The sequence below is a fragment of the Astatotilapia calliptera genome, chromosome 12, assembly GCF_900246225.1.
Source record: "Astatotilapia calliptera chromosome 12, fAstCal1.2, whole genome shotgun sequence".
NCBI lineage: Eukaryota > Metazoa > Chordata > Actinopteri > Cichliformes > Cichlidae > Astatotilapia > Astatotilapia calliptera.
Window position 1 is genome coordinate 35,523,558 of NC_039313.1, and position 106,575 is coordinate 35,630,132.

At 45.2% G+C, this 106,575-nt stretch overlaps 3 protein-coding genes and 1 long non-coding RNA gene across 8 annotated transcripts; 2 read left to right on the forward strand and 2 right to left on the reverse strand.

The window, feature by feature from the left end:
* Positions 1-468: 468 nt before the first annotated feature.
* Positions 469-61,339, reverse strand: dapk1 (death-associated protein kinase 1). Of its 5 annotated transcripts, XM_026186106.1 has the most exons (26): positions 61,010-61,338; positions 60,212-60,397; positions 36,790-37,011; positions 32,468-32,606; positions 29,620-29,749; positions 27,423-27,471; positions 27,268-27,294; positions 23,912-24,064; positions 22,087-22,132; positions 21,914-22,003; positions 21,040-21,132; positions 19,193-19,312; positions 17,328-17,426; positions 15,935-16,033; positions 14,111-14,209; positions 13,819-14,016; positions 13,470-13,667; positions 11,151-11,249; positions 8,087-8,164; positions 6,001-6,217; positions 3,803-3,988; positions 3,515-3,712; positions 3,012-3,150; positions 2,485-2,605; positions 2,184-2,372; positions 469-1,834 (listed from the first exon to the last, which is right to left on the reverse strand). In XM_026186106.1, exons 2-26 carry the CDS (start codon positions 60,271-60,273, stop codon positions 539-541), a joined length of 4,347 nt encoding a protein of 1,448 aa, XP_026041891.1. In that variant the 5' UTR covers positions 60,274-60,397; positions 61,010-61,338; the 3' UTR covers positions 469-538. The 5 variants fall into 5 exon arrangements, with proteins under 5 accessions (XP_026041891.1, XP_026041896.1, XP_026041897.1 ...); XM_026186111.1 differs by lacking the exon at positions 11,151-11,249 and having other exon boundaries at positions 61,010-61,339; XM_026186112.1 differs by lacking the exons at positions 60,212-60,397; positions 61,010-61,338 and adding an exon at positions 47,000-48,332.
* A 4,486-nt stretch (positions 61,340-65,825) lies between these two features.
* Positions 65,826-68,997, forward strand: LOC113034195 (uncharacterized). Its single transcript, XR_003274130.1, has 3 exons — positions 65,826-65,944; positions 67,491-67,689; positions 68,462-68,997. It is a non-coding gene; the product is annotated as an uncharacterized LOC113034195 (long non-coding RNA).
* Positions 68,998-69,368: 371 nt separating this feature from the next.
* On the forward strand, positions 69,369-74,266 carry LOC113033371 (GTPase IMAP family member 8-like). The gene is made up of 3 exons (XM_026187109.1): positions 69,369-69,380; positions 69,720-70,365; positions 70,566-74,266. The coding sequence occupies exons 1-3, from the start codon at positions 69,369-69,371 to the stop codon at positions 73,316-73,318; spliced, it is 3,411 nt and encodes a 1,136-aa protein (XP_026042894.1). The 3' UTR covers positions 73,319-74,266.
* A 10,859-nt stretch (positions 74,267-85,125) lies between these two features.
* LOC113033533 (granzyme K-like) lies at positions 85,126-88,817 on the reverse strand. The gene is made up of 5 exons (XM_026187427.1): positions 88,687-88,817; positions 87,683-87,827; positions 86,334-86,469; positions 85,458-85,727; positions 85,126-85,361 (listed from the first exon to the last, which is right to left on the reverse strand). The coding sequence occupies exons 1-5, from the start codon at positions 88,748-88,750 to the stop codon at positions 85,209-85,211; spliced, it is 768 nt and encodes a 255-aa protein (XP_026043212.1). The 5' UTR covers positions 88,751-88,817; the 3' UTR covers positions 85,126-85,208.
* Positions 88,818-106,575: the final 17,758 nt, after the last annotated feature.

The following is a 106,575-nucleotide window of genomic DNA, read 5'->3' on the forward strand; positions in this document are numbered from 1 at the left end:
TCTTCAGGGAGGTAGAAGGCCACCAAGGCACTCTGAAAGAAATGCTGTAAATGTATTAAACGCTAAGCTGAACGACCAAATTTCACATCAGTAAACCAGACGCGAGGAGGGAGCTGATATTAGATGTAAGCGATGGATGGAGCGAGCAACACGACACACACTCAGCCCTCGGGTTCGAGCCACACGTGCAGCTGCCATGTTTCTGACCACACGTGGAGATTAGAAAATGGCGCTGTTCCTTGGAGTGAGACTGGAGTGTGCGTGACAGCAGGAGGGACGTTAGGAAGCAGCAAACAACAAGATAGAAAGAGAAGAAAAAAGACAGAATTCCTCTTTGGAGCTCGGAGCGTTCGGTTCTTTCACGACATTCGTAGCGGGAGGAAAGCTCGGCTGTACAGGTGTGGAGAGCACAAACACAACATCTGGTTTGCACGGCAACAAAACGGAGCGATTAAAGTGTGAGCAGCTGGACCGGAAAGATTGCACGAGTCCGTCGTGTCAGAGCGACCTCCTGACGTCTGGCGGGGACAGCGAGCCCTCAGCGGGAAATGACGGAGCTGATGGAGTTGTACGATGTGCCGCCGTTGCAGGTTGGCGGGTAGCCGTTGGCGGCTCCTCCCAGCGCCTCCGTGTTAACCTTAAACACGGGCGACGCTTTGAGCAGGAAGTCCGCGGCGTCGCGCCGGCCGAGCTCCCTCAGCTTCGCCATCAGTACGCCGACCCTGCTGCCCGCTCGCCCGCTCCACTCCTGCAGCAGAGCCGCCGTCGGGCTGGGCTGCAGCGCGGCCTGCTGGGAGTCCGAGTCCAAGTCCAGCTCAGAGGTGCCGTTTGGAGTCCCGTTGCTGTATTTGGCCACCAATTCAGTGAGGCCCAGGTTCATGGCCAGCAGGCACCAGTCTTTCCCCATGGCGTCTGGAGGGTCCAGCATGCGGCACAGCTTCCGGCGAGCCAGCAGCGGCACGTCCGATATGTGGACGTCCGTTCCCAGAATCCCCCACTGGTAAATTTCAGCGCAGCCGAACGCCAGGATGCTGCTGAAGCTCTCCCGATAGCCGCCCATGGTGTTGGTGAGCGAGGTCTCTCGCTGGACTTGAGCCCGGAAGAAGTCTTTGGGTTGGTAGACCATGATGGGGGCGTGGTGTTCCCGCAGCTGCTGAGGGCTCAGGTAGTATTTGGCGGTGAGCTGTCCGGGCAGCGTGGAGGCCAGCAGGTTCTCTGTTATACTGCAGAGGGTGTCCAGCAGGGTGTAGCACTTGGCCCGCTCAGAATCATGTCCACGGACCTGAATCTCCACACCCTGCCCGTGGTTGACCAGGAGGATCATGGCCTCCACTCCTGCCTGGCTCACTTTGGCGCCGTTGGTCCACAGGTGAATATCTCCATCGTTGTCGTCGGCGCCGTCCTCCTCGGGCTTCTGCTGGTGGCTCCAGCGACACAGGTTCACCTGCAGCTTGTGGAAGAGGCCGCAAGGGAAGGGAGTGAGGTGCTCGGCCGGGACGATTCGGACGCCTCCGTAGAGCAGCGACTCCTCCTCCTCCTCTTCGGTCCAGGACCGGTGGAGGCCGTTTGTCTTGATGAGTGCGGGAACATCCACCATGGTGGGGTTGGTGACGTCCCGGGCGCAGACGTCCATGGCATCCAGGATCTGCAGCAGCTCGTCCACGTCGCTCTCAGGCGCCAGGGCCTGCACCTCCTCCAGCCTGTAGCGCCCCCTGTAGTGGTGGATGGCTTTGGGCGTCTCCACGGAGAGCAGCTTGCCGAGGATGCTGCTGCAGAGCCATCGAGGCTCCAGCAGGACGACGTCCTGCACCGTCTCACTCTGCATGATGTTGATCTGTGGAGGAGACGAGGGAGAAATGTGAGCGCGTGGACGTTTATCAGAAAAATTTATGTCATGAGACAAAGACAGAATACAGAAAGAAGCTAATAAATATTTAAGGAACAACATTAAATGGAACTTTTGCTTTATCTGTGAAAAACATGCAAATAAATAAATAAATAAAGTTTTGGTTCCTCATTCAGCTTCCTGAGCAGAGGCACACAAACAGAACACAGTGTTCCTGCTGCTGTTCTCACAGATGAAAACCATCTGGTTTGGTTTATTCAGGAGCCTGCAGTGCCCCCTGCTGGCACTCAGGAGTAAAACACCGACTCCTTTTGCCTGCTCCTGGTCAAACACTCACCTCTCCCATGCTGTGGAGCTGCAGGGCCAGCGTGCGCAGGTGATCCTGGCTCACCAGCGGGTTGATGTGCTCCTGCACGTCACTGACAAACTGCTGCCACGACATCAGCTGGTTGGGTCCGCTGAGCTTCCTCCAGGTCGGCAGAACGGCCAGCAGACGCTCCGACAGCAGCGTCATCGGACTGCACCTCTGCAGAGACGGAGAAGGAAGCGGCGACAATAAACGACCACGCTACGTTTGTTCAGGTATGAGGACATTTAGAAACAAGAGGACACGGGGAGTGAGAGTCTGCAGAGCTCACGGAGACGACGCTGGCTCGAAGCTCCTGCAGGTGACTCCTCAGCAGCTTCATGTCTTTAGAGTTTGAGGCTCCAGCGTCCATCACAAACAGTTTGTCACTGATCTGCAGGTCGTTCCCAAACCTGGACCGAAAACCAAAAACACCAAACTTTGTAACAAATCACTGAAATCTGTGTGATTAATACGTCTAATTTATTCTCTGCAGGGATTCTTTGAGGTCGCATCGACTGTCTTGACAAAAAGCCGCTCGCTTTTTTACTCATCAACATAATCTCCACTGACTGACGGCACTTTAACTTTTTCAAACATAAACATCAAAGCAACATTAAAAGATTCTCAAGCTCTCCTCACTCTAGATCTGGTTTTACAAAACATTAGCTCTGCTGTGTTAGCGGTGAAACTGCTGAATTTGCTATCTGCTGTCTGATCAGTAAGGCTGAGACGTACGCTCGCTGTGACCGGATCATGTGACTGACGTGATTTAAGCTGGCACCGCTCGGTGCAGTATGGAGAGGAGGTGCTCTTCACCTGTTCCTGACTTCCTTGAGCAGCGCCCTCTCTTTGTCGTAGCTGAACTCTCCGGAGAACGCTCTGGGAACGTCGGCGAGGTCGGCGTGCGTCGCCACCAGGACGACCGCGAGAGGCTGCTGGATCCGACCACCGAAAGCTGAAGAAAAGTTAAGATTGTGAACCGTCACAGTAGACAGCTTATCATGATCAGGTTGTGTTGAGGTTGTGTAACTGTCTGGCTGCTGCAACAGCAAATGTAGTTCCCACAGCCTCGCACGAAACTGTTTAAATGAAGCTTCAAAAAGGCCAAACTCTTGGCGAAGTATCAGTGAAAACTCATATTTTTCTCCAATTACTCAGGAAACAAAGACTTTCAAACCTGCCGACTCTCTATCGTTGCAGCTTCTACTTCCTGTCTGCAGATCTGCTCCTAACCTCAAACATATCGATGTTTTTAAGAAAAAGATTAAAGTCGACCATCCACCGACCGCACGAAGGCAGTAGATGGTTGGTCTGCTTACAGATGCTTTCCTGCGGCAGGGTGAGGGCCTTCAGCAGGTTCAGCCAGTAGGTGATGTGGCCCAGCTGGGTCTCGTACGGCTCCTCCAGGCTGAACAGGACCACGTGGATCGCTGTGACATCGTTGGCCGCAAAATAATCGTAGGTGCAGTAGTAGACCGGGTTTCCAGAAAACTCCCACACGCTGAAATCTCCCACACCTACAGAGAGGGAGCCGAGTGAGCTTTGCTTGAATTTCACACACAGGTTTAACCGTGAACGTCCTCCGCGGGGATCCTCGCGGCTCTCACCGTGGATGTTGGCGTGCTGGATGTCGATGGCCTTGGTGGCCTGTTCGTCAGCCGCAGACAGAGCGCTGTGCACGGGGGAGAAGACCTCCAGCACGCCTTTGGTCAGGCTGGGCTCAAACATCATGCTGCGACTCCTCACGCTCACGTTCTCACAGCCGGGGTACAGGTTGGAAATGCTCACCGACACTGAACACAGACATGGAGGAGAAACCATGACAACCACCGGGACTACTTTCAGTTAATGCAGAATTTTTACTGATTTTTATTTAGCAGGGACACACAGGAGAAGCAGAGAACCTGCAGCACTATATTGCTGTTAGATCAGGGAATAAATCCTGACTTTTAGCTCCACAGTTTGAGCGGTGATGGTGTTTAAAGACACAGCGGCTGGTTTCTGCTCTCAGAGGTTGTTGTTCTGATCTCTGCTGTACTTCAGCGCGCGATCGACTGTGACTAACGCTCAAAGTATTTCAGATTAAGTGCAGATGTCTCTCTCTGCTGCAGCAAACACATCTGCATCATCTTTACCAAATAACCGCCGCTTGCAAACACAGGGGGGCGCCATTTCACTGCTAATGAATCCACTCTGCAGGGACAGTTTGGATTTTCGGGACCACACCTACAGCTTGTTTTTGAGGTCTTAATCACAGTAAAATGACATCCTGGTCTTTGGGTGATCACAGACATCAGTGTGACATCATCGCTGGTGTAAAGAGCTGGAGGAGAGAAGATGTTTGAGACGGACGAGTGAGCGTCTGGGCGGACAAATCGGGGAAAACGCCAGACGCACGATGGTTGTTCACAGCACAGCGAAGGACAAGTCAGAAACTCAGGCACATCTGGACACACATCCACAAAACAGATGTTTATTTCATCCGAATGTTTTCATTTCTGATGGGATTTTATACTTCAATAAAGAGATTGTAAAGTATTAGTGGCTGCAAATCTTTTAATTCCAGTCGTTGAGAGGCCAAAACCTTTGTTAGATGTGCATTTTGTTATAAACCCGTGTGTGGTTTTTGTGATCGGTGTAAAATGAGTGAAATCCTTAAAGCCAACAGGTTCCGCTCATTTTCTCGACGTGGAGAGAAAAAGCTGTTTTCATACCGTTTAACGTCGGGCGGTTCAGAGTTCAGTGAAGCGAAGCTGCTCATATCTTCTCTCGCTAACAGGCCTAAAAAGAGCGCTCCTTTTACCGAGGAGCACCTTTCACGACGAGGCCTCTCGTTAATGGAGCTCCGCGACATTTCAAAGTTCGCTACAAATAAGGAAATAAAAGAATATATCAGCGCACGCCGAGGCTGAAAGCCACAAAATCAATATGCAGCGTTCAGCGGTCTCGGGAGGCGACGCTAAAATATCGACACTTGTGTTTCTTTGTCTTTGGCTGGATTCACGTCACGTATCGCTGCAGAAACAACAAACGGTCGATACGGACCAGCGCTGACTCTTTGAGACGCCGGCAGGCTCACAGACGGAGGAGTCGGCTAACGCACCTGACCGTTATCAGCCCGGGCGTCACGTAATGGCTGCAAGCGGCGCATAACAGAGCAGCTAAAGGGGAGAGGAGGGCAGGCAGGCAAGACACTGAACACGTCGTCACTGCACTTTCCTGAAAACCACGAACACCTCACAGACCTCAAGATACCCGAGCCTCAGAGCAGCACCTGAACGGTTTCCCTCAGCAGACAGTTGTTCCATTTGTGCTCATCTATCATTTACTCCAGAGGACATAACGAGGAGAACTGATCAGCTTTTATCAATTTCACCCTGTGAGATTCAAACTGCATCTCAGTACGAGACTGTGAGGGCTCATGTTCATGCTCACATGAGCAGCAACAACAGCTGCGTCTACAACGTGGATAAAACAAGACATTTAATAAAATGACTCACGCTGAAGTTTTCTGAGACAGATGTGCCAGGGAGACGCCTCCTCTGATTAACTGCACTCCTCACAAATAAACGAAGGAGTCTCTGTGTGTCTTTCTTTGCTTATCCCAACCAACATTGGCATGTGTAGCCGAAGGGTGATTGGAGGGGGTGGAGCCTTTCAGAGCTGTCACCAGGTGACACACACCTGTCTGTACAAGCACAAACTCAGGATCTTCTTGCTGTGAGGGGGCGGTGCTAACCGCTGCGGCAGTGAAAGCATTAATGCTGAGCTGGTGACGACGCGACTCCACCTGTCTGTCACCTACCGGGAGGTTTGGAGTTGACGGGCGAGTTGGGGTGCCGGGCCGCGTTGGTCATGCGCGTCCTCCTCCTCCTGAAGAAGCTGCGCAGGATGCCGCACTTCAGAGACTCCAGCAGCGTGCTCTTCCCGGCTCCCGAGTGTCCGAAGAGCTTGAGTTTGATCCGGGGCTGGACCGTCTGAGTGGGCCGCAGCTGCTGGATGTAGCTCAGCTTGTGGTTGTCCTGACCCAAAAACACACCACAGAAGAAGACATCGACAGCTCAGGTCACAGACACCTGTACACGACTCCCACAAGGCCCCAAAAATCACATGACACATTTCAACTAATCAGATTTTGTGCTGCTGCACATTATGTCAGCTTCAAACTGCAGAAAAGCTTATTTAAAAATACACATCAGCGTATTGTGTTGAAGAGATATCAGCTGATGTGGAACCAGAGCTGGGCTGTACTTTAGCTCAACGCCACAGGCAGCAGTGTCAGCTCCATCCAACAAATTCAGTTCATTCAGTGTTATTTACACAGCGCCAAATCACAACAAGAGTCGCCTCAAGGTGCTTTATATTGTAAGGTCGACCCTACAATAATACAGAGAAAACCCAACAATCATATGACCCCCTATGAGCAGCACTTTGGCGACAGTGGGAAGGAAAAACTCCCTTTGAACAGGAAGAAACCTCCGACAGAACCAGGCTCAGGGAGGGGCGGGGCCATCTGCTGTGATTGGTTGGGGAGAGAGAATCAAAATCACTAAATCGAGCTAAATGTCACCACTTAGCTCTGCGGTGACATCGCAGCTGCAGGTGAAACTCTGCCCCCTGGTGGTGACAGAGAAAAGTTTCATGCACAGGTTAGCTATCTCACAGCTGAGCAGGTGAACCATAAACTGAGGATGTGAGCTCCGCCTGCAGGCGTCTGTCTACCATTCATTGGACAGAGTGGTTAAAAACAACGCAGGAAGCTTAAATGCTTTTATTTTGGTGGATGAACAGGCGAGTTCCTGTGACTCAAACAAAACGTTCCATATCTTATGTGTCTATAAATACTTCAGTTATAAAACATTTAAATGTGACAGCATTGAAACGCCGTGGCTGTGAGCGGCGTTACAGGAGACGCTTTCTTCCAAACATCATCGATTCTTCGGGCTACGAGGACGGTTTTTAAAACTGCTCTTAATGTTCTTGTAAAAATGAAACAGTGACTCAGCCGCAGGAAACATTTACAACAAAAGCCAGCTGCTTGCTCACGCCGCCGTAGATCTGACAGCTCGATGGAGCCGTTTAAGACGTTTCTCTAACCATCCAATGAGTCACGCATCAGAAGTGGCCCCAAACGCTGCGAGCGGATACGTGGGATGTGAACGCGCTCCTAATCCCACCTGGGTTATGCTAACGTGTCAAAAAATAATTCATTTCCAATTTCAAAACGTGTGATTCACAGAATCCGGCTTTAAAACGAACGAGTTCTCGTTTCAAGCCGCCGGGTTTCTCCCCCTCTTGGTTCTCGACAAGTCGGCCTTTTCAAACGTGCCAAAGTGTCTGAGATTAGCCCAGCATGTGCAGACGGCGGCTGTTTTCACAGCTGCTGCTTCATGTTTTCACCGATTCTCAGCAGGTTTTCTAGAAAAAAAGAGACGTCGGCATCACGTAGCTTTAGACGAGGAGTCTGAGCGTGTCCTGGTAGCTGTGACCGGGAACACCGGACGCACACACGCCGCTGTGGAGGGTGAAGCTGATCGTCATGGAGATGAAAGGTTTGGCTTTCACCGAGTGTTCGTCCTTTCACCTGCACGTGTCGAGCAAACTGCGCCCCAAAGTCTAAAAACGGCGGATCGCTAAAATCTAACACCTCCCGTCTTCCCGAGACGTCTCTCTCCACACCTCTGCACCGAAATAGACCAAGTGTGACGACTGTGAAGCCCGACTGTGCCTCATCACCCCCACCATCATCATCATCTGCACTTCCTAAACCGCGTTCACATCATCACATCATTTTTTTTATAGCCTCATTCTTCAAACAAGCTCAGCTGACACAACTTGGTTGAACACATCAGTCCAACTCGAGCTTTTTGAGCCTTTTTCTTCCTCTTTACCTTTTTAAGCTTTCCCAGCAGTGACACGACGTGCTCGTGATGTTCGGCCGAAGCCAAATCCTCCGCCGTCTTTCCATCCTGCAGGAGGAAAACAAAAAAAGTCAGGTCTTTAGTAAACATCACATCTCCTCTGGCTCCTCCTCAGCTCCACTGAGGACATTCGTTTTCTGGAGTTTTTATAATGAAAAAGGAGCTCGAGCACAAAAAAGAGCTTCCTGTTAACCAGTTCAGCAGACGCTGCTTTTACTTTAACTGAGTGTTTCCCCCAAACTTACATCACGTGTTCAACCAGTTTAGATCAGAACCAGCAGATTAGATACACAAATCATTTATATTTGTATATTTATTTACTTGTTCATCATAACAGGAAATTCAGCAGATATTTTGTTTTGATCGACGCTGACGTCTGCTGTTAGTGATTTATTAGTCAGCTGCTTTCATTTAATGAATGTTCTCCAAAAACGTCGACATTTACATAAATCAGATCGATGTGCCTGAAGTGACCTTTATTAGTTATGACAGTTATTCCTCATCACGCAGCGTCGTCTCTCAGCTGATGTCAGTGGATTAATTACACACACACACACACACACACACGCGTGCACACGCGCGCACACACACACACACACGCACGCACACACGCGCGCACACACACACACACGCGCGCACACACACACACACACACACACACGCACGCACGCACACACACACACACACACACGCGCGCGCACACACACGCACGCACACACACGCACGCACACGCGCGCACACACACACACACACACACACGTTACTTTCCCTCTCCGCTCCAGCGCTCCGACACAAACGCCACATTCCTGACAGCGTTCATGTATCTGTCACTGTCCGGCTTGGCTGACGCTCCGCTGGGAAAACCTGCACGGACGCCTGAAACGCCCACAGAGCGCCGCCGCCTCCTCCCAAACAGCTCGTCGTGACGATCGGACTTCGACATCGTCGACCTCCCGAGCCGACTGGATTGGGCAAATGAAGTCTGAGCATTTAGACGCGTGGACGCTCTCGCGGTGCTCGCCTCACACAGATGGCTGAGTGTCACGATTATTACTACTGATGCCTGGCAGTGACAGATGAACGGCTGGCGTTATGTGAGGAATATTAGATCATCCACAGTATTTCCAGCCCAGACTAAATATCTGCTGAAACGGAAGCTCGGGAACGACGAGTAACGGTGAAATCGCAGAGGCTGGAATGATTTGGAAGAAAAACCAGGCAGAGATCACAGAGGCACCGTGGAAGGTTGTCCTCCCTGACACTGAATTATACATCCCAGTGTGCGCTCCACATGAAACATGCACAGCACATCAGCTGCCATACAATATTAACATCCCGGGAAGGCAGAGAGGGAAAAAGCTCAGCGCGGATCGTCTGCTGCTGGAACCAGATCAATTCAATGGAATGAAAGAAAGAACATAATGCATCAGGATCGAGCAGAATTAGATTTGAGGCTCTGAGACGAGTTTCAATGACGGACAAAAACACGTTACTTCTGATATCGGCGGAGAACGCTGGAAACATCTGGAAATCATATCTGAACAGGCTGAAAACATCTGCACAATAACAACTGAGGTCATGTTGTGAGCTCTGGCAGGAGAAGCAGGGAGGCGCCCGTGATGGAGGCTGACGCGCCGACCCTGACGTGCTGAAGGTCTCTTTCGGTCTTTGGCTGCTTCTTCGCTCACTGTGAGTCCAGTTCTTGTACCGAACATTTGACACGAGTGTTTTTGTTTGTTAGAGACTTCAAACGATCAACATTAACATTCACATAAATGAAATTTTAGCTCGTGACATAACTCTTTCAATTACGTTTGATTTATAAAATCACGATAACAGTTCTTCATAAAACCACTTGGATCCTGGACGCGGCTCGGATGAAGTCATCTCCTGGCCTTCGGCGTGGAGAAGCATCAGCTCAGAGCGCTGAGCTTTGAACGAGAAATAAAAATCCTTTCGGATCTAAAACGATTGGACATGAACTCCCACTTATCCGTAAAGTCAAACCCACTCAGGGCTGAATGTGGAACCGTTTGATCCCGAGCGCTTGGATAAAAGCTCTCAGCCCGCGGCTGCTGAAGCCTTTAACGCCTCACCTGCCGCAGACTCGGCACAAACGTCTCTGTGCAGTCACCAAATCCACGCTTGGATTCACTCGTCTTAAATATCTCATCTGCACAACAACGAAGCCGTTTCTCCTGCTTGCTTTCTTCTGCCTTGTGCAGCAAACACAGTGACAAACAGGAGTCTTGCTGCACAATCTCCTGAACAAAGCTAAGCGCTCGTAACGACCCCACAGACGTAAACTACAGGAAACGTCTTTGGAAATTTAACATTCTTGAAGTTGTGCTCACAGTTTTTTACTTCTTGGACTTTCAAAGAGAAATTTTAAAGCCCCCAAACATGTTAATAACTAATGTTTAAAATCCTCAGCAGACTTTTCATTTGATTTAATGGTGCAGCTCTCAAACTGCCAGCTGGGATTTAAATATTCTAATAAGAGTTTAAGAGCTCAAAGCGAGAGACTGTGAGGGAAGTGGATGGGACACTGCAAGGAAGCTCATCAGGGTTCAAGAGGTCGAAAGAACTTCAGTAACATGAAGAAAGAAGAAACAAGGAGAAGGTTTCGCCTTGAAAACCTCTGAGAGGATGAGATTATTAAAAAACAAACAGGTGGTGCAGCTGAGCCGGGCGGAGACGAGGGCGGAGGTAAGGGAACGATGCCAGAAGAATTTCCCAGTTTTACTGAGGATTCATGAGCGGCGCCTTCGTCTGCAGCCCCAGCAGAAAATGAACAATCGCCACGCAAACAATATCTGAACAAGCACGGGAGCGACGTTTCAATTTACATACTATATGAGGCGTGTCGGCGTGGACCACGCCCCCACCATACTCGAGTCACAGATCGCAGCAGCTTCACGTGTGAACACATCCTACAGACCAAAGGGCTGCACTGGGTTTGTCAGAGTCTCATCACGATGATGACGAGGTGCTGCTGCACCCGCCCGAGCGGTAAAACAGAGAGGTGCCTTACGTTGGTGACAGCGTCGATGTTCGCTCCGGCCAGGCAGAGATGGCGGACGACCTCGAGGCTCCCGTTGTTCGCCGCCAGGTGGAGCGGAGTTCTGCCGGACTGTGACGCACAGAGGAGAGAGGAAGCAGCACACGTCAGCGCCGGACACGGTGAAAGTCACGCACACAATCATTCATGTTCGCTTTGACACTTACAGGTTATTCTTAATAACTGAGGCTGCTGAGCAGAAATGCTCGAATAAGGATTCCTGAAAACGCCAAAACCTTCTGAGCATGCTCAGTTTAAATGTTGAGGCAGAAGCTTTTTAAGAAGCTCACATTCAGTTCTTTTCAATAAATCAATAAATAATCTTTGCGTGATGTCATACAGAGCAGATATCTGATGGTTTTCTCAGGTACACATCTCTCTATGAGAAGCCCCACCCACTTCCTGTTAATGAGGAGCAGCCAATCAGAAGAAAGCTGGCAAAAATAAAACGTTGCTCTCTTTAAGCTGCCGTCACTGTAACACAAATGTGGAGGAAAAAGAGTGACACAAACACTGAAATCAACATTTATCACATTTTCTAAACAAACACTGAACGGCGTCCCCCTCTTGCCTCGCGCTAACTCGGCCTAATTAAGCGCACGGTCGTGCTTCGGCGGCTGATCGGCTGCTCGCTGTTCCCGCTGCGGTCGCTCAGCCTGAAGAATAAAACTGCTGATTAGAGCAGGAACACAGTGCCCTGAAAACAATGCTAATTACTGTAAACACCATATAATTGCCATCAATTTCATACCACAATATCTCATAAATCCAGAGCAGTTCGATGTTGATGTTACAGTAAAAGCTTTGGGATTTAATCAGAGCTCAGTGACGGAGGCGTTTCAATCCATTCTCCTTTGCAGCAGTTTGGAAGAACATCCACCCTGTTTTTGTGATGCTGCAAACTGAGCTGGAGACGGTTTCAATCCCACCCTCTTATTTCTCTGCTCGGTGTCTGCAGCTGACAGCAAAGACCGACCCAGAGTCAGCAGCCTGTGATTCGCTGCTTCACACGAGCTTAAAAGAAACGAGCTCCAGCTGAGAATAATGCATGAACCACGACGTCTCTGGCAGCGCCGTCTGCTCCCGATGCACATCGCCTCCCTGTGCGACGCTGAAAACACGTTTCTGCAGAAAAAGCCGAGAAAAGCTTCCCCGTCGCAGAATCTATTTAAATGTATGGTGTCAAAATAGAAAGTAGAATCAGAAACATGCGGGAGGCGAGAGGACGGGAGCTTCAGAGGTGTGTGAGGAGGGCAGGAGATATCAGAAGAAAGACCATTTTAAAATATGTCAGCAGAAAACAGCCCATACCTCTGTAAACATTACACTGCGTTATATTCTACTTCCTGTGTTTTTAATCAATGCTCCACCTGCGATTAGGCCTCATTTAGCTCAGCTGCAAAACAACGATCTAAAACACTCATTTAAACTCGTCTTATTTTTCTTCAGCTACATTTGCTCTCAGGTCAAACTATTCTAACTCCTTTACCTATGAGAGAGTTTCCTCTCATTGGCCGTTCCTCACAAACCGAACAGCAGGTGGGCGGAGCTCTGTGCTCACACAAGTGAGGCGACCATATTAGTCTGTGAGAGCAGGGATTACTGGCACAGACACCTCATCATCTGAAACTGTGGTCAATGTGGAGCAGGTCTGACTCACAGCTGAGCTGATGGGGTTCGATTTAAAGGAGTCTTCTTCGTGAGGAAGATTACTTCATGGATCTCACTTCCTGCAGAGCGTCAAGCTGAGTGTGGTTCGGTTAGCTGTCGTTTACTTATGCTCTTCTTGTGCTTCTAAGACTCCTGTGACAGTAATGCAAAACGCTCTGCAGCCCATCTGCAGCACGATCCGCAGGGTGAAGGCTGCAGCGCCGAGGCTGCTAGCTCAATCACTCAGGTGCTGTTGGTCACGCAGAGCGTGTTTTATAAGACAGAGACACGTTCGGCCTGACTCATCAAGGTGCTGTAACACATCACATAACACCGGCATCGCTGAGCTGGCGCTGAAGTAGATGTGCTTGAAGATTATGTAAGAGGAGAGTAAAAACAGAAAGCGTATTCATGTTAACGGCATCGGGACGAAAAATAAAAACCCCACACATTAACATCAGTGTCTGAATGTGAGGGAGGGGGCGGAGCGCAGAGTTAGGAGGAGGTCCTTCACCTCCACCTTCACTCTCAGGAGGACAGCTGTGTCTGAAAACTATGTGATACCACCAGTCCTCTCAGCGCGGCCTGGGAACGCCTCAGGGAGCGTATCCGGGCCGTCTGGGGGGAAGTGCTTGCACTCACCTTGTTGGGGAGGTCGAGGCTGGCCTTAGCATTGCAGATCGCCATGACGACGGGCAGGTTTCCATCCTTGCAGGCGATGTGGAGCGGCGTGTTTCCGTGGCGGTCCTGCTGATCCACTTGGCAGCGGTGTCTGAGGAGGCAGCGGACCACCTCCACCTGACAGCGACGCACAGCCAGGTGGAGAGCTGTGTGGCCTTCCTGGAGACACAAACACAGACGGGTCAGTGTCTGTGACCTGCACAGGTGGTGAGACCTGTGTGCTGTGAGACCTGTTAGTCAACCCTCGCACAAAAACACGTAAAAGTAAAAGTAAAATGTGCCAAAATAAATCAGGCTGAGCTCTGGTCACCTTGTCGGTGGTTTCCAGCTCAGCTCCGTGCTCCACCAGGCACTCCACGATGTCCACGAAGCCGCGGGCAGAGGCCGTCAGCAGCGGGCTCTCCCCCTCGCGGTTCTTGGCGTCCACGTGGCAGCCCGCCTGGCACAGAGCTCGGGCTACCGGAGAGTAGCCGTGCCAGGCAGCGCAGTGCAGCGGCGTCTCCTGCTCCTGCAGACAGAAACGTGGAACGCAAAGATAAAACCCCGCGGCCCTCGAACAACCCCTCGGTTCTTATTCCGATGCCGTCGCTGCACTCGCTCACCCTGTCCGTCAGGTCCGGGTTGGCTCGGATGCTGCACAGGTAGCTCACCACATCCACGTTGCCATAGCGAGCAGCCACGTGTAGCGCCGTCTCGCCGGACTGGAGGTGACCAACGGCCAATATGTTAATAACAAAGCAGCAGATTAAACTAGCAGTAAGCTAGAAACGATCAAATTGTGTCATAAAAGTCAAACAAAAGAACAAAAGAAGCGACTGTGTGTCTGTCGCTCACACCCACCTGACTGACACACGTGACGTCTAACACGTCTGTGACACGTCGGACGGTTCAGATAAAAACGGTTCCTATGAAATCTCAGAGTAAAAGTATAAACGCAGTGACAGAGACGAAGCTTTGCTGGTGTCCGGAGGATTCCCTGGAGAACCTTCCTTTCAGCTTCGGGAAGTGAAATGTTTATTATTGCAGGCGCTGGTTGATTGCACGAGCTGCTAGACGGTGATGAGAGATGATTGACACGCGTGCAAATTTTCTCTTGCATGACAAAAACAATGTGTGAAAGACTGGAGGAGACGACACGCGGCACAGCCTCTGTTTCCATCTTCACCCGAGAGCAGCGAGCGAAAGAACAGGGCCGAGGATACAAGCAGCGGGAAAGAGCTTCCTCGGAGGGCGGTCCTCCATCACCCATCAGAGGAGCAGGTGGAGGTAGCAGGGGGCCTCTGTGATCCTGACACCATAAGTGGGAATGCTGTCTCCAGTTTAGATTCTGTAGTTTGGTCAAACATCCCAGATTTTCCGTATAGTAGCCAAAACCTCCAGTAGATGTTAACAGGGAACAGCGGACTCACCTCCCTGCTTCTTGAAACACAACACAGAGCCAAATGTTTGCACTGCATGCACAGACCGTGCACAGACCATGCACAGACCGTGCATACCAAGCGTGGACGCTGTGGATGTTGACTCTGACTAGAACTCTGACTCCGCTTCTGTTTTCGTTAAAAACTGACCCACGAGTTTCAGACTTGGGGCTGGCAGTCAGCGTAAACGCTCGTTAGCGAGACGACGTGTTTACTTGTTTCTTAGAGACTGAGTCACTCTGGAAAAAAGGAAAAACCCTCAAAGAGCGGTTTAATTTGGCGAATTACATAAAAAGCCGCTGCAGATTCACCTTGTTATGATAAACCTGAAAGGTCCTTTGGCTTCTCTGTTCTCACAAAGCAATTATCTAGTTCCACACAAACGCCTCGGCTTGTGATTTGGGGTTTATTGTGTAACAAAGAAAGATGAAACTTTAACGACGCCTGTACGGGAGCTGGAGAGTAATCAGCAGAGCGCGTGCAGCGCAGATTAGGCTCCGCCTCAGCGTTCGCAGACAGGAAAGGACACCTCGTGAAGATCGGAGAGACGGGAAAACGCTTCTGGGATTTTGGACGCCCAGGCAAGGCACGCCGAGGCTGCACTAGCATCGAAAGCACACAAACACACACACACACACACAGACGCACACACACACACACAGATGCACCAATCCCATCTCTCCCTGCAAGGCCTGTTTCCATAGCAACAGCAAATAAGCTGATAAAATGCCAGAGTAACTGGTTTTCTCCACAGGTGTGGAAATGTGAGAGTGTGAATGTGTAAAGCTGTGTGTGTGTGTGTGTGTGTGTGTGTGTGTGTGTGTGTGTGTGTGTGTGTGTGTGTGTGTGTTTGTTTCTGGGCATTTCAAAGTAATGCTTCTCGAGGGGTTTGTGGGTAGGAGGCAGTGAGTAATTGCTGACAGATAACAGAGCATGATGAGTCGTAGTAAGTGTGTGTTTTTCCATGTGAGTGTGAGACGTGCAGAGAGGAAGGACCTGCTTTTCTACCTTATCTTGCACATCCAGCGGGCACTTCTTGTCATGGAGGAATCTCAGGGTCGCCACGTGGCCGTGTCTCGCCGCGTAGTAGATGGCGTTGGCTCCGCTCTGAGGGTTGGAGAGAGAACAGCGTTGCAGGATTTATCCCTGACCTTTAGTAAAGAGTCTGCAGCCACACGATAGGAACGCATCCTTGGACAATACTGTGCCGTGCTCTCTAACACGGGATCGTTCTGAGGATGTGCTTGGATGTTGGGCTCAGACACAACGTTGAAGCTGTGGTTTCTAAACGGAGGAACAAGATCAAAACACGTTCTTTCATTGTTTCTGTATAAAGTCATAACGTCTCTATATAAATCTCCTGAACTCGCTGCACCGATGATGACAGAATGAAACTTTATTTAATGGCAGTCAGTGTGTGCAGCATTAACCTGATTTCATGTGTGGCACTGAAATCAAATCAAAGGCAACGAGATCGCTGCGTCAGAGTTTGGAGACGTGACGTCGACCCTGGTGTGGGTCAGCAGCTCCAGACGTCTCTTATTTTCTAACATCTTGGAAAACAAGGAAGGACCTGCAGCTCGGTGCAAGCACAGAGTGACTGCACGGCACGATGAAGGACGTTTGTCAGGGAGAAGCTGCTGCGGATGTTCAGCTGCTCACAGAACTTCCAGGAACTGTCGGCTATCGGAAGGGAAACGATTTCAGGCTCTGCTAAAGTCTTCCTCCCGTCTCTGACGCTTCACTGATGAAGATGCAGCTGTGACAAAGAGTTTTAGCAGCGGCACAAGTTTTGTGTTTGATGCACTTTGTTGGTTCTGAACAATCTTAAGCAACTTCATAAGTTTCAAAGAAACAAGTCGACGTCAGCTGTCACACGTGGGCTCTGACCGTGCTGCAGGCAGAGCCCGCAGGGCTAAACTCAACCCTCACGTCTACATTAGCTTCTGATTTTTCTAAAGAAGAAGATATCTCACACTTTTTCTTATTTCAAATTAAAATGTGTTTATAAGATATGATAGAAAACCTCTGAGGCACCACAACAGCATCAGTGCACGCAGAGCAAGGACGAACCGACGATCAGAGTCCATCCCAGCATTACTGCGTATGAAACAGCCAATCAGCAAAGAGGAGCGGCTCTGATCACTCGACTGTGTTTGATATGCGTTTCATTTCTGTCATTACACAGGCCCAAATATTCACAATCATGAGAACCTTCATTATGCAACGTCGAAGCAGGTTTGTTCCCTGAAATATTGATTTTTTTATAATATTTGATTTTCAAAAAAAGTTTGCTGTTAGCATCTGAAGCTGTCCTGGTTCACAGCAGGGTCAAAGGTCAGCTGTTATGCGCCTTACAGCTCCTCCATGCAGTCTTCGTCACAGCAGGTCCGGCTCTTACCTTGTCGTGGGCCCGGATCTCTGCTCCTTTCCTCATCAGGACCTCGATGATCTGAATGTTTCCACAGCCGGCTGCGATCAGCAGGGGAGGGGTCCCGTGCTGCAAAACACACACACGCGTGTTACGCTTCCTGTTTATGTGTGAACGCTGCGTCTTTAATCTGTGCGGTAAAGCTCAATCTGACAGCCTGTAGTTACACAGAAAACGTGGCGAGGAAGTAAACGAGACTGAGGTAGGAATAATGAATGAAAATGGCGAGATGACCTTTTCTGAACGAGTCCCTGAGCAGAGACAGACTGAGCCGACGAGTCTGTCAGGTACCGACTCTGCCTCTGGTTGTTCATCCTTCCCCACCTCATTTCTTTCCTCTTCCTATTTTCTTACACTTCACTGAGTTTAATGGCTTCTCGTCCTCACATCGCCCGCCAAGTCCTGACATGTACCCGACCATCAGGCTGCGCGGTGTAAAAACTAAGCGTGTTTTAGTTTCTGTGTAATCATGCCCAGGCTGTGCTTTGATTTATGAAAACCCATAAAACGCTCCCTCGGTGCCACAAACCGGACGTGAACACGCCTCCCTAACACGCTGCACCACGAGCACATCCTCCGCCCACATTCACTGATGTTCTTTAATGAAGACGTGATGATGCTTCACAATAACACTTCAAATCTGCAGATTTCACCTGTTTACACACTGCAAAAGTCTGCAGATGGCAGATGAGCCTGGAAGCGACTGTGGGCCCGACTGTGGAAACATGCTCTGTGGAAACACGCTCTGTGGAAACACGCTCTGTGGAAACACGCTCTGTGGACCGTCAGTGTTTAAAACGTCAGGCTGTTTTTCTTCTGCTGTGTTTTGGCTGGAGGACGGGACGACCTAGTTTCTGGGATGCTGGCAGCTTTAAATAAATATGGAAAAGACACAAAGATTTTTATGGAGATCTTTGAGACGATTCAAGCTTTCAATTTATTCTTTAATCAACTTTTAATCTGTCGTGATTTTGTTGGCGTTGGGATTTGTTGGATAAGCGGTTAATAAAGTCGAGGGATGGTTGTGTCAGACTTTATATTCCTGGGTGGATAGTCCACTTTGCTACGTTTTGCCTTGGATGTGAAAGCAGGATTGCCGTCCACACAGTGTGGAGCACAGCTCAGACATGTAACTCTGACAGCCAATCAGCTCTCTGCGTCGATCAGAGCTGGAACAAGCCGGATCAAACATCATCACAAACATCATTATGCAACACGAGGCTGCACAACAACTGAATAATTTCTCAAATTATTTGCATGATTCATCTGAATCTGGAGCACAGCGGTGCAATCCAGCCCACTGGATACTGTGAGACGTGCCTGCAGTGGAAAAACTGAGATCTTCAGTTTAATAAATCGCTGCTCCCGCTGAGCCAGCGCTCCTACACAGGTGTGAAAAATGCCCGAAAAGGGAAAATTATTCCCTGATTTTCACAATTTCTTGGGATCATGAAGAATAAACAAGTTATTTAGTTATAAAAATTGCAAATGTGACGGTTTTATCTGTTTGAATGGTGACTTTGTTTAAATGTGAAACGCCGCGCTCGCGCTCGTGTGAGTCTGACCCGTTTCCCAACCTCAGCACAAAGCCAACTCGTTACCGAGTCTTAACCTGGTCCCAGCGTCTAAAACTCAAAGCGTGACTTCTCAGAGAAAGATGGAGGCAGCGCATCCACAGCTCCACACACACGTCTCTGTGTGGATGACTCAGGGTGGCGCCTGCTTCACTTTGATGTATTCAGTTTTGAATAGAGACACTGGCAGACGTGCTTCTGCGCCACTACTTCAGATTCGTTGGGTTCAGCAGGAACGAGCTGAGCGTGTCTGTGCGTCACCTTGTTGGGCTGGTTCACATCGTAGTTGTTCAGCGAGCCGAGGAGATGCTGCAGACCCGGCACGTTGTCGTCATTTATGGCGTGGATGATGGCCTTCATCACAAAGGAGTCTTCCTCGTCCTAAACAGGTGAGAAACACGGTTAAAGACATTTAATCCTCTGCTGCTCACTTGATCTAAACCGAGAATCCAGCGATTACGACTCTGTCAGCGACACGTGACCCGGTCACCTTCAGCCAGAGTCAGCCGTGCAGCGCAGCAACCGGCCGTGCCGCCTCGCTGCACAAAGAGACGACGATGAGCGAGGCGAGGAGGCAGCGAGAGAGCGAGGCTGATGTGGCGTTTGCTCAGCCAAGCTCGACTCTTTGGCCGCATTCCTCAACATAACCTCGCTGCTGGGCGAGCCGTGACTAAAGCACCTCGGAGAGCTGCAAACAGCACAAACATGCACGAGCAGCGAGGCCCTGCTGGGAGCTCCATGCCCACCTCGATCGCACACACGTGAAAAAGACCTCCGGGTCTCGTTGTGACCTCCAAAATACACAGAAATGATTTAATAACTGCAGTCAAAGAAGCGGCCTTCCGACTGCGACGGTAACCACACTCATCCATTTATTCATCGAGCGGTGATGCAAGCAGACGCTCAGCAAGAACGAGCTCTAATCACATGAAGTCTTTCTGCTTCACATCGCTGCCAAGTTCAAATGTTTTTATCCAAACTGCAGAACAAATACCTGAATGTGTGATAAAAAAAAACAAGACAGACAACAATCAAAAGGTTCATTTGAGGAAGAAATCACAACAGTCCTGCAGGAGCATGCAGGAATAATGAGCTGTCTGAACTAGCGGAGCTGACCTCGGTAACATGAGCTGAACACATGTAAACACTGCAGCTTCTGTGAGAAACTTAATTATTCACAAAGCCGTCCCAGCAGGCCGGGCTGTTCTCAGAGCACGAACACCCACCTGTACCTGCTTTTCAGGTAAGTCACTAAACCGTGGAACTGCCTGGAAGTCTCCATCAGAGAGCTTGTGTTTGTTACCCTGAACCACAGGGGGCGCCGTGACCTCACCGTGCCCAGTCCTACCTGTCAGGTCACCTGTGACGGCAGGAAGCTGCTGTGTAATCCTTTGATGACATAACAGGGCCGGCCTCGGCTGCTTTGTGAATGATTAAGCTCCTCACAGAAGCTGCAGTGTTTACATCTGTCCAGCTTATCGTGTCGACTGGAAACGGACACGCTAACAACATAAAAGCCTCCGTGTGTCCGAACAAGCTGACTCATCATTTACCGCAGACGGACGCACGCCGGGAGCCTGGAAACCACACACACACGTTGGGTATTCATGACCTGTGGGGACATCTCACTGACATAATGCTTTCCCTGGACCCTAACCATGGAAAATGAATTCGTAAACCTCAGCCTGACCCATAACCAAACTGTAACTAACACTCAAACCCACTTTGAATCTCAAAAATGGCTTCAAACTTGTGGGGACCAGGTCTCCATAAGGGCTGACGGTCCCACAAGTACAGTAAACCTCCCAACAAAGACACACACACACACACACACACACACACACACACACACACACACACACACACACACACACACACACACACACACACACGCAGCAGGAATGAGGAAAAGATGGTTTTCTGCCGTCTGTCAGGCCACAAATACCTGAGCTGTAACTGAACATTCAGTCAAACTGAAAGCGCTCGCGCTGCACGTCTCAGTTACTCTAACTCTTGGCTGGAGATAAGGACTGACTTCAGAGCTGGAGCCGGTGCATGAAGCTGAACGTATTTATGTGCTGCTCTGCTGGTGTGAGGCCCCGTCTTACCAGCGTGTCGTCGCTGCGGGCCACGCTGATGTTGCTCCTGGACAGGAAGGAGCGGGACAGGCGGTTACATAAGGAGATGAGTCGGACCGATTGCTGCAAGAGACAAACAGAGAAGACACGGGGTCGGTGAATGTGCAGAAGCAGAACAAGCTCACGTCACGTCACGTTAAGGATCCCCGCCGACAGGCAGGAGAGCGATTTTCTGCTCTGGTTGAGTTCTTTGCTCCGATTCATCGCTCGTAACCCGCTGACCTGCACGTGGATCGACCTCACACGTCTGCAAATGTTCCAGCTTCACGTCGATGTTACAGATTATATATCAACCATCATCACCAGACAGCGAACTGATGACCTCAAATGATCAATAAACACATAAATGATTTTGTCCAATTAATAAGAATTCATTTATTAAAAGCAGGTTTTCTTTGTGTCGCTGCAGTTTTTTATTCTTCCTTCTGAATTTCGAGATGAGCCTGAGCTGCGTTTAACGTTTGTGTGTTTTGGAGGTTTTTGTGTATCAAACATAAATAAATCCTCAAAGATGAAGGTTGCTGCAAAGCCAGGAGCTGCTGTGAGTCACCAAACAGAAGACAGAAACATGGCGACAGCAGCGCCGCAGCTTCAAACGCCGCTGCGTTGTGTTGGCTGGGAGCGTCGCCGGGTCAGCTGTGACGAACCGAAGCAGACACACAGTAAAGAAGCCGGCGGTGAATCTGATGGCTGCGGCGACCCCGTGGCGATCAACAGTGACAGCGAAGCACCAATGAGGAGACTTTGTAGCAAGAAGCTTTCAGAGTGCATCATGGGAAATGTATTTTATTGCTCCTGAAGCTTCAGCGTGAGCGTAGAACCCAGTAAGATGGAAAACTCTCACCTTCCACTTTCTCCTGGCTGCAAACTTTTTGAACTTCTCCATGTTGACGGCCGACTCCTTCCTGCTCAGAGCCTGCTGAGTGTCCTTTGGCTGATTATAGGAAACGAAACGAGATAAATGTTAAAGTTAGAAAAGCTCGGACAACAAAATCCAAACGCTGACATCAGTCCCACCTTGATCCAGGGGTGCTGCAGGCTGTCCTGGATGGTCATTCGCTTTCTGTGGACAGAAAAGGAAACTCGATGATTCACCATCAGATGTTCCAGCTGCTGCGGTTCAGCTTCGGTCTTTTTCTTTGTGCATTAATGCTGATTATTTTCTGTTTTACAAAGGAAACACACAGTTGGGATGGAGACACGAAGCCTGACAGCAGCAGGACTTTCATTTATCTCCTAATTGTTTTCATTTGAGTTGCTTTAATCTGAGGCAGTTACAGGTTATAGATGTATTTTTGGTTTTATTTGTAAAATGTTTTGTGTGCTTTGAACCTGCTGCCCTCTGTTTGAACCTGCCAGGCTTCCTGTGTGGGTTTACTTCCTCCCACAGTCCACAGACACCCACACCGGGTGAGTGTAAGCTGGCTGTAGGTGTGCGAGCTGTGCGTCCGTGTCAGGCTGCAGCCTCGGCCACGTCTCTGTGCGTCTTTTAATAATCGCTTGCTGATATTACACAGCTGACCTTTGTCGCTCTGCACCTAATGAGCAATAAAGATATAACTGCTGCTCTTTGTTATCCTGGAATATTCAGTTTCCTCTTTCGATGCTTCTCTACGCGGCGTCTCATGAAAGGCGGTACCGAGAAACTCGGCGTGGTCGTCGGAGTAAAGGGAACAAATCTACGTGATGCACTTCGGTGCTACTTCCTGAGACAGACAACAGTTTGACAGATTTTAAAACGCTCACATTTCATCCAAACAAAGCAGAAGTTAACCTGACAGAGTGCTGCACCAACATTAATGATTAATATTTAGTAAAGCTCGATGTGCTTCAGGGACGGCCTCAGTCCAACAACAGCCCGTTGTTCAGGAAAGGTTTCCGTACGTCCTACATAGATTTTGGGGAACCTGGCGAAGGCGCCGCTTCCTCTCGGCTCGGCCCGATCGCCACCACATCCCCGTTTGCAGCCGAGGCGACTGCATTCACACCAACCACACAGGTTCCCAGATTTCCAGGCCTGTGCTGGTGCAGCTTTAACCCAGCAGACTTCATAACAGCATCTCTTCATTATCTTCCTGAATGCAAACCTCGACGCAGATCAATTAAAAGCCGTTCCATTACGAAGCGCTCGGCCCGTCATCTCTGAAAGCCCCATTAGGTGAAGCTGGTAAAGTCTCTCTGTTTACAGCAGCGCATGCCCACCCCTCATCGTCTCCTCTCTGACTTATCCAAATGAAATCATCCTCACACCTACAATTAATCACCTCTGTTAGCCCCCTCGTTCTCACGCCGTTGTTTTGAAAGGAGCTGGCGTAATTACGAGCAGAAAAGAGCTTGATGGCGGTAACTGTCCTCGAGCACAGCTGCAGCCATTCAGCTGTTGCTACAGCAACTCTGTAACGAGGGAACGGTCCAAACAATTTTAGGAGCCAGCGCCAAAAGGCACGGCGCCGAGCGAGGAGGCAGGCGTAGCTGGAATATCTGCAGAAAGCACCTATTCAATTTTCCTGTCAGCGTTTTAAAAGCGATTAAACGAGACCAATCAGAGAGCGATCATTTAGAAGTCAACGCGTCGTTTAAACGCTGCTGTTACAGCCAAGACTCAGAGCTGAAGACGAAATGTGTTCGTTTGTTGTTCAGCTGACTGGAGGAAATCACACCGTCAACCAAACCACCTCGAGTCAGGATACGCAGGAAGGCCTCAAAGCAGACTTGTGTCTGAAGGAGTCACCCTGCAGTCTGGCAGCTCTGCATGGAAACGTTTGTCGTGATTAAAGCAGCTCCTGCTCTGATGTGACTCTAAGGCCGCTTTGATCTCAAATACAATGGAAACAGAACATACTTTGGATCTTTGACGAGCAGCCTCGCTATGAAGTCTTTGGCCAGCACGCTGGTGTTGCTGAAGAACTCCTCATCGAAGGTGTAGTCCACCGCCGACACGTTGGCCAGAGTCTCCTGCTTGTTGTCGCCCAGGAAAGGAGAGGCTCCGCTCAGGCTGCAGGACGAGAAAGGTTAACGGAGAGGTCAGAAACGTGCAGGCTGGCGGGTTTTTATCTTTGTGTGAGGACTTTAACAAACCAGCTCTGCATCACATCAGGTGGAACCTTCTCTGACTACAGCTCAGCTGTCTTGTAATCACAAAGGAAGAGGAATTCTGATTTTAGTCCAAACGCTGATGAGCTTCAGCCCCTGAAATCCAAACTACAACCTTACAACGCTTTGCTGAGTGAATGTGATTAAAGAGCTGCAAATAACTGTGACTCGTTAGTGAAGCGTCGCTATCAAACACTCTCAGGGAAACCAGCTGGACCGCTCTCGGTGTGAGTGCAGGAATTTTAATGCACCTCTCCACTGAACGCACACACAAAGCAGATGCACTGAGGGGAGCACGTTTTAATGGACAGACCACGGCGCAGCACACGCAGGGCTGAGCAGTCGTGCACGTTAACGAGGGCTCGGCCTCCCGGACTTTAGCCCGTTAAACCGAACAGCAGCTCCCGACAAACCCGGCCTCCCCTTCTGCTCCGACTCCTGCATCCCGTCACCAGCTGCTAATTAACATGTGATCTGGGGGAGGCGTGGAGCTGGTGCAGGTCGAGCTCAGGCTGAGTGGAAATGTATGAATTTATCGACTGTATAAAGCTGCTCACAACAAACGAGTCATTGCGGCGGCTCGTTACGAGGCCAGGCGATACAATCGGCAGGGAAGTGTGACGTCAGGACTCCTGGTGACATTTTACCTCCTGGTTCTCCAAAACACTCGTGCACTGAGCACCAGGCCGAAATCAAGCCCTGTGACCAGCCTGAAAGCCAGACTGGGGGTCAGCAGAGCAGAGAGGCGCCACGTTCAGTCATAGGATTCCAGGCTGTGTGGCGCACGGCACGCCAGGCCTGATGAAAGAGGAAATAAGAGCGCGTTTCATTACCCAGAGCACTGTTTATGATTCTGTGGTCATCGTGTCACGCTCACCGAACGCTCCCACACACACACACACACACACACACACACACACACACACACACACACACACACACACACACACACACACACACACACACACACACACACACACACACACACTATACATTACATTTGCCAGTGAGAGATGAAGAGTCAGCGCACCTCTCTGTTGCTCTGCTGTGATAAGAAGCTGAGAACAATCTATTTTCTACCTTGCCAGGCTGAGCTGTGACAGCTGTGTGGGCGGACGCCACGAACTGGGATGCATGTGTGAGTGTGCGTTTGTATTCATGTCTTTGTGGGGACTGGGTAGATGTCCCCACAAGATATCAATACCCCACGTGTGTGTGTGAGCACAGACACATTTGTTTGAGATTGTGTATCATGCAAACTGAAAAGCTTGTATTGTTTGCAGCTGCTTATTATTGAATATTCTGATGACACCTTTAGGTTGGCGTTGGGCATTTACCCCTTCTCCCTCTCTCTCTCTCTCTCGCCTTGTTTTGTTTGGCACGCTCGCATGTTTGTGTAGGCAAACGCAACTAATGTGCGATTTGTTTTTTGGAAAAATTGGTGTAGGTGTCACTTTGAAGGATAAAGGTGCGCGGGAGCTCAGGAAGCCTTCAGCTGAGTACACAGAGAGGCGACGGGATCATCGAGAGCCGGCAGCAGTCAACCGGCGGGTCGTCGAGGACGTGAACTTCACTTTTGCTGCTGAATTAAACTGTGCTGACACGTCTGCAGGCGACTGCTTCACAAACACAGAGCACACAAACAGCTGTCTGCAGAACGGCTGCTTTAAAGACCAAACTAAGTGAATTCAGGAGAATTTGTTGGATCTAATCAGACTACTGCGATCCTCCGAGCTCCTTTATCAACCCAATGACATGCTGATAAGATCAAAGCATCGGCAGAGCAGGATAACGTCCAGAGTCAATTAGCTTAAGCAGACTAGCCTCAAACAACAGTGCACGTTAGCGCTAATATTTAAGAATCAGAGCAAATAAAAGAAAAGTTTTCAAATATTAAAAACAGCTTAACGTGCGAGTTACATGCAGAGATTATCAGGACTGGGAAAATCCCATCTGTGGCTCAGAGGCAAATATCTGATCTGTTTAAAGTGTTTTAAATATTGTGACGAGTTTCGGCTCATTTAGGTTCCAGTGTGCGCGCAGCAGGAAAAACAAGCTTTTAATAACAGGGCTGTTCAGTGTGCCGGAGCAAACATCCTTCTAAAAAGGCCACTTCTTTAAAAATAATCAAACACTGCAGGAATTTACTAGTATAAATCAGTTTTATATTAAACAACCTTTTCCATCAGTGGATAATTGGACGTGCGATGAGAGCGGGTCACATCACAGCGTGACAGTCGGCGAGCCCACAGGAAACGTGTCGCCGACCCTGTGACGGCTTCGTTTGGTGACTGAGCTCAACTCTTCCTCAAATGAAACCACAAAGAACAAAGAAATCAAAGAAACTGATGATGACGTTGGAACAAAACGTTCTTCAGGTGAAAACCAGCCGCTGACCGTGGAAATCCAGCAGCTGTGGGCTGGATGCAGTCGACAACAACTCGCAGCTTGATATTTAATACGAACACAATCACAACAGTAGCTCTCTGACGCCATCTTTAAAGCGCTCTGTGGGTGTTTGCTGGTTTGGGTGTGACACGAAGCGGCATCAAGAAAAAAGGCTTCGCACAAAAGAAGAGTCAAAAAGATCAAAGATGGAAGGAAACGCGTGTTTTAATCACATGATTCATAATCGCGGACACACGTGTTTGCTCGCAGCTGTTTCCTGTTAGCTCGTGATTTTCGCAGCTGGGCCGTCACGTTTTATGAGCTTTTGAATTTTTTTTTTTGCTGCTAATTTCTGATGTTTCAGTGCATTTGAGCTCTCAGGGCCACAGTAGATTCGCCCACCGAGGTCAGAGAGACGTCGCTGAGATCGCCGCGTCTTGGCACTCGCTGCTGCTCACGCTCAGCGAGTGAACACACAGCAAAGTGAAACATAAAAACTGGTCCCTTCCCATCAGGTGTAAAAGCCGTCAGCCTGCATTCTTTCTAATGGCCAAAAGGGGGCGACTCCTCTGGTTGCAATAGAAAAACGAGCGGACGGCTCGATTGATCCTGTAATTATTCCAATTACAGTCAGACAAGCAGAGCAGGTTCAAAAAGCTCCATCGCTTACATACAGTTTATGCAAGAGCAGGTTTGCTGCGGGGTTGAGATACTCACAGGATGTAGGTAATCACACCGACGCTCCTGGGCGGAGGCAGGAGAGAGAAACAGAGTTCAGCTTTTCAACATCTCGAACATCAAACACCATGAAAATCCTCGATGTATTCTACAGCAGACGCACAGCTGGGATGAAGCTCTGCGTGTTTACTCACCACATGTCTGCCTCCAGGCCCAGAGGTTCGTAGTTGACGACTTCAGGAGCTGCGAGGAAACAGCAGATTGTTAGCAGTCAGGTCGGCACACAGACGTTACTTCTTCTCCACACTAATTCTTCTCAGAGTTTGCTGAGCTTTACTGGAGCGCACGATCGCTTTGGGCTAGGTTCGCTGATTTGTTTGTTCCTTCAGAGGTGGGATTTTTTTATGGCGCCTGCTAAAGCTGCGATTTCTTTTCTCCCCACTTGTCTGTAAATGTGTGAATAATCAAAGACAAATCACCGAATTCATTTCTAATCGTGCTGAAACAAAAACATCCTTCATCTGAAAGAAGAACCCACAAAAATCAACGGGATGATGTCATCGTTTTTCCTGCAGCTCCATTTATGGGCCAATCAAATGCTTCCAGACTGTAAACAATACGTTTTCAGCCTTTATTAGTTTATTATTGACAATAAATCAGCTAACAGTGTTTCCCACCTGCAGAAGTGTCTGTATATCGGTGTGGTTTTTACATTTGGGTGCAGCGCTGCGTTAGAGTACGTTTCATTACGTCTCTGTGTGGAGCTGTGACTGAGCTGCGACGCAGAGACGGAGAACAACTCGATGCAAATTGCAGCAATCATGTGTTAAAGGATCTAAACTACCTTAATTTCCTCCATGAGCCGTGCATCAGGGCCTCGCCTCTAACAGCCGACTGTGTTGGTAAATGAGCCAGAACAGCAGGGCGAACTACAACAACTAACTTCCTGTTGCTTTTACAGCCCCAGCACGCCGCCGTCAGTATCACACACTCACCTTTTCCAGCTCGCCCTGCAGCGGCCGAGCGCTGCGTTCCCGAGGCAGAGCAAAAACTGAAACTGCAAATGCAAACTGCAAAAGCAAGACCGTGGCTCAGGGGGTTGGGAAGCACATCTGTAACCGGAAGATCACTGGTTCGATCCCCCTGCTCTCTCTGTCCTGGTCGTTGTGTCCTTGGGCAACACACTTCACCAGCTGTGGCTACATCTGTAGCTGCCTCCATCAGTGTGTGAATGAATTGTAAAGCGCTTTGGGTGCCTTGAAAACGCTATATAAATGCAATCCATTATTATTATTATTCTTGGCATTTACATTTACATCTGCCATTTCATCTGCTCGCTTCATACCGGAGACGAGACGAGCAGAGACGAGCAGGATTCAAGAATCCTGGATTTTAAACAAACAGCCTGCAGGAGCAGCGAGAGCAGCCGTGGAGGGAAAAGCTTTTAAACTTTACTTTGACTTTTAACTTTTGATTCAGTTTTTCTGCCTCAGACTTTACTGAAATTTTAAAATGGCTTAAAATACCAACTCAGACGAGACTTGCAGAAGGACTTAATTTATTTTGAAAATTATTTTAGTATATTGAGCTTTTATTCTTATTTGCTGCTTCAACACTTTAGGTTTTCAGCGCTGAGAACAAATAAAGAACATGCTATTTTATGGAAAGCATGAATGTTTATGTTTTGCAGCTGACTCGATTCTCCAGCATCGTCTATCCCACACATCGTTTGGCTTTCTTCCACCTGATCTTTATTTACACCATTTGCCCGCTGACACCCCGCTGCAGCGGGAACGTGCTCTGGTCTTGGCCTGGATCTTGCTGGTAGTGGGCACTGGCACCAGGTGGAGGGTTGGCTGCTGCCCCAGAGAAGAGTAGATGAGGGCAGATGGCACTGGTGTCTCTGCGAGCGTGTGTACTGGTTTAGACATCTTTGTGGGGACCAACAGTCACTTATGAGGACAAAGTGCCCGTCCCCACGAGTGTGAGACTCAAAATGTGGTTTTAGTGTCAGGGTTACAATTAGGTTATAGTTACTGTTAGGCATTCATTTTTCATGGTTAGGGTAAGTGGCAAGAGAAAGCATTATGTCAATGAGATGTCCTCACTAAAATATCAAAACAAGAATGTGTGTGTGTGTGTGTGTGCAGGCAGCAGGGGCCAGTTCTGATAATCTCCGGCCTATTATCAGGTCTCTCTCTCGGTCCCTCCGGTACATTTGGCGTCCATTCTCACAATATGCAACCTCTGGGATGAAGCCAGGAGAACAGGGTGGTGCAGTGTGTGTGTGTGTGTGTGTGTGTGTGTGTGTGCATGTGTGTGTGTTCATGGTGGAAAACAGAACAGTGTCAGAAACACAAAGCCCCGTGTGCACAGCTGTGGGACACTGACCTACAAACTCTGGAGTTCCAAAGATGTTTTTAAAATCGTTGCCAAAATCGATCTTGTGGGCGAGTCCGAAGTCGATGATCTTGATGCGCGGGTGAGGCACTGAGCGGTTCAGCAGCATGATGTTCTCCGGCTGCAGAGGAGCAAAGAAAACAGGATTCATCAGCCGAACCAGACGGGAACTAGACTTACTCACAGGCTGGACTTATAATTATCATCATTTATAATATAATAATTCCTGAATAATCAGGCCTGTCTCATCTTAAAGACTACCTGTTATCCAAACAGACGCTATGAGTATTTAACAGTAAATGGGAGGCGGAGCCTTCAGCTGTCAGGGGCTCTCTTATGGACTCAGCTCTACTTTCAGATCAGGCTTCAAACTGTCTTTGTTGAGCAAACATGTGCAGCTCTGGACTTCCTGTGATTTTCCATGATGCACACAACACTTCTCCTCCTTTCACTCCACATGTGTTTACATTCAACAGCTGCATGTCATCAACCTTTATCTCTCACACAGTTCAGGTTTTCTCTCTGCGGTTCCTCTGCAGCAGGTTGGTTGTCAGACAGTGCTGCTGACACCTGATCGTCTCTCTAATATCGACCTTTCAGGGAACTGTTATGAATCGACTGTAAAAATCAAACTGAACTGAAGCGATTAGACAGAGGAGGAGGTGACATTTCCATAAAGCACGTCCATCTGCCCGCCATGATTTCAATGAAAAACAGCTCAGACGTCCAGAAACAGAGCAGACGTGTGCAGGAAACACAGCGTGTCCTGTGTGTGCAAATAGAGGAGGAGGCAGGAGCACACAGGAAGAGTCTGGCAGGAAGCAGGCTCATCAGGGATGGAAATCCCATGCAAATCATGAGTGGAAACCTCTCGAGGAAGTGGGAGAAAGGATAGAAAGCCAAAGACGAGCTTTAGATGAGTCCGCGTTCCCTTCAGGTCTCGTCCTTTCAGCACGATTACGAGCCTGGGATTCAGTGCGGGGAGGAACAGATTGGCTGTGGGCAGCGCTGACAACAGCTCGCCCGCTCTGTTCTCTGCTCCACCAGCAGCGATGTTTATGCTCATGTTTATGCTGGAGTGAAGGAAGATGATCCAATGTGGGTTACAAGCTGTTCCAGGTCTCCGTCTGCATCGTGTGGACACCTTAAACCAGGAGCAAAGTGGAAACTGCGACAAGGCGGCGAACGCAAACACAGATACACGATCGGTAAACAGAGACAGAGCTGACGCGTCGGAGCCGAGTTTTCATTTCATATACTTTCCAGTAAAAGCGCAGGTGACTCTAAATGATTATGGCCTGAATGATTATACGCACTGAGTTCACAGGTCACGTTACTGTCTCTAACAGCTGATTGGAAAAGAAAACTTTTGCATTTCCTTATAAAAGCAGCGTAAACAGCCTCCAACTAAAACTCACAAAACATCTTATAAAGCGTCATATGACCAGAACACGGGTGGAAATATAAAAGACGCCTGACTTTAGTGGGATCAGTAAGTAAAGTATATTAAATGAAGTCTGAAGCCGAGCAGTGAATAACGGCGGCTAATGCGCGGAGCGGAGGCTGCGTGCTCGGTAAAAGCTCCGGCATCGATCACGAGCGGCTGAGCTCAGAGATTATCATTATCTGCAGGCCTGAGGCCAGCGTGTCCCAAACTGTGATGTACGAGGACACCAGGACGCCGCGCAAGTGGAAAACTGATCAATGATAATGACGAGACACAAACAAAGAACACTCACAACCAGAAACACTGGAGCTCGTCCAGCAGGGAGGAAACATAATGTGCTGCGCTGTGCCGAGTGCTTCCTGACCTCTGCTCGTCCCTCTGGAAAACTGTCCACTAACAACAGAGACCTTAAACAACAGATTAGTCATGACTATGAGCCCGGAGACACAGAGAGAAACCAGAGTGGTCAGAAAGATGCCACGTTATCAGCGCTCCAGTCAGCTGACGGTCAGGAGCAGGACACTCCCAGGGTTTCACTGAGACAGAAAACCGTGACAAACGTTTGGTTCTCATGTTTAAGGACGTTAATGAGACGAATCCCTGGAAAACCGAGACAAACTATTGAACATCACACAGCCAGTTAGTTAGCATGTAAGAAGTGCATTTGAAAGGCGCGCTCACTCAGACACGTTTGTGTCCTCTGAGATCGTCTGAACTCACACAGCTCAGATATTTTAAACATCATTGTATTTCACATAGCAAAGTTTTTCAGGGCTCCAGTTTGGTTTTTATATGTGCACAGTTAATTCAATATTAATGATGGTTTCAGTCGTTTTATCCCAACTAAACATGAACGGATCCGTTTTCATCGTCAATTTTCTCTTTACGTTTGAACATTTGGCAAATCTCCTAGGAGACACGGACAGACTCAGAATGATTCGATTAATCGATTCGTTGTTTTTAGATCTTTTTCATTGTGAGTGCACAACATCCTCAGCCCTGCGTGTTATTAATGTGAGCCACTGAACTATCACACAGCTTTTATTTTATCTTTTTTATCAGTGGGTACAGCACACACACACACACACACACACACACACACGCACACACGCACACACACGCACACACACACTTTGTTTTCATATCTTTGTGGGGACACCTCATTGACATCATGCTTTCCCTAGCTGCTTACCCAGACCATAGCCCAACTGTAACCCTGACACTAAAGCCACATTTTGACTCTCTTCGAACTCGTGGGGACGCACTTGTCCCCAAAAGGGCTGTTGGACCCCACAAGTATACTTCAGATTTTTGGTCCCCACAAAGATATGTAAACACACACATATGCACACACACGCACGCACGGCGGACTCGGTTCAGCTGCAGATGTACCTTGAGGTCGAAGTGAGCGATCCGCTTGGAGTGCAGGTAGTGGACTCCATCCAGGATCTGCTTGAGGAACTGCGTGGCCTCCTCCTCGCTCAGGGACTCCTTCTCTGCCAGGAAGTCGAAGAGCTCGCCTCCGGCCACCCTGGGCGAGGTGAAAGAAGGACGGGGAGGGGGGAGAGGGAGAAAGTGAGATCTCTGAGATCAAAGCCAGCAACAAATCCCAGATTAACACAGCTCAGCTGATGTAATCTAATCATCCTGATGCTTTAGCAGCCGACCAATTTACACATCCAGAGGAGCGCTGTCTGCACAAAACCGCTTTAAGTCAATGAAACCCTTCAATGAAAACGACCTGTTGGGTTATTTAACAACGGTGCACCATTTCCTGTCTGCATTTCAATAAACAGCTGCAAATGTTCAAGTTCAAACACGAACTTGAAGGAAGAAATAACACCGGCCAGTGCTGCAATTACAGTCTTTAAATAAATAAATAAGACTCTGCAGCTTCTCTCACCAACCTCCTAAAAACCCGGCTGACTTTACTTCATATGAGCTCATCGAACACAATGAAGCTGAGATTCAAAACTTCTTACATATTTTATTCTTCACAGTGAGGAAGAGCAAAGAGAGACGTGAGGATAAAACAGAGGAAAGCTCTGAACAGGGAGACGGGGAACGGAGAGGACGGAGGTTCGTCTCCGTCACGGTGAGATAAAACTAGCAGCAGTAAGAGAGAGTGTGTGTGTGTGCCTGTTTAGACATCTCCGTGGGGCCCACATATTGCTACTATACTTGTGAGGGCCAACAGTCACATCCTCACGTTTTAGTCTCAGGGTTACAATTAGGTTATGGTTAGGGTTAACATTCATTTTTGATGGTTATAGTAAGCAGCTAGGGGGAAACATGTCAATGACATGTCCTCACTAAGATATGAAAACGAGTTCCAGTTCCTCACATTTATTCACTGCAAGGTAGGAAAAGCACAACAAAGCTGTACTTTCTCAGGAAGCTGAGAAAGTACAGAGACTGCTCGTGAACTTCTACCGCTCCACCATCGAGAGCCTTCTGACCTACTGCTGCACACTCAGGTTCGACTGCTGCACCGTGGAGGACAAGAGGAAACTGCAGCGGGTGGTGAAGGCAGCAGAGGCACCTCACTAACCCCCCTCAGAGACATTTACACCGGCAGACTTCATCATCAAAGACCCCTCACACCCTGCACACTCACTTTTCCTTCCCTCTGGTAAACGTTACAGCTCCATCAGGTCGAAGACAAACAGACTCAGACGTTTTTACCCACAGGCTGTCAGACACGCCCTACCTCCACCCTGATTGGAGGATAACTGCACTGCCAACACTCACGTCACACTTCATTTATAAACTGCATGTTTATTTATACTTTAATGGAACCAACATCCCTCCCACTTTAAACTGTACTTATTATTTATTATAGTAGCTACTGCACCTCATTGTTCTTGTAACAGTGACAATAAAGATTCTACTTTCTATTCTTTTCTATTGATTGTTAGAAACACATTTACTTTGATAAGTTGTGTTTACTTTGCTGTGGAAAAATAAAATGACCACAGTTAATGTTTCCCATATTTATCCTGAAATAGAAACACACACACACACACACACACACACACCACACGTTCGAGGGGGAACACCAGACCAGCTGCACAGCTCCGCCCACTCTTTACCTCATCATCTGCTTCAGTGGTTCACAGGACGCACACACACACACACACACAGCAGCTCTGTCACTTCCCTGCAGCTCGTAGCTGTGCGTCATTATCGTGGCTGTATTTACCACGACGGCAACGCAAAGACACAAAAGGGCCCCAGAATCAGCAAAACACGACATCTTGTCACTTCGATTTCGCCGCACGCTCGAGAGCCGACTTTGACTATAAACACCAAACTGTACCGACATCAGCTGTTTCCATTTCACATGCAGCGTCTGCACAAACAGGCGACTCCTGTGAAATAAAAACTGGCACCGGGACATCAATACACTTCAACAATATGTCACCATCACTGAACACGATTGTGCGCCGCGTCTGACGTCTGCAGAGTCTCAGCGCTTCGTCTGAAAGTGTCGCTTTACTGTGACGTACATCAGGAGGAAGGTGAATATCTGCGGGCTGCTGAAACGCTTTAAAGACGGTGGGTATGCAAATAGCGTGAGGCGAAACGTGTCGCGACTTTAAAGCCTTCTAATAATCATGGAGTTGTGTTAAAACCCATTTTTGAAGCTGAAAAATGAAGCGAACGACTTTAAAATCTGCCTGCATTAAAAATCACGCCTGGGACAGAGGAGGTGTTGGGTCTCTGTGGACAGCTCCTCCCACGTCATTAAACCGCGGCTCCTGCTGGCTGTTTAACGGGCTCTGTGCCTGACGTTAGGACTGTGTGGTGCTAACCATCCAGAAAGTGGGTGGTGTCACCGTGGCTTCATCAGTCTTTCATATCGCCTGTGGTTCTGACCCATAACAGATCAGAGGTTCGTTCCAAGTACAGAAAAAAACATCGAAATCACACGTTACCAGATCCAGAACGCAGCCACACCTGTCAGCAGCGTTTACCTCAGACATCAAACCAGCCAATCCAGGAGCTTCGAGCTCTTGTGTAACATTTAAGCTTTTAAAGCCTTTAAAACAAACTTCCTGGTTCATATTTGATCCTCTATCAGCAGCAGCTGAACACCGACAGACGTCTCGTCACCATCAGCAGATCAAAGTGCGTCGTGAAAACAAGACGGATCGAAGACTTCAGGGAAACTCGAGTGTTTTCTGCTGAAATATTTGGCTTGTATGTGAACTCTATACTCTCACAACCATCAGCACCTCCATCACTTATGGAGGCACTGGTGTGGCTTCTGTGGGAGCCTGGTGTGTTTCTCCTCTGAACTCTCATACGTTCGAGCTGCGACACCCAACAGAGGAAGCTCGAGCACAGAAACGTCTCCTGCTTCACTCACTCGTTAATAACGCCCACAGATAACCGACCTCCACTTCCTCTGAAAGACTCACAACATCTGCACTTCAACAACACAAAGAAAAAAGCATGAATTTTCCATATTTGTCCTTCATGAGGTTCACTACGTCATTACGTAGTGAAAATAAAGTGAGCAGTGAACATGTGGGATACTGTGTGTGATGGAGGTAGAGGATAGATGGATGGAGCAGAGGTGGAGGTCTTTAGAATGACCCGAGGGCAAAGGTGGCTCAGCTGACACGCGTCCCTGACAGGTGAGAACCTCCCGAAACACCGACGTGTCTGAGGAGGGAGACGGCGGCTCTCAGACCGTCCACTTACAAAGTGCCTCCGACAGTCTTACAGGTTTAAAGACGCGACTTCTTATAAACTTCTTATAAACTTCTTATAAACTTATGAGCTTGGATTTAAAAAGGCCTCAGAGAGGAGATAAACGGCTACTTAGGGTGGAGAATTCGAACATGAACCGAGGCGTCACTATTTTTAAACCCATGAATGTTCTCAGTAAACTGATTATATGCTAATGAGAGTTTTCCCCTGATTTTGCTGCTGAACCTGTAATTTCACAGCCCATGAACAGAGTCCAATCAGGAGCAGAGAGGCTGTGTTTCCTGCTTTGGGAACGAGGAAACATGAAAACTGGAAAACAACAGCCAACCTCATTCTGCTGTTATTAACATGTTCTAACATCTTTAACAGCCTAAAGAACATAAACAACAGAGATACACGACATGGAAAAGAGATTATTTGTTGCCATAGTTACGCGGTCTGCCCGCTCACTATCGGCGTGGAGACGAGGTCGTGGCGAACCACAACAAACACGGTGCCATTATTTCAGACGCGATCAGCGGACAGGAATGCCGTCGGGCGACTATCTGCAGCGCGGCGACCTTATTGTTGAGGCGCAGAGCTTAATGGTGAATAATGGTGCATAGTTGGAATACAAACACTGCTGATGTTTGAAGTAAGCGTGTAAAACTGGTTTAACTGGTGGGATACAGTTACCGTCACGGTTTTTATCAGCCGTCTGTTTGAAGACAAACCGGCTCCTGCAGGACGTTTATCAGAGGAGAGGAGGAGCCAGTCTGTGTCTCCTCCACAAGACAGACTCTCACCGATTCTGGTCGACCGTTTGGCTTTTTTTAAATGCTTTAAACATCTGATGAATGAATCCCTCTGATCTGCTCTTCACGTGTTTCACGTGTTCTGATTTGAACCTTTATGACGCAGAATCTTCTTAATTTTTTTACTTTGTTGATGTTTTTGGACCTTTTGTGGTTTTAAATGTATTTTACACGTTTTTGACAAACAGAAGACAAACTCACAGCTCCAGGATCAGGATGACCTCCGCCTTGTTTTCAAAGACTTCGTGCAGCGCGATGACGTTCGGGTGCTGGATCTCTTTCAGGATGTTCACCTCGCGCTCGATGTCCTCCCGCGTCACCCCTCGTCGGCTCGACTTGCTGCGCCGCTTCTTGATGAATTTGGCGGCGAACTCCACACCTGTAGTCCTGTGTCTGCATCTTCTGACCACAGCAAACTGACCGCTGCAGATGGGAGGGAACACAGAGAGCGCTCAGCAAACACCACAACAGCTTATTTCAGACAGAGGATGAAGTCTGAGACAGGTGATAGACAGAAGGATTATTCTGAACTGTGAACACAAAGCTGCTGTAGCAGAGACCTAAGATAGAGCATATGGAGCTACATGATGACTGCAGCTGAAAGGGCAGAGAAATCATTCAGAACAAACCTGAGAAAATGAAAAATACATAAAGATGTGTAGCAGCGAGCTGAAAGGAACCTCGGCTGCTCAGCGACCTTAAAAACAGACTTCAGGCTGCATATATGCATCACTGTCAATATGGTAAACACAGACATCTGAGCCAAAGGGAGTGGGAGGGACTATGAGAAGCAAACTGGTGATCAGGAACAGCTTTAATTAATAAGTGCTGGATGAATCACGGCTGAAGCTGAAATAGCAACGCAGGAATAAAGACAGCAGCGTGCACGCTCACACTCACGTCAGTGCAACACGACAACCTGCACGGGTGCAGTCGGGTTATTTCTCGTGGCCTTGGTCTCTGATGCAGAACGCTCCCACATCTTTAATAAAAGACTTGTGCACAGAGTGCAGAGGCACACCTCCCTCCACCTCCCTCCACCTTCAGCAGCCCCTCGTAATCAGTTCAGGAACAGTGTGCAAAAAGCAGCACAGCTCTCAGCGTCAGCACCTCGTCCACAGAGCCGACAAACATCCAGACTTACTCAAACTTTAAACTCTTACTCTGAAACCAGACGTGCACCTCAACAATAATGAGCTGCGTGTCCTCGTTGGCACGTCCGGCACAGATACTCTATGCAGTGTATCCAACCTGGGCCGATGAAAATGAGAAGATCTGTATGTTTTTTACCCATCACACACTAGAGGCGTGTGGTTGTTGTTCTATTATGTGATAAACACACAGGCTGGGATCATTTGGGAACGTTTTAACTGCTCTTATGTAGAAAAAGCCCATAAACCGACTATAAATCCGCCCAGAAATGTTGATTTTTAAAAAGGAAGAAAAGATTTCGATGATAAATCCGTGGACGGTCACGCTAACCTGGGCCCTGGACGAGGAGGCTGATCGGAGCATGCTCAGTGACGCTGAGCTTCACAGTCGGCTTGTTATCGAAACACTGATGATGCTTTACAAAGTGAGTGACATCACAACGACCTCACCGACCGCTGGTGTGTAACTTTGTCTCCTGACATCGTGTAGTCGCCACGTAACAGATAATAAGCAGATTGTCGCCTCTCCCACAGGATACAAACTCAAACTGAAGTTCCTCCGTCACCACATCTGCACAGATGTTTCCGCCCTTCAAGCCCGTCTTTATTATTTGCTGTTGACAGGCTGCAGCAAAGACAATGCTGCTGATCCCCGCACACGTTCCTGAAGGGCACACGTGAGCGCTTCGCCCAGATGTGGCGAGCCTGCGTGACATTTTGCTGTGACCATTATTGCATGTATCAACAACACAGAGGCTGTTATGGAAATCGCACCGTCGCGTTGCCACGCAGCGCTGTGGTTGATCAGACTGCTGACTCCTCTGCCACTCGACCAAAGCAGCGCCAGAAAAACCACTCGGGGAAGCAGGGACACTTGGCTGAGGGCTGTTCACGCCTCCTCACGGCCCCGGCAATCACGCAGCACTTAGTGTACCGAACACCCACGGAGGGAGGAAGAGTACAAGGGAGTAGGGGGTGAGAGAAAGAAGAGTGAGTGAAAATGAGAGAGCGCCACATTCTGCCTCTTTTTTTTATTTCCACAGCAAGATTTTCACACAGGCTTCCAACAGAGACGATGGCAAACGTCTCCTCGGCTCCGGCCAAAAAATGGGCAATAAAGTGAGAGTCATCCGACTCCCTGAGCCCTGCCGGCACAGAGTCGTCAGGAATCAGAGCAGTGATTCAGCTCTCTGCACATCCTCACTCCACAGTGTGACTGACCCAGTTCGTGTGAGACCGCCAGCTGCAGACGAGCTTGAAGGCAGCATCCGTGACCCCGATGTGACCCGTAACAGCCGCGGCTCTAAAGGGCCAATCGGCGGGGCCTGAAGCCAAGTGGGAAAATAATTGGAAAAACAACAAAACGCATTTGATTTTGGAAGTTTGCTGCCAACAAAAGACTCCATACCCCCTCCCTGTCTCTGTTCCACAAACACGAGCAGCAGCAGAGCGGCGCTGCTCCTCGTGCTGCCAGATTGCTGCTGCGCCGGCTGCATGCGGCTCGTGCAGCGTTCGGCATCGATCGGCTCGTTTGGTGGAGCTTCTCGCTCAGGAAGACTTCATCAAAGTTTAGATCCATTCAAAGAAAAGCACAGAACAAATATTCTTCACTATCAGTGAATTCAATCAATCCTGGTGATTCTGTGCAGTAAACGTGTTTTTAATCAAAGGCGAGCTCCATGCTGTCGCCCCGAGGAGGAAGATCCCACAAACCTCTTCTTCAAAGGAGGCCCGCTCAAAACAGGCAGCAGCATACTCCACAGTTACAAAAATTAGACAATTAAACACAGGCAACAACAACACACACAAAATTCAATTCAATTAAAATGACAGCAATCTCACTGAAACAGTTGTGTGTTATGGAAACGGCCTCAAGGATCTTAGTTTGGATTTTAAAGCATTTATAATGAAATGAACTCGTTTCCCAGTCGTTCTGCAGCCAAACACACAAAAACTCTTCTACCGAGTTCAATTTGTGCAAATAAACAGAAAGCAAGAGAAACACAAGCAGCACGTTTCACTGCGAGCAGGCAACACGTGCAGGAGGGCAACAATCCCAGCACTGCCTTATATATAAAACTGTGTAAATGAGAGCTCCTCTGATTGGCCAAAGCGAGCCGTCCACCTGACGGTGTAACTCACAGGGTCAGTCAGGGCTGAAGGCATCAACCGCTCCAAGACATCGAGCAGAAGCATTCGTGTCTCCATCATCCAGAAATGTTGCAGCAACAAGTTGCTTCTTTGTATCAAAAGAAACATCAGATATGACCGAGTTCAAAGCTCAGTAATAATCGGAGCAGCATGCACGGATCCATGTTTGGATCAGTCACTGGTGAATGATTATTTCTGATAAATATGAATCATGTGAGGCTGAATTCATCTCAGTGTTGTGCTCTGTGACAGATTCACGTCTCTTCTGTTTACCACAGTGAAACAAACCAGTGGACAAACATTTCCTCAGAAACTGAACTGCACGCTTAAGAAGAGCGAACCGTCCTGTGACCGAAGAGGAAGAGAGAGCCGAGGACGAAGGCTTTCTCATGCTAGTACCACTCCCACTCAGCCTGACCTCACCCTGTTGTTGCTTCCACCTCTGTGACTGAGGCCTCGGCGCAGAAAGAAAGACATCAGGATGTGATCGCGTTCATATGGAAGTCAAGTGTTTCACACTGTAATAAGCGTCCGTGCACACACAGCTCCGGTCACCTGTCACGCACACGTGCACGTGCACGGCTGGAACAGCAGCAGCCGTCGGAACGTCTTCCTCAGACGTCTCGCCGCCGCCGGCTCGTGCAGCGGAAACGTGGAATCTGTGAAGTCGCGGGACCTGCTGCGAAAATCTCGTCGGGGATGAGAAGGAAAACACGGCTGACTTCCTGTTCCTGATTAAACACCATCTGTGCAGTTCTCGAGACTTTCTGTGACTCCTCAGAAATGAATATTAATTATTCGTTTTCACTTCTCTGCTGAAAGTACGACAGGAAACGTGGCGCTGCGTCTGCATGAGGACCATCATCATGCTGTTTAAGAGAAGCACAAAGGGAAACGACTCCACACACAAACCAGCAGCACACTGGAAACTTCTCCACACAATAGAAAACACTTTGTGTGACATTTTGGAAGTGCTCTCATCCTGCCTGACAGGCCTCGCATCAAACAGCACACGAGGAGCACTGCTGAGTGTTACTGACGAGGCGCCGCGGCTACACCCATCATCAAACACACAGACTGTACACAAAAGACGGACGCTGCGACCATATTTAGGACTAAATGAGCCGCTAAGGCGAGAAGCTTCACCCAAGAACTGTGCAGATCCAACACAGACGCACATCAACTCATTTCTACGTCATACATGAATAAAATGTTCAGGTTTCTCTCAGGAAACCTGAAGCACAAACTTTTAAATGCTACATTTACAAAAACACAAAGTGGCGAGAGAGAGAATAAAGTCCACGCAACGAGACGACCTGCTGCGATTTCCTGCCAGGAGACACGAGCAGAGGCGCGTCTGCATTCAGCAGCCATGACCCTTAAAGCAGGGGAGGGGAACCCCAGGCCTCGAGGGCCGGTGTCCTGCAGGTTTTAGAGCTCACCCTGGGTCAGCACGCCTGAATCAGATGATTTGTTCGTTCCCAGTCCTCTGAAGAACTACAGGACATGTTGAGGAGGTCATTTAACATTTAAATCAACTGTGTTGATCGAGGACACGTCTCAAACCTGCAGGACACCGGCCCTCGAGGCTCAGTGGGGACTAACTCTCCTTTACAGTGCGCCTCTAGAGGCCACCAGAGGAACTGCAGTTTCCCTCAGTGGTTGCCATCTGAGCGAATATGAATATTTCTGAGCTTCGTGATACTGCATCAGCAAGAAACTGATATTTATTAATACTCACACACAAAGTAGCACCTTAAGCATAAAAGCTATCTGCAGGGTGTCGGGTTGCGCACCAACAAAGAGCTGCGGTGCGATCTAACAGCAGCTCTGCAGGATTGCTTCATGATGGGAGGGAGCCGAGCTGCAGGCGTATCTCCTCCCAGGTTGGGTAACACGCGGGGCAGACGCAGACTCAGGGAAGCACTGTAATTATAGATGTAGCAACGATAATCATGTGACAGTCCTTAAAGAACAAAGAGCACGAGCAGGCACCAAACTCAGGTATGCACGAGGAGTTTCCTCCACAGCCACAAACTATCCTCAGGCTTGAAGTTTTTTTCCACTCGCTCCTCACAAAGTAACACAACAGCAAGAGCGACGTAAGCTCGTTAGCATCAGCGTGTCTGCACTCCACACATGAATAAATTGTTGCACATGGCAATTAAACTTTCTACGAGGGGGAATTTCATTTGAATACATGAATTATTACTTCATAATTAATTTAAGGAAGCATGAGCGTGCTCTTTTAGCACACAGAGTAAACTGGTCTATGCTGCCATCAAAGGAGAAACTGAACATGTGCACAGTCACAGGGCAACGGCTGTGCTTATAACCTGGAGTCAGAAAGTACTACGACTGCAGGAACTTCCTAAATTAAATCCTAACTAATGAAAGTGTTCACGCTCTCCTGTTTCTGTGCACTTCCTCTGATGTTTCCTCTTTTGTCCTAAAGTGACAAAATGATGTAAGAGCTCGTTGAAACTCTCCTGTGGACACGTGAAAGTTTGCATCACATCTGTCTGCAAGCTAAGTGGAAATGACAGCGTGGCTAAAAAGGAGCACGAGGTAAACACCGACAGCTCGCCTGTGGGAATTAAACCCAAACTCTAACTTGTGTGTTTTTCCGCAGCTCTCCCCGTGTATGAAAGCGAGCCCACCCTTTGTTAACAACACCAGCTGCACACACACACAGACGAGGGGAAAATGGCAGCGGTTCAACTGAACCGTCTTCCCCTGGTGAGGAAAAGCAAACAAACAGGCTTTCCCTGCTAGACTCTGTGTTTAACCCGGAGCTACTTTAACGGAGGTTAAAGTGGCGGCTCCCTGCTGCATGATGACAGAGCCCTCGTGTTTACGTTGCTAGCAGAGCCTGGCAGAGTGAGGAAACCCTTCTCATCCTCCAGAGACGTGCAGGGAGAGCGCCGACTTGCACGGATGTTGCTGAGCACAGAGACGGGGCAGAAGTAACGAGCAGAGGAAAAACCCTTCCTGGGAATCGCTGACAAACAGAGGCAGGTTTTCAAGAGCACCTCTCCCCCCCCCCCCCCCGGCTCTCTGATAGTCTGCAGGATCAGATTGCTGAGCTCCCTTTGTTGTGCTTGAAGCACAGACAGGGCTTCCCACTTTTGGCCTACTTGTTTCACCAAAGCAGCTGGAAGGGAGGGGATGACGGAGAGGAGCTGGTCGGGAGCTCTTTGCATTACTCAACACTGCAGGAGGTTATCTGTGCTTAGATACGCAGCGTAGCTTTAGGTTGATGCAGCAGGTCAGAGTGACAGGACTATCCCACCCAGGTTCACTACACGCAGTCACGCCTGTGGAACGTACACACGTGGACGATGAACAAGTAACCGAACTTGCGTCTTACACAGAGCTCAGTCTGTGAAGAGCATCGGTCCAGCCGAGGGAGCAAAGACAATTTCATTTTGTGTCTGCGGCCTCTCAGCTCCTCCAATAACGTGCTCATTTACCGAGCGCGCGTCACATACAGGAAGTTTCTCCTGCCTCATGCTACAGCACCGCCGTTTATCTAGTTACAGTTTTACTCATTAAGCTCTTTGCTTGCTCTGTTGTTGCTCGCTTCACTGAACTGTTGTTGTTTGTCATGCTGTCCTTATTTCCTATTTTCTCAGAGCTTGCATCGAGTGTTTTGGCTGCTGCGACATCATTTTTCCAGCTTTCATATAATAATTTTTCCCAGTGGCGTTAATAATTACAGCCAACCTGTTACAGCAGCTCTTATTACAGCTTTGCCACGTTACAGAAAGATGTATGAGGAAGCTGAAGAGCGCACAAACAAGCAGCCCTGAGCCGTGGGGGCTCGAGTCCTGAGCGCACACCCGCCGCCGGCGCGATGTTGGATCGGCGCGACCTCGATGCTTAGTTAGAGGTCGCTGCTCTTGTCGGGAATTCGGCCTTGTCATGGTGAGGCAGCGCCGGAATGAACAATGTTCAGTGGTAATGAGCAGCAGGAAGGCCTCGTACACACAAGTCGGTGAAGTGGGAGTGGGCAGGGAACGCGCTTCATGATAACAACGCAACACAATGCAGCAGAGAGGAAGGGCGGCCGGTGCGTCTGGGTGAGAACACGCGGCCGCACATGTTTGCTACGTCGCTGTGTTTCGTCTCCTTCTGTTCTTATCTGTAATTGTTGTTACAGCGTGAACTCCCACGGGAACAACGGCCACGCCCGGGAGCAGAAGCAGCTGCCGCTCTTTACAGCACGATGTGCAAACGCACATGAAAGAAGGGAGAAGCTTAAAAGCTCTCAGCGCAGATCCACCCACCTCATGTTGGACCATGCGGGTCCAACATGAGGTCATAAAGCAGGTTTGTGTGTCGGTGACCAAATCAAACCTGCAGGTGCCGATGCAGCTGCACAGCTGCAGCACTGCTGCTCCACAAACAGCTTGTCGTTGTAAGAACTGAAGCAGCGAGAGTCACAGAGACGGTCGGAGCTGCAGGACACTCAGCGAAGCAGCTGCTGGGAAGCTTTGGTAACATAAGGTGTCATCATCAGCGTTCAGCTGCTCGAGGAAAAGGAGAAACTACTCAGGACAGTAATGTTTAAGTACAGCCTGATGAAAACAGTTTATTAATTTAACGCCAACGTCGAGACGTCTGCATCAAACCAGAGGAGGAACTCAGCGACGGTTTAATGGAGCCAAAGCTGAGCAGTGACAGCGAGCTGCTACCACAGACTCACTGTGCTTTTCTTTATGGGCAGTTCAGTTACTTTCATGCCTCCGACTCTGAGGAAGTTCAGCTCTGACACTAATCAGTGAAGTTCTCTTTTACCAGTTAATCAAATATAAACACTTTTACTCGCTGTGAAGCAAAAACAAGGTTTAAGAAAGTGTTTCTGCTCATTTCATCACAGCTGCTCAGGTTAAAGCATCAGCAGCAGAGGAAGTACACGATGAAAGCTTCTGGGTTATTCCTGAGGTCCCTGCTGTTTTCACGAGTCCGAGAATCACGTCGGGATTTTGTCCGAATCTGAAGGAGATGGCCTCTACTCCAGATGCAATCCTCCTCCTGTTGGTGAAGCAGCTGCCACACGGGGCAACAACTCGCTAGCTGTGAATAGATGAACCTTTTACCAGCAGCTACTGTCAGGTCAGTGCAGGGAGAGTTAAGGACATGCAGGAATAAGAGGTAAATGCATCAGGAGAGAAAAGAGGGAAGTGAAGAAGGAATAAATCCTGGGAAGTCCCCCATGCAGCCGGAGCCTGGAGCACTTCAGGGTCACCTGATCCAGGCCTAACTATAAGCGTTTAAAATGTAAGGTCTTAAAAGCAGAGATGGCGTCTGTCTGCTGAGTCCAGACTGGATCAGAGTCCACTGGAGAGGAGAAGGACAGCTGAAGACTCATGCAGGCTTCAGTCTGAGTGACAACATGATATTATCCCAACATCGCTGTGCAAGAAGCTGCAGGATGACAATAAAAAGCTCTGAGTCTCTAATTATGAGGTCCCTAACATGTGTTTGCATCTCCACAGGTTAATGTTCAGGTGTGGAAACTGATCTGTGACGATGTGATCAGCAGGTCAGAAACACACTGAGGCAGATCTGCATCAGCGCAGTTTTCTGATTGACACCGAACCTCAAATCACATGAACATTAAAACTACGCAGGCCTCACATAAACATGACAGGATTATTTTAGCAGCACAGGGTTGTGTTGGAAAGGAGCCTCCTCAGTGAGAACGAAGTGATAACAAGCTCACGGAAGTTCATGTTGTCAACGCAGGGTGTCTGGCACAGCTCGGGCTGACAGCAGCTGATGACACACACACACACACACACACACACACACACACACACACACACACACACACACACACACACACACACACACACACACACACACACGGAAAAGTCTGCGTTCTCTGCTGGACAGCTGACTGTAACACGATCCTGCTGGCTTTCTGTTCTCAGAGATGAGAACAAATCTCGGTGTTATCTTCATACATCTGCATCTTTACTCCACATCATCAGGCTTTGTCCAAGCAGACACTTGTGTTTGTGTGGATGCCATTAGGTTCTGCAGAATAACCCGATGTGTAAGTGATTCCATGGCTGTCTGGGCTTGAAAAGGAAAGTAAGATGCTCAGCCTCCTAATCTTTGGCCCCAATCCAGCCATAATCCAGCCATACATCACAGCCAGGCTTGTGGGAGCAGAATTCAACGTATAAAGACCTTTTAAGCCCTCAGTATAAACATACAGGGTAAAATAAAAGCCCTTCCTGCAGCAGACCGTCTGCACTGTGCAACGTGTTAACGCATCCTTTCCCCTGCTGTTACAGCACAGCTGCTAACAGGCAATCATCCCAACCCACCACCTCATGCATCTCCACCAGCAGGCTGACCAGGTCACATTACTCAGCTGCTCTCCCCCCACACTGAACAGATCCCAGCTGTTTGGACTGCAGTCAGTTAAGGTGGCAATGCTCTGAAAAGCTGCTGATAGTGGGAGAAGCCCCCCCCAGAACCTGCAGGAGATGGGAACTGGTCCTCGATGCTGGGACTGAAGAACACCAACGGGCTGCTGCTGGTTCAGGATGGTGGAGTTGGACTCGGTCCACAGGATAAGAAACCAAAAGGCTGCTCTGCCTCCTCTCCCACCAACACTGCTCTGATAAACACTGAGAGTCTCGCTTCATTTGCCAAATAAATGATAGTTATAAGCAGCTTTTAATGCACAGACTGTGTTATTTAATCACTAACGACAGCATTGAACACAAGCTCAAACTAAGTGCGCATAAATAAACTCAAGCTTCAAAGATCACGTCTTCGTAACACAAACACAACGACGAGGTTTCTCTGAGACTTTAAACACAGAAGGACAAAGACCAGCGCGCTGTCCAACACTACACTGCACCTCTCCGTCACTACTGCGAGCCAGCTATTGATTGGCTCTGTGCACTACTACTGTGAAATCGGAGAGGGTGCTGAAAAGCTGAAAAGTGTTAAGCACAATGGCGGGCAGGCTGGAAGAGCTTCGAGAAGGCGCCCACGAGGCTTCTCTGTCACATGTGACGCGGGCGCACTCGGACCGACGGAGGACGACACATTCAGTAAGTGGGAAACAACGAGTGCGATCTCACCTCCCGCTCGCCGTCCTTCGCTGCAAACCCCACAGCAAACTTTGCTTTGTTGCTTTTTTCTCCATGTTGTTCATTTTTGTGTAGACTGCTCTGTTACGAGCAAGTCACAGCCTGAAGCCATCATCATCATCATCATCGTCCTTCATGAAACAGTAACTCAGACTTCAAATAGACGTAGTGTCTGTCTTTAGGCGTGCAGGCGTTACCAGCAGCTCTCGGCTTGCATCGTTTAAAAATGCAGCATCTTTCAGTTTAACGTCTTCTGGATTTCGAGCTGATGTGTTGGTGTGCTGAACAGACTAACAGCTGAAAAAGCTGCTTTTCTTTAAACTGTGAACAGAGAGGGTTTGATGAGGAGCTTTTACTGTAACTGGAAAAAACTCAAACACATCAGTGAGGCGGTGCGCTTCACATCGATCGCTGCAAACACCTGAGATCAAACGTCTCCTGTAAAGACGGTGAAACGAAACATCTGCGTATAAACGGACGTCTGTCAGCCTTTACAAAGAAAACAGTCCCAGCATGAGTGAAAGTCACACTATTGCATGTGTGTGTGTTTCTCCTGCATTAGTAATAAACTACTGTAGGATATAATGTGATAAATAAAGACAAAGGTCTTCACGATCATCATGTATGAGCTTATTTAAATGAACCTCCCAAAGCTGTTTTGGGTGATTGTGCTCGTCTCAACTTCATCATCCACTGATGGAGGCGGATCACTGAAAGAGATCCGAGGCCATTAAACACAGGTCTACGTTTCAGGTTCGATAATGGAGGCGTCTAATAAAAGGGAGCCGCTGTAACCTGGCACGAGGCTCGCTGCCCGTCAGCTCTGTGACAAAGCGGCTTTTATGCTGCCCGATCATTGGCTGATGGGATCGTTCATCAGCGAGGCCTGCCAGGGAGAGATAAAGCGAGGCGTGCTCGTCAAACCCTGGATAGGTGCGTGACCTGCACACTTTATATTTAACCTGATCCATTACAGCGCCCGGCAGCAGTTAAGACTCAAGTGTTGCTCTGCAGGTCGCGTTCAGTCCAGCATCTACGGTGAGCGGAATAAACAGTTTTATAGTTGATGCGTCCGCCCCGCTCAGACAGGCTTCCCCTCCTCCTGATGTAGGACACCAGCGTCGTCCTGTCATCACCCTGCATGAAGGCTGTGGTCACATGAGCAGTCATGACAGGACATCAGACCCTGTGCTGCGAGGAGTTAGTCTGAGCGCTCTGGGAGACGTGCTTTCATAGAAGTGCATGCCCTCTAATGTAGAATGGAACAGACTAGATTAGTATAGAATAGTAAAGAGTTTAAGATTCGTGTGAAACTGTTAATCACACGATTTGATAACAAAACATATTTTACATGCAGGCCATGCACAAACCGTCAGATCGATCTGCTGCACCGGCAGCCTGGGCTTCCTGCAGCTAGCACCCACACGCCTGCACTGACTGTGGCTCCATGACAGTTTATGCCAGTCCACGTCCACGTCCACGTTTCCTGCCTCATAGTGCTGCAGGAGCACGCCGCTTCATTTACCTCTCACCTCGCAGGTTTTCAGACAGGTGCTGCTGTCAGTCAGAGCTGCAGCAGAACCGACATTTAAAAATGAAATCATGTGTTTAGCTGCCAGCATTTATGATGTAAACGAGTGCAGCCATCTTTAAACGTCAGGTTGACCAGTTACGAGCATCAGCAGTTCTATGCCGTCTCCGTGGACAGCGGCGGTTAGCTGTGAATGCATCCAGTGTGACAACTGTGTGTGTATACGACTCGAGCTGACAGCAGAGGAAGCTGTTCTGCTGCAGGAGGGTTTCTGCAAAGACCTGACGTGAATACCTGAAACTGCGGAGGGTTAGTAGCCCGCACTGTTTCCTGATGTTGACAGCTTTGGTCTTAGATGACATAAAATGTTTATTTTTTCCTTGGTACACTAATGTGTCATCTTCACCTTCTGTCTGTGTGCAGTTTCCAAGCGAGGACCCCGTCTGTGCGAATGCTCATCGTACAGTACGGCTATAAAAACACTGCTGTGTAAAATGTTTGTTCGTGTAATGTGAAATATATGACTGTGCCATCCTTTAATCAGCACTAAGAAACCGCGGCCAGCAGCTCCATCAGATGTTCAGCAGGTTTCTGGCTCACCTTCCAGGTAACGACCTCGACGCACTGAGTGGTTCGCTGCTCGCTGTCAAAGCTTCACACTGACGGACGCTCGGGGTGCTGAGCGACGGCGCATTTTGCTTTTAAAATCAGAGATGAATATTTGATGGGGGTACAAATGGCTGCATCGGTGCCAAACTGCTGCACAGTGAGAGAAAACCAGCAGCGCATCAGAGGACACCAGCTCAGATTGAATCAGATCCCCCAGGAAGGTCTCCACAAAGGTTTGAACTCCTTCAAACACGACGACAAGAACACTTTCTCCAACAACAAACCCCTGAAAGACTCTGTGTCGTTTTTATTTTATCATATAAAGAGAAGGGAACTAACCGCCTTCGTTTTGGGCGATGCATCCCTTTAAACGTGCCTGCTCACTTCAATTAAAGCTTCTCTACTTAATTAAATTGTCTTTGGCTCACGGGGGATGGATACAGTCCCAGCGCTCTGCAGGCCAGCCTGCGTCCACATTCACAACATCAGCCTGTTCCTGCTCAGCTCTCCACACTTCCTCTGCATCCGACGCTCGTTGGCTGCAAACATGCTGAAGGAAATAATAAGTAGAGACGACAACGCGCAGAAACAGTGAAGTGAAACCACAGACTGCTGACAGATGATAATCAGTTACTGCCCCTCCCAATCTGAACCTGGAGTGCCGCTCTCGTCGTCAGCTGATTTTACAGTAAGACCAGCTGAAACCTTACTGACAGTCACAACCGTCAAAGGGTTTTTCTCAGCGACACACGGCTGCTGCTTCTCCTTTATACTGAACTCATCTTTAAATTAAAGCAGGCGTCCAGAGAGCAGCAACAAACAGATATAAAAGTTTTGCATAAACAGTGTGTAAGTGGCATCGTTATAGTTTGTACTTAATTTAATAAGCCAGCCTTGATGCAGATGCTACATCTCTGAATGATCAGCACAGTTTTACACTTTTGTTGGCGAGTTCGCAGCTTCACGTTATTTCTGTGGGCTGTGCAGCTTCAGCGCTGATCATCTGAGATCTGATGCTGCGTGGTTTTTAAAACTGCTGTTAGTACGAGAGAATCAGGCCTGTGAGTGGAAGACTACACATTTCCACATACAATGAAACATACACTCCTCAATGTATCTGATTGGCTCTGCTTGCAAAGGTCACGGGTGTGTCGTGGCACATTCATCACACCAACACGATGCAGGAGCCGCAGGTTATCCTCCTTATAGACACCAGGTTAAAACAATCAGAGGCCAGTCGCTCTTTTTCACTCCGGTTCTGTTTCCACGGGCGGCTGAGTCTCAGCAGAAACACAAGAGATCAGACTGTAACTGCAGCACCTCTGCAGCTCAGAGGAGTCAGAGGACAAAGCGTCTGCAGCGGCCGCAGGCTCCGAGGCGTCCGCGTGAAAACTCCCGGCGAGGCCAGGCTTTTCATTAGCACGGAGCCAAGTGTGGGAGGCCGGCGTGGAGTGCTCCCGGCCCACTCTGCGGTAGTGTGGGCCACAAACTGCACCGGCAGAAAAAACATTACGCAACCGCCGCGCCATTGTGTACGGCGGAAGGGTAACCACGGCAACAGGGCCGAGAGACTGAGGAACCGGCGCTGGTTGGAGGAAGGAAGAGTGCGGTATAATCCTGGGTGGGTGTAAACAGCGCGTGTGCGAGTGTTTGTGTTCAGATAAGCATTTTATCAGCAGTGTTTCTGACACCGGTGAAAGTTATTAAACGTCATTAACGCCCTGAGAGCGTCACTGCACCTCCGACAGGGCTCAGCATCGCTCCCCTCGGCTTTAAAGGCTCAACAGACATTAAAAACCAGTTTCAACGATCTTATAATAAGACTGTAAGAAGGAGCGCTGATACTGTGGACATGACCCAACCTTACCGTGGTTATCTCCCCGCGTGGTTAGTCTGTTATGCAAAGGTGCCCGCTGAGTCTCAGCGACGCATCCAGAAGCTGTTCAGCTGTAACAGCGATGAAACGATCGGTCTGATGTTTGACATCGTGTTTCCAACAAACAGACTTCACCTGAGCAACACACCTGGATGTAACATGACCCACTTTAGCATTTCTAAAATAAGATGTTATTTGTCTGCAGTCAGTATGAAAGCTCTTATTCTGAAAGTGCACCCGCTCGTGGCTGCAGCAGAGGAGACGCAGCTGATTGCAATACTTCATCATTTATATGTCACAACACACTCGGGGACTTAAATATTTGCAGGAGAGCACAAAACGGTATTGTGTAGCAGGTGTCGCACACCTGTATGTGTGTGTGTACGGGCCACGCCACCTCTCCATCAGCACACACACAAACGCGTTTTCAAACTCAGTGAGGACATCTCATTGACATAAGGCTTTCTCTGGCCCCGTACCATCAAAAATCACATTCTGAGCCTCTTAAAGGCCTTTAAACTTCAAATTTTGTACTTCACAAAGATATGAACACACACACACAGAGGATCAGTGAGGGTTTTTAAAGTGACTACATTGGCCTGGTGGTGAGCACTTTTGCCTAACAGATAAAAGATCGGTGGTTCGAGACCAGAAGCAGACTCAAATCCCTGTGAGCGTTCACATTACGACTGCTAACTTTCTGCTCAACAGCCTTGTTTCCTCCACTCAGCTGTTTCCCAGCCTGGCAGCCAGGTGTGACTCAGGGGGAGGAGTCTCATTCAGACACAACTGCAGGTTCAGGGAACTAATAATGTCTCCTCTGATGGAGAGATAACTGACAGAAAGCTAAATGAGAGGCAGGCAGTGTTTGCCCTCGTCTGCAGCCAGAGTGAAAGGACATTCAAGTGTGGCAGGAATGTCAGTCACCTCCCCCAGGCCCAAGCTTTCCACGGCACAAACAATGGAGACATTGTGCTTAAAGGTAAAGAGGAGAGGTGAAAGGTTTCCTTTGCCATCTTCACACTTGTTACGACCAACAGCCTCCAGGACCTTCAAAGATTTCAGACGCTGCAGAGACACAATAACAGACTCCTGCTCTGATCCAGCTGTAACTCTGAGAGGACTGAATGCCAGCAAGCAGAGATAATCATCCTGGAAGAATCCTCGCAGCCACACTGATGTGTACAAACACCCAGAGATAAGTAGAAAAACAATGAAAAAAACCAGGTGAAACAGTGGAGAGAGCTGATGAACTGTGAAGTTCTCAAAACAATAAATCATCATGAATCAATCATGAAGACATGAAGGTTTCTTTCACCCAAAGCACCGACGTTGATGGTCAAACAGGCGCACACATCTCAAACTGATCACCAGCATCAGTCGTGTTATTAACCTCTGTCTCTCTTCCACAGCATGTCTGTATCCTGTCTTCCTTCTCTCACCCCAGCCAATCACAGCAGATGGCCCCGCCCCTCCCTAAGCCTGGTTCTTCCTGTTAAAAAGGGAGTTTTTCCTTCCCACTGTCACCAAAGTGCTGCTCATGTTTTTCTCTGTACTTATTATTGTAGGGTCGACCTTACAATATAAAGCACCTTGAGGCCGTTGTGATTTGGTGCTGTGTAAATAAATTGAATTCATAACTAATCAAACATGTTTAATGTTTACAGAAATATGAACGTTTAAGCCCATATTGTACAATCGACACGTGACTTCATCTGCAGGCTGTAAACACTGACGAGTCGCTGGAACAGACCCGTCCGCCCGGCTCGATCGATCGTCACGTCTGATGGTCTGACAATCACGACGAGTCTGTGGGGCTGCTGGTGCGTTTATAGGCTGAGTATGAGCGAAAGCTTCTGGTACTAAGAATCAAAAATGCTCATTTATTCAGCGTGTTAGAGGTGTGTTTACAGAGGCGATGAGTTACCTGTCTGCGGTGGGTACTAATGCCTGCATTTGTTAAAGAAAAACACGACAAACTTTATTTAGCACTGTATGTAAATTAAGGGAAGTGCTGGACTCCTGCACAGTCCACCGAGGAGACGGCAGCAGGGGGAGGGCCTTCTCTCTGCCTGCTTTTTCAAACAGGGCCCCGCATGTCTGATGAAACTGACATTCAGCAAGTTTCGAGCCGGTTAACTCCGCCGTGACTCAGGGGAAATCAGCAGGCGCAGACTGGTTTTGTAGGTTGAGCAGAGACGCTCTGAGCTGATGTGACCTCACCTCTGACTTTGTCAGCATTAATTAAAAGTTCATTTTGAAAGCTCCAGCTCGTTTCCCTCCTTATCTCACGAGTCCAACTAAAAACACGCAGCTGAAAACGTCTGTCAGGAGGATCTGTGAAGGTCAGAAGAATTCCTGTTAACGTGAGGAACAAGAACGCAACTCGGACCAAATAACTGACAGAGAGCGAGGCTGCATGTTCTCTGATCAACACTGAGGTCTGAAATGTAGTCATGTGACATCACATCAGCGCCGCAGCCCAAACGAGGCTTTACCTAAAACACTGTTTACAATAGTTATACTTTAAGCCCTCAGAATATTTTTCCAACAGTGAAACTTAATCCGCTGAAGGATTAATGAGATTTTACTCGTAGTGTTTCAAACGATCCTTCATGTAAGCCCACACAGGACGCAGAGACGAGTTCAGCTGCGCTGACGTGTAGTTGAGTCCAAATGAGCATCTTTCTGGGCTCACAGGTTCAGCGTCCGTGAAAGTTTCTTTGCATCAACCCAACGTTGGTGTGATTGTTTGTCTTCAGCGTACCCACTCGGGTTTGTCTGCTCTCTGCACACTGACCAGATACTGAAAGCAGCATCTGCAGACCTCCGTGGTCTGGTGCTGCTTTCATCGCAGCCTTTGATTGGCCCTCACTGTCACGAGTGGGCGAGCATGTGTGAAAAGAAGACTGATATTCCAAGGAACGAGACGAGGAGTTACGCAGTGATATCAGTTCAAGAGAACGTGAAACAAAAGCTTCCAAGTGCACGTTTTCATTAGTTAGGAGTCGTTTATGTGCCGAGAGAAGAAGGCTGCGTGGCGTTCGTCTAAGTGCAGTCGTCACATTCGTTCACAGCAGGAGGAAAACCCTGAGTGAGAGTTTAAGCTTGGAACGTTGCAGAAGACGAGAGACAGAAACGGGAGAAGTTGTCTTCCTCCACCGTTTACCACCCCTCGGTTTCCACGCTCCACCGCCTGCACGTCTCTCCTAATTGACCGCAAAGGGTTGTAGCTCGTCCCACGTGCGCTCCAACACACACTCAGCTTCACGCACAGCGCCGCTCCCTGCCATTCACCTGCTACCACAGCAGGCAGGAATCCAATCATCCCGCCCTGACTGCAGAGATTAACTGAAAATAATTGAGGCTAATCCAAGTGAGTCCGATTTCAATGTGAGTCTAAGTGCAGCAATAATCAGACTAAAGTCAGCCTCAGAGTCCTGATCAACTCTTCTCACAGCCGACTCGTCTTGTTTACGTTTTTCCCACCTCGTCTGTCTTTAATGATAATCTCGAGGCCGCAGGAACATTAGATGCTCCTCTGACTCACGTACTACTTATTACTCCTGCTAATGTTGGCAGGCTGAAGCTCAGGTTGTGCGTGCACTCAATGACTGAATGTAAATACATACAGCGAAGCAGCAGATACACAAACAAGAGTCGGGATGTTTTCCTCTGATCAGGATTTATGACCAGCATCTACATGACTCCCAGTTTGGCCCTTTGACCTGGTTATTGAGGCTTGGTTTCCAGTTACCACCAATCTTCTGATAAGCTGGAACATATGGACTGAAACGTGGTTATTTTACCTCCTCACATTGCAGGATCAGAGGGGGCTGACTGCTCGGCCTCTGCTGCTGCAGCCTAAAGCTTCCTCAACAGATCGACTAACAGCTCGTCCAACCTGCCCGACGGCGAGCACCGAGCACGGGGATAAGAGCAGCGCACACGGTCCTGAAATGGTTTTAAAAGAGTCCTTTTAAATCACTCTAAAGATTTGTTTTATTACACAATAAACTAATATAACAACAAATTTTAAAATTGCATTAATTCTATTAATATTTCTATATTTTATTTACTCATTTAATGATCCAGGGATACGTCAATAATAAAAGACGCCTGATCAGAAAAACCCCTGAAATCTGGGAGGATTAATGGCTGTATCCCACAGCAGCCTCTCTCAGTGCTCTGTGACACGTACTAATATCACGATCAGAGAAACGTGCAGTTGGACAGATGATGCTAAATGTGGGCAACGAAGAAACGCTGAAAGGATTTCTCACTCAGACTGAGGCTGAACTCTGTCAGCATGAGATCGGCTGCAAATCACTTCTTACACAGAGCCTCTGAATATTCAGCGAGGACTAAGAGAACACGTTCGTCGTGTTGTTATCCTGATAGCTCGTCTGTGGCCAGTTTGGACAAACTGCAAACAGACGAGCTCAGTGCGGGTCGAAAAACTTTTCCATCTGGCTTCACTGAGCGCGTGCATCTTTATGACGGCAGAATCAACGACGTGGAGGATGCTGAGTCCTCTGACTTTGGTGTGGCGGTCAGATACATAGATGTGACAGCGAGATGCATCCAGGCAGCGACCACAGTTCAGAGAGACGACACAGGCACGCAGCTTCCGGCGAGGCTTCCAAAATGCAAATGATGAGATGGCACAGCAATAAAAAAACAAAGTGCAGACGGTACAACAGCATCAGTGATCAGTGCTGCCTCTCTCTGCCTTTATGCAGCGGCTGGCTGCGATGGAGCTTTGACGGGCGGTGCTCTCGTCTTTGTTCACACCCACAGTCACTGATGGATTTAATGCAGAGCAGGCGTCAGCAGACGAGCGGCCCTGTGCTCATTTTTAAAAGTCCTCCACTTTAAGGTTTTTATAAACCTATTGTGTTGGACAGTCACACCAAAGTATGCAACGACCACACTGGAGCTAATGTAGTGCTGCAGCACAGTAGTCCTGATAGGACCGCACTGCCGCTCCCTGGGATCCAGGGGGAGGACGGGGGGGGAGGGTGGCTGAGTGACAGGCTTCATCAAGGCCACTCCTGCTTCCCAGACTGCCCCTCCACCCAACAGAATAACCAAGGGTGGTGGTGGGGGGTAAATGTAGGTCAGTAGCTGGTTGGGGCTGATTCCTGCTGCTGACTGTCTGGAGCAGATTTACTGTCGGTGTCCTCCATAAACAATAAATGAAGAAAATATTTGTTCAGGGACTCCGGGACACAGGATCCTGGGTGGATTCTTCAAATAATCCTGTTTTGTGTTCACAGCGATTCGTCTTTGGGGAGTTTTTCCTGATGAAGCCCAAACGCAGCCTCAGCTTAAAGCTTCTACCTTCATTTGCATTGCAGAATCTTTTTAGAGCTACAGCCTCCCCTCCTCCTCTACACACACACACACACACACACACACACGCATGCACACACACACACGCACACACATGCACACACACACACACACACACACACACACACACACACACACACACACACACACACACACACACACACACACACACAATAGGAGGGCTAACTGGTAGAGAGCCACACAGCGGTCAGCAGAGCCCTGCAAAAATATGCAAAGTGTAAAACTGCCACGTGGACCCGATGAAAAGCACACAGCAAATGGATCCCACAGTGGGAGTGGGCTCGTGTCATTTTTCTCTCTCAATCAGGAAAGAAAGGCTGAGTCAGCGTATCTCTGAACACGTGACAGCCCTGAATCTCCAACAGCAAAAGAAATAAATGAATCCAAAAAATAAGGAAAGCAGAACTGGACTCACATGACTGGAGTGCAAGCTGCGCCCGTTTATTCACGCAGGCCTGCTGCATGCAGCATGACCGCATGCTCTGCTCAGACCTACAGAGGTTTACTGTTATTCTAGAGCAGTACTGGCATCACTCAGAGATCAGATATCAGCCGACCAGCACTGACGGTGATTTCCCATCTGTCTCTGGAGTCGTGCATCATCTCCAGCTTTCTCCCTGCGTAGGTCAGAGCTGCATTTCCTTCAGCTGCCTCTCCAGCGGGTCTCACCCTGCAGTCGGAGCCTTCTAGTTTGGAGATTTCTAACAAGCACCTGCAGCAGGTGGATAACTGGTTAAAGTCCTGCTGCACTGGGCTCACTGAGGACCAGCCCAAGGAGGTGCAGCTGAAGTCCATCGACGAGGCGAGGAACTCCCTGCATGGACAGCTGATTGTATTATGTGTCATAAAGCACCTGCTAACTGAGGCCTCTGCAGAGGAGCACCACACAAACACCGTTGCTTAATCATTTAATTAAGAAAACACACGCGCCGGCTGTCACGCACGACCCATAATGCACTGCAGAGGCACTGATAATGGAAGCAATTACAGCTTTTTCTATTTCTGCTGATCTAACTGGAGGAACTAAAAGGTTTGATGGGGTAAAAAAAGCCCTGCAGCGACAGAAGCTCTGAGCCTGAATGCTTGTGTGTGTCTGCAGTCTAACACACACACACACACACACACACACACACACACACACACACACACACACACACCACCATTAAAACACTGCAGCGGTGCTTCACCCGACACTTGAGCATCATTCTGAGGAGGCGTCAAACAACAGACCCTTTGAGATGCTGGCAAACTACGACATCTTCAACAATCTGAGGCGTGAAGTGAGACTTTTCTGTGAAGCAGTTACAGAGACCAGCTGAGCACAGATGTGGTCAACATCTGTCAGGAGGCCTTTAAACTAAACTCCATGCTGCACGTTTGTTTTTGGGGAAAACTCAAAGGGATGAATTTGATGCACTTGTGCAAACACATCACACTTTTTAAAGCGCAGCTCTGGAAGCAACAACTTGTTGCTTTGCCCGGATCTTCAACGGCTGACCTGCAGTTTCACAATCGTTTCTCTGACTGACACTTTATTAGGCGCGTCTAATATTTCCAGTTTTCCAGGTTTTGTTCTGGAAGGCTCGGAAAACTGGGCGAGCAATGGCACACCGATCACAGAGGTGATAAAAATCAAGATGAGGCAGCGATTCTGAGCAGAGCTTCAGCAATAATGCAACATTCATAGACAGCATTATATAAGATCGCGCTGCTAACATGTATGCTTTGGCTTCGTTCCTGCGTGCTCGCTGCGTGTAGATGCTCATGCATGATGCTCGGCTTCACCGGGCATCAGGTCCTCCATGCATAAGCAGGCAGTGTCGGTGTCAGTGACAGGATAGACTCACCGCTTGGGAAAATTCCCATTTTCCCATTTTGCCAAACTGAATGGGCCTTAATCCAAGTGCAGCCAGCAGCAGGCCTGGAGTACAGTCGGATCAAAAGCCCTCAGTCTGCAGGCATGTTGGGCTTTACAGTGAAAGACTCAGCAGCTTTCATCATTAACAGACTCTGGTTTATCCTAAAGTTCATCCAATACTAACACAAATATATAACGACTGCACAGTCACTGGAGTTTCTGCATTTTCATCCAGAACCTCTGATTTCTTCTTCCTGTGCAGCTCGTCTGTTTGTACAGTACAAGTGCTCCAATTCAGACAGCGAGCACGCTTAGCTGCACAGAAATGTCTCCGTTTGCCTCGTTTCAACACACGTGGGCTGCTAATGCAGAGGTGTCAGGCCCAGTTTGGGAGTGATCAGTGCGCCCGAGTCTTACATAAGACCACCTGTGTGCAGCATCTATGGGAAAGATCTGCTCATTAAAACGTGACGCAGCGGCAAGCAGACGCCTGAGGACGCTGCAGGACGTCACCGGACTCAGATACGTCAGATTCTGAGTGACTGATGAGAGAAGTAACACAAGCCTCACGCATAAGAGACGCAGCAGAAACAAGAACAAGTCTAGCTCCAGCTGCACACATGGCGCTTGCCTCTTTGTGCCCATGCAAAATAAGTTTCCCACAGACACGTTCATTTCTGAGTCCTTGCTGCTGGAGCGCTCTCCAACAAACAGCATGCATAAATGACAGGACTGACGACACGAGCAAATATTTTCTATCCCAACACTGCAGATGTTGGAATATTTAGGATGATTTAATAATGATGGCGGATGACGTGATATCAGCTCCCTGTTCTCCCCATCCTTCCTCAACAGAGAGCGGATCCCAGCGTTGGAGCAACAGCCAATAGAGACGATCACGCTGGCGTAGCCGTCTACTTTACCTCAGCCAGAAACTCAATCCCATCACACACAGCTCCCCGATCGTCTCTGTTGCTACAGCAGCTGCAGCCGCGCAGGCTTTCCTCAGAGAGGAAGGTGAACACGACACACAATCAGCAACGCCACAAAGGCCGAGGAGCAGAAAACAGCTGGCTGATTATTACCAACGTTTCATAACCACAAACTCAGAGACCCACTTCCACAACTGTGACTCTCACATCTGGGAGCTGGAACGCATCATTTCTGCCTTTATTATTATGTAATGACATTTTTTACCGAATCAGCAATAAAGTCACAGTGAAAACAGGAAAATCTGCTTTCACTTAAACTAACTTATGATTAAAAAACAACATTTGTGAAGCTGTTCAATTAACCAAAACCTGGATTTGGTTCAAATGAAAGCTTAACATCATCCAGATCAACTCTGTGCTGCTGCACGTCCTCGTTCTTCTCTAACCGCCCAAACAAACTCACTCCCTGACTGTTTTTGTCAGCTCAGCTCGAGCAAAGATGACGGCACGAGAGATTTTTGATGAGGAAGGTAAAGCCAGGTCAGCAGTTTGCTCCAGTCAACAAACACGTTATGTTTGGAATCATCTGCCACATTCGAGCCGCCCTGCAAACCAAACTCAGGTCCAGCTCTGTCACGGTGCTTCATACACAGTCAGCTTCTTCACCCTGATCATCAGCATCCACCTCTGACCAATCACACACGGAGTGACAGCCAGGATGGACACCTTCTCCCTGCAAAGATCTACATCAGCCTCCTGCAATAAAGCCCAAGAAGACACAGCAACTCTTCATCACTGATGTCACTGCATTAAAGACTGCATTAATCACAGCTTATCACACTCACTCACTCACAGTGGGGGGGTTCAGACACGCGTGGACCACAGCTCTGCACATGTGGGCTAAATAAACTTTAAAACATTTATTATCGACATGAAAAACAGGTCTTTTCCCAGCACCCCCGCCCCGGGCACAGAAACGGGAAGTTGATGCGCATTAGAAATCAGCTCGGTGTGGACTCACCTCCCCAGCTCGTCCCCAATGTCATAAAATTCCTCCACATTTTCCGGGTTGAAAACAGTCATGTTGTCCAGGCACTTCTTCCCCCGACCACAGGCGCGTCACACCGGCTCTTCACAGCCACACCATCCCTACCAGCAGCCTCCGGTCTGGGCAGGGTAACGGCCACCGATCCTCCTCATGCTCGGGCTTCCACACGGAGATCAACAGGAGGGCAGAAGAAACGAGAGCATTAGATTATGAAACCGTGCAGCTGCGGGGGAAGGTGGGCGTGCGGTCAACAGAAGGGGCCCAAAGTGACGGAGCGGTGAACCTGCAGCCCCGGCGACGTCACGACCCCCGGAGCTGCCCTGGCCGCTCTGCCCCCGGACTCCCGGCTCAGTTATCTGGCTGCCAGTTTTAAGATAATAATAATAACGCGTGCGTGTGTGTGTGTGTCGCCACAGGCCGGAGAGGAATGCAAATAACCCCCGTGTGGACGCTTGGTGTAGCCATGGGAAACACGCTAACCTCCTCCTCCTGCGGCTGCTTTCAGCCCGGTGAGGAAAATGACTGCTGAGCAAAGTCAGAATAACGAGCCGCACAGGTGTCTGACCCGGTTTAACCGTGCGTGCCAAAGTGCCCCCCCCCCCCAAAAAAAACAACTACTTTAACCACCAGACCCCTCAGCTCCCCCCGCAGTAACTGCACGGCTCGCCCCGGTAACGTTTTATTCCTCCGGAGTCTGAGACATGAACCTTAGCTGGAAAGATTTCTCACCGGGAAACGGGGGGTTTCCAGATTACTCCGTGGAGGTCTTACCGTGTGCCGGTGGGGGTCCCGCTGCCTGACGAAGCCGAGATTTCATGCGGTTAGTGGGAGGCTGTGATCCAGGTTCGGCTCACGGAAGACAAAATGCTGCTTTGAACGGGAGAAATCAACGTTAACAATGTGAGGCAGGCTGGTCCTGGTGCTGCGTTCACGGGCTGGGGTTAAATAGGAGATCGGAGACTTGGAGCGACCGGAGGACACGCTGTGTGTATTTCACGTGTTACCGTTAAACGAACAACGATGACGTCAACAGATCAAAGGATAAATCTAAACAGTGATTTTACTAAACGTCACTATAATCGGCGGGAGTTTGTCATCCGAATTGTTAGTAAAACGAAGCTGAGATGTCCGAGTTTCTACGTGTCGTGAAGGCAGCGTGGGTGTGTGAGCTCCTTCAGTCGCAGGAGGGCAGCAAACCTCCACTTTGAATCACAGAAGCTGAGAATTTGTGCAAAAATACGTTTTTATGTAATTCAGACTTTTTATGTTAATCTGTTTATTTTATTCCCTGTTTTTTTTTTTCATTTTTAGAGTAAAAGTAGCAAAATCCAGACTTTTTGTCATTATTGCAATGAATTAACATCTGTCAGCAGTTATTTATTTATCAGAGATAAAATAAATATTTAATAACAATTGAGGATTACAAAGCTGTTATTAGACATCTACAAAAATAAAATGTTTACTTATTTTATTGTTTTTCCTCACCTCAAGTCTTTTTACAATTAAAGAGCGAATAGTTATACCTGCATGTGTCTGTAATGCAGCACTGAAAAGGAATCAGTAGTTAAAGCATGCAAACTGTATCAGGCAGAACTACATTTCTCTAAAAAGCACATGACACATGTGTCAGCTGGCTCAACATCATGATATTTGTTGTTATTATGGTGAAATAATATTTTTATAGAGTGGAAACCAAAACATCAGCACTCAGGGAGCATGGACGGCACAAGTTTGTTTCCAGCCCCATCGAAAGATTTTAAAAGAGGTCCGTACCTCCAGTCAAGCCGTGGCCTGATGCTGATGCTGATGAGCTCCTTTTCACTGCGTTCTGATGAATCATCATCACACGAGACATAGAAAACAGTTTTCTGCTGGAAGAATAAAGACTGAGGATTGATAAAGTCTCTGGTGAGTGGATCAAAGTGTCCTCTGGGTGCAGCTGAGGACGTTAACAGCAGAGACGTGACTGCTGACAGAGAAACTCAGATCTTACAAGGTTTGAATGTTTCTAACACTGTCTGATGACTTCAATGTTTTATTAAATTTGAATGATTTTCTATGTGGTGTCAGACATCTGGACAGACGATACACTGCACATACTGCTCCTTGTGCTTTTTAAATACCTTCTGGGGTTTGTGAATGCAGACTGAAGAAAGAACTGTTGGTTTAACTGCAGCTGCATTTGAAACCAACAATGTATTTATGTTTATTTAAGAGAGAGAAGAATAAACATGACCAGTATCTAAAGTAAAATACAATATGAGATTAAAAAGATGATATTTATCTGTCAGTCTGTGAAGAAAGTTCTAAACACTGTAGCATGAACCTGATTTTGGTGTTTTTCAGTAAAAAACGTCTCTTAAAGATGTGATGTATAAGAATAAATGAATAACTCAGTAATTGCTCCTGCACACAGGGTAAAAAGGCAGTTTACAGTCTGGATGATCAACAAGGGAACAAACTTTATACATTAAAGTCTCTGTTGACCTTTCCCTCTCTGGGCGTCTTCATGCCTGATCCATAGTTTACATGTTCAACCAAAGCAGATGTTCACAGCTGATCACAGCTGCAGGTCTTTTCTCAGCAGCTGATCTTCATATATAGATTTAAAAAGCTAATATTTAAAAATATTATTTATTTATTTTTAGTCAAACATCTCAACCAAAGAAACTGGGAGATGATTAAAGCAGCAGAGGAACGTTTGGGCTGAAAAGAGGAAAATTAAACGACTCCTGTTGTCACAGTTTGCAGCCAGAGGGACAGATGAAGAGTTTTGAAGAAGATGATGTCGTCGGTGCACCGAATGGTTGGATTGGATTATCAGCCAGTATTAAACAGATTACCGCCCTCAGAGGAAACAAAGTCTGCTGACTTCGTTTATCTTTTGGCTTTTCTTTTGTTTAACCAGCAGCTTTTCCACCTCTGACATTTCCATCAGCTCCTATTAACACCACAATAACAGTGATGTGACAGCTTAAGCCCCAAAATATTCATTTCATATTCTGGTCATTTATAGTAAGAGCAGGAGAGGCTGCAGAGCCGATCCTGGTGTTCTTTCATTCTTCTGAAAGTTTGTGTGTCATTTTAAAATATGATGCTGGAAACAAACTGCAGCAGGAACTTAACCCGAAGCTTTGTCAGAGGTTTCATGCAAGTTAGGACACAAGCGTAACAATAAAACAAAATTCAATGATTTGTGAAACTGAGATTTAATTGATCATAGAAGATAGAAAATGCACCAAGTGTTTAAACTGAGTGTTTAAACACTGGAACAAGTCTCTCTGTCCAAGTATTTAAGTGAGGAGCAAAAACTGCTTCATTTTCACTCACTTTAAACACGTAGTGTGCGCCATCTGGTGGCCACAATGGTAAACTACACCCAATAAGAAATAAAACCAAGTACACAGATTAAAGTTCAATGTTAGCAATAAAAACTGAAGCAAATATCTGAAAATTGTTGTTTAAAATCAAGACAAAAGTAAGACTGCAGTTTATCATCACCTTACTGTACGTGAATGAGTTTGTTATCTTCAGTGTAAGAGCATCAGACCAACACTCAGCAACATTAGGACTGGCACAGGCAGACCTGGCAAACTGCACATAGAAACACCTGAGCCAATAAGGAGGCTTGTATCCAGGACCACTGCACCAACATGAACCTCCAAGGACATGAAGACACTGCTGTGGAGCAGGAAGCACTCAGAGGGTGTTGTGGTGTTTGTCCAGGGAGCTGAGCGCCACATGCACGCGCATGTCTGAGTTATAATTTGCTTCTGAGGTTGTTTCACCACAGTGGCAAGTAAACATTATTCAATGATAACTGAGCAAAGTGATCAAATACACTGAATTAATAACAAAGTCATCTGTCTGACCATCTTGTTTCATTCTTTCCTTTGGGACAGTTGCTGCTCTTTCACTTTCAATTCAGTTTTATTTACACAGCAACAAATCACAACAACAGCTGCTTACGGTGCTTTATATCGTAAGGTGGACCCTACAATAATATATACAGAGAAATGGCCCTCTATGAGCAGCACTTTGGCGACAGTGGGAAGGAAAAACTCCCTTTTAACAGGAAGAAACCTCCAGCAGAACCAGGCTCAGGGAGGGGCGGGGCCATCTGCTGTGATTGGTTGGGGTGAGAGAAGGAAGACAGGATAAAGACATGCTGTGGAAGAGAGACAGAGGTTAATAACAGATATGAATCAATGCAGAGAGGTCTGTTAATACATAGTGAGTGAGAAAGGTGACTGGAAAGGAAAAACTCAATGCATCATGGGAATCCCCCGGCAGCCTACGTCTATTGCAGCATAACTAAGGGAGGATTCAGGGTCACCTGGTCCAGCCCTAACTATATGCTTTAGCAAAAAGGAAAGTTTGAAGCCTAATCTTAAAAGTAGAGATGGTGTCTGTCTCCTGAATCCAAACTGGAAGCTGGTTCCACAGAAAAGGGGCCTGAAAACTGAAGGCTCTGCCTCCCATTCTACTTTTAAATACTCTAGGAACAACAAGTAGGCCTGCAGAGCGAGAGCGAAGTGCTCTAATAGGGTGATATGGTACTACAAGGTCATTAAGATAAGATGGGGCCTGATTATTTAAGACCTTGTATGTGAGGGGCAGGATTTTGAATTCTGGATTTAACAGGAAGCCAAAACAGGAGAAATCTGCTCTCTCTTTCTAGTCCCTGTCAGGACTCTTGCTGCAGCATTTTGGATTAGCTGAAGGCTTTTCAGGGAGTTTTTAGGACATCCTGATAATAATGAATTACAGTCGTCCAGCCTGGAAGTAATAAATGCATGAACTAGTTTTTCAGCGTCACTGTGAGACAGGATATTTCTAACTTTAGAGATGTTGCACAAATGGAAGAAAGCAGTCTTACATATTTGTTTAATATGTGCGTTGAAGGACATGTCCTGGTCAAAAATGACTCCAAGGTTCCTCACAGTGTTACTGGAGGCCAAGGTAATGCCATCCAGAGTAAGAATCTGCTTAGATACCATATTTCTAAGCTTTTCAGGGCCGAGTACAATAACCTCAGTTTGATCTGAATTAAGAAGCAGAAAGTTAGCGGCCATCCAGGTCTTTATGCCTTTAAGACATTCCTGCAGTTTAACTAATTGGTGTGTGTTATCTGGCTTCATGGACAGATTACATCTGTGGGATGATTATTGGTAATGTTTTTTCTAATGGTTAAAATGTTATTTGTGAAGAAGTTCATGAAGTCATTACTAGTTAATGTTAAAGGGATGGTTGGCTCAACAGAGCTCTGACGGTCAGCCTGGCCACAGTGAGAAACCTACTTTGATGCCATTTCTCTCTCTCAGTGATTCTCTGGTAAATTGTGAATTCTGCTGTTTTTCAGAGTTAAAATCTGACAGCTCACAATGCAAGAATGAACCAGCAGACGTAGTTACAGGCTGCTTATCGAAGAGAAACCTTGGTCTTATTCAGCTGTAAAATTTTCTCAGTCTCAGTTTTCTTGCAGGTTAAACATTGATCAGGTGTTCAGGTGTCTCAGTGATGTCAGCAGTGAGCCTCCCGCCTACTCTGCTGAGACGACTTTGTTACAGGTGAGCTTTCACTTTGAAGCGGTGTCGCATGAAACGTGTGGAATAACAAAAGACGACTGTTTTTAGCTAAAAGACCTGAAGAGTCACTTTATGAATTCTGCTCCCAGCACAGTGATGCCACAGACACACAGCTCAGGTAAGATCTGCAGGATGACCTGATCAATAATAAGAACTAGAATCAGTCCATGCACAGATTGCAGGATCTCTGCGGTTCTGTTTGTGACGTTTGATCTCAAAGACAAAAATCCAGTGAAATGATTTTTTTAATTTTATGTCAAAAAGCTCGTCTGTTTTAAATTTGTTCAGATTTTAATAAAGTAACGCTTTTAATCCAGCCGGGCAGTGCATTGTTGTTCAAGAGCGGAGAGTCTAAAGTCCAGGGACGATGAATTTAATTGCAGCCATAATGTTAGGAGCAATAAAAAATTCATTAATAAAAGTATAATATTTAACTGTAAGAATATTAACTTTGTAAATGTAGATCTGTGTGTATTAGTGCAGCTTCTATTCATGTTAATAACCAGGAGCCGTCAAAATAACATTTGGTTTTCAGAAAGTTTCAGTCATGTCCCATCTGGTGTGTTTTTTTTTAAAATCACAGTTATGGATGCTTTCCTTCTTTTCATCAGTTTGTGGACATCAGAGTAATAAATACGATACGTGGAATACAGCTGAGTAACTGTAATGTAATACTCACTGTGACCTGTATGACCTCCTGTTAGTCTGTAGGAAAAAAGCAAAAAACCCAACTTGTATGAGGTCGTGCGCTTATTCCATCATAACCTGATGTATTTTTCTTTTTATGTATTCAAGTATTTTTATTTTTGTGACCGTAGCTGTTATTTTCTCGTCTGCATCAAAGTCTGAAACTTTTGTATTAATCTTTAAAAAGGTTCATAAGTCTTAGTCTCAGATTATCTAGGAACATAAAACTGATAGCAGAGAATATTCAGAAAGGGCCTTTTTTAAATCATTAACTCACGTTCATATTAATAAAGCCGACCTTTGACCTGCAGTTAGATATAAAGTAAATGTATCACGCCCTGTGAGTCGATGAGTAACAGCATGCACAAAGAAGAAAATGATAACGTTTGGAAAAAGTGAACATTGACCACAGAGTAGATAACATCCACTGTGTACAGATAAACACAGACTTCTTGTTACCTTGTTTAATTTGAACAGAGGCAAACTCATCAAGTAAAGCCTCTAAGCTTGGTGGGAGCAAATATTAGAGTAACCTGACCTCTCAGAGTTCTCGTATATGCAAATCTGGAGGTTTTATTTATGACCTCAGCAGTGATGGTCAGGGCTACTCGACATTGCTGTTGGATGTGCATGCAGATGCAGTTAAGCATGTATTTGACGACACAGCGACCAGGTGTTTTATCAGGACAGGTGAACACAAATGTGTCTGTACACACTGCAAAACCACTCAGAGCTCAGAAGCTTACAAAGGGCCCAATATGTGACTGTGGAGACAGCAGAGCAATTTTCAAACTTTATTTCCAAGTTTAAGCAAAGGAATAAACTTGGTGAGGGATTCGGGGCTTGATGTTTGAACACGACTCGTAGTGTGGAGATCTAAAGCTGTAACTGTGGACAGAGGAGTGGGTGATTAACGTGGATATGAAATTTCTCCAGGTGTGAATGTATTTGAAAGAGGAATATGACTCATGTTGCAGGCAGAGTTGGCGACACTTTGAAGAGCAGCTGAAGATCCGGGTGAGCTCAAGAGAGCGATGCTGGGCTGACCTGAGTTAAAAGGGATCCAGTGCAAAACAGTGGCAAGAGGGCAGCCAGGTGCCATACTGAAATCCTTCCCAGGAGTCAGAGCGTGAAACAGGTGCTGTGATCAGAGAGCTGTAGCACAAGAAAAACAAGGTGGGTACATAGACTAGAAGTAATACACACAAACATCCTGAGACTCAGACTGAAAACCCCACAAAGGAGGGGGGATGGGGTTGGGGTGGGTTTCTGCTCTATGGCAGGGATGTCAAACTCCAGTCCTCGAGGGCCGGTGTCCTGAAACTTTTAAATGTCTCTGCTGCAACACACCTGAAGAACATTAGTAGGTCATTAGCAAGACTCTATAGAACTTACATGTGTTGGGTATATGATGACATGTGCAAATCCTTTAAATGAGTTTTTCGAGACACTGACAAATGAAGTATTTATTGCTCAAAAACAGTCATATCTTTGACCTGCAGATAGTCTGTAATATTAGATAGGTAATGATAGCAACATGGCCAAATGACACTGAGAATAACCCACTAAGTAAATGCTGAAATAAGGGTGGATGATCTTCACTAGACACTCAAACGGAAAAGTTTTAGATTTCAGTTTGAACCCCACCAACTTTATTCTTGACTCAAATAAGGAGAGTTCATTTGGAAGAACTGAATATGATTCATTGAGAGTACTTTCATTCACCTTAAAGTGAACAACAGTCTGAAAGGGACTTTCTGCCATGTTTTACAGGCAGTCGTGCTTCTGAAGACTAGTTTTTGTTCGCTTTGTTGTGAATATTTACATAAAACCATCCAAGTGTCTGTATCCAGCACCGTCTGTGCAAAACTCCTTCGATGTCAGAGGTTCAAACATGAAAAACAAACAGTTTTCTCAGTCATTGTTGTTTTTTCTTTCAACTCCACAGTCAGTGAGTTCTGCAGCTGAATGACAGCATGGCAGCAGCATCATCTGGTGAGTCTTACTTTGTCACACTTACATGCAGTAACTGTGAGTTACCTCCCTCTACAAGCACTCTCTGACAGTAATTTCATTGTTTCTTGGTTTCTCCTGTTTGGAGAAATGTGAAAAAAATTAAGAAAAAGTGATTATTAGAGGATAAACGATGTGACTACAGGTGAATATTTTACAGCAGGTCTCATCTGAGTGTCTTTGCTGAACCAGGCTGCTGTGTTGCATGTAACATGCTTTAACAATGTGTTTAACCAATAACATTTGACAGAATGTGTTTTCTGAAAATTAACAGTCATGTTTAATAATCTTTCCCAGAACTAATGTGATCTGTTCATGCAGTCAGCTGTTGACATTAAAAGTGCTTTGTTCCATCTGATGTAGTCATTGCAGGATAACACACGTCTCAGTGCACAATGCATGTTTTTCTTTATCTTTGCAGGACCACAAGACACTTTTCCCAGACGTCGCAGGAAGAGCTTTGAATTTGTGCCACCCAGCAGTGAGTTTTTAAAGAAAAGATTATGTTTAATGCAAACTTTAACTGGGCAATTTAAGGTGGAAGACATTAGACAGGAGCAGGTGAAGACAAAATATAGCAGGAAGTGTGAAGCCTGTTTGGAATAATGAAAACCTCTTAGTGCACGGATCCTGCTTTCTCTCTTTACATTTAGAGCTCATATAATGTATAGAAAAGTGAAGAAAACTATTTTATGTAAACTTTTGTGGGTCATATCTGGGAGAGGTTACAGCATATCAAATGTCTCCTTAACTTCATGTTAACAGATCAAACATTCAGGATACCAGTGCTTATGTAGCTCTATGCCACAGACATGAAGTTGGTGCAATTTATTGAAACTGTGATGTATCCTGTGGTAATGATGCTCAAAAGAGATTATAGAAATAAAATTGTGCCAAACAAGAAAAAAAATTGGTCTTCAGATTCTGTGGATGTAAAACTGAGCTTTTAACAGAGGTTAATTTTATTTTTCAGCTCTCAAACTTTATGTAGTATTCTCACATGTGAATATATATTTATGGCTCAGTAATGGTCCATGAATACTAGAAAAAAATAACACATATTTAAACAAACTGACAATTTTTGCGCATTTTTCAATAATTACAACTCAGTGGTTACAAGTGGAAAATCATTAAAATTAGATTAATTACAACCTATGATATAATGTTGTTTCTGCTTGTATTAACTTTGAAAGATTCTTTGTTCAGTGTTTGTGTTTGCTGTCGTTTCAGTGTCTGAGCTCAGAGCTGTCCTGCTGGGGAACAGCTGGTCTGAGAGGAGCTCAGTGGGAAACTTTATACTGAGAGAGAACAAGTTCAACCCTGAGGAAGAACTGGACCGATGTGTGAGAGTCAGTGGACACATTCAAGGGAAAGAAGTAGTTCTCATCAACACTCCAGATCTGCTTCATCCAAACATCTCAGAGGACAAAATAAAGGAACATGTGAACAACTGTGTGAGGCTCTCTGATCCTGGACCTCATGTGTTCCTGCTGGTTCTACAGCCTGAAGACTTCACTGAGCATCAAAAAACGAGACTCTGCAGAGTCCTGAACTTCTTCAGTGATCATTCCTTTGATCATTCACTGGTTCTGATATCACCACCCAGAGAGAGGCGTCTGGGTTTACGGCATAGTGTCATGTATCATACACCTATACAGGAAATGATCAGACGATGTAAAAACAAGTCACTGCAGCTTGAAAACCTCAACATTCGGGAGTTACTAGAAAACATGGAACGCATTGTAGAAATGAACAATGGAACACATGTGACCTGTCAGCACACCAGCGCTGAACAAAGAAAAGAAGCTCCTGTTACTCTGAATGATCCTCAGCCTGTTGGTAAGTAAAAAACCCCCAAACTCTATCTGTAGATATTTTAACATAAAGACACTTTCTAAAGTGCTCAGAAGGAACGATCCACCAAGAACATGAAGCAGCATTTACTGAAGATGGAAAAAGTGAAGAAAGACCAAAAGGCTTTTAGGATCAGTCAGACTGTCTGAGAGTAATTTCCTGTTTGTATATTTGCTCCTTTACAGGATGTAGACTCTGCATTTTGCTGTTTGGAGGAAACTCAGCAAAGAAGACAGCACTCTGTAACTTTATTGTGAAGACAAATTATGATTTTTCAGGATTTTCTCCAGACAGACAAGTTTTCCATGGAGAGTGGAGAGGAAAACCTTTAACAGTAGTGAAAACTCCCGGCTTCTTAAGTCCGTCTCTGAAAGCAGCGAGAGAAGAGATGAAGAGCTGTGTGAGTCTCTGTCCTCCTGGACCAAATGTTCTGCTGCTGATGGTGAAACCTTCTGATTTCACTATGCAGAGCAGAAAAACTCTCAGTTTGACTCTGAGTGTGTTTAATGGAGATGCTTTTAAACACTCAATGGTCATCATCACGGATGAGGAGGAGATGCGTTTTTCTGTTAATTTTCTCCTTAGAGATTGTGAAGGTAGACACTACAACATGTTTGAAAATGATCATCGACAGTTAATGGAGAAGATTGTTCTCATGCACGATGTTCTCAAAGGAAAATTCCTCACAGTCACCAAAGAGACCATCAGACCAAAGTCTGAAGACATAAAAGAACCACCTGAAAAGATCAGAAGAATAGAATCTGAACTCATCAAACCATCTTTAAACCTGGTTCTGTGTGGGAGGAGAGGAGCAGGGAAGACGTCAGCAGCCAAGGCCATTTTAGGTCAGACTGAGCTTCATTCAGCCTCCAACTCATCAGAGTGTGTTAAACATCAGGGAGAGGTGTGTGGACGTTGGGTTTCCCTGGTGGAGCTGCCTGCCTTGTATGGAAAACCTCAGGAGGCAGTGATGGAGGAATCACTCAGGTGTATCTCCCTCTGTGATCCTGAGGGTGTCCATGCCTTCATCCTGGTCCTACCTGTGGCTCCCCTCACTGATGAAGACAAGGGAGAGTTAGTGACCATCCAGGACACATTCAGCTCTCGAGTCAATGACTTCACCATGATTCTGTTCACTGTCAAGTCAGATCCTACAAATACAGCTGTTGTTAACTTTGTAAGACAAGACAAGGACATTCAGAAGCTCTGTCAGACTCATAGAGAACAATTAGTTGTTCTCAACATCGAAGAAAAGCAAACCATCATGAACCTTCTGCATGAAGTGGATAAGATGAAAGCTGAAGGATCCAAGTGCTTCACAAAAGAAATGTTCACCAAAGCTCAAATGGAGAAGGTAACAAGACTTAAAGCTGAACTGCAGGAAGTTAAACGCAGGAGTGTGGCTTCATCTGATGATGCACATCAAACTGATCAGTCCATCAGGATGGTGCTGCTCGGAAAAACTGGCAGTGGAAAAAGTGCAACTGCAAACACCATTTTGGGCAAAAAGGTGTTTTTATCTAAAATCAGTCAGATTTCTGTGACCAGAGAATGTCAGAAAGCAGCAGGAGAGGTTGATGGATGTCCTGTTGTTGTGGTCGACACCCCCGGCTTGTTTGACACAAAACTGTCCAATTATGAAGTTCGACAGGAGCTTCTGAACTGTATCAGCATGTTGTCTCCTGGACCTCACGTGTTCTTACTGGTGCTGCAGATCGGTCGATTTACAGAGGAGGAGAAAGAAACTGTGAAAATAATCAAAGAGATTTTTGGAAAGAAGTCAGGAAACTTCATCATTGTTACCTTCACCAGAGGAGATGAGCTTGAAGACACATCCATTGAACGTTACATAGAAGAAGACTGTTCTGATTTTGTAAAAACTCTGATTAAAGACTGTGGAGGCAGATACCACGTCTTCAACAACAAAGATCCAAAAAACCGTAGACAAGTGTCAGACCTGCTGATGAAAATTGAAGCCATGTTGAAAGACAATGGTGGCGGATACTACACCACTGAGATGTTCCAAGAGGCTGAGGCAGCGATACAGAAGAAAGTGGAGAGGATACTGAAAGAGAAGGATGAAGACATGAGGAGAGAGAGGGAGGAGCTTAAAAGGAAACATAAAGAAGAAATGCAAAAAGTAAAAAGAGAAATGGAAGAACAGATCTCTAAATTTGAATCTGAGAAAGAGCAGAGTATGAATCAACTCAAAGAGATGGAGGAACGCATTAACCAGGAGCGAGAAGCGAGAGAGAGAGAGCAGAAAATCAGAGAAGATGAGGAGAGAAAGAAGAAAGAACAGGAAGAAACTCAACGAGAACAATGGAAACAAAAACTGGAAACTTTGGAGAAGCAAATAGAATCTGAATCAAAGGAAGAGCTCATCAGAGAGCTGGAGCAAAACAGGGAAGAAATGAGACGAGAGAGAGAGGCCTGGGAGATGGAAAGGAAAGACTGGTGGGACAATAGGGATCAAGAAAGTAAACCGACTCAAGAAGCAGAAGAAGTGAAAATTAAAAAGCTGACAGAAAAATATGAAAAGGAAAAAGAAGATTATCACAGAAGAATAAAAGATGACAGTGTCAGAATAGAACAGGAGGAAAGAAAAAGAAAAGAATTAGAGAAAGACCACAAGAAAAAAATGAGACAAATGAAGCAGAAATATGAAGACGAGGCCAGAAATCAAGCTGAAGAGCTCAATGACTTCAAAGAGAAATACACCAGTGACTTTGAATCTCTGATAGAGAAATATAATGAGGAGATAAGGAATCTGAAGCAGGAGCATGAGAAACAGAAACATAATTATGCTGATTTGCACAAGGTCTCCAGTGACAGAGAAGAAAGACTGAAGAAAGAATCGGAGGAAATGCAGAAAAAGCATGAAGAAGAAATTAAGAAATATAAACAAAAGCATAAACATAAATGCATCATAGCCTGATGACTTTAAACAGTGCAGCAGTAAAACAGAGAAGAACACATGAGTTTCATACCAGTGTTTGAAAGTGAACATAAAGTAAAATGGGCGAGTGATAGAGAGAGCACCACTTTTGTTTTTTCAATTAACAAGGGAGCAAAACGGAAAATTGCTGCAATGAAGAAGAAGACTGCTGAAACCTGTCATTTTTAGACTCTGGAAAGGCAGCAGTGTCAACAAGACACCAACATCTGTGTTTATTATTAGAGCCATATTTTTACACTATGAGTGTTTTTACTATTGTGCCCAGCAGGTGGTGCTCTCATAAAAGGACATTAATTTTCTATCTTCTCCTTTTGAAAGTAAAAGTAATTCAAAGTAATTCACCAAATTATTGTCTGTTAATGATTTCCACTGCAAACCTGGAAATACTGAACAGTTTACAGATGATGTATCTGAAATATTAATTTTATGATTTTGTATTATATGAGCCACAAATATTTTATGGAAGGATTAAAAACATAATTGATAACTTCTGATGTGTTCTTTGCAAGTCGTATTCATTTAAATGGGAAGAAAAATAGCTGTGAAAAATGTATTTTAAATTTACTTTGTAAAGAATAAGATAACAAACTTAGATATAAAACTGGTGAATGTCAAAATACATGCACATAATAATTACTGATATTGAGGGTTAAAAAAATTATATGATGTTATTACATTATTTTCTATGTTCGTCCTGGTCTGTTTAAAATAAAACAATGCATTTGAGCGCTCTATGTTTCTATATAGTTTGATACAATTATTTCAGTACGTGGGAAATGTTTTTATTGACTTTTACTCTGACTTTATTGTTGGACACTATACGCCTGCAGGCCATAGTTTCCATATGGAAAATCAGAGTGAATGGAAAAAGTTTGTTGGTCATTATGTAATCAGAATGTTTGTAAAAATAAAATGTCCTCCTATTAATGCATTGTGTGTGGTCTGATTACTGGAAAGTCGGGAACATATATGGATATGTGGCACACTTTCTTTATAAATAATCTAAAAGGGCTAAAATGTTGTTCTTCAGTTTTGTTGGATCAAGTTACGGAAGTATAGAGCTGCCACCCAAGCAAAAGAGAAATAGAGGTATATCACATTATACCATGAAGACTTTATTGTTCTAACAATATACTTTTCATGTTTGTACATTATAATGGCAGTGGATGCTTGTAAGCAGGAATGCCAACAGAGAGGAAATTATACCTGTGATGAAACAGTTTTCAGCTTGTGTTGCCTTATAGTGTCAGAGAACTTCTGACTTCCACTAAGCACATCAGATAAATCCATTGAACTGTATCTCTTCCTGAGAGCCTACATACTGAAGATCGTGGCAAATGAATGTCTAAATATATGTAACCAAATCTATGTTCTCCAGTGAAGAATCAAAATTAAATCAGGTCCTTGCCATGTCCCACAGCCCCACCTGGGACTACTCTTCCTGTGATGCTACTTTTTCATTCTAAGTGGAGATTTTTAGTTGCAATGACACTACTACAATCCCGTTTTTGAAAACAACACATGCTATTTGTATCCTTTATTTTTAAACAAATAAGGGATCAGTTATGAGTTTTCTAATGAAATTGAACCCATTCTGGTTGATTTTGGGATGTCACCTTTTCAATTATATCTTTTTACTACAAATAGCTTTATAAAAGTAGTATTGCTTTACTTTAAAAAACCCCAACAACTTTAATTTAAATTTTCATTGTGACAAGAATATAACAAAAAACAACAAAAAGAAACAAAAAAACCCAACAAAAACAAAAGAGGAACAAATTGGGGCACTGTTCCAGGCATCATACAAATAGAGAGATATATTAGCTGAATTAAGTCACAGAATCTTCAAGCCTTTGCTTGTATTTATGCCATTTAGTCCAACGTTGTAGAAAAAGGTGACCTTTTAATCGTAGGAAGAAAGTCCACTCGGACAGGATCCTTCTCAAGCCTCCTTAAGCTTCTTAAGCTGCCTTTATGACAGCTGGGATAGGCTCCAGCACTGCCCGCGACCCTGAAAAGGATAAGCGGAAGTGAATGGATATAGTGTGTTGTTGCCATTTTGTTTTTGTGGCCCTTCGTAGAGTTTAGACATGGCTTTAGTGGGCAGACATCTGTAGGCATTTGTAAAAACTTTGACAAGATCAATTACTGGGGAGGAGGCACCCTTTATTTCTAAATTGCAAAAATGACGTACCTGCAGATATCGGAACAGGTCTGCATTTTCCTGATTAAATTCTGTTTTCAATTTTTAAAAATGATTTAAAAGTGCCCCCTTCCACAAACAGACACAGGTTGGATTGGAAAAGGTTTAACTGCTCTGAGTATGTTGGATCTAACCTTCCAGGTGGGAACAAAATTTTAATATTGCTCCCCAGATTGTATTTGTTAACAACTTCATGCCAAATTAAGAGTGTTTTCCACAATATGGTTATTTAAGTTGCCTCTCCTTGATTTTTCTACCAATCATGTTTGGGGAGGAGACTTGCCCATGCTCAACTCAATTTGTTTCCATTGGTCCTCCACTGCCGGGGAACACCAACAAACAATATTTCTCAGATGTGCTGCCAAGTAATATTCCTTTAAGTTAGGGAGGGCCAGTCCGCCATGTTCTTTATCGATTTGAAGGGTTTATAATTTTATCCTTGGTCTAACTCCTGCCCATATAAAGCGTGATATTAACTTGTCCCAAGCATTGAATTGGAAATCTGGGATTTTAATGGGTAGAGCCATAAAAAGATATGAGAATCTGGGCAACTGATTTATCTTCACAATCTGTATTCTTGTACTAAAGTCCAGAGTTAGTGAAGACCAGCGAGTTATGTGCTCCTGAATTGAGTTGGATTATCAAAGTTCAAAGTGAACAGACTATTAAAATCCTGTGAAATGTAAAGTCCAAGATACTTAATCTTGTTTGCATCCCATTTTAGCTTATAATTTTGTTTTATTGAATTGCATGAAGAGTAGTTAATTGTCAGGACTTGTGTTTTAGTTATATTTAAATTATAACCAGACAGGGCCCCAAACTCTTTCAGAGTTGACATGAGCTCAGGGAGTAACATATCAGGATTCTGGAGGTATGTAATGATATCGTCAGCAAAAAGAGTAACTACCTCTGGGTTCTGTCTTATTGCCTGGGCTAAAGGCTCTATAAACAAAGCGAAGAGCTGAGCCCGCAGCCTTGCCGGGTGCCTCTATTCAATTAAAAACTAGAGGAAAGATGTCCATCGATCTTTAACCTGGCCACTGGATTACTGTATAATAATTGTATACATTTAATTAACTTATTGTTGAATCCTATACGCTCTAGTACCTTATAAAGAAAGGGCCAGCTGACCCAGTCAAAGGCTTTTTCTGTGTCTAGGCTTATTAATGCCATACTCAGTTTGTGATTCTTTGCTTCTTCTATAATATGAAGCGTTCTTCTAATACTGTCATGTGTTTGGTGGCCTTTTATGAAGCTTGTCTGATCTTAATGTATTAAATCCAGCAAATGGACTTCTAGTCTTTTAGAGATTCTTAAGGTACATAATTTATAGTCTACATTCAAAATAGAAATGGGGCGGTAAGATTCATAGTAATTTTACCCTCTTTAGGTAGATCAGATATTACCGCCTCGCGCCAGGATGGAAGTACTCTAATTTTGTTGGCCAAGCTTTAATCGTTACCGTTTTGTTATAGTTTGATTTCTAAGTTTTTCCGTTCTTTTTCGAGATCATAATTTTTGTCTCTTACAACTTGTTGTATCCAGGGAGAAATTCAGAATAGTATTCCAGTCTTCACCAAAGATTAAAATACATTCGCTCGCTATAATTAAAGCATCAAAAAATGACTTAAAGAATTTTCTATCCCATTCTGGAGGAAGATACACATTAGCAAGTGTGATCACAAAAAAAAAAAAACATTTGTAAAACATGTTTGGAATCATGTATGATTTTCATTCCACTTCTCACCTGTGCACCACTTTGTGTTGGTCTTTCACGTCAATAACATTGATTCATGTTTGTGGCTGTAATGTGACAAAATGTGGGAAAGTTCAAGGGGGCCGAATACTTTTGCAAACCACTGTACATGTTTGCTTCCATTGTTAATACCAGTCTTCAGTCTGGGTCTGTTCCCTCTGACTTTAAACATGCCGTGGTTGAACCAATCCTTAAAAAACAGAATCTGGGCCCAACAGTTCTATCAAACTACCGTCCAATCTCTAAATTGTTCTTTTTGTCAAAGGTTCTGTAGAAAATTGTCCTTTTGCAGCTCTAAACCTTTTTAGATCAACATGACATTGGTGAACTATTGCAGTCTGGTTTTAAATGCACCACAGCACTGAAACCACTCTTTAAAAAGTTTTTAATGACCTTTTAACTTTTACAGACTATAGATTTATAGATTCTGCTATTTTAATATTATTAGACCTCAGTGCTGCTTTTGACATGGTAGATCACAGGATTCTTATCTCTCGACTGGAACAATGTGCTGAAATTAAAGGGCTTGCTTTGGAATGATTTAAATCCTACTTATCTAATCGTACTTTCTCTGTTAGATTCAGAGACACATTGTCTCCAAGGACCACGCTTTTTTGCCAAGGGCCAAGTCTCTACCCTTGGCCCAGTCCTCTTTTGAATTTACACGCTCCCGTTGGGATCACTTGTTTTAAAAAAAGGTAATTTGTTTCATTGCTATGCAGATGATTCTCATATTCCACTGAAATGGAAATCGGTGAATCCTGGGAAGGGACTGTTTGATTGTCTAGAAGATGTCAAGGCATGGAGGGCTCTAAATGAACAGAAAACTGAGGTCATTGTCTTGGGTCCTTCTGACTGTTATGACCTTGACACCTTAGGATACTATAAAAAACTGTTTGCAAGAAATTTAGGGTCAATGTAGATTTCAATGTACATTTAGTCAATGTATTCAAAACCAGCTTCTTTCATATTTGCATAATTGCAAAGGTTAAGCCCTTTCTGTTTCAGCAATCCATGCCTTCATCTCATCTACTGTAATAGTCTCTACTCTGGTGTTACCTCTTCATCAACTGGCCAACTGTAGCTAGTCCAAAACGCTGCAGCACGACTCCTAACTGGCACACGCAATCAGATCATTATTCTCCTATACTTGCATCACTACACTGGCTGCCAGTCAGCTTTCAAATTGACTTTAAGATCTTAAGACTTGTTTCTAAGACGTTGCATGGACTAGCCCCTACGTATCTTGCTAATCTCCTAACCTGGTATTCTCCCCTTGTGAAGATCCTTGAGGTCTGCAGACCAAATGCTTTTGGTTGTCCCTAGGTCCAGACTGAAACACAGAGGAGACCAGGCATTTGCTGTGACTGCCCCCAAACTGTGGAATACACTGCCTTTGCATATCAGGTCCTCCCCAACACTGGATACTTTTTAAATCAGTCTAAAGACCCATTTTTATTCTCTGGCTTTTGATTCATCATGACTTTGTTACCATTATTCTTTTAATGATTTTATTCTCTCCTAAAATACTTTTATGTCTTCTGCTTTGTCTATTTTATTTTACAGAACTTTCTTCAACACTTGTTGTCTTTAAAAAGTGCTATATAAATAAATCTGAACTTGAACTTATCTGAGGTTGGTAAAACTGTCTTTGTTTGGAAAATCATAGAAGAAACTGGCTGCATTCATAGATGAGTGATTCTCAGAATTGGAAATCAGTGTTTGATACAGTGATCAGAGGAACACTGTGAGCCTTACCTTGAAAGATAACAGTCCACAGGAAACTCAACATGTTACCAAAATACTGGCTTAGTGTTTTGTTTTGTTTTTTTCCAAAGATGTTAAAATAGCCGACACAACAAGATTTGTTTCATTACTCCATCAAAAGCAGAGGGCCCGGTGGTGCCAGTGTCCGGCAGCCTCGCCTCTGTCAGTGCGCCTCAGGGTGGCTGTGGCTACAATGTAGCTGCCATCACCAGTGTGTGAATGTGTGTGTGACTGAATGTAGTGTAAAGTGCTTTGGGGTCCATAGGGACTAAGTAAAGAGCTATACAAATATATCACATAGAGGCGGGACCTCACAGCAGCAGCATTTTACAAGATATGATGCATTTTCATCTTTTATGTTTACAAATGTCAAGAAGTCAGAAGCAAAGTGAGAACACATCATAGCACATGTTTAAACAAGGAAGGTTAATTCATTGAAATTATTATTATGGATGTAACAATATTTCTACCACAAAAAACCTGTTCAAAGCACCACAATGGCAGCGTGATATCACACAGAGCTGTCAGATGATGTTAAACTAGAAAGCGAAAATTTCTGAAGAAATTTTAAGTGTGCCTATGCCGCCGCTAATCAGTACAGTTTGCCATTCAAACGGCTACAGAGAGCAAAACTCAGCAGAGCAGCCATTCTCCACCATGAACTATGGTAAAACCAAACACCGCTCGCGCCTCACAGATGACAGCTTACAGTTTTGTGTAAAGATGAGGTGACTTCGTACAGCCCCAATTTGTAGACGCTGTGCGCAGAGGTTCATAAGCAGACCCGACAATGTTTGCATGAACACACTTTGAAGCATTACGTTATGGACCACTTTTCACACATAGTTGCTGTACCCACACAGCCGGCTGTAGCTTTTCATCTCACAGCCCGACACATACAAAAAAAAAAAAAAAAAAAAAAAAAAAAAAAAAAAAAAAAGCAGAGAGAGCACAGACTTTACACCTGAGAGGCGTGATTGCAGATATCGCTGAGGTGGGTCCACCTCCCCTGCAGCGGCACTGCAGACCACGCCCTGCCACACACATCAAACACGTAAAATAAATATTTATGCACTTTTCATTCACTTTTTGTTTTTTGTTATTTTTACACAGTGTTCTGAATGATTAACAATGGTCTACAGCCAATCTTGTGTATTATTATACAAACTTTGGTTGTAAGATTCAGATAACTATTTAATAAAAGCTAAATATTTTATATGAGAGTAAGAAAGAAAAGTATATCTTTGTCTCATACTCTCATCAGACAATACATGAACCTCTCAATAAACAAAATATATGCTCGGCTTAAATGACAAACCGCTATTTTACACAGTGGAACACTTATTTTTAAACAAAACCAATGCAGTTCGCCACTGACAGTGCTTACCTTTGCACATCACAGTAAACACTGAACCAAGATGGCGCCCACGCGAACGAGAAATCTGAACTACGGTGTCCTGCAGAGGACAAATGGTCAAAATTGCTAAAATTTACAACATATATGCAGCTCAACAGCGACACCTTGTGACTTATTCCAGTCACTACCTTAAATATACATAACGTCTTACCTGACATTCAGTTCACCGGACACTCATACCGAATCACCAGCCCATATAAATGAAAAATAAGTCCAGCAGTCAACCAAGAGTCATCACGAAAGACTAGGGGTGACACGAGAGCGTGAGCGGGCCTGGGTGTCAGCCAGCCCAGCCTGGGTGTCAGCCAGCCCGACCTGGGTGGCAGCCAAGCCGCGCTAGCCAGCTAGCCGGCTAGCTGCCATGCGGCGGTGAAACGAGAGCGTGAGCCGGCCTGGGTATCAGTCAGCCCGGCCTGGGTGGCAGCCAAGCCGCCCTAGCCAGCTAGCCGAGTAGCTGCCATGCGGCGCTAGCAGTAACATCGTGAGAGATATGGGACTTCTTGATAAAATATGGGACTTCTTGATAAAACGAGCAGATATTTTAAGTTTACACCCCTACATTATCGCCTGAAAATAGGGGAGGCTGTCATAAAGTTCAACATCAGTAACTTAGCGCGCACAGCTGTATAGAAACTCCGTGGTGCTAGCTAGCACGCAGTACAGTTATTGTAACTGTCAGCACAACGAAAATAAACTACACTTAAACTCGGTTTATATCTGACCCAAATAGAGTGCAGTTAATAACGTCTTACCTGAAATTCAGTTCACCAGCCGCCTGCTTCTCCTGCATTGGGTTCCCCTTATCCACGATTGAGCTCCGCGTTAGCCACCACCGGTCGATCGGTGGCCGCCTCGCATGTTTCTTTCCCCGCATACGAGGGGAAGAGACATATACCGGTGGCTAACGCGGAGCTAGCTAGCCACCGGTATATGAACAACTCAGTTATTTTTTCCACATCGACCAGCATCATCGGCCCATATAAACGAAAAATAAGTCCAGCTAATACAAAGACTGTTTGCGGAGCGATCGGGGGTGAAAGGAGTTAGAGACGCCTCACTGAAAGCCAAGCCTGGGTGCTTTTGAGCGAAGCGGCGCTAGCTAGCCGAGCTAGCTAGCCGAGCTAGCCGGCCGGCCGAGCTAGCTAGCCGGCTAGCCGGCCGGCCAAACTAGCTAGCCGGCTAGCAGCAACATCGTGAGAAATCTGTTGCTAATATGGGATGTTTTGACAAAACGAGCAGATATTTGACGTTTACACACCTACATTCTCACCTGAAAACCGGTCGATCGGCGGCCGCCTCGCATGTTTCTTTCCCCACATATGAGGGGAAAGAGACACATACCGGTGGCTAGCTAGCTCCGCGTTAGCCACCACCAAACAACTCAGTTAGTTTTTCCTCATCGACCAGCATCATCGGCCCATATAAACGAAAAATAAGTCCAGCTAAGACAAAGACTGTTTGCGGAGCTATCGGGGATGAAAGGAGTTAGAGACGCCTCACTGAAAGCCAAGCCTGGGTGCTTTTGAGTGAAGCGGCGCAACATCGTGAAAAATCTGTTGCCAATATGGGATGTTTTGACAAAACGAGCAGATATTTGACGTTTACACACCCACATTCTCACCTGAAAATATCTTAAAAGTTTACTTTGTGACCTAGAAACACAAATAAGAGGAATATATTAAACCAAGTGGCAGCCGCCATTGTTTGACTGGTAGAGGCGTGCTTTGAATTGTGGGATATGCAGTTTTCCACCAAGCATACACCCTTGCCGTTACCGTAACTATTCAATGCTTCGTGCAACCTTAAGAATTCCAATGGTTCCTGAAAGCACCGACGCTGTGCGCGCCGTTGATATTGTCGTCATTATGGTAATCCAAATACGGGGACATACCACTAGAGTGAGCCAACACACCACAAAGTAAGTTAAGTTTCACTTTCGTTCGTTCCCATTCATTCCAATGGGCAAAAACTTGCATTAAAATATTCATATTTAAAAAACTATAGAAGTAATAAACACCAAAAGGCATAGCAACTCATTCCTGATCCAGCCGCACAAAATGATATAACATATATGAAGCTTGTGTCAAAACTGTGGGATGAGTTACGGTCCAAAATTTCAGGCGGAAAAAGAATAATAATAATAATAAATCCGAGCAATAGTAATAAGTGTGCCTTCGCATAGGCACACTTAAATAAACTGAGCTCTGTAGAGTGGGCAATAATAACAAACCAGTTTATTTAAATTGTAGATTCAAGCTGCTCTTCATATTTTTGGCCACCAGATGTCCCCAAAGAGGACTGTGTTGAAAAGCTTGGAGTAATGAAGCCTTTTTTTGATGCGTTAATGCTTCAGAAAGCTTCATGTGGCCATCACTACAGACCAGGTTTGTGTCATGGCCTCTCAGTCCTCTCTGTGCTGTTCTGCTGCTTTTCTCCATCTCCTCAAGTTACTTTTATTGTCATTTCAACCATGTACAGTGGTACAGTGCAGAGTCAAATCAGACAGCGTTCCTCTACTGCTAGATATGATATGACTCGCAGATCAGGCATTTATACCCGTCCAGACACTTGCAGGGTCTTTGACAGCTTTGCCCAATTGGAGACATGGCATGCCTAAACGAATAAGGAGGGTGCGCTGGGAATGCCTGATCTGCGAGTTCTTCAACTCCCACCTCAGGCAGAGCTCCAGCAGCATTCTGATGGATACTGGGGACACTGAGTCTGAATGGACTAAGTTTAGCACCTCCATTACCAAGGTGGTTGGTGCCTGTCGCGGTGGTAACCCTGAACCAGATGGTAGACACTGGAGGTAAAGGGAAGAATCAGGCACAAGGAGTCCTATCAAGCTTAGTTAGCCTGTGGGATTTCAGAGGCAGTAGATATGTACTGACAGGCCATGTGGAACGCAGCTTTTACAGTGGGTGAAGCAAAAACCTGGGTGTGGGAGGAATTCGAAGAGGCCATGGAAAAAGACTTTTGGACTGCCTCGAAGGGTTCTGGCAAACCATCAGGGAACTCGAGAGGGGAAAGCAGTGATATATCTGCACTGTGTATAGTGTGAGTGGAGCGCTGATCATTTGAACTGAGGATATTGCATGCTGGTGGAAGGAGTATTTCGAGGACTTCCTTAATCCCAGTGACATGTCTTTTGTAGAGGAAGCAGAGTCTGAAGATGAGGAGAAAGACTTGCCCATCACTGGGGGTGAGGGCACTGAGGAAGTTAAACAAGTCCTTGGTGGCAGACTTCTCCAACACATCCACTCTAATGCTGCTATTGATCATCTACACCCACGGTGTGGGACGGAGAGATTTCGCAGGTCTTTCCTCCCCACTGTTGTCAGACTCCACAACAAAGACTCCAACTGATCAAACACACACATCCACACATGTGCAATAACACGAAGTGCAATATTCCTTTCTGGCATCGTTGTATTTTTACTCAGTTGTATACAGAATTTGTATTCTATTTTTATCCTATTGTATATTTTATTCTATTTTATTCTACTGTATATAGTATTTTATTTTATTCTATTCTGTACAGTTGCATACTGTAGTTATGTTTCTGTTTCAATCTTTCCTATGTATACACCATGTATATTAGTTCACTCACACACATGTATACATATATATTGGTTTTTATTTATTTCCCCCCCTCATTGTATATTGTTTTCCCTTCTTTACTTTTGCACCTTGTGGCCCAGCTACCCACTTTCACTTTGCAAGAAACTGCACAATGACAATAAAACTCTCTAAGCATTTTAACAATGACATTTGAAAGGTACAGTTTGAAACTGCAGTGCAAACAAATAAAGAAAAAGAGAAGGAATTGTGTCTTTATTTATTCATGCCTCCAGCTTTATTAGAAAGTAAAAAAGTAGCAAGTATATCAAGCACACAGTCATAATGTGAAATGGAACAAATAAGAATGTAAAGAATGTCTTTTTCAAAAAAACTGTCCACAAGCCTCATTTTCAGTTGGTTGTATAAGATGTGTTGAATCTGTTTGACAGTCTGAATATCTCACTTTTTTATTTTCAATTTCAATTATATTAAATTAAATTTTATTCAAACATCACCAAATCACAGCAACAGTCACCTCAAGGTGCTTTATATTGTAAAGTAGACCCTACAATAAAACAGTAGGATATAATACAATAATATTTTACGTTCATTGGTTTTGTATATACATAAAAAATGCTTCTCCCTGGTTTTACTGCAACAACCAGGAACACTTATGTTTGGGAATTCTTTAATTTATTTGAAAAAATTATTATTAGAAATAACCCTGTTTCTGTACAGTTTGTATGGTGAAAGAGGGTAAAATGCCAAACTGTGTTTCCAATTGTGTATGCAGCAGACTAGCCAAGTGCAGAATCTATAAAAAAAAGTGCAGCAAGCTAGCAGAAACTAAGCTATCATAAAATTTAAAAGGAGCAATGAAATTATAAACCGGATAACGGTCTACAGCAGGGGTGTCGAACTCCAAGCCTCGAGGGCCGGTGTCCCGCAGGTCTTAAATCTCACCCTGGGTCAACACACCTGAATCAAATGATGAGTTCATTACCAGTACCTTTCATAAGAACTTCAAAACATGTTGAGGAGGTAATTAAGGCATTTAAATCAGCTGTGATGGATCAAGGACACATCTAAAACCTGCAGGACAGCGGCCCTCGAGGCCTGGAGTTTGACACCTGTGAAATCAAATCATGCTGGTGGTTTCACACATTTAGAATAACTTCATCGTGGTTTTGATCCAGTACAGCTGTCTCCCTGAGATAAACGAGTAGACTCCAGGTTTTTTAATGACACCACAATCCTCTCCAAAAGAAGTGACTCCAACCAGCGCTCCATCGCACAACAGCGGCCCTCCTGAATCCCCCTGCAGCAAGAACAAACACATGACAGTGTTTCAGGTGTTGAGCTGAATGAACATTTACCTCAAACAAGGAAAAATACATGTATTCTTCATACGTACCTGACAGGTATCAGCAACGTTTGTACCATCTGAACCAGCACATATCATGTCATCAGTGATAACAGGGTCGTGGTTGTAATAATCACGAGAGTTGCACGTCTGCCTGTCGACCACAGTCACATTGACAGACTTGAGGACGTCTGATGGTTGTTTTGTTTCAGTTACTCCCCATCCGGCCACCAGACACCTGCTGCCAGCTGCCGGGTCTCTCACAGTGTTGCCAAACTCGAGCCACTGCACTTCCCTGGTTTTCCTCACCGGTTCTTTAAGCTGAAAAAAAGTTAAAAAGAATCTCAGATATTGGTGATGAATCTCTCCACATTAACTACATTAAATAAACAGATATTTGCTAAAGAGTTGTAGCACCACTCATTTATTTCTAATATTTTGCTTGGAAAATATGAAGTATGTGCAGTGCTGAGTTGAAACATGTCTATAAAGACATGGAAATACATTTTATATTTTAAAAAATGAAACTAAGTTTTAGTTAAGTGAGCAAAACCTGAGTTGGCTGTAGGAGGTACAGCAGGTTATCTACTAATCGGATGGTTTGGTGTTTGATCCCTGGTCTCTCCAGTCTGCATGTCAGAAATCCTTTGGCAAGATACTGAACCCCACGATGCTCTCTGATGCTACGTTAGAGTGTGAGTGTGTGTCAATGTTAGATAGAAAGCACTTAAGCACAGAAAGATGTGTTCGGGTGAATAAGCCATGTTGTGTAACGCTCTGAGTGCTCAGGTAGAGTAGAAAGGTGCTAAATAAGAAGCAGTGCATTTACATCGTTTGTATCGGTTGTGGGCAAAAGACCTGCAACTGACAAATAAAGGCTATCTCATCATCTCATCATCATCATCAGACCCTGATATATCACCTTACCTTCAGCAACATGAGGTCATTGTCGTGCTTTGCACAACAGTAGCCAGGATGAGGAAAACTTTTCTCGACGACTCGGAGTTGCTTGGAATGTTCGTTTTTCGTTCTGGAGTGGGCTCCCAGCATCACCCAGTAACTCCTGCAAAAGAAAAAACACAATCTGGTGATGAAGGTTTACATATTTAAAAGGTTAACAGGTCAGCGGCTTCTAAAACAGTCATCATAGTTCCTTATTATTGTGTATTACTACATATGGCTGGGTTATAGCTGTTACTGAGCTTTGGGTGAATCTGCGTTATTTTCTCTTTTTAAGCTGAATGAAGAAATTTAAATGTACAGAAAATGTTTTAGATGAAGAAATGTATCAAATGTTTGATGTGTATGTAGCTGTGGCTTCTGTGTTATTTTAAGTGAGTGCAACACTTCTTTCCCCCGCAACAAACATGGAAGGAAAAAAAATGAAGATGAACTTTTGCGAGACCTCCTTTGTGGCCCATCCTATCCCAGAATTCATAGCGCAGCCCAGCCAATTCCAGTTTCCAACAATGGTGGCAGCTGCTTAGTTTTAATATTATTCTTTCTGGGTCACAAAATAAAATTTTAAGATATCAGGCAAAAATGTAGCTGTGTAAACTTCAAATATCTGATTGGTTTATCAAGACATCACATATTTGTAAAAAGTGCTCCGATGTTTTCGTAGTCGTCTGTTACCCACCCGCTGCGCTCGATAGCTGACTGGGAGGTCGAGGCCACAAGAGACGGCGAGAATACCGCACTCCCGGCACACTGTGCCTCGACCTCCCTGTCAGCTTCCTTCTGGCGGCCTCCGAAAGATGTGGCCTAAGATTTTGAGAGATCCCGAGATCTCACAAAAGTAACTCAGGATCTCGCAAAATTTTATTTTCATTTATTTTCCTCCCATGTCCCTCACAGGGCTCCGTACTTTCCTTGTTATTCCATCACAAATAACATTTTCTAGAACACCTCTGTAAAACAAATAAATCTATGAACAAGAATTCAACTTTAAATATTCTTTATATTCATTCTCTCCATTAAAATTTATGAGCTTTGCATGCATAATTATAGCAGTGTGTATTATTTTGACTGTGGAAGAGAAGCAGCTGAGCTTCTCTCCAATGACTGGATGGATGACCATTTCTCTAAAGAAGAGGCCAGTCATGGCTTACAGAAAGCACATTCCTGCTGCTCTGGCCCTGATCTCATTCTTTCAGTAACTACCCAGAGCTCGTGACCACAGGTGAGGGCAGTGACCTCTGGGTAGTTACTGAAGGAATAATAGTCATTGAAAATAAATACTGCATTATTTTTAAAATAAGGTCTCAGATTCTTACCCAGTGCAGTGAGCAGCTGTCAGCACCCACTGTGGATGGATTAATGTCCCTCCACACCAAGAATTAGTCACACTTCTCACATAAGCCATGAAAGGCAGTGAGTGTGGCTCGACTTCTTTCCCATTAATAATCTCAGAACCACGACCTGAAACAGAAACAAAATATCAGGACACATAAATCAGCTGATGAGTGAAATGGACTGGTTCTTAAAATGTCAATAAGTAAATGAAATTACAGTGGAAATTACAGAGCACCCAGAGAGCTGCCCAGCCAGGCAAGATAAACTTTACTTGTCAGGATGAGACTTCTACCCCGTCTCTGTCAGTCCCTGCATCCCTAAATGTCTCCAGTTGTCCGGAGTTCTCTCCGTCTGTCTCCTTGGTGCATTTAAACCCCTGTTCCTCCCTGTCCTTGTCCTCGTCGTCTGTTGTCTTCGTCTCCGTTATCAGTCATCATAATTTTACCCTCTCTGTGCAAGTCTGCAAATTTCTTTATTAAATCATAAGATTCTTAAATCCATCAAGTCTCTCTGTGCCTGGGTCCTCATCACAGAACATGACATCACTGCTTTGTGCATTTTAACACAATTTAATCCCACATTTGTGAAAGAAAAGAAAAACACGTTTTTAAAGTCTGTAACAAAACCATCAAATCTGATCAAGGTTATTTAAATGGATTGGAATAAAAAAAATACATATCCTAACCTTAATTACTGCGGGAGAATAATGAATGATGCTCATAGTGAGTAAAAAGTAAACTGAGTGCATTTTTTGGACAGAGATTCATTGTTAATGTATATGTATAATATAATACAGATACATAAAAAAAATACACTCCAATAACAGAAGAGTCCTTGAAATGTACAAAATCTATCTATACTTTTGGTGTTAAAATATTACATCTCAACCATGTACTATATGGTTTTTATATTTTTATTGTGTCACACAAACAGCAAATATTGTCCAAAAGTAGTAAGTAAAAACTGAGTGGAAAACATCACTCACCTGGCTGGATGATGAAGAGGAGCACACATGAGATGAGAAGACTGAAATTCTTCAGGCAGGACATTTCTTCTTCTTCCCTCTCTTTGATCAGACGCTGAATGCACTGAAACTCACTGTGATGCTCAGCTTTATATGTTCAGCTCATAGGATGTGGTCTGACCGTGGAAACGAATGAGTCAGCAAAACAACACACATAAACTCAAACCTTCAAATCTATGGTCAGGAGTATCAGTAATATCTACACTCCCCCCTCACAACATATGCGTTTAATTTGTGAAATATACTTGGATACTTATAACTATAACTTATTTATTCAAATTGCAGGAATGTCTTAAAGACATAAAGACTTGGATGGCCACTAATGTCACGGTGAGTAGGATGAGCCGTGTGGAGAAAAATGAAGGAGGATCCAAATGCAGGCACGCGTGGAGGAGGTTTATTGTAAATATAAAACACAAGTAGAAAACAGCAAATAGAACTAAAGCTAAACTATACTGGGAACAACTAAACATGAACACGAACAAGGGTGAGCATAGGCACATGAAGGTTGAGAGCAGGGACACACACACACACACACACACACACACACACACACACACACACACACACACACACACACACACACACACACACACACACACACACACACACACACACACACACACACACACACAGTTGATTTACGGGAGACTAACAAATGGACCAGCAACTAGAACCTGAGGAGACACGACTTAAATACACACAGGAGAACACGAGGAAATTGAACACAGCTGGAAGTGATTGATGAGACGAGACAAGAGAGGCAACACTGAATACACTCACATGAGACACGGACCTACACAATAAAACAGGAAACAAGAAACAACTACACAAAGACGCAGACCAGACACAGAGACACAAAACCTAAGAACTAATCCCTTAACACAAATAAACAAAAACATAGAATTCTAATAAAAAATCAACAAAGCACAAGAGTTAGAATATAACCCAAAATACAAAATGAAACCAAAACATGAGAACTCAAAATACTGGGTCAAAATGACCCAGAACCGTGACAACTAATTTTCTGCTTCAGCTAATCCAAAATGCTGCAGCAAGAGTCCTGACAGGGACTAGAAAGAGAGAGCAGATTTCTCCTGTTTTGGCTTCCTGTTAAATCCAGAATTCAAAATCCTGCTCCTCACATACAAGGTCTTAAATAATCAGGCCCCATCTGATCTTAATGACCTTGTAGTACCATATCACCCTATTAGAGCACTTTGCTCTCGCTCTGCAGGCCTACTTGTTGTTCCTAGAGTATTTAAAAGTAGAATGGGAGGCAGAGCCTTCAGTTTTCAGGCCCCTCTTCTGTGGAACCAGCTTCCAGTTTGGATTCAGGAGACAGACACTATCTCTACTTTCAAGATTAGGCTTAAAACTTTCCTTTTTGCTAAAGCATATAGTTAGGGCTGGACCAGGTGACCCTGAATCCTCCCTTAGTTATGCTGCAATAGACGTAGGCTGCCGGGGGATTCCCATGATGCATTGAGTTTTTCCTTTCCAGTCACCTTTCTCACTCACTATGTGTTAACAGACCTCTCTGCATTGAATCATATCTGTTATTAACCTCTGTCTCTCTTCCACAGCATGTCTTTATCCTGTCTTCCTTCTCTCACCCCAACCGGTCGCAGCAGATGGCCCCGCCCCTCCCTGAGCCTGGTTCTGCTGGAGGTTTCTTCCTGTTAAAAGGGAGTTTTTCCTTCCCACTGGGTCGGAAGAATAGACAGGAGGACAGTGGGAATTGCGAACCTGGGCATCTGATCGCTGTTTGTCCCGCACTTCGGAGGAAGCAGCAGCGCAAAGGATCTGAAAGTCCAGCAGGCGTAGGTCTTATTAAGGTTATGTCTCCACCTGAAATGCTTCTCACTTGTGATCTAAATGCTGGAATAGAGTCTTAAAGTTTTAAACCGTTCATCACCAAAGTATATATTGGATTGTGTGGGTCCCCTGCCGAAGACTAAATCCGGACACCAATACATACTTATAGTGATGTGTTCAGCAACAAGATTTCTGGAAGCAATTCCATTACGTATACTGAAAGCTAAAATGGTGAAAAAGGCACTAATCAAGTTTTTCACTACCTTCGGGCTCCCAAAGATTATTCAAACAGACCAAGGAACCAATTTTACTTCAAAGGTGTTTGTACAGGTTGTTGATGAGTTGCAGATAAAACATGTAAAATCCAGTCCATACTACCCGGAGAGTCAGGGTGCCTTGGCAAGATTTGATCAAACCTTTAAAACTATGCTGCACAAGAGAGTCGGGTGTTGGTTTGCCATTATTACTGTTTGCCATCAAGGAGGCCACTCAGGAATCCTTGGGGTCCAGCACCACGGATCTGGTGTTTGGACATGTGGTCCGTAGTCCCCTCTGGCTTCTGAAGGAGAATTGGTTGTCAGAGACTTCTGAAAGTCAACATAATGTCCTTGATTATGTTAGCAGACTCTGGGAAATGCTCCACCTTGCATGTCAGTTAGCTCGGGAAAACCTGACGCATGCAAAGAGTACCTCACCTTGTAATGAACAACATGTTGATGTCGTAACAAGACATGGAGCCAGTGCCAAGACAGATGCAACTGTTGTTGTGATTTGGTGCTATATAATACAATTGAACTGAAATCAATTTTAATTAAACATACTGCTCAAAAAAACTGTAAGTAAAAGTTTGAAGAGTCTGACATTCTGATACCTGATGGCTCCTAAGACCGTCAGTTACTCACCACCAAACTGGTCATGCAAAATCATTTTACAGGCAACGTTCTTCACGGCTTTTTCAGATCCTTTCACTTTTGTCACATGTGCTCAGGGTAAACCTGCTCTCATCTGTGAAAAACACGACGCAGTACTAAACGGCCTGTATTTGTACAGTGCTTTACTAGTCCCTAAGGACCCCAAAGGGCTTTACACGTTCAGTCATTCACACACATGATGGCAGCTACATTGTAGCCACAGCCACCCTGGGGCGCACTGACAGAGGCGAGGCTGCCGGACACTGGCGCCACCGGGCCCTCTGACCACCACCAGTAGGCAACGGGTGAAGTGTCTTGCCCAAGGACACTCCCAACTCTTGAGCCACGATTGCGGTGGACCTGCTATTTCTGATATTATATGTTTATGTTTCCACAGGACCCAGCAGTAAGGACAGAGCCCACTAGAGGATGCCGGGGCCTTAGGCCACCCTCATCAAGTCTTTTACTGAACATTTGGTCAAAGACACTCACATCAGTGTCTTGCTGGAGGTCATTTGGTAGCTCGGGCAGTGCTCAGCCTGTTCCTCATGGCAGAAAAGAGCAGATACTGGTCCTGCTGAATGTTTAAAGACCTTCTACAACCCTGTCTAGCTCTTCTAAAATAACTACCTGGCCTACCTGTGCAACCTCTGTAGAGTCAAGGTATGGCCTCATGCTACCAGTAGTGACACAGATCTACCAAATTCCAAAACAAGTTTTTAATTATCGAGCAGTATGTTAGTGAGTGCTGAAATATTTGAGCCTGTATGCTGTAAAACCATGCCACGCTAGAAAATGAACAGTTCAAAGAAGTCATTAAAATAGTTACATTTCTCAGGCAGAACATTTCTTCTTATCTGTCTTTTACCAGGCGCTAAAAGCTCTGAAACTCAGTGTGATGTAAAGATTTATATCATGAGCACAAAGGATGTGGTCTAAATATGAATTAGTAAAAAAGAGACAACTGGGCTGATGCATGCTGATATTATTTAAGCTTGAGGTCAAATTTATCATAAATAATAACCATTTTATTTAGATGCTAGAGGCTCTTTATATGGTGCAGCACACTTTATCACAGCGTGTAGATGTGTAAGTGCGTCACTGAAACTCTCAGTTTTACTTATGAGGCTTTCTTAAAGCTGTGTTGTAATTCAGAAAACACAGAAAAAAGCTGGAAAAACATTGTATTTTTTGTCATCTTTAACTTCCACAAACAGTTTCAATTTCTTAATATTCACTGAGAATAGTTGCAGACACAGCAGTTTCATCAAAGATGTTTTTTATACTCAAAAGAAAGTCTTTTAGGTCTGTCCGTGATGCTGAGATTGTCATAGTCCGGACTCCGTGTTTATGTTTGAGGTTTATTAATATTCTGTGGTTTTGTTCATTTTGGCTTATTTGTGATTATTCTCAGTGTTTAGTGTTTTCCATGCCTCCCTTGTTTTTTGTCTAGTGTTTTTGGTTCTATGGTAATGTTTTCTGGTTCACCTCCTCCCAGTCTCATCTAATTAGCATCAGCTGTGTCTTCCCCCTGTGTGCCATTTCCTTGTTTCCTTGTGTGTATATTAGCGTGTGTTTGCCTCTGTTCTTTGTCGGAGCTTCTGTGTCTCACCTGTATTTCTTCCGTGTGTCAGTCCTGTTGGTCTTCCTCTGTGTTTTCTCAGCCTCAGTCTCCTCGTGTTTCAGGTTTGATTTTCTGTTTGTAGTTTTCCCAGTTTGGTCCACGCCATTCTAGCTTCTGTTTTGTACTTCACCTATAAAACTCACTCCCTGCATCGTCTGCGTGTGGGTCCACACTCTTCATCTCCACATGGTTTCCCTCACAAACTGTCACAGTACGCTCCGACCATACTATGGACCCAGTGGACTCCGTGTGATATCAGCAGCCCGCAGTTTCCTCAAGGAGAGGGTGAGGCAGGAGGCTAGGCGTGCCCAGGAGCACGAGTCCTTTGACGGGTCTCGTTTGGCTCTAGGGAGTGTCCCACAGCTTCCAAACTGAGATGGCTACGACCGGTCCGCCAGTGATCCGAGGGGACGCACCTGTTCCCGTTTTCGCTGGAGGCTCAGGTCACTGATTAGCTCAGCCACCTGTTCAACCACCACCTTCATGGCATTAACGTGTGGCACAGAAACTGCACTGTGGCAGAGAGGACAGCTCTACAGAGGGTGGTTGTCAGGTTTATATTATTGGAAATATCTACTCATATATGCTTAGAGTTGTATAATCAAATTCATGTTGGTAGAGGGTTGATCCTTAATAGTCTGCAAAGACTCTGTTCTGGCATTCACACTCACATCCTGGGGTCACGAGAAGAGGTCGTACCTTCTCTTATTGTTTTATGGTAGGATAAACGTATCTATGTCTGTTTTAGTCTAAGTGCCTTTTGTTTAGATGAACTGCTGGACTTGCAGACCAGCAGGTTTAGGGAAGTCGTTTATGGGTTCACACATTAACTGAATTGTCTTGAACGTTCCAGCGAATAGGTTTGTAGCATAAACCTATCAGTGGTGAAGGCTGCACAGAGAGTCCAGCGAAGGACCAGCCAACAGCTTGACAGAGGCTCCAAGGATTTCATCCCAATGCCTAATGGCAGTCAGGATACCGTTGCCTGTAAAGTTCTGTGTGTCGCTCCATGGATGCTTCTCCAGACCATCACTGACTCACCACCAGACCAGAATGATGTTACAGGCAGCATAACGTTCTCCGTGGCTTTTCCAGACCCTCTCATCTGTCACACGTGGTCTGGGCAAACCTGCTCTCATCTCTGAAAAACACAGGGCTGATAATGGCAGGTCCTCTATCAGTGGTGGACCTGGTCGCAGGCAGGAAGCACAAGGCCTACCAGGGGATGTTGGCCACTCAGTCTAATGTCATAAATCCTTTTTCTGAACATTTTGTAAGAAACATTGACACCAGTTGCCTGTTGAAGGTGATTTTGTTTCTGGCAGAGCTCAGCCTGTTCCTCCTTGCGCAAAGCAGTAGATACTGGTGGTATTGAACTGTTAAGAACCACCTACAGCCCTGTTCAGCTCTCGCTGAGTAACTGACTGTCCCCCATGACTCCTCCACGCTCTTGAGACTTGAGGAGCTGGGCTACCTGTGCAACCTCTGTAGGGTTCAGGTACGGCGTAATGCTAACAGTAATGATACTGATCCCAGTCAAATGCAAAACCAGTGAAGAAAAAAAACCTGTCTGAAAAAACTAAGAGGGAAAAAATTTCAGTCGCCTCCACCTGTAAAACCATTCCTGTTTTTGAGGCTGTCTCATTGTTTCCCCTTTAGAGCACCAGCTGTTAATTTGATTAACACCATAACAATTGAAACTAATAAACAATCCCCTCTGCTTCTTAACTGAACAGAGCACATTCCCAGAAATGTAATTCTGTTGATGTTATACTCTCATTAAAGGTGTTCTTTTAATTTTCTGAGCAGCATATTAGTGCGAGTGCATGTATATATTTGAGCCTGTCTCTATGCTTTTTACTTCGTGTGAATTATAAAAGTTAAGAATAAAGTTGTGCACTTGTAGTCATTGTAGATGTATGTATGCTGTAAAATCATGCACACTGGAAAACAAACCGTTCAAGGAAGTCATTAAAATACTTTATTTCTCAGGCAGAACATTTCTTATCATCTGGCTTTCATCAGTTGTTAAAAGCACTGAAACCCAGTGTGGTGTAAAGATTTTCATCATGAGCTCAAAGGATGTGGTCTAACTGTGAAACAGGGACAACATCAGCATGTATCAATCCACTTGTCTATCTTACTAAGTCAAATTTATCATTAATAATAACCATTTTAGACTCTTGATATGATAGAGCACACTTTATCACAGGCTGTAGACGAGTAAGTACGTCACTGAAATTATCAGTTATATTTATAAGGGTTTCTTAAAGCTGTGTTGTAATTCAGACAAAACACAAAACAGCTTGAAAAAACTATTTGTGGTAAATGATGAAAAAAACCTTAATATTTACTGAGAATAGTTGTAGACACAGCAGTTTCATCAAAGGCTAAAACATAATAGTGTAGACATTATTTAACAGTAGAGAGGTTTTTCATTAGTAGTCACTAGCTCACTAGACGACTTTAAGATGAATGCTAAGTATCATATGTGTGTCATTTCTGTCAAAGCGCTGAATTATTTATGTTGCAACAATAATCACTGATGGTTAAAAGAACACTTTCCCAGTTTGCTAATGTATGAATAACACGTGCTTTTGAATCATTCTTATATATTTTCCAGTTCTTACAGTGAACTGTGTGGTTAAAGGAACATAGTGCCTACAAAATACAGCACAGAGCACCACCGATTGTCACAGTATGAAAAGTTCAGTGTGTGTGTGGAAGCAGACATACATGGGTATGCTTGAAAAACAGAGATTTTCCATTTTCGTTTTTTTTTTTTTTTTTTAAATCCCGTCCACACGTGGAGTTTTGAAAAATATCTCTTTCCACATGTAAACGCCCAAAACGCAGTCAAACTGACACGGTTTTGTAAATGAACTCAGGCGCAGACCAGGAGACTTTTGCAAAAACTGATAGTGTGTTTATTTACAGTGGTTTCACCGGGGGAAGGGTCCGGGGCTCCAGGGTAGCTTTGAAACACGGCTTTCTTTTTGCCAACAGTAGGGTGATTTTTATTACAGGTGTCAAACGATGTGGACAAGCTTTACTCATGTGGCCTCTCTGTGAGCAACCAAAGCATAAACCTTTACTCTTAAGGAATGTCACCTTTTCTTTGTTGGCTTTTAGTTTGAATGAGTCACATATGTCCAAAAAATGATTTTGGTTACAAAACAAGCACCGAGTTTGATCTAAGCCTTTATCTTCATGACTTATTTGAATATGTTCCAGTTTGTGTTTGTCATTGTTCTGTTCTGAAACTACAGCAACAGAAGTAGCAAAGCGGCTGTGGCTGTGGCTACAATGTAGTTGCCATCATGTGTGTGAATGTGTGTGTGAATGGGTGGATGACTGGATATGTAAAGCGCTTTGGGGTCCTTAGGGACTAGTAAAAGCGCTATATAAATACAGGCCATTTACCATTTGCCTCCTACAGGACACACTCTTCTTCCACATCCTTACACATTAATGCAACACAGAACCAATACTGCCTCTCCTGGCATTACCATTGTAACAACACACTCATTCTGTTTCTTTCAGATGAATAACAGGAACTATTATGCATACTCATATATTTATATAACCTACTAATTTCTTGCGATACCACACTTGCTCTGCGATTGCACTTTTCTGTTATATCAACAACTAGTATTCGCCGAAGTCTAAAAGGCAACTTAGAAAGAATGTATAAGCTCGTAATGCTGAAGCATCATCAGACTTTAAAAGTGACCAGTTAAGAGCCTTGTCTATAAATGCAGACGTTATCTTTGGAAAATTTGCATTTTTGCATCTGCCATAACCAACTTAGTTCTTAGAGCCAATGCTTCTTTTCCTGCTTTTAATTGAGCTTCTTCCAGTTCAAGCGCATGTTTTTCTTGCAGTGCGTCCACCTTCAGAACCAGGAAGCTGTAACACTGTTTTTGCAAATAAAACTTGAATCTATCCACTTTACAATCAGACTTAGCAATGACAACGGACAAACATCTGCACTCCAGATATCAGATGTCAAGCTAAACATGGGAATGCTTTCCAAATATTCAGAGATGAACTTACACACCTGCTTGTACTTTTCTGGGATAGCTTCCTCTGAGATGAAATGCCGGGTTGCCAGCAGATAGAGAGGCTCCAAATGCTCAATTAAGCATCGAAAACAGAAATGTAAAAGTTTCAGTTTGAAGCAAGTCCACACTGCTGACATCACTGCTGACACATCTCACACATGATAACCACTCTATCACGTGACGCATACTGCTCTGACGTACTAAGGTCATGACCTGGGTTATACCATGCTTTATCTTATCAGTTGTTCAGTGCACTGAAACTGAATGGTGTTAGGATGCCTGGGTCGTTGACCCAGGGTTTTTGAGTTTATTATTATTTATAATTTCTAGTCTTTGGTTTCTTTGTTAGAGTTCTGTCTTTTGCTTTATGTCTCTGTGTTAGCCTTAGTTGCTGTCTCCCCTGTCGGCTATATCCCCGTTATTAGATTATTCTGTTATTATATGTTACCTTATATATGTAATCAAAGTAGCTGAATTAGAATACTGCTGTAGATCACATTATACCCTTTAATATAGAGTGTGTGAGCTGTATGTAGTTTAGTTCTCATTATACTTTTGAGTTAAAAGAACATATTCACATATTAGTTCATTAGATAAATGTGCATCACTCTGTATCCTTGATCTGCTGGGAATGTGTTACACTGTTTTCTTGACATGCTTAATTGTTGAATCATGAAGAGAAGGTTGTAAGCAGGAGACTCTGTGTCTAAAGACAGGGGAGATAGACAGACCACATTCCACACCCCCACCTTACAGAAAGCAGAGAAACAACTGCCGAGGTCATAACTTAGGCGCTGTAACAGAGAAAGAATGTGATGTTTTGGCTTTTACGACTAGCTGGGGGCCACTAGAGACTATAAAAAGCTGAGCAACCCGTCACCATTTTGAGACATGTGCCTGACCCTCTGGTAGCATCTCTCCCGTCCGGACGTTGTAATGCTCTGACTGTTGAATTGTATGGAAATAAATGATTGTTGATTGAGCATTGATACACCGAGTATTGTCCTTCCTTCAGCCCAAAGATTCAAAGAATTGGGAGAATTCAACACCGTGTCCAGTCAGTGTTTGTGTCTGCCCTGGTCCCACGTCTCTGTTCCCTCTGTAGTGCCTGCATGTGAGTCTGTCTTTTGTTCAGTCTGTGTTTTGTGTTTCCTGTTTTACTTTGAAGGTCTCTGTCTTATCTCAGTGTGTTCAGTTTACGCTTCCTTTTGTCTCGTCAGTTCTGATTTGTCCCAGCTGTGTTTCCCTCCTGTTACTCATTCCCTGATTGCTCCCTCTGTGTATTTAAGCCCTGTGTTTCTCTGTGTCTGTGTTGCGATCTACCGTTTACCTAGCTGTGTGTTCTGTCAGTCTGCCGGTGTAAGTTTATTTTGATTTTTTCCAGTTATGTTATATTTGAGTTTAACATTAAAGCTGTTTTGAGTTCACATCTGTCTCTGGAGTCTGCATCTTGGGTCCTATTCCTGTCTGCACACAGCCGCTCATAACAAATGGGGTGCACAGCTTTTATGTTGAGCTCAAAGGATGTGTTCTAACTGTGAGTCATCAAAAGGGAAACAGGAAATGATGCAAGCTGTTGGTGTTTCATTACATGTGGTCATATTTATCATAAATAATAATGATTTTGTTTATTTGTGTTATGCAAGTTTTTTTACATGATGCAATACAAATTGTGACTGTTTGCAGATATGCAATATTGGATTGATAAGATTATGTCGGGATCATCAGTTTAAGCAGCTGCATTACACAAGCAGCACTGAGTGCAGGTCCACACTGTCAGGATTGAGTTTCTACAGGTTATAATCCTAAAAAAGTTAAACACTGTGTGTGGAGGTAAATGATGAGAAAATACACAATGTTGCACAATGTTTACTGAGATACTGAAATCACAGTGCCGTGGATGTCCCGACACAGCATAGATGGAAACAATACCCAGTGTGTGCTCTCACTGAAAGAAGAGTGAAAATGCCATTTGTCTTTTACAGGGGCGAGTCTAGGGTCAAAGTTTTAAGGGGGCTCAGCCCACAAACATAGTATCTTGTGTGCAGTACCTTTCAATTGATTTTGATAAACACATTAAATCTTTTTCATCTTTGCAAACCTAAATTAAACTGGGTACTGTCGGGTCGCAAATTTAAAGGCCTTGCAGATCATCTTCTGTTTGGAAAGAGGTTGATTCAGACTTTTGGATTCCAGTTAGAGTCAAAACATAAAAATCACAGGAGAAGCGTTTGATGCTAGCTGTTAAAAACATAAAGATGTCAAAACTCCACTGGGGTGTTGACTGTAAGCACATGCAGGTCAAAGACCAACATAAACAGAGGGAGACAGAGAAAGCTGGTGTGGGACGTCTGACTCTTCTCTTAGAGGCGTCCGTAACCCCTCCTGCTCCTTTTAGGTAACTTTCAATGTGTCGTTGCACTTGTTTAATTCCAATAATTTACTTTATGTATTTCCCCCAATTGTGTCTGAATCTTTATCTCAAAAAAATTGAGATAATGTGTTTATTAACGTGATGCTTTAATGAATACATCAATTTACAGAGTTTTGCTCCCTTACGATATTCAGCGCCAGCCTCCCATTGCTTTCTTGTTTTAAAGAAGAAACAATAAACAATATTACTTTATGACTTTGAAAGAAATTTTACTGACACACACAAGCTATAAATTTTACCAATTGGAGGCAAGGAGGTTAGGGTTAAATGTCATAGTAAAAACCCCATAATAAGACAGAGTACACATCAGAATGTTACCTAAAGCAGTTGAGTTGAATGCTCTTTTGTAGAGTTTAACAATAAGTAAAGTAAGGAAACTTTTATTTGTATAGCACCTTTCAAGACAAAAATCACAATGTGCTTCACAGAAAAGCTAAAACACAAAAACAGAAATCAACCAAAAGCAAGTTTAAAAAGATGAGTTTTTATCTTTTTAAAAAAAATGAAATCACTGAGTCTTCAGGCTCAAAGGAAGGGAGTTCCAGAGTCTGGGGGCCACAGTTACAAATGCTCTTTTGTTTTCAGCCTCGTATGTTGGACAACCAGCAAGCCCTGATCACATGACCTCAGTGACCTGCTGGGGATGTACTGATGTAAAAGATCTCTGATATAGGTTGGTGCTTGTCCATGCAGAGCCCTGAATGTCGAAGTCAAAATAATTCACAATGAATAATGTTTATTATTAGAGGATCTCGGTTTAAAAATATGAAGCTCCTTGAGTCGACTGTTGTTGTGGTATATACAATATAATGATATATAATATACAATATATATATTATTTTCCAACAATGCAAAACAAAATTTAAGTAACTATATCTGCATTTAAACACAGGTAATTTATTGACAGGTGTATTTATTGTTTCCTTTGGTTGTCTCTGCCTTATATTTTATATATTTTCTCTCTTATCTTTGGAGGGAGGAGACTCAATGAAAGTAATAAGATAAAGTATTCTGCATCGATGGTCTTTCGTACTTTGTGTCAACTTTACTTAAAAGTAGAACTAGTAATAAGTCTACTAAAAATGTTGTTGTTTGGGGTTTTCAAAGACAGCGTGCTCAAAAATGTATCTTTGTCAACACATGCACAAGCAGTTCTCATTTTTGAGTCTGTGTGGCCGACGTCCGGAATAATCTTACGTTGTTGTCTTACTTTTATGAGTTTTGTGTGTACAAAAAACAAAACAACAATAAGAAAAACTGTTTTCCTTTGATTTATTGCATTATTGACAAAAACGCAAGAGCAAAAAAAGAGAAAAGAGAAAGTAATTTTCCAGTTTTCCTGTTTTCAGTTTTATATACAGAAATGCAAAAAAAAAAAAAAAAAAAAATGGTTAGGGGTCCAGTTAATGTTTGTGCCACGTTGTACCTGCTTTAAGTTCCATCAATGGCAGTAATGGACTAACCAACAGAGGGCTGCTATCATACTCTATATGTGCAGAGCGTGTAAGAATTATAGCAAGCAAGCAGAAGCTAAAAATATAATGGAATATAAAAGAAACAATGAAATGATAAAATGGATAATGGTCTGCAAGGTTGGCGAACTCCAGGCCTCGAGGGCCGGTGTCCTGCAGGTTTTACAGTTTTTTCTGAATGCTTAAACCCTAACTGTGATTCCTGTAGCACAATTCCTAAAACTATTCAGACTTATAGCAAAACCACTCACTGAGTTTGCAAAACTAAAAGCACAAAAACTGCTTTGCACTCAGTTTGCAATTTCGTAACACACACTTTGCAAAACTGTAGGCACAATTCACTGCACAACACTCAATTACCAAATTTCCAACACACTCCTAGCAAAAGCATACACATGTATGGCTATCATTAACACTAATTTGCCAACTGTCTGGCACACTTTCACATGTGAAAACTTTTTTAGATAATTAGTTCACTTTGCAATCAGCCTAAGCACTATAATACAGGTAAGCTGTGTGTGCGGAGTACAATGGAGGGAGCAGAAAGAGTGAGAAGTAGAGGAGGCCGAGGAAGAGGACGTGGAGGTGAAGAAGTAGGATGAAGAGGATGACAAGGACAAGGAGGAGGAAGAGGAAGACGAGGAGGGGGGAGAGGAAGATGAGGGGGGGGGAGAGGAAGGGTAAGAAGAGTAAGAAATAGAATTGCTGATGACATCAGAGCTACAATAGTGGACCATGTAATCAACCGTGGAATGACCCTGAGGGTAGCTGGCCAACGGGTCCACCCTAACTCGAGCCGCTACACTGTAGCAAGCACCATAAGGACATCTTGAAATGGGAATCGGTGAGTACAGTCACTTCGCACAAAGATTTGTAGCACTGCCATATGCCAATGAGAAACACACCAATACCATTGATGTAAAAATACTGAAATTGTTACTTTACAGAATTGCTAGATGACCAGATGCTGGGGCAGAGGAAGCATGTTCACTGCAGACCAAGTAACCCATATAGTCATTATGGCGATTGCAAATAATCCTATACTTGGAAATGAACACTTGTGTTTGTTTTGATGTGTTTGAATAAACAGCAGTACTTGAAGTTTGGATCCCTCTATGCTTATGGATCTATGACAGAAGTATGAGCTCAAACTGACATAGCCTACCTTGTGCACAGAGAAAGCAAAAGCCAGATGTGTTTTGTATTCATACCATCAGTGTGCAGTTGGCGCATTGTGTGCTTAGTAGATGATGGCTTGTGTGTACTGTTTGATACGGAAACACCATTTTTACGAAGGTGTGGAGAGTTAATCTAGCTGTGTTTGCTTTTGCAAGAGAACTACAATGTTTTGATGATTGGGTGACAGGTTTTCTTATTTGTGTGAAGAGTTTTGCAAAATTAGCCAATAGTTACAAAAAAAGGGCTTAAGCAATCAGAAAAAACTGTAAATCTCACCCTGGGTCAACACACCTGTTTCAGATGATTAGTTCATTAGCAGGCGTCTGGAGAACTTCAAGACATGTTGAGGAGGTAATTTGGTCATTTAAAGCAGCTGTGTTGGATCAAGGACACATCTAAACCTGCAGGAGAATTGGAGAATATTACTGTTCAGAATTAATACATTTCAAAAAATTTCACATTTATGCAAGTCAGATATTTTATATAATTATTAGTTTTGTTCCAATAGTAAATCAGTTGGAGAACTGTAAACTGTTGATGGTGTTTTCTGTGTCTTAAGCTGTTTGGATGCACATCAATGCTTTGATTTAAGATCTTGAAGAATTTGTACTTATTTTGTTCTTTATAGCCGGGCGAAGATGCTATACCTGGAGAGGCAGCCTCTCTCCTCCCCAGTGCTGCTTTTTGATGGAACAACCAGCATTGTTGCTGTGGGAAACATACCAGTGACCACTCTCCCCTTCGAGGATTTCTGGGAAGGAATGTTGGTGTTGGTGGTTTATTACTACACTTAACCTGCCCAAAAAGTGTTGCAGCGGTCCTCTGTCTTACAAACTGAGCTAATCACTGATGATCGAGATGCCGCTTGTCAGAGTTCTACCCCTGACACTGCTGGATAAACAGAAACTCACTCAGGAACGAGGTCGCACAGAGCTCAAGTTTTCACTCGCGAGAGGGAAGCAGTTGTCTCCAACCCACAGGTTGTTTTTATTGGTTACACACATGAATATTCATGAAGCTTGTTGCTGTATTACCTATGAGAAATTAGGTTACAAAGTGTGATTGTGCTGTGCAAGCATGGTTATACAATGTCTGTGGTCATATGATTTGACTGCAGCTCTCCCAGGATGTTTTCGGTATCTCATCCCAGCCAGGTGGCTTCCTTCATTGAGTAGAATCTGTTCTTCTCAAGGCTGCTTGTTCCCCTAATGAAGGTCGTGCACGTACTCATACGCGTGGGTTACATAGAGAGCAAACAGAAGCATTCTAGCTTTTTAAATGGCGACCTACAACACATACATTAAGCCTAACACCACTAGTGCACATAAGAAAGCAATAGCTGAGTTATTTTTGCAGTTCGTTTAGTTTTGTAGCGCGTTTGCTAGGAAAATTAGAAAATAAAGTTACACAATGTCCTGAGAAAGTGCTTCACTTATAATTCCTCACAAAGTTTTTTTTTTTCTTAATAACGCGTTACGTGAGGCATGTAAAGGGTTAAGTCACTTTTTTGTATTATGCCATTACGTACAACACTGTGTGACTGTCACATAAGTTTAAGCACAAAAACTTTTTGCTTTCTTTCTTTCTTTCTTTCTTTCTTTCTTTCTTTCTTTCTGTGTATCATAACACCTCCAAAGAGGATCAGCTTTGCTCTCTAAGAAACAGCTTTCCTTTGTGAATGTCATGAATGTGAATTACAAAAATATTTTGTGTTGTATCATTTTTTTGGGCTATGATCACGTTCTCGTCTCATTAAAGTGCAAACCTGTCTACGTGTTCTCTAGTTCCTTAAAAACACAAAAATTATATGAGGAAATTTCACAAGGAAAAACATTTACAGTTTTTTTTTACAGCAGCTAGGACACATGTCTCAATACTTAGGTCACTTTTGCAAAACTCTTCACACAATCCTCCTAACTGACCTTCAGCTTGGCAAAGCAGTTCATTTCACATTCAAAATGCACTACAACTACCAAAACACTTCATTCAGGTCTCAAATAAACTCATTCTTCCAGAACACTAGCAAAGGTTGACAGCCGACAAACACACTTTGTCACCCACAAAACAATGACCTAAAAAACACTAACAACATGTAGCATTACAGTGTTTTCTTGTGTAAAACAAGGACACATCTCTGTTTATAATTTCAATATATGTTACTGGAATGAATCAGACATCATGCAGAATTCGTTAATATTTGTTTCTGTATTTTTATTTTTTTTGCACTAATCCCAAAATACAAGAATTTGTATACACACCATCCACTGATACACATACAATAGTAATGCTAATCTACTCGGTCTCCTCCATTTGGCCACAGGTTCTCATCCACATCACATCTTATGTCTCTAGGGCAACACACCTGGGAAAGAGTCTTCTGGCATGCCTGATCCATCCCTGGCAATCTTCTGCTGACATCTCCAGGCATCCAGCATTCATTGCATCCAGGAGGGACATTTGATCATGTGGATGATGGTCGTAAACCTTCCACCGCCATGAGGAAAAGAATTCCTCTATGGGGTTGAGGAATGGAGAGTAAGGTGGGAGGAAAAGAGACTCCATTCTGGGATGGGCTGCAAACCACTCGGTGACTGCACGGGAGTGATGAAATGCCACATTGTCCCATACAGTTCTAAATGTTGGCTGATTCCTTCTCTCTGCATCCCTTTCCCCACCTAGCACAACCCTTCCATAGAGATCATGCAGGAACGCAAGGAGCCGTTCAGTGTTGTATGGCCCAATCAGTGGTCTGTGTAGCAGCAGTCCATCAGTGGATATTGCTGCGCACATTGTGATGTTGGCACCCCTCTGGCCCGGGACATTCACGGTGGCTCTCTTCCCAATCACATTCCTCCCTCGTTGCCGTGCTTTGGCCAAGTTGAAACCTGCCTCATCCACCAAGATGAAAATGTGGTGTTTTGCCTGCCTTCAATCTCCATGACTCTCTAACATAAATCCACAGGGCAACATGAGCTGTTACAGTAGTAAATTTGTAAAAGTTGTCTGTGTGTGTGTTTGGTTTTGTTCAAAAACAGATCTGTATTTTATTCTGATCTTACCTGGACATACTGGTTCCTGAGTTGCTTGACATGTTCAGAGTTCCTCTCAAAAGGCACAGTGTACAACTGTTTCATCCTGACCTGATGTTTTTCAGGGCTCTAGATTTTGTTGTTACGCTTACACTGTGAATATTTGCGAAAGTAACGTTGTCTGCCAAGACTCTGTGTCTAATTTCAGTGAGTTTTATCCCATTGTTTCTGATGACCATATCAACAATGGCAGTTTCCTGCACATCAGTGAACATCCGTCCTCTCCCTCCTGTGTGAGGTAACCGTTGAGTCCTAAGCAGAAATGCAACAACAATTACACAAAAGCTTATTTACTTCTGAAATGTGCAAATGCCCCTGCAGAATACAAGTTACCTGTTGGTTTGCCGGAAAACTCTAACAATAGATGCCACTGTAGAGCGTTGCAGATTTGGCTGCACTCTCTGACCAGCCTCTCTCATTGAGTGACCATGATTTACTACATGATCAGTTACAGTAGCTCTGATCTCATCTGAGACTACAGCTCTTGATCTTCCTCTTCTTCCACCACACATACGTATTCCTCGCCCCCTCCCAGCCACTCTTCTTCCTCTTTCAGCCACTTCTCCATTTCTGGCTGGGTCCATGTTTACATCACAAAACAAACCTATTCAGCAGTCGTCTCCTGTTGTAATGAAATTGAAGGAGTAACACCTGTGTAGATGTTCCTCTACAATGAGAATCAGCTGTGGCTGGTTAAACTGCATTTTTAGATTTACAGTTTTTCTCAGTCGCTTTGGTGCGTTTCTCAGATCAGAATTGAAATTCTCATAACTATTAGTTCAACCTCCACAACACTCAGTCATTTGTGCACATCATAGTAGCAATTTCTCCTCTCTCTGAACAAACTGCAAATGATTTTGGACATGAATCAGTTGCTTCCATACATTTCCCTGCTGCTTTCTGACATTTCCATTTGCTTATGTCATGTCAGTCAAAAGTAATCATACCTATGGATGCTGAATAGTCGTTCCCAATAAAACTAATAGTCATACATCCATTGCTTGAGTCATCACACACAAAATTGTTGAACTAGTTATCACATGCCAAATATTGGCCATCTGTCAAGCAAATCCTATACCTTCCTGTATCATTGTTCCTGGAAATGTCTCCGAAATTGAACAATTGATCTCGGGTGAATTACAGCTGTCACTCATGAGGAGGCGTGTGAAAGTTTAGTTGTAACCAATGACAAACAACTTGTTCACTGTCAATTATGGATGAATCCTGTGAATCCCCAATTGGCAAGCATATATAAACTG

Bases quoted from the DNA above. Each gene is read 5' to 3' on its own strand.
- dapk1 (XM_026186112.1), bottom strand. From the start codon at position 47,073: ATGAACAACATGGAGAAAAAAGCAACAAAGCAAAGTTTGCTGTGGGGT. The intron at 11,250-13,469 runs GTGAGTGCAAGC...TGTGCGTCACAG, and splicing joins GCCTCGACCTCCCCAACAAG to TCCGGCAGAACTCCGCTCCA. The intron at 1,835-2,183 runs GTGAGTGTTTGA...TCTCCTCCACAG, and splicing joins AGCTCCACAGCATGGGAGAG to ATCAACATCATGCAGAGTGA.
- LOC113033371 (XM_026187109.1), top strand. The intron at 70,366-70,565 runs GTAAGTAAAAAA...GCTCCTTTACAG, and splicing joins GAATGATCCTCAGCCTGTTG to GATGTAGACTCTGCATTTTG.
- LOC113033533 (XM_026187427.1), bottom strand. From the start codon at position 88,750: ATGTCCTGCCTGAAGAATTTCAGTCTTCTCATCTCATGTGTGCTCCTC. The intron at 87,828-88,686 runs GTGAGTGATGTT...TTTCTGTTTCAG, and splicing joins CCTCTTCATCATCCAGCCAG to GTCGTGGTTCTGAGATTATT. The intron at 86,470-87,682 runs GTAAGAATCTGA...TTTCTTTTGCAG, and splicing joins ACAGCTGCTCACTGCACTGG to GAGTTACTGGGTGATGCTGG.